The sequence below is a fragment of the Lichenostomus cassidix genome, chromosome 12 (genome assembly GCF_008360975.1).
Source record: "Lichenostomus cassidix isolate B80296 chromosome 12, HeHo_3.0, whole genome shotgun sequence".
NCBI classification, from domain to species: domain Eukaryota; kingdom Metazoa; phylum Chordata; class Aves; order Passeriformes; family Meliphagidae; genus Lichenostomus; species Lichenostomus cassidix.
The window spans coordinates 19891267-20013162 of record NC_139493.1 but is presented as its reverse complement, the minus strand read 5'-3'; the positions used below and the strand labels follow the sequence as shown (position 1 = coordinate 20013162).

General features: G+C 46.6%; 1 protein-coding gene across 2 annotated transcripts; it reads left to right on the top strand.

Annotated features, from left to right (window-relative positions):
* The first annotated feature begins 9716 nt into the window (after positions 1–9716).
* On the top strand, positions 9717–90744 carry PHF2 (PHD finger protein 2). 2 transcript variants are annotated; one of them, XM_085073147.1, is made up of 22 exons: positions 9718–10360; positions 52032–52117; positions 57640–57754; positions 60098–60258; positions 62584–62725; positions 65707–65893; positions 66455–66617; positions 67894–67981; positions 68536–68642; positions 69671–69762; positions 70158–70247; positions 71480–71851; positions 72624–72743; positions 73731–73849; positions 74184–74362; positions 74559–74632; positions 75875–76032; positions 82396–82673; positions 84777–84872; positions 85755–85864; positions 86962–87223; positions 89780–90744. In XM_085073147.1, the coding sequence occupies exons 1-22, from the start codon at positions 10263–10265 to the stop codon at positions 89866–89868; spliced, it is 3186 nt and encodes a 1061-aa protein (XP_084929273.1). In that variant the 5' UTR covers positions 9718–10262; the 3' UTR covers positions 89869–90744. The 2 variants fall into 2 exon arrangements, with proteins under 2 accessions (XP_084929274.1, XP_084929273.1); XM_085073148.1 differs by lacking the exon at positions 86962–87223 and having other exon boundaries at positions 9717–10360.
* The last annotated feature ends 31152 nt before the right edge of the window (positions 90745–121896 follow it).

Below are 121896 nucleotides of genomic sequence, written 5' to 3'. Positions count from 1 at the left end.
GATAACACACCTGGTTGTGTTGGAGTCATGTTCTGGCCTTGCTGGTGTGTGCAGGTCCTTTAGATGTCAGCTTTAAATGCCAGGTGGTTGAAGAGATGCAAATAAGAGAAAAAACGGGGGCAGTTGTTTAAAGAAGAAAGACAACCCCAGGTGGTCACAGAGGTTGATACACAAGGTGGTGGGCAATGCCTCCACAGAGCTAGGAACCAATTAGTTTGTTACACATGATCCAGCTGACAGAACATGAGGAGTTGCAGATTTACACGCTGCTGTAAACTGGGGAGCTTTCTCCCGTACTGCGCCTGTCTGCTTGGTGCTCACAGCCGTGTTAATGGCAGCCCAGTCCCCGTGCTCCCCATCCCCCAGGCTGTGAGCAGTGAGCTTGGCTCCCAATGCCTTTCCCAGCAGCATAGCTGTGTTTTCCATAAGGGACAGGAATCAGTTTTCTCTCCCTCTTTCCCAAGTCAGATCCCATTGACTTGGGAAAGCAGCAGAAGGTGGGCTGGGGTCCTGTCCCTGCCCTCCCTGCTCCCATGCAGTGCGACGTGCCCCATATCAGCACTTGTTTGTTCTGACAGCGTTCCCCACTTTGTGGTTCTCATGGAGGTGCAGGCCACCTGTCATCGCATTTCCCAGCAGTTTTCAAGCCAAACCGGAGAACTGGCATGGAATAACCAGCATCCAGAAACCCAAAGCTGTATGGAGTGGTCCCCAGTGTGGCAGTGCCAGTCCCCGGTGTGAGTAGTGGTTGCTTTACTCACTGTCACTGTGCCAGCAGTTTTCCCACAGGCAGCCGAGGTGTGACAACTGTTCTGTCCACTGCAGCGTGACCGAGATTAAGATGTGAGGTTACAGCAGACGAATGAGTTCATGGCCCCAGTGTCAGGTGCTGCATTTACTTTTTGCAGAAATCATGGTGGAAAAGTTTGGCTTGTGTGATACTTCTTTATCTGGAGCTTGGGTTTTCTCCATGCCCCATTTAACACCCTACCTTTGCTCTGAAAGGTCTGAAGCTGTGTTGGGGTGGGCATAGGATGAGCCCTCAGCTGTTGGGAAGTGCTCATGGAAGCAGCAGAGGCAGGCTCACAGGTACCTGGTTCCTGGGTGATAGCATTGTGGTCAGACCCAGGAAAAGTGCCAGCTATGTCAGCAGTGGGTCAGCAGCAGGGGATTGGGGTGGCCTGGTGGGACATTGAGGTGGGGTGGTGGCTACAGTGGGAATGAGCTGGGATGGGTGGGCTGGGAGAACCCAGCAATGTTCTTTGAACCTGCACCCCTTGGAGATGAGCACAGGGCTGCCTGCCTGCTGTCCTGAGCAGCTTCCTGGAGAGATGCATTTAGCTTTGATATAGTCCTCTTGCAGAGCGTTAAACTGACTCTGGGATTGGTGGTCCTATGGAATGACCAGCTACTGCCTGAGCTTGCTCCTGAAGAACATCTTTTACATCTGAATTTATGGATAGAATAGAGTAAGAACAGAGGAGATGGATGGATAGGATAGGATAGGATAGGACAGGACAGGACAGGATAGGATAGGATTAGGGTAGGATTAGGGTAGTCCAGTCCAGTCCAGTTGAAAGGGAGCCACAAAGATCATTGGGTCCAACTGCCTGATCCCTTCAAGGCCGACCAAAAATTAAAGCTCACTATTAAGAGCATTGTCCAAATGCCCCTTGACCACTGACAGCTTGGGGCACCGACCCCCTCTCCAGGACCCTGTTTCAGGGTCTGACCACCCTCTCGGTAAGGAACGCTCCCGGTGTGACCAGTATCTCATTATCCAGCTCCAAAACAAGAGTTAAACTGGCATAATCCGCTATTTGAGTGGGACCTGTGGCCACGGTCCGTTCGGTGCCATCAGCGAGAGCATCGGGGCTCCTCCCTCGCTAACTGTTTGTGTTAAGGAGCAGCGATACTCGGCGTGTGCCGCAGTCGGTCGGCGGCAGGAGACGTGCTCGTTGCGCCCCGGCCTTCGCTGGGTCTGCGCCCCGGCCAGGCCTCAGTAGCGGCCGCGGCAAGATTCCGGCTCGGGGAAAGCCCGGCGCAGGCGTCCCAGCGGGGTTTTTGTTCTGCGCTCCCACACGTGACGCGGTGTCACAGGCCGCCGGGCGGCCCCAAGGCTGGCGGCCCTGCGGGGCAGGAAGGGCCACGCCATCGCATCTCCCGCCCCTTCCTGCTCGGGGCCGTGCGGGGGGAGGTGCTGACGGGGGGCGGTTCCAGCTCTGCGTCAGGGGCCGGGCCTGGGAGAGCTGCTGCGGCTCGGGATGTTCCCGGTTCGTGGTGAAACTCTCGTGGGGGTGACCTTTAGGGGGCTGTGAGAAGCCCTGCCCGCGGCAGAGCTGCTGGAGCCATTCTCGCGCCTCTCAGTGAACAGCTCTGGTGCCCCCCGGAATGGAGCCCCAGCCCCTGGTTGCAGGCAGGAGGGGGAATGGGCAATGGGACATGCAGTCATCGCTCCTGCGCTGGGAGGAGATGAGGATGAGGCCGTGGCACGTCTTTCAGTGCTGCCGGTGCCCAGGAGCAGCGTTAGCGAGCCCAGCAGTTATCCAGCCCCACAATTATCCACCCCCATGGCAGATGGCAGCACCGTCGGTGGTGAGAGTCTCTGTAATCCTTCAGATCGCACCCAAAGCCTGTAAAGTGAACCAAGTCCGGGCACATTGACCTGCCAAGTACCGGTGGGTCCCACCTATTGGATGGAGATGGGATGAAATGGGACAGTGTAGAATCCCAGAAGATAAGGGGCTAATGTGTGTGTCTCAACCACTGATATCCAGCGATAGCTGTGGAGCCAACCAAGGATTGTTAGTAATAGCACACCATTGGAAAAGATGTGGCTGGAGAAGGGGGCATGCAAAGGGAGGCCAGCACTTTTCTGGGACAAACGTCCTTGTTCCAATCTCTGGAGATAAGCATGACACAGTCCAGTGCAAGCACAGGAATGAGGCTGAGAAGGCATCAGATGTAGGAGGTGATCAAAACTACCCATGTCCCTCAAAGCCCCCTTGCCCATTTCCAAAAAGGATGGGATGGGATGGGATGGGATGGGATGGGATGGGATGGGATGGGATGGGATGGGATGGGAGCAGAGGACTGGTCAGCAGAATTCTAAGTGACTTTTGGAGGAGGGTGGCATTGGAGCCAGGTGCCTCCTGGAGGTGCCAGCCCAGAGGCACAGCACCCACGGGTGCCTGGAGCCTTCCTGTGGAGCTGGAGGTGCCAATCACTCCAGGTTCCCATCTGCATTTCCAGGTGCTGCATCAAGGTGGTGCCTCAGGATGAAGCCTCAGAGAGTTCACCCTCAGCAGTGGTTTCTGGTGTTCATGTCAGACTACCCAGCACCTTACCCATAAAGTCCCAAGGAGCGTGTCCCCAAGTGCCATCTCTAGTGAAGCTCTTCCATGCCCACAGCCTTTGGCTTTAGGTCTCTGTCAGAGCTGGGCTCACGTGACAGTGATACATGTTACATTCCTGTTATATTACTCCAGTTTATTACTCTGTAATATTTCTCCAGTTCCTGGTTCTTAACAGCTCTCAGCAAATAGAAAAAGTTCTAAACAGTTGGAAAATCTCTTTTACCTGGGAAATTCCTGGATGATTTGAATTTGGGAAAAATGAATACTCTGATGCTTCAGGAAGTGTCCTGATCCCTAGCAAGCAACTAAATAAGTGGAGATCAGTCTGAGGCAGTGATGGGCTCATGTGTTTCCATCCTTTGTGGAGTTTTGGACTAGAGAACACTCATGGCCCTGCACAGCAACACTATGAGGCAGTGACAGGAGGAACTCTTGTCCACAACCAGCTCAGGCTGAAAAATAGCAAAGTTAGGTCCAACTGCAAGTGATGAATCCTCGTGGATGGGCAGAGCCACGACAGCTGAGACAGCAACGGTGTTCCTGTGCCTGGAGCTACAGTGACCCTGGAAGAGCCAGGGGTCCCCTCTGAGAATGCACCTTTTTCCCCCAAAATGTGCTAACCAAGTCCTGATTCCCAGAGATCTGAACAGAGTCACTTCCAACAGCATTTCTTCTCACTGCATCTTGCCTTCATGCCCAGTGGTGACTCCTGGTCCCATGATGGCAGCAAAGCACAGACCAGCCAGCCTCCCCCCAGGAAAAACCAGGAGAGGCAGGGTCAGTACATCCTGATAAATATGATCAGATTTTCCCTGTCCTTCTGCCTTTTGATTCTTCTTCCCTGCAGTGCAGCCAGTATGGTTGGCTCTGGGATTAACTTTGCATTGGGGCTGCTCTACTCAGGCCAGTGGTGCTGGGGCGCTCAGACATGGTTGGGGGGCTCAGGTGCTGCAGGTGCCACAGGGCCTGTGCGGCAGGACTGAGGCCATTGCCGCTGCTTCCCACAGCAGGGGTTTGAGAGGATCTCACCCTCGTCTGGGTTTCGTCTGGGGAACCCACAGACCCAGTCACACTGGCACGGGGGTTACCCTGCTTTGCTGGGGATATGGCCCCATTGTTCTGCCTCTCCAGCAGCCCAGGGGGTCCACAGGGCTCTCCCACACCAGCCCTGCATAGTGATGGCACCGCAGGTTGGACAAGGCTGTGAGCAACCTAATCTAGTAGAAGGTGTGGAAGGGGATTATCTGTAAGGCCCCTTCCAACCCAAACTGTGCTGTGGTAAGATGCTCCTGTGATCCCACAGATCACAGTGGTGCCACTGACCCACTCATCACTGCCATGATGTGCACTGGGACAGATGCCAGCCCAGCCATGGGGCACCCTGGGTGAGCAGTCCCCGGTGTAGTGGCTGTGGTGGCCACAGTGGCCATGGCCTAAGCAGGGCTGTGCCAAGCTGCTGCCTCCCTGCTCTGGCTCATCTTCCCCAGCCTGTCCTCTGCTCCCCACTGCTCCTGTCACCGATGTGCTGACCCTCCCACTCCTGCCTTGTTTTTGCTGTTCCACGTGAGAGTCCAGTGCCCTTTCATCCCCTGGGTGCAGCAGGGGATGGGGAAGACTGCTTTTCCCCTGCCCTGATCCAGGGACACCATGCACTCCCTTGTCTTTTTAGTTGTATTTGATTTAAATTATTTCCCTGAAGGCCACATTCAGTAAGAACGGCACAAATAACATGGCCACTGAGGGAAGAGATGTGGCCAGTGGAGACCCCTCCTGCTGCAGGAGCTTTGGGACCACATCAGATGACACCATCTCTGCTGCTGAAACAAGGCTGGCTGATGACACCAGGCTTGGTAAAACCTGACATCACGTTTTGCATGTGCTTTAGAGTGCAGGGGAAAGACGCTGCAGAGGTATTTCTGCACTGTTGGGTGCTCAGTAAACAAAGGCAGATCTGGTGGCCTGGGTTGGGCTGTATCATAAATATAAGGCCCATCCCTGGGTTCACCTGCACACAGTGGGGAGCTGTTTCTCCACTGCAGTAAGACAAAAAAAGTGCAGGCCTACTTTGTCATTTTTTCTCCCAACATAAATACAGAACATCATGACAAAGATATACCAGGAAGACACTGAGTCTGCTAGTGGCAGGGGAAGCTTCTGGCCTTGCTCACATCCAACCCAGAGCTACTCAGGACGTGGGGTGCCCAGGTGGAATCGCCAAGGCTGCTGTGCTGCTGATGCTGCCTGTGGGCAGGCTCCTGTCCTCTGCTCCTGCCCTGGCCCAGGCCACCTCTCCATGTGTGTCCCTGAGGCTGCGGCACAGCAGTACAGGGGGTACTGTGAATTTGCTGAGTTATTACAATGGTTTTCCCTAAAATAGTAAAATAATTTTAAAAAACTAAATAAAAAATGAAAAGAAATAAAAATAAAATAAATAAACCCCAAAATAAAATAAAATAAAATAAAATAAAATAAAATAAAAATCTAAAAAGTTAAAATCTTGTAAAAGGGACTGATAAGTTTTACTGACAGCTGACAGGAAGGTAAAAGTTTGGATTTTGCAATGTACTTTGTGCAGATTGTAATAATTGACAAGAAATATGTGATTTAATGTCAGTGTGACACCAAAGCTCAGTGCAGTGACTCCTCGTTGTCAAGATGGCACATGCAATCAGACTGCCAGATGGAATATAAAACATTACTTTATTAACATAAACATAATAATTAATAATTAATAATTTATAATTTATAATTTATAATTTATAATTCATAATTTAATATTGACATCAGAGGGGAGCACCAGAAGGAGTGACGTTGTCACCTGCAGGCTCCTCTCCTGCTGTGGTGCAGGTATTCTGGTGGATTCAGGAATGGATTCATTCATGGCTTCACTGCAAACATTTAGGGAGTAGATGCAGCCAAGGGGAATTTGGTGGCTGGGTTTCCTTCCCTGCAGCTGCGTGGAAATGGCTGTGGTTAAAGTCACTGGGCCTCACCAAACAGTGGAGACTCATCTGCACCCCTGTGCAGAGGATCTGTAGGGAGCACACAGCTAAATGGTAAGAAAAACTGTGAATCTCACAAAACTCCAGTGGTGCTTCCCTCTGTGCTAAGGAGCCCAAACCAGCTCTGAGCATCAGGGAGAGTCCAAAGGGAAGGAGCAGTGCCCACCTCAGGATGTCACCATTTGTGAGACAGCTGCTCTCAGTTCACCTAAGTACTCCTGGGAACTCTGTCCCCTCCCATGAGCTCCAGGACAGCAGCAGTAGCTTTCCTCATGCGCTGCAGCCCCAAGGTTCCTCATGCTGGGTTGGACAATGGGAATGTTCATTGAGGAGCATCTGAGGGAACTGGACGGGCTCAACCTGGAGAAAGGAGGCTCAAGGCATACCTTCTCACTCTCTTCAGCTCCCTGACAGGAGGGTGCAGCCAGGGATGGTCAGGCTCTGCTTCCAGGGAACAAGGGACAGGACAAGAGGAAAGAACCTCAAGCTGTACCAGGGGAGGTTTAGATTGGATATTAAGGAAAATTTCTTCACTGAAAGAGTTGTCCATCCCTGGCACAGTTGCTCAGGGCAGGGATGGATGTAACAGAAGTGTAGATATGGCACGTGGGGGCATGGTTTAGTGGTGGCCTTGGCAGCATTTAAGTTTATGTTTGAACTCCATAATCTCAAAGGTGTTTTCCAAACTGAGCAATTCTGTAATTGCACAATTCCCCTGCCACTGCCTGCAGGGTCTGCAGCCACCACTCAGAGGGGCTCTGCTGTCTGTTTGGGCCTGTGCTGATGACTTTTTTCCAATTAGTTTAAAAATACATTTTAAAAACTCACTTCAAGATTTCAAATAAGTGAAGTCTATGATCAAATGATGTTTTGCTGAGGCACCTGGGAACAGCTCCACTGCTCACCCTCCTTGTCCAAGGACAGCCAGGCACCTTCTGCACTGAAATGCTCATGGAGACTCAGGGGACATCAGTGGGACAACGTCCCTCAATGGGACAACGTCACCCATAAATTTCTTGATCCATCAATCCCTGTTAAAATGGTGAGTAAGATGTCTGAACTGCCAGAACAGAGCCTCTACATTTCCGTGCAGTGTCAGCTCCAGCATCCTCCAGCACAATTACAGATGGCTCAACTGACTGTGGCACTTGGCAGTGCCCATAAAAACATGGACACTCTAAAAACAGGAGTAAAATCACAGACACACCACTCTACTGCTCAGTATGGCATCACCTGAGGGCCAGCGATGGACAGTGAAGACCTGGACATGATTTCAGCCCCTAGGAGCATTTGGCTGCTCTCAGACATGGCCCTGCTGCCCTTTGTGGTGAGCGCCAAACCCCCAGAGCCTTCAGAGGACTGGCTCACCCATTGCAGCTGTGGGGACATGCTAACACTGGAATTGCAGGTGATGCTTTGGAAATAGGGCTGTTTGCATGGAGATGCTCGTGGGTCTGAGGAAAGGGGATGAGAAAAATTCTTCACAGCTTGTGTGGGCTGGGTGAGCAAAGCCCATAAACGACTGGGAGAGGGACATGGGCAGAGAAAATAGTGTGGAGGAGCTTCAGGGAATAGTCGTAGAATCATTTTGTTTGGAAAAGGCCTCCAAGATCATGGACCCACCCACTGCTTCCATGCTCTGTAACATGAAAACACTGGATTCAGGAAGGGAGTTGCAACCTTCAGGTTGCAGCTGCCGGTATTTGGGGTGTGCAGAGGAAAGAAGTCCAGTCCTCATGACCATCCTGTACCAAAGGACATGCCAGTCTCTGAAGGCTTATTTAAACCCTGAGCTGAGCAGTGCTGGGAGATGTCCTTGGCATCAAGGAACAGTGTAAAGGTGTGTGCAGCTCTGTGATGGCCCTCAAACCATTCTGCCCCATCCTGCCTTACTCCCAGGACTTGCTTCTATCTTCTGGCTGAAGATCTGAACCATTAAAGCCATGACCAATAGATTTAAACTTAAAGACAGCTGGTTTTTAGGGGGCAGGCTCCTACATGGTGCATTGTGATGAAGGAAACAGGTCCCTGGGTGCTCTTTGAGACACTCCAAGCACCGAGTCAGTCATGGTTTAGGACACAGGCCTGGGGCATCCCACTGTGTCACCGCACTTCCAGCTGTGTCAGAGGCCACCTGTAGTGGGACCGAGTGTCTCACTCACACACAGCCCTGTGTATGACAGTCCTGCCTGTGGCATGTACTTACAGTGGGCAAGGGGAATGATCCTGACAGCCACTCTTCAGCTGTTCAACAGCAACTGCCTCCGTAGAAGAACTTGAAAGTGAAGTATTTTTGGCCCCTTAAATTACCCTTGTGCTCCACAGGTAATTCTGAGAATTTTTGCAGACGGATGAAAAAATCTGAGAAATGTCAGTTTTAGTTTTTTGCTCAAAGTCCGTGCCACACCACCAAATGTGGTGGATTCAAGATGAATCCATCGTAATAGAATGAAAATTCCGCCTTAATTGGGAGGCCATTTGCGAGCACTCTGTAGGAAGCTCTCGCTCCCCAGGGAAAGGTGCCAATGGCCATTGAGCACTCTGGGAAGAAAGGTCCTCCCAAAAGCCCCCAGTCCATTTGTTTAAGCCCTGTCAGAGCCTTGGTGTGGCAGGGCAGCAAGGTTCTGCATCCTCAGCCTCGGCTCAGACTCCATGGTTCTTCTTTCTCCTCTGCCATGGGAGGAGGTTGGTGTCAGTGGGGATGTGCAGTGGTGGGATACACAGCCAGTGCCTCAGTGTCCCCTTACAGCACATATGCTGTTGTGATCTGGTTCTTGGTGGGCACAAGGTGTTTATTACCATCCCCTTGGTGTCACAACAGGGAAAGGGCTGCTGTGAGCACAGGTGGTGACTTTAAAAGCAGAAATCATACAGTCATAGAATCGCGGGGTGCTTTGAGCTGGAGGCAACCTTAAAGACCATCTCGTTCCAGCCCCAGTAAACCCCTCCAGGTAGTTAAACAGCCACTAAAATCATGTTACTGAATAGAAAGAAGCTCATCCTTTTGGGCTCTTTTGATGTGAACAGGCCCCGGTGTGTACCTGGTTGCCCCCAGCCGCACACCCAGCCGGGCGTTGCTCCCGCGGATCGCACCGCACTAGCGGCCACTTCTTCGGGCTTCCTCGCCCTTGGGGCAGCCCGGAGCTTCCCGCTCCCGCGGGCACCCCGAGCGCCCCGCTCCCCGCGCGGGCTCTGCCCGCTGCCGCACACACCCCCGGGCGCCCCGCGCTTTCCCCCGTTCCCGCAGCCCCCCGAGCGCTCCCCGCTCCCCGCGCGGGGTCCCCCCGCACCGCCCCACAGGCCCCCCCCGGCGGGGCGGGCGGGGGCGCTCGGGCTGGGCAGCTCTCTCCCGGCAGGCGGGGGTTAACAAAAACACGCGTTTTCCGCCGAGCCCCCGCCGCGCCCCGGCCCCGACCGGGGAGCCCCGCTCCGCTGCGCTCCGCTCCGCCCGGCCCGGCCCCGCTCGGCCCCGCTCCCTCCGGGCTGACGCAAGGCCGAGCCCGCCGGGGAGGCCGCGCCGGGCTGTCACCAGGGGGCACCGCCGCGATCGCCGAACACCGGGAATCACCATCCTGGAGGGACAACAACAACAACAACAACAGAGAGCCCCGGCCCGCGGCGCCGGCGGGCGGCGGGACCTGGCCATGGCCCCCGGCTCCGGGCAGCGCTTCCCTGTCCTCCGGCACCGCTCGCCCGCCCCTCAGGAGCCCTAAATCCACTATCGCGGTTTTTTAAGCGTTTTTTATTATTTTGTATTATTTCGGTTTTTTCGCTCTCCCCTTTCCTCCCCGTGTCTCCCCCCTCGGCGCCTTGGCCCCGCCGTGCTCCGCTCCCCTCGGCCGGGCGGGCGGGCGGGCGGCCGTGAGCGGAGCGGATCGGCGCGATCGGCGCGATCAGCGCGAACATGGCGACGGTGCCCGTCTATTGCATCTGCCGGCTGCCCTACGACGTGACCCGCTTCATGATCGAGTGCGACGCCTGCAAGGACTGGTTCCACGGCAGGTAACACACTGCGCCCGGCACCCCGGCCCCCGGCCCCGCCGCCTCCGGTCCTCCGGCCGCCGCGCTCCCTCCCGCAGGCCTTCCCGGAGCGGGGAAGGAGGAGCCGCGCTGCCCGGCGCCGCTCCCGCGCTCCCCGCGCGCCGGTTCTGTGGATTTTGGGCTGGATTCCCCACACAAAGCTGCTCCCCCCGCGGTGACACCGGAGCCCCGGGGTGGCGGGGGCCATTGTGCGCGCCAGGGGAGGGGATGGGGCCGCTCCGCGCCGCCCGCTCGCGGCTCCGCGCCGCGTCTCTCCCGGAGATGGGCCCGGGGCGGGGGAGCGCGGGGCCGCGGCGGTGGCTGGCGGGGCTCGGCCGCGCTGTCAGTGGGCTCGGCCCCGGCCCCTCGGCCTCCTGCCTGGGGAGGGCTCGAGCACCCCGGCCCCGGCTCCCCGCGGCGGCCGAGCGGGGCAGCGGGGTGTTCCCCTGTGACAGGGCGGCCATGGCCGAGGAGGGCCGGGGGCTGAGGGGAGCGCCCGCCTTGGCAGCGCCTCGGCGCCGGGGCCGGGCGGGGCGGCGGGGGGGCCGGGGGGGGGAGCCCTCGCTGGCGCAGCGCCCGCCCCGCGGCACCGCCGGGCAGCGCCCCCGCCCCCGGGGACCCCCGCGACCCCCGCCCGGACCTGCCCGAAGCCGGGGCCTGCCGTGGCGGGGCCGCGCGCAGGGGAGCGGCGGGGGAGGCCGGGCGGGGCGGAGGACTCGGCTTTTCGGCTCGTTTCTCTCCAAAGCGCCTCCCGGCGCGCAGACAATGGGCGGCCGCGGCGGAGTTGGGGCGGGCGGCGGAACTTCGGTGGCGCCTGGTGTGATGGGGGCGAGGGCGGCGACTGGGGACCGAAAGCCTCAACAGCCACCGCACCGCCCGGGCAGCCGGTGCCAGGGGAGGGGGTCACCGGGCGGACGGGGGTACACGTGGGGGTAGCCCCCCCGGCAGGACCCCTCGCTCCCTTCGGCTGTGACGGAGGAGGAGGATGGAGCGTCAGCAGCATCTCAGCAATTCCCCAGGAGTGATTAAAGTGTAAAAAGTGCAATTAAAATCAGGTAAATCACCTGGATGAGCGCTTTTTACGACAGGGGTCCGGTCAGGTTGGGCTATCGCTCTGTCATCGGAACCAGCGCCCAGCAGCGTCTCCAAACAGCTGGCAGAGGAGGCGGAGGCGAGAGGCACTGCCCGAGCGGGCTCTGGGGCATCCGCGGATCTTCCGTGCGCAGAACAAACTGTTCAAGACACTTTTCCGTGGCATTAGGAATGATATTCTGCCATTTATTTTAAAAGCTGTATAGAAAGAGGAAGGGAAATACAGAAATAGCCAGTCCTAGTGCCAGTGCTGGTGGAAGGGATGCTCTGCTCGTGTGGTGCGGGACAGGAGGCTCGAAGGACTTGCGCTGGTCTGTGTCAGTGAGAACTTGGGCACAGATGGGGAGGTGAGGCTGGAGAGAAGCCTCAAGCATGTGTACTTGAAACTTAGAAAGTTTAAGAACGTGAAAGAATTAAGATTTTCAGACAAAGTAATGACTGAGTGGATTCCTGAAGAGGTGAACAGCAAAAAGAATTAAGCTGCCTGCACAGGATGGTGAATTTTGATTGAAATTGATGAAAAGAGATTGTTGCACCTGATCAAGCAAATGATCATTTTGTCGGCAGCTCAGGGTTAATAGCGTGAGGGAAGGTGTTTCATTTTGTGGCATAAGGGGCGTAATTGATTTGTAGCACTGCTGGGGGGGCGTTGTACCCTTTTTCCTTAGCTTATGGTAGTGCCCAGAGATTGATTTTAAAGAAAGAAAACTGAGGAGGAGTTCACTTCTCTCAGCGTCGAAACCTGAGATAATTGTATCAGAGAAGTTCATGGAGTATTTAGTAGCAAACAGCTTGTCTGTGGCGCTGTTTGCATTTCTTGGCAATATACAAGAAAATAAATAGTAAAAAAAAAAAAAATCAGGATTTAGCTGGTTAAAATAGTGTCTCTCCTGGACACTCAAAGCACTCATGTTAATGTTTGTATGGAACTGCAACAAAAAAGTTCAGGGTTTCTAGTACTGCAACCAAAAATACAATGTTACATAAGTGCAGCAACCAAAAATGAACCAACGTACCAAGCTGTGCAGTGTTCAGGAGGCTTGCCCAGTGTTTTAATCATACTTCTGTTTCTTTTTAATATGATGTATGGTGTGCATTTCAGAAAAAAAAGATGCTATTTCTGGTTTGGTTTTGTAGAAGCAGATGAGGTGTTTTCATGTTTCACTTCTGACAGGAGTTCCCAAGTATTTCAAATAAATGTTTTTCATGGGTTTATCCCTGCAGCAGTCACAGTCTCCCTTACATCTGAGGCTGAGCAACATCTTTTTGGCAACTTCAGCCATTCTGATGGCAAATTGGTATTTTAAAAGTATCAAAAGTATGTTACACTCATGTAATGTGGTTTCGAAGTTGGAGACAGGGCAATGGAGCCCTTGCCGCTTGTGGGACAAACACTGTCCAGACTGCTGTTGGGTACTTGGCAGTTTGCTGGCAGGATGCTGCTAAAGTTTGGGAATTGCTGCTTCCCTATATATGTGCCAGAGGGATGGATTTGGGCTTCTCCAGGGTTTTTAGGTATCACCAATGGTCTTTATTATATTTTTCAGGGAGGTTTTCTCTTATGAAGCAGTGTTAGATCTTTCTGCAGAAACCATTACTTAATCCTGAGAAGATCAGGGCAGTCGTCTCTGCTGGCTCCAAGCTCCTGCGTGACAGGGTGGGCGGCAGCTCGGAGCAGTCCCAGTGCTGACCTGGGCACTGCCATCATTGTGGCATTAGGCTGTATGCACTGACTGAATTGATATGTACATCTGACAGATTTTTTCTGACCAAGATTAGGTGTCTCTGTTGGTTTGTGGGTCAGTAGCCTGTGGCAGCCTGGCCCAGGTGGTGTTGCTGATCCGTAGGAAGAAGGAGCAAAGAACTTTCAAAGTTAGCACTGTGCCTTCCTCTGAAAGCTTTTGTGCCCATCCGTTATGACTCCAGCTTTAGAGACCCTTGGACACTGTTGAAGACCCTTGGACACTGTTGAAGTGTGCTGAGCCATGGAGCTGTTGGTGTGTTCACAGAACACTGTGACTCCTTGTGAGACTGAGGTTTGATAATTTCTGTTCTCTCTGTTTGCCTGAGCTGCTCCAGACGAGCAACTTCCAGCTGTCTGGAAAGGATGGTGATGATTCTAGAGGCAAAGGACAATAATGCCAAAGTGGGCATGGGGCTGTTTGACTCCTCTTTATGTGTAGGTCGTGTGTTCTTTGATGTGGCTGTTCAGGCTAATGAAATCCTCCCCACCTCAGCTGTCTCAGTGCTCTGCCCTGAATAGCCACCCGTGGCACTCTGTGGTTTCCTGGCCCCTCCACTGCCTGTGCTGGGTCCCATCCCAAGGAGGAGTTCTGGTGTTCTGCCTGTTAGCGAGCACCAGGTCTGCAGGCAGCAGTGACAGCCAGGGTGTGGGGACTGGTTGATGTGGGAGGTGGCTCTTTGGAGAAGACCAGGAGAGGAGGAAGAAGAGGGAGTGGTCTTAATGTGTGAAGAAGCTGAAACTCAGCAGGTGCCATGGGTCACTCTGCTGCCTCAAGGGTAGGCTTGGCTAGATGGAAAGATCGGTGCCAGCTGTGCCACAGGCTGTGGGACAGGGTCCCTGGGCCAGCCGTGTGCCGCTCAGGTGCAGGTGATGTGGGACAAGGTGGTTCAGTTGCATGGTGTGGCTTCTCCTCAGCCTGGGGGTGATGCCACTGGCTCTCCGTGCCTGGTGACGCTGTGCCGTGGTGTAGGAGCTGCTCCTCAGGGACACCTGCCGTTCCTCCTTCCTGGGAGCAGGGATGGGCTTGCTGACAAGTTGCTGAGGGCTGGAAAAGGTCGTACACAATGACAGGTCTCTGAGAGTCTCATCTACAATGGAAATATTACAGAACCTCATATCCAAGACAAGGCAAGACCTTTTGTACGAGTTAGTTCAACTAGAAATCTGTATGGGGTTACTTGTTACAGCTGTAGGTGAGGGGAGGTAAATTATTCATTTTCTCTGCAGTATTTTGTTACCTGTTCTTATAACACACATGTGGTGCTGTAGGGTGGGCTCATGCTTGCTAAATGAAAGAACAAGTATTTTTGCATTGATTTTATTACCCTGTGTATATTTAAACTTTGAACCTTCTTGCTCCAGGCCTAGCAGTGGTCAATAACTTAGTAAAAGGTTTAGTACCTTAAAGCAGCTCATGCAGTTACCAGAGTAGCGTGGAATGATGATGGGAGTTACTCAGGATGCCTCGACACACAGAGTGAACACAGCAGGGTTAAGAAAAGCACTTGTCTGTTACACTGCAAAGCTAAAACCTGTGTGTGGGCGGATTTTATGCTCATAATGGAGCATTCAGCATTGTCCCTTTCAAAAACAGGTCTGGTTTTACATGGCAGCATCTAGTTTTGCTCTTTTACCCAGGCTTGTCACTAGCTGTGGGCAAATTTGGAAATTTGGGTAAAATTTGAAGATGAGGATAATCCTGAAACTACAGTGCTATTTTCTTTCGTGTTACCACAGCAGAAGGAATCCTTGAGGTTAATTGTGCCATGCACAGAATGATTTCCTTTCGTGTGCCGAGTTCAGGTAGGACCAAGGTTTACAAATTTTTCAAACAACTAAAAATCTCAGATTATTTCAATTTTTCCTGAAGAGTTAGTCAACATGACAGCTTCAGTTTTTCTGGAAGACTGACCCCAGCAGGTATCATGAATGAGCCATGCTAATGCCTGTACTGGAATACTTTCCCTTGTCCTCTGTCCCAGTAAAAAGAAAATACTTTGCAGAGCCCATAAAGCATGGTAATTGTTCTGGATAAAGTATCCACATGGACACTTTAGTTGGCATTGGTTGGTTTAGAAGGAAAACAACCCAACAAAGCAAAACACCTACTTTTGTGTTAAAAATATGAGCTGTCAGTATGGACTGTGAAGAAGATTTGAACTTAAAACTGTTTAAAACCTTTTGTTTCTAGCCTTAAATTGCCCTCACTTTGACCTTCCTTTCAGTACCACAGCATTATTTTTTCTGTTGGAAGCTGTTCAGAGAACTTAAGAAGTTTTTTTTTCATTTCAGATGCATTTTATATCACTTATTAAATGATTTTTAAATGTCCAAGGCTTTCATGTAGGAATTCATGTAGGAACATGTGGCGCACTTGTCCCTGTACTGATGTGGGGTTTGTTACCTTGTAATTGCCCCATCACTGAAAGGGTTCAAGGGTGGGGCTTGGAGAAGCCTAGTCTAGTGGAAAGTGTCCCATCTGGTCCCATGCTGGCAGAGCATTGGAACCATATACTCTTTAAGGTCCCTTCCACCCCAAACCATTCTGGGATTCTGTACTACAACTGTGTCATCCCACAGTAATGACTCATACCACCTTCCAGAGCACCTAAAGTCTGGCTGAGTGGAACAGTGAGTTGGTTTTGTGTGTTACTATGTTCTCAGTGCTGTGTTCTTAGTCCTTTGGCATGGCTGAATAAACTTCTTGTCTTACCATTTCCCATCCATTTGCTCTCTGAGGAAGAGCCTGACTTGTTCAGCATGAAAAACAAGTCAGAGTTTTTAGCATGCCATTAAAGCTTTCAGCTGACCTCAGAGAGTGTCTCGGTCATTGCAATATCAATTGCAGCTGCAGAAATACTTTGCAAGTATTTGTTAAAAGATGTAGAGCCTAAATTTGTATAGATTTCCAAATACGAAGCTTTATCATAGAACCATAGGGTCATAGAATCACAGAATGGTTGGAGCTGGAATGGATCTTAGAGCTCATTTCATTTCACCCCCTGCCATGGACAGGGATACCTTCCACTATCCCAGGTTGCTCCAAGCCCTGTTCAACCTGGCCTTGAATTTATCTGTGGTTTTATCTTGCAGAGAAAATACACTCAGAGGTCAAAAATCTGTGTTTGGTGTAAATTAAGAGGGTTGTGTTCTTACTTAAAAAACCAAGTTTGCCTGGAAACTGGTGTTCACCCTCAACTTTTCCCTGGTGGTATTGTAATGCTGTCATTCCCAGGAGCAGTACTTGGCACAGCACTCCATTGCTGAAGAATAGAAGAGGCGCTGTCATGCGAGGAGTCTATAAGCTTCCCATTTCTGAGTCTTCTCTCCTCTTCTGGATCACTGCCCAGGTAGTGGATGGGTTTCAGTGGGTACCTCTGCAACACCTTGGCCTACAGAGCAGCTGTCTGTGAAGAATAGATGCTTCTCCTTCAATCTGGCCTTTGCTGTAGGACTGAGCACCAGCATTAGACATCTCTAGGCTCGCAGTGCCTGAGTTTCTTAGATTTAATATTGATTGTTAGAAGACCCAGAGGTTTCAGTTTGAGAAAGTATTTAACTGAGACACACAGTCTAGTTCTGAGAAGAACTGATGACTCCAGTTTATGCAGAGAGGAATTTAGGTACCATGAGGGCTTAGCTGGCCTGGACATTGAGATTTTGGTGTGTCAGCTCAGAAATCATGGCAGTATTCCCCTAATGAAAGGATGCTTTAGAAAATCCAAGCCTTAGTAATACCAAGAGTGGACAGTAGTGTGGAAAGGGCTGGCCTTCATGAATATTGTCTGGCCTGCTGGTACCTGAGGACCAGTGTACATCACAGAAGATTCTTGTATATAAAGATTCTTCTCGTTCTAGAGGGTTTTACCCAGATTTTACCTCTGAAAGGATAAAATATTAGTAATAATAATCACAATTCATGTTTAATTTAATAAAAAAGAAAAATATGATGGATTAGGGAGTGCTCTCCAGCAGCCCAACCCTTTAGCTGCACTGTCTTGTGAGCAGTCCTGTGGGCATCTGGGTACCTGTTGAGTTCAGCACTAGTGGGATGGCAGCCTTACCAGCAATGTCACAACAAAGAAATGAATTCTGCAGATAAAGGGGAATGTTTTCCTTAGTGCTGAATAGCTCCATAATGAAGGACACGGATAAAGATATCTTGATAAAAATTATCAAAGCAGTGTAACTACATATGGGAAGATACTGGTGAAAAGAAAAAGTGTTATACAGTCACTATAAGGCTTTCTAAAACTCTGAGCCCACCGTCTTTAATATTACCTTAATATATTTTCTCCTTTCTGACCAATACAAATTTTGTAGTAGTAGTGTAGAATACGTATACCAAAAACTGAATGTGTTTTCCTTGCCCGGATAGCCACCCCCTGTATGGGGACAGCTGTCTCTTGTATGGCAGCCTGTAGGTTTACTGTTCTCAAAATATTTTATTAAATGGTTTATGATGTTAAAGGTATCTTATAAAGGTGCTCTGGTGCAGTGCTGGAGGCTTGTTTGTGATACAGGTGAGGTAATGCTTTGGAATCACATGGGTTTTTCATACTGACCATATTATACACCTTATCAGTGGCTGATAACACTGTAACGTGGGTATACGTTAGCAAGTCTTACACTAGCTGACTGATATGAATAGTAATTCCTTTCCAGAGTTTTATCTGAAAAACAAATGAGACTGTGCCCAGTCTATTTTAGGACTTTATGCATGGTTATTTTTGGATATTACCTGGCTGTTTGTTGCATCCAAATACCTCCTGTATACAATATAATGGCAATAACAAGGTGTTTGGCAAATCTCACCAGGTCTCTCATATTGGCTTTTTCCTGGGGTGTTTGTCCCCCACTCCATGTGACAACCAAGCAGCTCCACCCCCTCAGAAGGGCACTCTGTGAGGGACAGGGGTGTCCTGGGGGCCATGGTCTCTGGTAGCATGATGTGATCAGGCTGCAACATCTGGAGGCAAATGGCTTCAACTTGTGCCAGGGGAGGTTTAGATTGGATATTGGGGAAAATTTCTTCACCAGAAGGGTTGTCATCCCTGGCACACACTGTCTGGGGCAGTGGTGTAGTCACCATCCATGGATGGATTTAAGAGAGGCTTAGACTGGGGACATTGGTTAGTGGTGCACTTGGCAGTTCTGGGGGAATGGCTGGACTTTATGATTTTAAAGGTCTTTTCCAACCCAAATGATTCAATGATCTCCTGCTTTGTTCTGTTGCTTCATGCTCTCCAGCACTGGGACCCCAGCCTGGGGCACCCAGGGTGCCAGGGATGATTATTTTCTCCCAGTCTTGGAGAGTGCAAATCCCTCCTTGTTGCACTCTCCTGGGCCTTTGGAAGAGCTGTTGGAAGAGGCTGACAGCATGTGCAGGGTTCCTAGCCAGCAAGCCATGGAGGAGTTTCCATCCTCTTTTCCTCCCAGGCACAACCCTAAGAACTGATGGGTGCCGCTTCTCCAGGTGAGGCCAGGGCTTAATCCTGTACTTAGAGCAGGAGCAACAACACTGAATTTCACTGGGTGTGTAATGTGTTTAGTTTCCCAGCTAACCAGTGTAGGCTTCTACTGGGTTATCAGCAATTTTTAGTGTTTCATCCATTAGTTTTAGCAAGTAGTCGAGACAAGCAGAAAGTTAAGCAATAGTATATTTTGACAGGAAAAAATAAACCAGAATTGCAGAAACAAAGATATTTTTAAATTTCCTGTTTGCAATTGTTAACTGAGTAATCTGGAGCTACATAAAAGCTGCCTTATTGTTTTTATAGAATTGCTCATGGATTTCATTGTTCTTTCCTCTTTTAGCAAAATATATGGTACATTTACTCTCAGAAGCAGCATTTCGCCTCATCTAGGAGGCTGGAAGGATGTAACAAGTGAAAAAAAAAGTGAAATATATCTGCTAAAAATCAGTAGCTGTGATTTTTTGTTAAACCTCCATTTTTGCTGTTAACATCTCAATGGAAGAGAATGGAAATGTGAAAATTGGCTGGAATGCTGTTCCTGTGCCATATGTGCTATGTCCCTTGTGTCGGCAGCACACAGAACAGCCAAGGATCATTGTTCAGGAGCACAGTCCCCATAACCAGGCTGTAACTGTTATGTGATCCCTTTATTGAGCTCTCAGCAAAGCCTCTGGGTGCTCTCAGCAAGGCAGGTGGGGGAAGCGAAAGGCCATGGAGTGGTGTTGCTGCTTGGCCTGTGTCTTAACAGGGAGTGTCTCCTGGATCACCATACTATCCATTTGGGATTTCCTCTCCATTCGTGATCACTAAATATCTTTAAATACAATTGCAGCAGTTGTTAAGGAATGTAAAGCTGGAGTGGGTCTAGTGTACTCTTAATTTATTCAGCTAAAACATGCAGTTTATTGGCCAGGAGCAGGAGCACTGGAACCCTTAGCTCCTTACAGGCTATGGGGACAGCATATGAGCAGCATATGAGCTCCTTCAGATCCCAGAAGTATTTCTTGGGGAGTTAAAGAAACCTGTCAAGGTGAGGAGTCCTACTGGATACCTGGATGAAGAGTCATTGAGCAAAGAATGGTAAACTTTTAGGGCTGCTAAGTCTTTTTTTCCAGGGTCACTTCAGAAATCCAAGTCACAGAAGTGCCATGAGAAGCCACAAGACCCCCAGAGAGCCGAAGTGCCTGAGGCTGCTCACCCACTGGGCATTCAGGAGTGAGAGGAGTCCAGGTGCTGCCTCTCGTCAGTCTCTGCTCTCTCATCCCTGCTCCCTGTGTATGAAACACTCCAGCTGCTACTCTATGGTTAGTTGCTGATAAGGGATTAATCATTCCAAAGACTTGACTAATTCCTGTTCTGGTTTTGCCTCTTAGTGAAACTTTGCCACTGAAAGGAACGAAGGTGGGTAGAACATGTGGGTAGAACAAGAGGGATGGAAAAGATGAGGATGCCATTTCCTTACAGGTGAACATGGGACTTGTTCTAAAGGGGTGGGTTTGCTCCTGTTGAGATGGCTGAGGAGGTCTTAAAACACTAGGGTGTGTTCTGAGAAGGCCCTATTAATTCAGTTTTTAATGCCAAAGTGGTTCTTGACAGTATTCGTAACTCTTATCCACCAACTCCTTTGCACCAAGGCAAATGCATTGGCCAAATGAAAGCACAGCTGGTCTTGAGGGAAAGTAAAAAAAATCCACGAATTACTTGTCCTACTGGTTTATTGGTTTGTTATTGGAAAAAATAATGTGTATTTCCAATCCAAGTTTGTTTATTTTCAGTTTCCAAGAGCTGTATTACTGCATTAGTGAAGAGCCTCTTTTTCAGAGGTGTTTGTATCAATGTTTTGATGTTCTTGTGCTCAAGTAATCTCTAATTGCGAGATGATAAAATTGTTCGTCTGGGTTTGGCTGAAATAGTTGACCATTTCTTCTACAGTCCAAAACATACTCTTAATTTTCTAGTTCCGTACAGAGACCTTTCAACTTTTGACCATGTTCCAGTGAATATTTTTCACATCTCTTCAGCTCCACATTCAAATTTCCCTTTTGCTTTGTTTATATTTGCAGTAAGTTATCAGACGAATGTTGGTTATCTTCATTAAAACTTGTAAAGGAGCCAGATATGGCTTTACTAGTTGCTTTTTAAGGAGTCTGGTTTTGGAATTGGTTTTCTACCTTTGGAATTGGCTCATGAATAACAGCAGAAGGCCTCAGTCGTGTTCTGAGTTGGAGCAAGAAAAAACTTCTCCAGTCTGCTGAACTACCACTGATAAGTCAAAGTGTGAGTATTCAAGAGAAGTGAAATCACTTGATGGTGTGGGCATGTGTTGGATTTAGTCACAATCTGTGGTGTAGCAAAGCTGTTGTTCCTAGGAGCTGTTGGCTGTAGGAATTCATCGTCAGTCCTGCAGGAGTGCCTGGTATTCGTCACTGGGGCTGAGTAGGAATCACCACACCAAAGCCAACCTCAGCTGTCTGCCTTTTACAGGAGGTGTTTGGGGAGAGTTATTCTGGTTCTCTGGTCAGTCTAGTGTGATGTTGAAAAGATGGTAAAACTTGATGATAAAACTGGAAAAGCCATCAGGGATTAACAGCGCTGTGGGAGAATGGCCCTGTGGAGCCCTGTAGAGCCCAGGGGTGCTGTGCTGGGATGTCTCTGGAGCGCTTGCTGAGTTTGTAGCAGTCCTGTGCAACTCTGTGTCCAAAGAATAAAGGAAAATAATGTAACCAACTCCTTGAGAGCCCTCTCCATCCATTCTGAGCAAAGTGTCCTGACATACCATGCCTTGGCACTGACTGTCTCCTGCACTCTGTGATTTACCAGCAGTATCAGAAATAGTAACAGTTTTTCACCCACAGCTGCGTTTCACCCTGTGATATTGCTCATAGTCCCCTGCAGTTTTACTCCCATGTCTTCCAGCAATCCTTGATTTCTAAGGACATTGCTGCATCCATCGAAACACTCCATTTCCTTCCACAGCACCTGGAGCTGGGATTGTGCGGGTGAAGCAATGGAGGGTGAGCAGTGCTGGGGTGAGGGGCTGCATTGGTAAAACTGGGAATGAGGGTTCAGTATATAATATGCAGCTGCCCTGGGGTGAGTGTGGAAGTGTTCCCGATGGTGTGCTGGAAGGAACTGCACTGTGGGGCAGTGATCCCTCAGCAGGAGGTTGGTGTGTGGCCACCTCAGTGTGTTGTGATTCCACCAGGCTGAACTTTGTAATAATACAATGTAATAGTCTAAAAATTTATTTCAAGGGACTATTACATGTTTCTTTCAGCTTTCCTTGGTCCTTCAGCATTTCTGTCTGCGGCTGCAGCATGGATGGTGCTCAGATTGGAGACATCAGCATGATGCCATGATCCCTGCATGGTTTGTAGAACTATGGAGACAAAAGACTCTCTGGATTTAAAGCTGCTGTGTAAATTATTAAAGTCAGAACTCTGTGTTAAATACATGATATTTGTATTTAATTATACTGAAGAGGCTCCAAGAAATTTGGCGAGAGATTTTGACAAGGGCCTGGAGTGACAGGACAAGGGGCTATGGCTTTAAACTGCAAGAGGGCAGGGGTGGATGGGATATGGGGAAGAAATTTTTCCCTGTGAGCGTGGGCAGGCCCTGGCACAGGGTGCCCAGAGAGCTGTGGCTGCCCCTCGATCCCTGGAAGTGTCCAAGCCCAGGTTGGATTGGGCTTGGAACACAGTGGGATAGTGGAAGGTGTCCCTGCTCATGGCAGGGGGTGGAGCAAGATGTGCTTTAAGATTCCTGCCAATCGAAAGCATTCTGGGATTCTGTATTTTCAGACATACCAGTTAAACACAGAGGTTCATGCAGAGGACAGGGAGATGGTATGACAAGGTTCTATTGCTGGCTTTGCCCCTCCATTCCTCCCAAGCTTTTGGCAAATCCATTAACTTCTCTTTGGTTGAGTTTGACTTAACTCTCTCTTGTATGTGCACATTAACTTGAATACATTAATATTTAGATATAATGTGCAACATAATGAAGAAAATTAACAGTTTATCTCTGGAAGAGGAAGGGGAATGGAGATGTTCTGGAAGGCTGAGTCAGAAGAGGACTAGAATGGCTGGTAGCAGAGTCATGGTCTGTGCTTGCTGAGTTTCCCATCCTGATGGCTGGCAGTCTACTGGAGCTGCCTCAGTAGAATCCCAGAATCTCAGCCTCTGAATTGGGCTTTGCTGTCACAGGTGTTGTCTTGGCTCCCCTTGTGCCAGGTCCCAACAGGCAGGTGTGCAGCAACAGCCTGGGCAGTTTCTGTTCCATAGAACTGAGAGACCCCCCTCTCAGTGCATGGACTCAGCCTCTGCTGCTTGGAATCTTTAAAAAATGCTTTCCTTAAGGCTGAATGTGTGTCTCGAATGCACTGTGCACCTTGAGAGCCTGGCAGGGCAGAGGAGTGACAATACAGGGTGGGTTTTGTGAGTGTGTGTCATGATACTTAGCTTTCATTATATTTGCTATTGGAATCAATAGATCTGTGTACATGTTGTGGTTTCCGGAAATGCAGTTTATGCCACGTGCTTGCACTTCTGGAGTTTTGTGGGATTCCATTCTAGGTTTCATTTTTTGTCAGCAAAAGTTACCTGATTTTACATCTCGGGTAACTCCAAGGCTTGGATGTGATCAGCTGTGTGCTCCTCCTGCACATTCACTGCTCCCCTGACTAGTTCACAGGGAATATGGTTATATTTCTTTGCTTTCCAGGCTGGACGCAGCCCACTGCCCTTGTTGGGTGCTGTGGGTGTTACTGAAACGTGGGTGTTCATGTTTCAGATTCAATTCCGATGTTTGCAGACTGTATGAAGAGGGGAGCAGGTGAGTGATACCACCAGAGAGATGGTGTGAAGTGCAGTCCTGCACTGAGTGTATTACTAGGCAGAGTGCTCTGCTCCCAGTGACAGTCTGGAGCTGCCCTTTACTGGTGTTGGCTGCCCACAGTAAAGGAGGGCCCAAGCACTGGGCTGTGTGCTGCACTGGAGGTGCCCTGGGGTGGTCAAGGGGATGGGATGCTCTGGTCAGGACCCACTATGGGCACTGCACGGGACAGCCCCTGCTCACAGGTGAGCACCAGCCCTTACAGATGGCAGAGGGCAGCGTGGCAGAGCACACAGTCCACAGAGAGGGATAAAGCTGTTACTCTCCATGTGTAACCCAGCTGTCAGGTACCTACCAGGCTGCTCGCCAGCTCACCAGCTACTTAAGTCCCATATACAGTTTATGTCCCTTTTTACCAAACTGCTAAATTTTTCCATTTAAAAAATGCTGAACTGAAATAGTTGCTGAAATTCAATTACAATCCTATTTGAAAAATACCCAAAGGGCTGGAATGAGCTGGAGCTGGGGCTGTTCCCTGATGCTTCCAAAGCAAGGGGCAGTAGGAAATTATCTATTCAATGTGTTGGTTGCAATCAGAACTGCTGTTGCCTGTAGTGTTCAATGATGGGCCAAGCCTTGACGTTTTTAAGTTCACAAACCTAAGCTTTTTCCCAGGAGACTTTCTGCAGGTAGGGTGGGCAGGTTTTGTTGTTTAGTTGGGGTTTTTGGTTGCTTGGGGCTTTGTATTTAGAACAAGCAGAACTGCTGTTTTATGCTTTGGTGCAAGGAAGTTTTTCAGATACAAAGTACTTGCTACAAATGCTCTTCAGAATAAGTTTTTCTGCTTTTTTGTGGTGTGAGAGTTGGCGAATGGTTTGAGGAAGGAAAACGTGTGTCAAGGAGGTGTTTCTGAAGAGCACTTACCCAGAATCTTGCAGTGAGTGGGAGCAGAGCCTGTCTGGCTGCCTACAGTCACAGTCTGAACCTGCCAGCTGCTGTTGCCTTTTCATTGTTCTTTCTGAATGTTGTGTTTCTTTGCATTCTTGGAGCTCTGAATTCCCTCTCAGAGCAGAACTGATCACTTTACCTGCAAACCATGCTGATGGGGAGGCTCAGTGCCACAGGCCCACTGGCATTCCAGGTCCTGCTCATGCCGCAGGGCTTCAAGGGGATAAAAATGTCACAGAAAATGTCATAATCATTTTTTAACTAAGGATAGAGTACCTTATGGAGCACAATCTGCATGGGCTGGAAGGATTCAGTCAGGTGAGGCTCTGGTTTTGTGTCAGTAAGTCACAAACAGGGAAACGATATTAACACTTTATGTCATACTCGTAAAAAGGCAAGAAAAGTATCTGGAGGAAAAGAGGAAATTTGTGACTTCCAAGAGAATCCCAGAATCATTTGGGTTGGAAGGGACCTTAAACCTCTTCTTGTTCCAACCTCCTGCCAGGGTGGGTTGATGTGCAAATGTCTGAATCAGCTGAAGCAAAGAGCACTTTATGTCAGCGTGACACCACACTGTAACAATGTGCAATCTCCACTGCTTACTCGCTACTAATGGCACTGGATGTCTCTGGGTATTTTATGTCAATCTGTTACTGCTCCCTTGCAATTTGAAATCATGGGTTATTATGAAATTTTTTGGGATTTCCCTGTCAGTTTGGCCCAAACTAGTTGCAAAAAAGTGAAATTAGGCATTTCTAACACATTAGGAGGAATTCAAAAATAGACTCAAAATTGCGTGAGACTGTGACATATCAGGAAAAGGTTCTTCCCCAGAGTGTGCTGGGGCACTGCCGAGGCTTCCCAAGGAATGGGCACAGCCCCAGGGCTGCCAGAGCTCCAGGGGCGTTTGGACAATGCTCTCAGGGATGCACAGGGTGGGATTGTTGGGGTGTCTGTGCAAGGCCAGGAGCTGGAGTGGGTGATCCTTGTTGGTCCCTTCCAACTTGGAAGATTCTGTTCTATTCTATTCTATTCTATTCTATTCCGTTCCATTCCATTCCATTCCATTCCATTCCACTCCATTCTATTCCATTCCATACTTCAGTGTTTCCTGTTGGCAACAAATTCATGTCTGCATTATTATTCACCAGTAATGACATCATCTGAAATTTAAGGAAATCAGTTTTAGTCAAGTTACTTTGTTACTGCTGACATTTGGTATCAAATTTAGTTTTTAAACTTTTAAATGTGTTGTGCTTGTAAATGACAGAAACCCACATAAAAGCTTTGATAAGGAGGGAGAAGCAAAGCCTCATATTGAATGTTTGCCAGAACCTAGTTTGCCAGAACAGGACTATAGGAGTAAACTGTCCTTCTGGGGATTCAGGTATAGGAAATCCTTTTTCAAGAGTACTTTGAGGTTCACTGAGATTCTCTTTTGTTTGTCCTCTTCAACTGGATTAAAGTGTATGGGATTTGTTGTTGCATTTCTAAACAGGGAAATGCTAAAGGTGTAAGCAGGGAAGTGCTCTTGGCTTCTGGCACTGGGAACTTTGGTCTTGGCTGCCGGGCAGGGCTGGTGCTGCCTGGGGCCATGCTTTCCATTCAAGGCAGGATGCCACATGTTTCCCAGAGAAGAAACTTGGAGCTTGGTTCCATTTAAAATGTCCAGTTACATCCAATTCTGATACTGAGCTTACAAGCTCTTCTTTCTGGGTGTTAAGAGGAGGTTTGAGTGTCAGGTGTCCAGAACCTTGAAGACCCTTATCTGCTTCCTGCTGTTATTTGCTTTAGTTCACATTTCAGTTTAGGCAGATGTACTTATGGGATGCTGCTCTGCTGTGCTGGGATGTTGTTCGGACTTCAGCCGTACACAACATGTGTGACTCTTAGAAGTGTTTGGAATTGCTCTGCTAGCTGTGTCAGCAGCTACGAGGCCAGTGATTCCTTCTGGAATGCCTTCTGGCATTCCTTCTGGCTCTTGGCCAGATCATTGTACCCTGAACAGTTCTGTAAATCCCACCATGTCTCCCTAGATTAGAATGGGCATGAACCTCTCTTTGCTGCTTGGGAAATGGACATTTCCAGTGCTGCGGCTCTGTCCACAGTCATGCTGTGTTTCTCACAGGAGTAAGACTCACTTTACCTCCATGTCATGAGAGTGATGCTGTGTGTTCACTGAGCCAGGCTCTAGCATCATCCCAGAAGGGGCTGTAAAAGAATGGTTTTATAAAATATAATGCTAATTTAGAGTGAATTCATTTTCTAGGAATGGCTTATGACCTCTCCAAGAGTTTGTACTGCTGTGTCACTGGATGGGCTGGAAGGTATTGCAAGGCTTTGGATAAGATGCTGTTGTGAAAGCTGTAAGGAACAACCTACTATGGCAGCTGTTGATCTGGGTGTAGGTTTGTGCTCTAGAATTGCTGGTGAGCAGCAATAAACCCCAACCATGCAGTCCACAGCAGCAGAGCATTGGGACCTGCTTCAGTAAACAGAGGTTCTGTGGAGGCAAGAGGGAGAAAAAGGGCCCTTGGTTAAAGCCATGCTGGCTGATCCATCATCATCATCATCCATTTGTTGCATCAGCTTGTAAAAGGGAAACTCATCCCTTTGAAGGGTGTGAGGGAGACCAGTGGTACCAATTAGCTGGTAAAGTGTGTCCAGTCAGGGTGGAATTATTAGGTGGAGCAAATCCTTACAAGTCCATGGACACAAAGGACACCACTTCGTTTCATACCAGCCCAGTGCTTAGTCTGAATGCCTGATCTGAGGACACCCATGTGGTTTATGCCTATTGCTACCATGGTTTTCTTTCCAAACATGCAGGTTTTTATTGGTTCCCTCTATCAAGGATGTTATCTGTCATTCTGGATGGACCATCTCCACCATAGCACCAGATGTCCAAGAATGGGACACTGCTGAGCGCTCCATAGGCAGGGGGACCCTGTATTGTCACCTGGACAGTTATTGTGGAGGTGAGCCAGCTGGAGAACGGCATGGGAAGAACATGCAGAGCATAGCATGGATGTACATGGAGATGTATGAAGCCAATTTGCATCTTGAAATAGGAATAAAATGTGATAAAGCTGTAATTAGGTCATTTGAAATTTGATGTTAATCTTTTGAACATGTCTTTGAAGTGCTGAAATGAAATAAAGATACAAGAGCAGGTTATGCAGCTCAACAACAGGAACAGTGAAGAATGGTTTGGAGGTTCTGTTAATAATTTATCATTCTTTAACTGTATGGTTGTTTGGTTTAATATAGTAAGTTTTTTGTAAATATGACTATGAAAATCATTCCTGTGCCTTCTTACTTCCTCTTTATGCTGTCAGCTCATTTTGGAACTTCCCCTGTGAGTGTTACAGTTGGTTCAGAGTGTTTGCCATGCAAAATAGAGGATGAAAAGGTAATGTCAGGGTACTATCAGGATTTCCTTGTGTTTGTATATTTATATGTATTTATAAAGAATACATGAAAATGGTACTGTGACTGAAAATGAGAACCAACCATTGATCAGTATTTTTAGTGAGATCTGAGCATGCTCATGCAAATTACAGTGATAAGTTACCTCAGATATAAAAATAAGTTATATAAATGGATGTCGCAATTAAAGCAAATCAAACACATGCAGTACTCAGATTTGTATTAATGTGTATAAATACAGATGTGGATGTTTAGGTACACACAGGTACAAGAAGTTATTGCTGTACGAAGTTAATGGTGTTGTCTGGGGCTTTGCTGCTGTTTAGTTTATTTGCTTTATCTGTCATTTAGTCACACACATATATTGCCCATCTCCAGCCTGCTCCTGCCATATGTATGGCTGTGGATGTGACATGCAGGATGAGCAGATCCTTGATGTGGTCAAGAGGGGTGAGAAGGAATATGGCAAACTCTGCCGCCCAAACCGGTGTTTTTCTCTGCCTGTCATGGTGCATAGTGGCGTTGGATTCCTGCCCCGAGCAGCTGGCTCAGCCATGGGGGTGGCAAAGGGACATGGTCCCTTCTCTGGGATCATATTTGGATACAAATGCTTTTGAAAATGAGTGGTCTCGGGGAGGGAGAAGTGCTCCCTGAGCCTTTGGAACGGTTTCTTAGTGGGCAAAGCAGCTATGACAGCCATCAGCTGGTTTAGTTTAAAGTATTTATGCAACCTCAGTAACTGAAACACTAAAACTTGGACTTGGGGGACCTCCCATGTAAATGTTTAATGCAAAGGATCATGTACAGTGTAACTCCAGCAGTAAAATCCCATAGCTGGGTATAAATGGGCCCTCAGACTGAGGTACAGGAAGGCAAAGGCATCATTTGATTTCAGTAAGCTGAAAAACAGATGACTGAAACACATTTCCTCTCTTCAGAGCTTGATTATTTGCAAACCTACATTTATCAAAGTATGTGTAAGTGCAGATGTGACTATCCAGCTTGAAATCCAAACCCATTTTGCTATCTCTGCACAGGACAAGTACCTGAAATCATTTAGCAGTGAAGAAAGCCCTGATTCTTCTCCAATTCTTGATTCAAACGGCATGGGGCATGGAGGTTCACTTTGGATCTATCCACAGAAACTGGAAATTATCCCTCAAAAGAAAACAGGAGTAAGAAAGATCAGCCTGATCAGCTTTATGCTGCTGAAACTGGGGGGATTGAAATCACAAACCAGCACAGCAGTTCTTCGTGGAGCATGATTCCTTGGACACTTTTATCTGTGCCCTGGGAGGAAGTACCTACAGACACTTTTAGACCCCTGGAGACCTTTTTCTTCCTCCATCCTCCTCTTGCACACCCACAGCTTGCACTCCAGAAACAGTTGGGCATATTTAGGATTTGGGGATGGAAGTTTGGTGAGGGTGCTGTCCATGGGCATCTGGGGTCTGGGTTGTGGCAGCTGCCAAGATGCTGCCAGGAGCTTCTCCCTGCTGAGGCCAGACACTGCCATTCTGCTCATCTGTCTGCAGTCAGGGAAGGTGCTGGAAGGGTCCATGTGTACACAGCAGGGATCAGGGATGGGAAATGAGGCAGCTGAGAAGGGGAAATACGCAGACCTATGTTTAATGGATCAGGAATGGTACAGCTGACTGCAGTGCAGCCAGATCAGTGGACAGTAGCTGAAGGTGGGATGCTCATGTCTTTTAGAGGAAACAAGTGTTTAGAGAAGAGAGAATGTGGGGGTGTTTTACTACAAACAACTGGATTTACTTGTCTAAACTTTCCCTTAAATTCTCTCAGTCTTCAGGGTGCAAAATTACCTGCCCTCTACCAGTTGTATCAGCAGGCTGGCAGTACAAGGGAGCAGACTGAGCATTTTAAGCACAGGTCTCTTGGACTGAGTACTTTAAGCACAATTCCCTTTCTTCCTGCTGGAAAGACAGGAATATCAAATAGCTTTTGTACATGGCAACAATCCAGTTACTAACTCCAACATACTTGTTTTGCATCAGGCACATTGTTTTATCAATAAATAGCACTGTGTTGGGGTGCAGTGTTGCTACTGGCCAGTGTTTTAATGTATGTTTTTCTAATTTTGTTTTCATCTGACTGCAGTTTGCCTTTATATTCCCATTGGTCTCAATCACTAGGCAGAGCCGATCAGCTGGATATTTTCCTGCCTTTCACCCAAGCTGGCAAGTTTCTTTGAGACACATTGCTGAGTATAAATGGAGATCTTCCACCTTGCAGTCACCCTGACTGCCATGTCCCAGCAGATCTGATGCCTGCCTGCCCTGACAGCATGTGAGCCTGACATGGGGGTGGGTGCCAACTCCATGAGCAGGGACACAGGCATCCCCAGCCACATCCCCTAGCCCTGCTGAGCAGGGGACCTGTGCGGTCACAGTGCGAAGGAGTGGTGCTGCTCTAACTATTGTGGCTTTTGGAGGACAAGTCACAAAATTAAAAATTCCCGAGGGATCCATTGGTTGCAGGTATGAGTTTGTAACAGGCCAGTGTTCCAGGCAGTTTGGTAAGTTGTGGGTCTTGCACAGCTGATATTACAGCAGTAGTATTTGCAGTAATGTTCCTGTTGGAAAGAAAAATTGAATGACAGGGTCAGGGCAAGGCTGCAGTCAGTTTGTAAGGCTTTTACATAATGGCTGATTTCCTGATATGTATGTGCTTATTTTTAAAGGTAATTCCTAGAATTGCAGAGGGCAAGACATAAGGAATATGTTTTACCAAGCAGTGCTTGATAAACATGGGTTTGTGTTGCAACATTGCATTTCAGGGGAAATGACCTGGCGCAGATGATCCTGGCTCCTGCTCCTTTGGCCTTGGGTTTAGCCCAGCTTTTGGAGTTCCTTATGCTGTGGGGCTCTCGTGGGAAGGTGGCTTACCTGCTTGGCCACTTGAGGGGTGCCATTCCTGGTAGAGATGCTTTTCATTTTCAAATCCTTGGAACAGCAAAGAAAGCTGAGCTTAAATCAAGTCTCATTTGCAGTGCTGAAATCAAGTCTCATTGGCAGTGCTGCCTGCTGTCACACTGGGCTGGTGGCTGCCAGGCTCACTCAGACCGGTCTTCCATGGGAGTTGGCTATGTTGGCCTGTAGGGTCTGGATACATCCTGGCTAGAGAGCTGGTAGCACCCACCTTTCTCATCCATTGTAGATGTGCAATGTGTTATACTGAACCTTGAAATTGTGACCTTATTCTGTAGGGTCATTGAGTAAATGAGCAGTGAGCCATGGCTGATTTTGGGGGTTCTGAATTCCAGCTTTGGATAACAGATTTGTTGCTGGCATGCACTGGTTCTAGGCAGGCCACATAACAGTGTGATGTTGGCAAAGACTAGGGTTGTGGAGTAGCTGCAGGTTGCTGTGATCTAGAAACTTTATTTCTGTTTGATTGATTTCCTTTTTTCCCAAGATGAATGATATTTCTTTTATACAATGTCACCAGTTTGTTTTTGGTGAGGAACAAAAGGCACGTGCTAATAGTAGATATTTTTGTAAAGTAGTTTGACCTGTGCTTGTGCAGAAGGTGCCTTATGAGTGAAAACACATGAAGGCTGCATTGCAGTGCTTCTCTGTAGAGGAGAATTTATGCTGGGTTTGTACAAGGCTGTTCTGACTGTGGCTTTCCCACGGGCTGCCTCCTGGAGTTCTTCATGGAGAAGTGGTCAACAGCTGAGGTGACACATTGTGTGAGAAAGAAGTGCTGAGACACTAATATCACAGGATTTTGTTGATCATACAATGATTCAAGGATTATTTTCCCTAATACAATTCCCTTCACTACTTCCCTCTGCACTGGGCAGAATATAGCCTGTGGTTTCCAAAATGGTCATGAAAATCAGTGTGTTCTTGGGATCTTTTGTTTGCTGTTGTGTTTGCCTCTCAGGGCATGTGAGAGAATGCACTTCATCACTCAATCCCTCAGTTATGTGCGGCAGATAAACAAGGATTTATTTGATCAACCCAGCACTACTTCTGTAGAGAAGTTTTGCAGTGTGTGTGGAGATAGAAGAGGGATTTGTATAGATCTGGAGAGTTGCCTATGCAGACTTGGATGAGCTGTGAGCCGGAGGGAGGAAAGGTAAAGGGCAGTTTCGTGCCTGAGTCTACTTTCTGGTGTATGTCCACAACCTGATACAATGTTTATATCCAGGCAGAGCCCCAGGGCCAGGACGCTGCTTGCAAGTGCCCTTTACTCTGTAAAGCTCTCAGTGACCTCAGTGGGAAAACCTCAGTGTGCACCCCACTTGTTTTCAGATCTTAGCCATCGGGGAGCTTAGTGTGAAAAGTTATTCTGCTGACAGAGGCTCTCATTAGGAGCATCCTGTGAGGATGACAGGTCTGAGGACATAGGGCGCATAAGGTGAGTGTCAGGCTAGTCCGTGGAGTAAACTGGCAACAGCTGCCATGGACTCCATCAGGGTGCAGAGTTGCCACTTATATTAGGATGGAGCAGAAAGGGGTTGGGGCTGGAATATTATCTCTAAGGTTCCTTCCAACCAAACCATGCTGTGATTTTATGACTCTCATTGAAAATGGCTGCCCTTAAATTAATTGAACTGCCCTCAGTGAGGCCCAGTTCTATCCACAGCAGAAATGCTCTTCAGATTCCAGGGCAAAATGCTCTGCCTCAAGCCAACTTACTCTCAAAAATATATTTTCCTGAGTGAGACCATTTTTCTCTTCCATAGTGTTCTTTTTCCTTTTTTTTTGCTTACTTATACGTTACCTTATAAGGTAGTTTTTTCCTTACTGGTTCCTGTCATGTTGCTGTTACTGAGGTTGTTGCATCTGACCCCTGATTACTAGAAGAGGCTGGGGCACAGGTCTGAAAAGGAGCAGCTGAGAGAGCTGGGGTTGCTCAGCCTGGAGAAAAGGAGGCTCAGGGGGAACTTCTGGCTCTGTACAGGAGAGGGCAGCCGGGTGGGGTCGGGCTCTGCTCCCAGGAAACAAGTGACAGGACAAAGGGAAACAACCTCAAGCTGTACCAGGAGAGGTTTAGGTTGGATATTAGGGAAAAATTCTTCACTGAAATGGTTGTCTGTCCCTGGCATGGGCTGCCCATGCAGGGGTGGAGTCCCAGTCCCTGCAGGGATTTAAAAGCCACGTGGGTGTGGCACTTGGGGGCATAGGTTAGTGGTGGCCTTGGCAGTGCAGGGGAACAGTTGTACTCCATGTCCTTCAGAGTATTTTCCAATGTAAATGATTGTGTGATTCTACTGGGCCAAGAGGGCCAGTGGGCGGAGGGGATGCTGTGTTGGTTACAGGGCTCAGTGCCACCAGGGTGGGGAGATAAGCTGTGGGGAAAGGCCCTGCACAGCACCTGGCTATGTCTGTGCAAGGGGTGCCAGGACGTGTGCTTTCCGCTCACTGGCTTTGTTTCTGAATTCTTCTGTAGAGTGCAAAAAGTGTCTGTTCGGATGTATCTGTTTCAAGTTTTGTAGCAGAAGAGCGTAGATGTGTCGGTGGTGTCATGCTGAGCGGGTGTCCTGGCTGCTGCCAGCTCTACGGTTGTTGGCTGGCACCTGCACGTCAGTTGAAGATGAAACAGAAACCATACATAGAGAACAGAAGGTGACTGGTGAAAGGAGTGTGAGAGAGGAAGAAAGCAACAGAGACAAGACATGTGCAGACTAGTTCACTTTTCACACCTGCAGACTGTTGGCTCAGCCTTTAGGGCAGGAGCACTGTCACCCTCGCAGCATCCTTTGGGGCAGGGCTGGGATGCACTGGGGTGCTGTGGAAGGCCTGCGTAATGATACTGTCTGCTTTGTCACCTTCTCCTGCTCCCCGGTTGGAATGAGCCCTTCTTGCTCCCTGCAGTTGAAGTATGGCTACCCAGCCCGGAACAAGTTTTTGAATGTGGCCGCATTCTTTTGTGGACCAGTGCCACTTCTTTCAGTGAAGTTACACAAGGAATAAAATAAAGCTAAGAATAATTTTGAGAGGAGGGTTATTTTGTTCTATTTTTTTTAATGAACTTGTTGATCTTTTGGGTTTAATTTGGGCTTGGCAATTTTTTTCCTTGAGTTTTGTTTTATTCCTGCTTTTTACCAGTGTCTCTCTGGTTCCCTCTGTCTTGGCTCATTTCTCATCTGCTTTTGGGAAACCCAGTGACAAGAAGGAGAACAAACATCAGGGCAGCTGTAATCACACAGGACTGAGCCCAGTTTTCAACAGCAGTGCCTTGGCACAATAGTGGGTCATGTCCACAGGTGGCCTGTGCCCAGCTCAGGTCCTGCATGTGGCAGAGGATGGAGTGTTTGACCTGGGCTGGCACTGCCAGGGGATGGGGCAAGAGGGCAACAGTCAAGCAAAGAAACTCAAGAACAAACCTTATAACTAGGGCATGGATTTGGGAGTGAAATCGTGAAACAGTAAGATCTAAATTCTAACCCATCTGTATTTGAGTCCTTTGATTTCTGCTAGAGCAGGTCCAGAGGCCATGGAGATGCTCCAAGGAGCAGGCTGGGAGAACTGGAGCTATTCAGCCTGGAGAAGGCTCTGGGAGAACCTTAGAGCTCCTTCCAGTGCCTAAAGGGGCTCCGAGAGGCCTGGAGAGGAACCTGGCACAAGGGATGGAGGGAGGGGACAATGGGGAATGGCTTTCCACTGCTAGAGGGCAGGGTTAGATGGGATATTGGGAGGGAATTCTTCCCTGTGAGGTGGAGAGGCCCTGGCACAGGCTGCCCAGAGAAGCTGTGGCTGCCCCTGGATACCTGGAAGTGTCCAAAGCCAGGTTGGATGGGGCTTGAAGCACCCTGGGATAGTGGAAAATGTCCCTGCCCATGACAGGGGGTAGGAGAGAGATGGACTTGAAGGCCTCTTCCAACCCAAACCAATGTGGGAGTGTGGTGTGGCTGAGAGCAGGATCTGGCTCTGACACCCCGGTGTCACAGGAAGGTGATGAGGTTTGGATATAGATGGGAATATGTTGCTGTGCAAAAAATGGCACAAGACATTCTCCCCAGTCAGTGATGAAGGTGTTCACCTCTTCAAGGTGTTGCCTCTGACGTCATTGAGATGACAGGCATTGCAGTCAGCTGGAATTATCTGGCTGATTGTTGGGGTCGTTCTCTAAGTCTTCAGTTATTTTAAATTGTATGATAACAACATTGAACAGAAGTTTTAGTTGACATAAAATAATTAGGGGGAAAAGAGTCTCATCTGGCACTTTTCACCCATCTGTGTTTCATGAGAGAGTCGTCTGCCAGCAGTAGGAATCAGGAGAGCTGGGCTTCGCTTCTGAAGCAAGGAGTATTTCCTTGCTCTGTACATTCCCTCTGTGAGAAGAGGTTGTTGGAAAATATAATTCGTTCTAAACTAAGCAGTAATTCTCCTTCAAATTATATCTTAATAAAAAAGACAACATCTTAGGCAGTCTCTGATTTAGGCACACTGCTTTTTAAATCTGTCCTAATTATAGTGCTCATCACTTAACATTCATTTAATGAAGATCCTCATTTATAAGGACAAGGTTGGCAAATAGGAATTAATGGCATTATAACCCATGAGTCTCCCAAAGGAAACAAATCAAAATCTCTATGAAGGAAATGCAACCTTATTAATTATAGCAAGGCAAAGCACAGAGTCACCAGCCATACATTTGCATAGCTGGCTGAGGGTCCTGCAGCAGGTGTGGTTTGGAAAGGACAGTGCCATGCTGCTGTTGGCCGTGGGTGTCTCTCTGGTTGGAGCACAGCTTCCTTTGAGGCGCCCCCTGTCCAAGGGTCTTTTCTTGCTAGTGGACCTTGGCTTTTTTTTGTCTCGGTTTCTGGTTCAAGACCAGACTTCCTCTGATCAGCCCCAGAAATAACCGTAGTGGTTCATCTAGGCTCAAAAATAAGGATGGAAGGAAGACAGCAGAGTTGTCTCAGTGGATCTGGAAAAGTGTGATGGAGGCACATCTCTGCTGCTGTCATTTCATCGCCAGCTGATATCAGAATGGCTTGATTTTAAGGAACACTGTCAGATTGTTTTCATAGGTTTTGATTTCAACACAGGGAGGAGGTGGATGGTTCCAGTGGCTCTTTAAAAACCTTGGTTATCCTGAACAATGTTTCACTGATGGAATTCAAGTGATAGCAGTGAGAGTTACATACAAGCCTAAGAGCTCTTAGGGTAGTGCAGACTTGCAAAGACCCCTGTAACCCTCACAAAAATCTCCTTACAGGAGGCTCCAAGTCTCTGGTGACTTGAGGGAATGGCTGGAGCTGTGCTAGGGGAGGGTCAGGTTGGAGATCAGAGAAAGGTTCTTCCCCCAGAGGGTGCTGGGCACTGCCCAGGCTCCCCAGGAATGGGCACAGCCTGAGGCTGCCAGAGCTCTAGGAGCATTTGAACAATGCTGCCAGGGATGCACAGGGTGGGATTGTTGGGGTGTCTGTGCAGGGCTAGGGGTTGGACTGGATGATCCTTGTGGGTTCCTTCCAGCTCAGGATATTCTGTGATTCTCCATCCTGTGAGTGTAGCCCTGTCCCTGCTGAGGTGAGTGTGAATAGCCCTGTCCCTGGATGGGTCACAGCCAATGGTTTAATGTCTGTCATGCACACGTGTGATCTCTGACTTCAAGGTTCCTCCTGGACACAGCAGCCTCTGACCATCTCCCAGATAAAATCAATAATAATTGTCTGATGGATTCATGGAGTCTATTTACGGTCAAGACCATGGTTATGTGAAAATTATTTTTGTGTCTGACTGTGTAGGTTTATACATGTAGGGACATACCTGTGTCTCCATTGGGAAGTGATACAGAAGTGAATTCTTTTTTTCAGATTTTATTTTGAAGTTCTGAGAGGTTAGGGCATAAATTTGTCAAGTTTCACTATTGATATCAGAGGAGCCAATTTTGTAGAGTTTTATTGTCGAAAGGAAAGTTTCTTGTAGTGAATTTAAAGCCAAATAATTTTAAAAAAACTAAATAAAATAATAAAATACAATAAAATACAGTACAATAAATTACAATACAATAGAATAAAATAAAGTGATACAACTTAATCGGAACCTAAATTGAAGGAAAAGGTTGGTTTGAATATTGCAATGGAAAAAAAGGACTGTAGATTGAGCTTTCTCTGAAACCCAGGAAAAAGGTATTTGACACAGGATAGAACATCCAGGTATGAGAAGACATGGGGGTAGATCTGTGTGCCTTAGGATGTCTGGTGTGCTTTCACTGTGGCCCAATAGCGGGGCCCTTTTTATTTCCTTTTCCATTTGTAAATGTGGGTTTCTTCCTATTAATAGGACATAAGCAGATCCAAATTCAGCTCCCACACGCATGGAAGAAAATGGACTGCAAGGGCAGGAATTGGCTCTTATGATTACATTTTTTAGTGTGAATTGACCTGTTGGTAAGGCATTGTAACTTCCCACATTTTTGGTCCCTGAGAATGAACTCTTCCTGGGCTCCTGTGGCATTGAAGACAGTGCACCATAGGAAACACACACTCACATTGTTCCTACCAATCACTGCCTCCGTTCCTGGATCAGAGACGGGGCAGTAAGGATGTTTCACAGTTAATTAATTTTAATACTTTGTCTCCTTCATGGTGTCCTGCCTCTTTGGGACTGTTTTCATCTTGTAAATTAACATGTTTTGCTTAAACCACAAGTGAGAGCCAGATCGCATCTCTGTTCCTTGTGTGACCTACTTATGGTTTCTCCAGAAAGCAGAATTGGGTCTCCCATCCTCTTTGCTTTTCATGGAGGGCAGAGCCAAAGACCTGCTTGGGTATCTGAGCTGGCAGGGCTGAGGCTGGGAACAGGTCCATTGCCAGATACTCCTTAATGGCAAAGCCAGGGGTATTGAGGAATCCAGATGGAGCTGGGGCTACAGACTCAGAACCATAGAATTGCTAAGGTTGAAAAAGGCATCTAAGAGGTTGAAAAAGACCTCTAAGTCAGCACAAGCTGCAGAGTAAAATGATTCAGTGGGACACACACCTAAGCAAAGGCCACCACTCTTTCCTTGGTGAATTTCTTACCTATTTTCAAAGGAATATATTGAAAACTAAAGCAGCAATCAGTGACCTGTAGCATATTGGAATGAGCATGGACACCCATGTGACATGACATCAAGATTGTTACGTTGCTCCTCGAAAAGATTGTTGTTTCACTGGATTGGCATCCACAGTGTTTATGTTGCTGCCTGCAATGTAGGGAACATCCATCTTGGAGCATCTTGTTTTCCTGATGAAAGAGAATCACAGAATGGTTTGGGTTAGAAGAGACTTGAAAGACCAGGTTGCTCCAAGCTCCATCCAACCTGGCCTTGAACACTTTCAGGGAAGGGGCAGCCACAGCTTTTCTGGACAACCTGTGCCAGTGCCTTGGGTTCTTGGGTGATATGGGGAAGGAAATGGAAATCTAGAAACTTACCTGTTTCCTCATGAGAACAGGCTTTTCTGAGGATAGCCCCTCAGAACTGGCTTGAGTAAAACTAGGTAAGTGTAAGTAAGCGCTCTAGGAGCAGTTTTTGCTTGGATAGCTGGAGTGGCCCCAGTGTGTGGACATGCAGGACCCCAGGTTGGTTTGGTACCCACTGGTGATAGAGCCATACCCTCCATTACTGTCAGCACTGTAAAAGCTGGGCTTAACCTTTGTAGTGGACACCCAGTGGTTCTTCAAGCTCCTTACTTTCCAGAGTAAGGAAAAGCTCCTTACTTTCTGCAACTGGTGGATTGTGAGGAGTTACACTGAACATGTTCAATATTCCAGGTTCAGTGTATCCCAGTGGGTTTGGCCAAACTGTGACAGGTGAGGAGTGGATTTGCACTGATTTATGAATAGTTTTAATAATTGTATGAATAAGTGAGAAGTCACTTCATTATCAGAACTTTTTACTGGCTGTCCTGATGTCTGACCAGAGTCCCTGCATGCCTGGCACACCCCACTGCACCCTTGGAAAACAAGAGGCAAGCTGTTCGCTCAAAGGATCTGTCTCTCCTCTCAAGCCGCATGTTGCCATCAGAGGGCTTAGATATCAAAAGAACTTTAAACCCATTGAAATACCTTCTTAAGAGCAGGATGGTGGCAGCTTTCAAGTGACACAGGGAGAAGGCTTCTTGGACTCCTGTAGGGCTGGAACAGCTATGGGTGTGTGGTCTGTTTGGAGGGAACTTTGTGTTAAATCAACAGTCCTTGCTCTCAGGTAATTTGGCCATGGCTCGCTGTTTGCCATTGCTCCTGGAGGGAGCAGAATGCCAGCTCTGAGCTTGTACCAGGCAAGTGGAGCTAATTCTGGCTCGCAGGGAGTATGGGGCTAGGCTCCTGCTCCTGCCCCTGCTGGGTGCTGCAGCTGCAGGAGCACCAGGTGCAGCTTTTCTGAAGGGATTCAGGCTGCGGTTTCCTCCCTTCTCCCACCCCTGCTCCCTGGAGCAGTGTCAGCCAGCTGGCTGCTCCCCCTCCCCAGGAGCCTGACCCTGTGGGCAGGGCTCACCCCTGGGCAGACACTGCACTGGCATGGTGGCTCTGGTGGAGCAGGCTGTGTGAGCCTGGGCAGAGTGTTTGTTCTGGGACAGGAACAAGGTGCATGGCACAACTGAACAGACTCCAGAGAGTCATTTAGGTCCAGCCTCTGCAGAGAAGCATTAGCTGAAGCTGTTGTCTTGACATCCAGTGTCTGCGGAGGTCAGGAAGACCTGCAGGTGATTTCACCTGGTAACTACAGCTTGGAGACACTCTGCAAGTTGTCAGGTCTCTATGTGTGTGTGTATCACCATTGCGCAAGTCTGACTCCTAGGTGTAGGCAAATGTCTTATACATTGGCGGCCTTTAAAAGGTTCTGTCTAACCCAAACTATTCGATGATTCTGTGGTTTTCTAATTCAGGTTGTGCTAAACCTCTAGTTTACAAGCTAAATATGCCTTTTCTAGGGATGGTCTCAAACATAAATCTAGAATCTGTATTTTCTGTGAGTTTCCCTGACACTAAACATATTTTATAAAGATTTGTGGTTCCTAAGTATGGTGGGGGTTTAAATGCAGAACCAGAAAAGTTGAATTCTTACAAAAACTGATATTTGGAAAGCACTCTCTCAGTTCTTTTCAGAGGCTTTCCTGATATTTGGGTGAGAGCAGTGATGTTGGCTCTTGCAATGAGGAGGAACTTGGCTTGAAAAGGAGAGAGAGGCCAAAGGCAGGTGTGGATGGTGTGTTGGCTTGTAATCACATCCCAGGCAGCTGCTACAATAACAAAACAGTCTTGAATACACCAGGAAGACACTTTGGAATGAAGCTAGTACTTAAATCTGGATAGATTGTTAGGTGAGGAAATGTCTTTTCCATATCAAGTTGTAATACCATGAAGCTGTTGATAAACATCCAAGCTGTTGTCAAGTAAATGGGACAGATTACTGAGAATCGCTGTGTTCTTTGGGCAGGTAAATTGTGTTACACACCAGGGTCATGTTAGCCTCAGGCTGATGCTCAGACTGGGTACCTGAGGGCATTATTGACACGGTTGGGTGAAGGTTCCAGGTGCTCTGTGGAGCCATAACAGATGTATTGGGGTGTAACCACTGAAGGCTCTCTGGAATTCAAAGAGCTTTGCGTTTCTTCTGCATTTTTATAAGATTGGCTGGCCAAAACCTGCACTGCTTCATGTCTACTTGAGTTTCGCCAGGGATCACAAAAAAGTCTCCTAATTCTGCATGTTCAGGGACGCTTGGAAATCAATGTTTGCTTTTAACAGACTTTTGATCTAAAAAAACCCCAGCCTGACATCATAGGCTTAAATTTGCTCTGTGAATGTCAGGAAAGCATACAGGACTCTACAGAGCACCAAAAGCTGGGAAACTACTTTTAGGTAAATATGTTTCCTAGACACGGTGTTAACAGAGATAGAGATGTTTTGGTCACAGCTCACCGGGACTGCAGCTCTCTTCCTCTGTGTTAAATATGTGAAGATTGTGGTTCTCTGTGTTGCTCTGTTTTTAAGAAAGGAAAATTAAATCAGTCTTGTATTTGACATGTTATTGAGCATTTTAGTTTCTTGATGTGAAATCAGGTAATGCCAGCCGGTCCTGTGGCATCCAGTCATTCCCTGTGCTGGAGAAATTCCCAGCTGAGCAATGAGGGCAATTTCTCTGTCCTTTGTGCCTCAAGAGCAGCCCTGAAAGACTAGACCAGCACCCAGAATGTGGCTCATGTCTTAAATACATAGCAGGAGGAAAGAAAAATGCTGCCAGGCTTGTGCTGCATGGTGAGGAACTTGGCTCTGCAGGGCTTACAGGGTTGGCACTGAGGCTGAGGGCCAGAGCCATGATCCCATGGCTGGATGGAGGAGCTCACTGTCTCTCCAGAGTTAGTGAGCATCAAATGCAGGGATCATTCGCTGATGAAAATATGCTGTAATTAAGGAACAGCTCAAAGGCTCTGAGTGTGAGCCCTTGGACTTCCAAGGGGCTTCAGAGGTGCTTTTAAAAATCACTCTCCTTTCTGTAGTTTTGTTCAGCTGCTCACATCAAGACAAAAAACACTTTTCTCTCTTTTACTTTCCCTGATACTATTTTTACTGCTTTGTTTTGAGTGAAAAATTACATTTTTTCTCCCAAAGGTGAAGCACTCATGTAGCATGCAATGTATTTTAGGGACTCATCTTCTTGCCGTGAACTTAAGGAGGATCTTTGCTGTAGTATTTTGAGTTTTGGTAGGGGCTAAAGAGGGGACTTCTTCACTGAAGTCACTGGAGTGGTTCAGCATTTTATGCCAATGAATAACAGGAGCACAGCCATATAGAGTCATAGAATGATAGCATCACGGAATGGTTTGGGTTGGAAGGGATCTTAAAGATCATCCTGTTCCACGCCCTGCAATGGTCAAGGACAACTTCCACTATCCCAGGTTGCTCCAAGCCCCATCTAGCCTGGCCTTGGACACTTCCAGGAATGAGGCAGCCACAGCTTCTCTGGGCAACCTGAGCTTCACCACCTTTATAGTAAAGATTTTCTTCCTAATATCTGATATAAACCTACTTTCTTTTAGTTTGAAGCCATTCCCCCTTGTCTTGTCACTCCAGGCCCTTGTAAATAGTCTCTCTTCATCTTTTGTGTTGGCTCCCTTCAGGAACTGGAAGGCCACAATCACCTCAGAGCCTTCTCTTCTCCAGACTGAACAATCCCAATTCTCCCAGTCTAGTTCACAGCAGAGCTGCTCTATCCCCTCTGATCAACTTGGTGGCTTTCTCTGGACTTGCTCCAGCAGCTGCAGGTCCTCCCTGTGCTGGGCCCCTGGGCTGGAGGCAGCTCTGCAGGTGGGGGCTCACCTGAACGGGGCAGAGGGGCAGAATCCCCCCCTGCCCTGCTGCCCATGGTTTGGGGTCAGCCCAGCACACACGGCCGGGGTGATGTTGAGCATGCTGGCAACCAAGACCTCCAAATCCATCTCCCCAGGGCTGCTCCATCTGTTCATCCCCCAGCCTGGATTGATATCAGGTGCAGCACCAGCTCTTGGTCTTGTTAAACCTTGTGAAATTCCCATGGGTCACTTCTTGAGCTTGTCCAGGTCCCTCTGGATGCTAAGATATAAAAAGTGAGTTACTCTTTGTTTTGCTTTGCAATGTGTTGGGATGACAGAATACCACCAAATAAAAGGGTGCCTTTTCTACCCCAACTGACCCACTCACAAAAATAGCAGGGGAGGACGGCTGATCATTCCTAGTGTTCAGTGTAACAGGGACAAAACTATTACACCTGAGGGAAATAGATCCTGTGATAATCGCTCCAGTTGCTAAATATGGTTTGTTTCTGGTGTTTTTAAACTTGTTTTATGACTCAGGCTTGAAGAATCTGGCTGTTGTTGATGCCGTAAGATCTGAATGCAGTTTCAGTTCCCAATGGCTGCACTCGGATTTGGTGCTCACTTTTATTTTAGCTTCCCTTGCAATTTGGGGTGCTCCTTCTGAAAAGTGTCCAGCCCATGCTTTTAAACCTCTGGTTGTGAGTTTTGTTCTCCTGTGAGCTCAGTGCAGGATGCCACTTCCAACAGGAGCAGTAAGCCTGTATCCCAAGCAGTTGATAATTTCCCTGGGTGGGCAACTTTCATTGTGGTTTGGGATTTTTGTTGAGCCTTTGCCCTTTTGTTGAGTCCCAGCACAGGGAGGAGCTGTGATAAACAGGGAGGTGGTGCATACACCTGAGTGCCTGTGCACTGCAGAGATGGGGCTTCACGCCAGCAATGGGGCAGCTTGTTCTCTTCAACACACAGGTGCCAAGTACTGCACTGACCAATAATATCTCTGAAAGTCCTCAGACATTTGCAATTAAAAACATATCCTACAGCTGGCTTAGATGGCTGTAATGTTTGTTTTCCAGTGAGGTCCCAAGTTCACTGACTTTTAAAAATAATTTTATAGAGGTCATGTAATTCCTGTTTTCTCCCAAAGGGTAATGCTTTGCTGCATACCACAAGTTTGAAAAAAATATCCCAAAATGCAGTTCAGTCAGTGAAAGAGCTGAGTTTATCCAAGACAGCAGCTCATACAACGGGCCAAAATGCTGGGATGAAAATGCAGGACAAGCAGCTCCTGGCTGGAATTTGATCCCATTGCCATTTCTCCTGCTGTTACAACGCTGCTGTAACAAGAAGAATCACTCTTTTCCTCTTTCCAAAGGGAAAGGTCACCTGCTCTATAACTGCAGTTAACTTTCAGCAGAACTGCAAACTTCAGAAAGGGTAGGCAGTATCCCCTTGCTCCAAAGAATTCCCAAATAATGAACATGGTAGAAATGGCCATGCATCCCACCTGTGCCCCTGGGACAGCACAGCCCTCATTCCAAGTGCTGGAAGGGATGGTGGGACCAGGCTGTTTGCATCCAAGGAGAGATGTACTGGAAGATTAAGGACAACACCCCTTGGAGTCCTCTCTGATTCATCCATGTTCGTGTCCTTCTCCTAAGGGGAGTTTGGATATGGGTTTTGGGAAAGGCTGTCTGGGGGCTGCTCTGGGGTGCTGGTGCTGACCCCTGAGGCTGGCCTGGGCTGATGATGCAGTCCTGATCTGGGGGCTAGATTGCACCCTGTGCACCTGTATAGCACATGGCCAGGGAAAGCTGCAGGGTGGATAGTGCTGTGCCTGTTTGGAATCATGGAATCACAGAAACCCAAAGTAAATTTTAGTTTAAAAAGTAACTGTGAAAATGCGTGGAGTTGGATACCCAGAAAAGGTTAATGTTACCAGGAAACATTTATTTGTAAACACCCACAGTGGACTTTGCAGGCAGGAGAGACAAACAGTGAGTGAGGAGGTTTAGGCTGGATATCAGGAAAAGGTTCTTCCCCCAAAGGGTGGTCAGGCACTGCCTAGGCTCCCCAGGGAATGGGCACAGCCCTGAGACTGCCAGAGTTCCAGAAGCATTTGGACAGTGCTCTCAGGGAGGCATAGGGTGGGATTGTTAGGGTGTCTGTGCAGGGTCAGGGGTTGGACTTGATGATCCTTGTGGGTTCCTTTCAAGCTGAGGATATTCCATGATTCTGTGAAGCCTCTGGAGGCTCTCTGTGTGGGCAGCACAGCCCAGCTCTTGCACTGAGCTGGGCATCTTCAAAGCACTGAGTGAGTGTTTGTTCGTTATGCAACAGCAGCCTTGAGGCCATGGGGCAGGTGTTGGTGTTAGTGCCTGCAGGGGGGAAACTGAGTCAAAAAGCTGAGCTGATTTCCTGGGATGAAAAGCAATCCGAGCAATCTGATGAGCAGTGAGGATTTTCCCTGTCCCTGCGTTTGAGTGTTGCTGAAGGTGCTGAGCTCCTTGCTGGGACTGCGCAGATACTGTTCAGTTTGCAAAGGAGGCCTTTTCCCTCTGCATTTGTGTTTCTGTGAGTGTATGAGAGGTGACGTGAAATCCTGGCTGTCTAATACAGCTTGAGTTGCCTCTCATTTAGGCCTCGATTAAAGATGTCCCATGCAGGGGACTGTCACCCCGTGCCCACACCAGCACATGGATTTCTTCTGCTGTCTTTGGTCTTGGGTCTCCCGCTGAAGTGACACCAATGTGTGTCCCTGTTCCCCTGAATGACTCCTGATCTTGCTGCTTTGCTTTAACCCTAGCTGACAGCAGGCTCCAGAATCTCTGTTTCGTGAAAACATGTGAGTGATTAGATGAGACAAATCCTTCTGCTCAGGAAAATGCTTGTCTTTTTGATCTGGAGACACTGGAGAGCACACAGAGGAGAGCCTTGGTCAGAGTTCACCCTGTAAAGCCACCAGGAAAATGGCCCAGGAGATGTGAGCCCATGGAACAGCTCATTTCCTTGTACTCAAACCAGCTTCCCTCTTTCCCCTTTTCTGTCGTTTGTTAACATCTCTTGTGCTCACAGTGTTGGCTGTTGCATTTCTGGGTGCTGGGATGTGGACACAAGAAATTACTGTTACTTAACATTGGCCTGGCATCAAAACATGAAGTGTGAGCCTCTCCACTGCTGGGAAGTCCTGCTTTTCCTACAGTACCTATGGCTTTGTTCAGGTGGTGGAGGCTCTTGGAACTAGACAGGTGTCTTCTGTACAAATGACACCTTGTTGTTAAGGAAGAGCATTATTGTGCAACACATCCTCAGTGACACACCAAAGAATATTAGTCGTTAAGGGATAGGGATAAGCTCAGGTTAATCACTAATTATGACCTTTATTACCCATGAAAATGCTGTGAATTCTTTTTCTGCACTTCATGGAGCTTTGATGATTTGTCCTCATGAATTGGGGAGGAGCAGCAGCAGGGAGGGGAAGGGAAGGGAAGGGAAGGGAAGGGAAGGGAAGGGAAGGGAAGGGAAGGGAAGGGAAGGGAAGGGAAGGGAAGGGAAGGGAAGGGAAGGGAGAAGGAGAGAGAAGGGGAAGGGAGGTAGGGGAGGGCAGGGCAGGGGAGGGGAAGGGAGAGGAAAAGGAAAAGGAAAAGGAATGGTGGTATACCAGTTTGTGTCTGGGAATAAAAGTGATTTGCATTTGGATGTATTGAAGGAGAGGAGAAGCAGATATGTGATTGTGTGAAATAAAGAATTGATGCATCATTTTTAAACAAGGTTACCAGCATGCTTCTGGTATAGGGGTAAAGGTTGAAAACAGGATTCAAGTTAAATACACAGAATGTAGCAAGTAGTCATGGAATGTTGCTATGAAGAGGTTAGGGTGCCTCTTCCTTCCCCTCAGAGGTCATAGAATCGTTTAGGTTGGAAAAGCCCTTTAAAATAATTTAGTAAAGGTTGGAAAAAATCATGGAGTCCAACTATTCCCCAGCACTGCCAAGGCCACCACTAACTCATGTCCCCAAGTGCCACATCCATAAGTCTGTTAAATCCCTCCAGGGATGGGAACTCCACCACTGCCCTGGGAAGTGCCTGGCTGCGCCAGTGCCTGACCACCCTTTTGGTGAACCTTTAGCATCTTTACTGCTCTGTTGGGTTCTGTTGGCTTGGGAAATAAACTCAGGCAGACCTGCTAGAGAACTCCCATCACATCCATAGGGAATAGCTGCTCTTCTTGTACAGAACCTGCTTCTCACTGAGGGTACATTGGAACATGGAGAGGAGACAAAGTGGTGTTATGCCTTTGCTACCCTTGATTCCCTTACAGGGAGTTGTTATTGCCATATGAATGCTGTGCTACGATATCCAGCAGATTGACTATACCTGGGTAATGCCAAAGGAAAATAACCAAACCCAGTGTGTTTGGCCAGTGTGGTCCGTAGTGTTTAGCACAGAGTGAGGGATGTGCCATCCTCCCCAGCAGTGTGCAGAGGTGTTGAGCATCCTGGGTAGCCAGTGTCATTCTTGACCGCACTGACTGACAACCTTCGCCCAAATCCTGTTTTCTGTTCTGGCACCCTGTGTTTCACCTGTGTGCTGAGTTTGGAATGCTTCTCAGGAGCAGATAAAGCAGGTGGCTTTGGTTGGTTTCAGGAGTTGGGATGTTGACCTGTTTTTTCTTTATCTCTATTTCTGTTTTCCTAGATTTGGTTTTCTTCCCCATCTAAGAGCCTTTCTCTTGTTTGTTTTAGTTTTTCATACTTTTCTATACTTGTGGTTGATAATGGAGGTGACATGGTTTTGATGGAACAGATACTGTGCAGGTTAATTTTTCTCCTAAAACTACCTAAAACGTCACCTCCCTGCAGAGGACAACCCAAGGCTGACAGAAACATTCATGCCATAACATCAGTTTAATTTACATACCTTTTATTATTTTTGCCTGGGTAAAAGAAAAAAAAAGTTAACTTTATCAGAATATTGAAACTTGAACTTCTCTTCATTGTGAACACAGAAGCAATTTCATTTTAAAGTGGCAAAGGGCAGAGTTTCTAATAAAAATATAATTTGTAGCCTCTGACTGTAAAAGCTTCTAATGTGCTAATTCTCCTTTAAGTCCATGTAACATGGGTGAGATATCAGCTTAAACAGCTGCAATATCAAAGCTTTTACTTGTCTTTTTTTTTCTTTCCCCTACAAGTTTTGGTAAAATTCAAATACATTTTTAATAATGTTTCCCTTTTATCTCATTATCAAATTAGTTTTACACTGCCTCAACCTCATTTAAATCACTTAACAACCATTTAAAAAGCAACCATTAGGTTGGTTGAAATTGTTCCAACAAGATATTCCTGGATGCAGGATAATTAATCTCTTAGGCCATGTTTGTTGTGTTTGGGCAGGAAGGTTTTTGAGCTCTGAGAGATGGTGGTGGCTGCTGCTCCAGCATCCCACATTCCTGCTCTGCATGGCAGTTGCATCTCCAGTTGCCAGCTGGCACTGCACAGCTGCAGCTCCTCAGGCATTAATGCCCAAGTGAGGGGCTTTGTGGAATGTCTGGGAAGGGTTTTCTCTCACAAAAGAGTTGTCCATATTTGGCACAGGCTGCCCAGGGCAGTGGTGGAGTCACCATCTCTGGAGGGATTTAACAGCCACAGGGATGTGGCACTTGGGGACATGAGTTAGTGGTGGCCTTGGCAATACTGGGGAACAGTTGGACTTGATGGACTTGAAAGGTCTTTGCAAGCTTTTCCAACGTGCGCAATTCTGTGAGTCTGTGGTTCTGTCCTTCACCAAGGAAAAGTTTTTTCCTTCTAACCCGCTTTGGGAACCTAATGCTTTCCCCAGGGACATGTTTGGTCCTGCCAGATGCCTTCATTGTCTCACAGTTAAAATGCATCATCAGGGGATAATTCACAGTCAGAGACATCCCCTTTGGGGATGCTGTTGGGGGACAGCCTGGTTGAGCTTGTGCCCCTCACGGCGGTGAGGAGCCCATGCTGTGCGAACAGGAGGATGAGTTTCATCATCTCCTTCCTGGACTGCTGGAGTATAAGCATGGCGCTACTCAATTTGGGAGTTCCTGCAGCGGTGGGATCCTGCAGGGATGTCAGCACACTGATCTGGAGTGTCTAGGATTTTGGAAATGAGTTCTTGGGCTGCTGGAGAAATGAAGCAGCTCAGTCTGCTTCTGCTGTTGCTCCCAAGGCTACTCTCAGCACTACCTTCTGCTACACGACTCCTGCTCCCTGCCTGTCCCTGGCCAGCTGTGCCTCAATGTGCCTTTGCTGAACCTTGTACCTCCAGTTTTATCCCACTGGTGGAGCTGATCATCCAACAGTGCCACTAGGAGTTTTCCCAGTTCTTCCCTGATAATGGTAATGCACCCAGATCTTACACTGACACTGCTGTGGGACCACTCTGGGATCCTGCTCCTGAGCATGCTGCCTGGATCCTGAGCACATTGCCTGAATCCCAAACACCATGGGCTGTGGTCCTGTGCCAGCTGCCTCTAGACCCATCTGATCATTTTCAAATGCTTGGTTTGTGTCTTTTTGATGTTTGTTTCTCTTGGGCAAATGGGGCTGAGAAGAAAAAAACTGGAAGAACCAAAGCAGAGTTCTTATGGAAAAAAACAATAGATGCAAACCACAGAGTGCCATTTGTGCTGGAATTTAGGGGCTGAGGGGCAGGACACCACTCTTCAGTCACTGTAGATGACTTGGTTTCCTTCAGCTGGAGAAATGCTTTGATTCTATATTATTGATAAAAAACCACCCTGAGAAAGAACACATTAGTAAAATGGGCAGGAGGCACTTCAGAACTGGGCCCTGGCTTCTGCCAAGGCCAGCAGTCCTCTTCTGCTTCTTATTCCCAGGTGGAAATGCTCAGACCAGCCCAAGGGTGAATCACTGCACGCTGCTACCCAAATCTTGCTACATAAACCCAATACAGGCAGTGGGAAACTCTTGTTCCTTTCCTGGCCGGAATGGTTGCTTGGGGCTCTCTGTCAGTCTGGCTGTAACTGTGGGAATTCAGTTTCCTGTGCCTGTATTCATCTGGAAGCCCAGCAACAGTCCTGCTGGTGGCAGTACCTTGAGAGCCAAGCTCTGCTGGGTGAGAAGAGCAGCAGAGCCTGGAGTGGGTTGATATTTTGGTTATGATCCCCCGAGTAAGTTCATTTGGGGGATCCCTTGGACAGTTCACACTCCCAGTTTCCCACACAGTGAGAGCAGCAGCTTCTGCCTGTGAGCAGCTCTAAGTGGCCAAACTTATTCCAAAGCTGCCGTAGCTGGAAAAGTTGACTGTGTCTTCTAGGGGCCCACTGGAGTTTGAGGTCAGTTATTTTTACTCCTCTGTGTTGTTCCCGTCAGATGTTTTACTCGCTCCCAGAACAATGGGTCCCACCACACTGGAGCCATTGCCCTGTGCAGTAGCTGGTAAAAACTCCTCCCACCCAGTGCCAAGGGTCTCATCTCCTTCTTTTAGATAAATATAGACTTTTCAAGCCCTTGTAGAGAGACTAATCCACACCTTTACTGAGTTTAGCAAGCTGAATCCAGAGGCAGAAGCAGCTGACACAGCTTTGTAAGTAGAGGAAGCCTCTACATTCACTTACACTGGCTCTAATCTGCCAGGGTTTGTTTAAATTTTCTACTGATTAATCTGGTCTTTTTCTACCAATTTTTCCTGGTATTTCCTACCAGTCTGATATTTTTCTCTCTATATGTACTGGACTCTGAGGACTGGATTGTTGTGACAATGATTTTTCCTGTTGGCAAACTTCACTTTTCTGTGCTGGCTTCCCACGAGCACAAAATAATTTTGTATTTTTTCAAGTAACTGTTTAATGAAAAAAAAAATCAGCCAAATTTGCAGTTGCTTTGACCCAATTCCAAAGTAATAATTTCTGTTTGTAGTCTGGGTTCACAGAGATGAGAGTGTCTCTGGCTTTGGTTGCAAAGCTTCTCTCACCGTGGGATCTTTGTTTTGAAGGGAGCTGGCTCCCACATTGGCAGCTGCAACAGGGGAACCATGCCCACCAAGGTTTCTGGCAGTATCTTTTTTTGACACAATGTTTACAGTGGTAATAAAAAAGATGTGTTTCTGTATCTTAGCTAGTTTGGCCTTTCCCAGCTTGGTTGCAGCGTTGGTTTTGTTGATGATGTTCTCTAGCAGCAGGTGTGTCTGTGGTTTGTGATGGTGATGTGCACCACTGTGTGCCTTGGGGTCAGAAGGGGTTTCAAAACCACCTTTGGGAAGTGGGGCTCACAGTGCATTTTAACAGCTGCTGCCCCTGCCCCAGGTGTGCTTGTGTTGGTTCATGGACACCTGCACACCCTGCCAAGGGCACCCCAGAGCCCTGAGCCCCACAGCAGCTCCACAGTGACTCGTATGGGAGGGGTGGGCACGCAATTGTGTGTTATCCCTCCTGTGTCCAGCACCCAGGAGGCCACAGCCTTCCTGCTTCTGGACCATCACCAGGTGCTGCTGATGTGTCCACCCTATATGAATTTCTCCCACTGTTGAGCCCATTTTGGGACGTGCTGGTATTGTCCTGCTGAGCTTGAACAGAGTGAGAATGATTTGAGAGGTTCTGTGAAGGACTTAGTAGAACTGGCTCACACTGCTGCCTGGCCTTTGGGAGAGGAGCAACTATCCTCTGCTATGCTTCCTCTGGGGCAGAAACAGGAGCTATAATCTCTGAATTCCTGCATTCATCACTGCTCAGCACTGCTGGCAGGATGCCAGGAGGCAGAATGTGGTCTTGTGCATGGAAATGGCATTGCATGACCCCTGACCAAACCTTTTCCCTGTTAGAAAAGCAGTGTCAGTGTTCTCTGCCAGCTGAGGAGCGCTGCAGAGCGCTGGGAACTGCTCCCTGCTCACTGCAGAGCACCAAGGAGCCATTTCGGGGGGGGAAGTAGAGAGACCCCAGGAGAGCTCTTGGCACAGTGTGATCCAGCCTTGCTTGTGCTGGTGCTTAAGGTGCCTTTGATGCCTCTTGTGGTTGCCCTTGCCTAGCTAAGCTCCCAGGGAGCTAAGGCACAAGGCATGGAGCTTACAGCACCCCACTGAACTCTCTTTTCTGTGTGGTACCTTGCAGCCTGAGCTGCTTCTGACGCAGGCAGCAGGAACAGAGTCCCCTTTGCTCTTCCTCCGTGGGCAGGAACAGTGCCATGCTGGACCTGGATTCTTTGGCTGGCTGCTTGGACTGTGCAGCAGCTTTTTGTCTTGGGTGCTTCAACACTTTGCCATGTGTTTGGTTCCTCCCCAGTGCTGTGCTCCCATGGGATTGTCCACGGGTGTGCCCATGGGCTGAGGGTGCTGCTGCCAGGTATCCCATCCAAACCCACCTTGGTGGCATCTGGGCACAGCCCATCCCCTTGGCAGCCAGAAGTGCTGAGCTGGGTGTCTGCTTTACCTCATCATCTTCTCATATTGCAATAGAGGCAGAACCTGTGGAAGTTGTGCACATGGTATCCCTTGCCAAGATCACTCTGTATACCACATGTATTTTGTGAAGAAGATGTGTTTTGTTTATCAGGTTTATGTGGGATGGTGCTGGGAGAACTCCGTGTAAGTACAAACGGGTCTCCTTGGGAAAAAAACATTCTGTGGGACTCTCTGCCATGTTTCCATGGAGTTCCACGGTGGGCTGGTGGTGGGCTTCTGGCTGGCAGCTTTTGTAGCAGCACATCAGGAATGTAGGTTACAAAAATCCAGTCTGTACCAGTGTACAAGGCCCCCAAACCTGGTTTCGATGGGGCTGTTGCCGGTCAGAGCGGCTCCACAGCAAATGCACAGGGCTTTCATTATTAATTGTGTGCTTGAAGATGGCCGGGCTAATGTCAGATTTATCTTCTTGTATTCCAGTTGTGTTGGTGTGGAAGAAGAAGAGGCACCAGATATCGACATCTATCATTGTCCAAATTGTGAGAAAACACATGGAAAGTCAACCTGTGAGTACCCACATGCAGCCAGTCCCTGACACGCAGCAGGGTTGGGGTGTTTGAACAACAGGAGCTTTTTATTTTGGTCATTACAAAAAGCACACCCAAGTATTATGTGCCATAAATATTGGAATTCAAGCCAGAAGGTGAAAAAACATGTTAGTGGGTGGAAACTGCGGGTTGGATCGTGGAGCTTTGGCTGCAGCCTTAGGCACATGTGTGAGCTCATGCAAGGCACTTACCTGGAAAACTGCAGTCCCTGGTCCTATAAAAAAGTGAGTCCTTTCTTGCGTGAACTGTGCCCACACTCAGTAATGTGGGCTAGAAAAACCCTATGGAGGCAGCTAGCATTAATACAGGGAGGTTTGGAACCTATACGGTGTTTTCCGTCTGCAGATGAGAAGAGTAAGAAACAGTTTGTTGTGCTTGGCCTGGATAAAAAATTGCAGCAATTTCTGTGTCAGTCAAAATTGTGGGATACACTTAGGGTGCCAATTCTTGCAGTGTTTTTAGAGGAAAAAGGTTCTCCTGAGTAAAAGTGACAGTTGATCTCAGTGGGAGTTTTGTCTGGGAAAGAATTGTGGGATGGGTTTGCTTTGGTCAGATTAATTCACTAATTATTTCTATTATAAAATGGAGAAAAAAAAAGAAACCAATCCCTGTGAAAGATGAAATGCTTTGCTTGAAAACCAGTTATTATAAATAAGCAACAGTGATGGGGAGGATCCTGCTGCTCTGCAACTTCAGAGCATCCTGCAGAGGAAGAGCATGGTGCTCATTTGCAGGAGCTGAAGGAATCCTAATAAGACCTTTTATTTAGTGTGAAGTAAGGGACAGCTGAAAAGTGGCTCCTGTTGTGTTAAAATTCAGAATTTTTACCGCAAGCAATTATTTCTGCATTGCCTTAATTGTTAAAGTTAAAAAAAATTTTAGTGGGATGGGGAGGAGTCTGAAGTATCTGTTTTGTGGGCAAAAAAGGGAATTGTTTTTCCACTATGATTTTTTAAAAATCAAGTGTGAACTGGAAGCCTGTCTCCCAGAGGGTCCAACTGAGAAGCTGGCAAAATCCCCCATGGGAGGCTGGTTCTGAAAGACTTAAAATAAATATATATCCCTACAAAATGTTCTGGTTTGAAAGAATCAGCCTTTCTAGTGTTTTGTTGGAAGATTTCTGGAAATTGGTTATACAAATAACTATGAATTAAGTGAATAATTTGGGGTTGAAAAGAGGGTGACTGCAGACACTCCCAGACTGTTCCTAAGCCAGGACAGAAGCAGCAGCACAGGATCCCCATCTCTGTATAACATTGAGATGGGCCTGATACTTTGATTTCTTTCACTTTGTTTTGAATTATAAATGATGCAAGGCACCTACTTTTCAGTGTGAGGGGAAAAAACCCAGACAGAAGCAGCAAAAGCCTATAATCAGGAATTGAATACCAATTCTATAAAAACTGGGGTGCATCATCCTAGAATTCAAGAAATGGCAGTTTTGATAAAAATATTGCAAGTTTAATATACCAGTTATGATGAGGAGATTTGAATTGACAACAATATTCTGATGCTTTTAAAAAGGTTTCTGTCTATACAGTTATTTTTATCCAAATAAAATTCCACTGATGTGTCCCAGAGCCTGCGTCATGCAGAAAGTGCTGCTGGAGAACAGTCCCACCCCCTGCCATGTGCAGGGACACCTTCCACTATCCCAGGTGGCTCCAAGCCCTGTCCAGCCTGGCCTTGGACACTTCCAGGGGTGAAGCAACCACAGCTTCTCTGGGCAATGTGTGCCAGGATCTCCCCACCGTCACAGGGAAGGATTCCTTCCCAATATCCCATCTAACCCTGCCCTCTGGCAGTGGGAAGCTGTTCCCCCTCTAGCTCTCTTGGAGTCCCTTTAGGCACTTTAGGAAGGGGCTACAAGGTCTCCCTGGAGCCTTCTCTTCTCCAGGTGAACATCCCCAGCTCCCCCAGCCTGGCTCCAGAGGGGCCCCAGCCCTCGGGCATCTCTGTGGCCTCCTCTGGACTCGCTCTAGCAGCTCCTCATCTTTCTGATGTTGTGGCCCCCAGATCTGGAGGCAGCTCTGCAGTTGGAGTCTAAGGTGACTCTTGACCCTCTTCCCCCGGGGATTCAGCGTGGTGGGAATACAGACCAACATCCCATTCTGCAGGACAGCAAGGACACTTTGTTTTCTCCCTTTGAAAACATCGTAGATAGTTTAATGACGTACAACACCAGTCATCAAAGGAGTGAAGTGCAAAAATTTTATTGAAACATTAATTACTCCTAACCTTACCTTGAGTTCTGGTGACAAGGTCACAAGCTGCATTGTAGTTTTCCCCACTAATGTGTAGAATCATGGATCCTGTGGAAAAAGGAAGCTGTTATCCTGTAGCCCCTCCTTGGAGGGTACAACAGGCCAGGGAGGTTAAAAGACAGATGAAGTGAAGGCGGGACCGGCTTGGATCCATGAATTCCATCTGCTGGGAATTTGCATGGAGTATGTCCTGCTGCAGGGCTTGGGCACTGCTGGGACATCTGCGGGAAGACTGCTTCCATTTGCTTATTAACTGCTCCAGTATCTGTTCAAACTCGTTATCCAGCACTATCAGCTTTGTAATAAAGGAGTAAGAGTTGTTCCAGTGCCAGTAGTTCACTGGTAGGATTTAATTATTGTGAGATTACCAAAGGGAAACACAGACACCAATTGTCTGTTATGCAACTTGTCTGGATTTAAAAATATACGTGTATTTCTGGAGCTTGCCTTCCACCAGATATGTTTTCCAGATGTCAAATTTAAAAATAATTTTCCTCTCCTTACATTTTTCCACATTACCACTGTGGTGAGTAGCTGCTCTGAGAAGATTGCTTCCTGTCACATGGCATTTTAAGCCATTCCTGTTTAATGAAATGTGTAGGGACTCCTCTTTGGGAAAAATCATCCATATTAATCCAACATTTTCTGACATCATTTCAATAAAATGTAAGGGCTTCATTTGGGCAGGCTTGGCTCATTTTCCTAACACGATCTGAAATGCTCGGTTTGATTGCTGCCTCGTTTGCAGCAGTGAAAATCAGGAGAAATCCTTTGGAATCGGTGAAGTTACAGAGCTGCAAGGGAGCCAAAGTCAGGCTGTGGCTGGCTTTAAGTAGTTATAATGTTTGGTGTCAATCAGTAGAGAACTCAACAGGGTGCTTCTGGGTATCCCTGCTCTAGTGGAAGCACCATAGTCACAGTTGGAATAAGATGGGCTTTAAAGTCCCTTTTAACTCAAACAATCCTTTAGGTTGGAAGAAACTCCAAGATCACTGAGTCCAACCCATGACCAATACCTACCTTGTAAAGACCAGAGCACTGAGTGTCATGTCCAGTTGTTCCATGGACACTTCCAGGGATGGGGACTCCACCACCTCCCTGAGCAGCCCCTTCCAGTGCTTGACCACCCTTTCATTCTTCCTGAACATTCAAGTTGATGATCCATTCTATACAAATACATTTAAAATAATATACATATACCTGTGAATTATTAATTTTAAGATACAGTTTTCATAAAAATATATTCCCTTTTCCTGCTGTTGGACTTCCCAAAGGTTAAATTTGGATTAGAAAGATTCGCAGAAAAAAGAAATCTGTGATAAATTACAAAAAAGTAGCTTTTCTGGCCAAAGCTGGGATCTGTTGCACATGGGAATGGGCCTTTAGTTCTCACTGTGGTGTTCATGGTAAAGACAAAATATAGAAAGAATGGCTGAAAATGGCCAAGGGTCGAGTATTTGATGTGGTGTAATGGACTACAGCTGCCATCTGGGAGACAGCCCCTCCTGGGGAACATTCTGGCATCAGAGGAATCCAAGCCGCCTCTGCAGGAGAAGTGGATTGGAGAGGTTCATGGAAGAGGTAGATGGGAGAGGTGAATGGAGAGGTTCATGGGAGAGGTGGATGGGGAGGTTCATGGGAGAGGTGGATGCCTGCCAGCACTTGGTGCCGAGGCAAATGGCTCCCCAGAGGTTTTGGAAGAGTCGCAGTGAATTTCTTAATTCAGCACTGATCTGTGGCTTTTATTTCCCGACACTCCATGCTATCTGTAGTGTAATAAAGGAATGTGCTTAGAGGATAAGTTCTTTAATTTTCCTGTGGCAAGTGACACCTCTTTCCCTGGGACTTGCACTCAGAGTGCAAGTGCAGTCACACTCGGGTTGTTGATTCGGATGTGCTGAGAGGGGGAGGAGGCGGAGGTTGGAAAGGGAGGGAGAGGAGGAAGGTTTGGCATTCAAGCCACTCTTGTTTCCTTTGTTACCAGGAGCATTGAATTATTACACTAAGCCTGAGAGTCATTAAGATAAAGAACTAGCAGCTTTAATGAATATCTCCAGCTAGGCTGGAGCCTGCATGGAACTAATAAACCCAACATGCTTTGTGCAAAACCTGGGATGGACTCACTGGGAGATTTCTTTGAGTTATTCCAGGGTAGTGGTCGGGAAAGCAAAGTTTGCTCTTTCCAAATCTCATGTATTAATAGCTCTGGCCTCCAGATTCCTTTCTTAATGGAAAAGTGTGTGGATCTGTGTGTGTGCAAAGAGTGAAGAGTGGATGCCATGGGTGAGGAGTCTGCTGCTTTACCTCACTGTTTTGACAAGAGGACTGGACTTGGGGCAAAATACTGCGTTTCATGATGTAAAACAAGTTTGGAAAACAAAAGTATGCCGTGACATACGAAAATTCTATTATCAGAGGCTTTAAATGATACAAATATGGAAAAAGACAATTTCCTAACAGAGTGAGTTTTTCTGGACATACTGTGGAAGCAGGAACAACTGAGGGAGATAGTGCTGACTTAGAAAAAGCAGGTCCAGTTCTTCTTGCTTTGTGTTATCCGGCTGTCAGATAACCACACTGAAACCTGACTGACTCAAATGTGCTTATTCCTTTACCCTTGATGGACTTTCCTGTGTGTCCATCCTTCACTGGCAGCACAGTCAAGGGGCCTCAGTCTGCCATCAGCCGCAAGTCTGAGCTATAAAAAATTCCCTTCTCTGCAGTTCTAGCAACTAACCCCACCCCTCCCCTCCCTGCCCCTCCCATCCCCATGCTTGATGTCAAATCTGGCACTGCTGGCCAGAGCTTTAGACTGGGGTAATTCATGACAAGCACACTCCTGAAGATCCATTCTGCAGATTATACAAAGGGGCTTTCTGGGAGTTTCCTGATGAGGATGAAGTGCAGTGTGGCAAGCCCAGGGTGTCCAGAGCTGGTGTTTGTGTTGCCCCTGGTGCACAGTTGCAGGTGTTGTGCAGCTCAGCAATTCCCGACTGGTTGCCCTCATGCTCCAAAATGCACACTGCTTGCTCCGTAATGGATCTTCAGCTGCGCCACAATTGTCTAGTGGGGCATCGAGAGCAATATTGAAAACTGCAGGGCAGCTTAGTGGGGGTTCCCTCCACTCTGCTTGTGTGAGAAATTAAATTATATTCCTGCCAATATCTTAATAATTACCTTTGACTTAACATAACTGTCTAATTCATTATTTTTCAGTGAAAAAGAAAAGAAATTGGCATAAGCATGATACCGGCCAAACAACAGAGGTCAAGCCTGTACAGAACGGGAGCCAAGTCTTTATAAAAGAGCTCAGAAGTCGGACGTTTCCCAGGTGGGTTGTTTGGTGTACATGAGCTGGAGGGGCAGTGCTGGTACTGCTGATGTCCTGTGAGGGTGGGATGGTCTGTGCTGGAAGCACTGCACAGTACTGATGATTAAGTAAGTGCTGTTTGATTGCAGGTGTCCCAGTCTCTTCCCTTTTTTATATTTGTGCAGCTGTGTTTGGATCTCCTCTCAGCTGAGCCTAGTTCCTGTGAATATCCATAAATACTAGGATTTGGGAAGGCAAGAATCATAGAATCATAGAATGCCTGGGGTGGGAAGGGAACTTAAAGCCCATCTCATTCACCCCCTGCCGTGGGCAGGGACAGCTTCCACTAGCCCAGGTTGCTCCAAACCCTGTCCAGCCTGGCCTTGGACACTTCCAGGGATCCAGGGGCAGCCACAGCTTCTCTGGGCACCCTGTGCCAGGGCCTCACACCCTCACAGGGACGAATTTCTTCCAAATATAGAATCTAAATCTCTTCTAGTTTAAAGCCCTTCTCCATTGTCCTATCACTATCTACCCCAGTAGAAAGTTAGTCTTGCTGTTTTTTATAAGCCCTCTTTAGGCACTGAGAGTGAGTCTAAAATTTCCCCAGAGCCTTCTCTTCTCCAGGCTGTACCAGAGTGTGTTTGGCCCCTAGAACATCCACTTACATAAGAAACTAAACCACTTATTGCATAGAATTCTCCAGTTCTCAAAATTCTAATGACTTTGCTGGAGTGTGTCTCCGTCTTGGACAGAACAATGACATGCTCAGTTGCTGGGTGACAGAGGCTCTCTCATTGGGGTAATGAATGGTGCTAATTGTTAGGTGGCATGTCCCATACGTTATTAGGCTGCTCCACAGCCATTTGCAAGAGTGATAATTTTCTTTTGGCCCTTTAATGTGGTCTGTAGCCAAATAAATCCTTAATTACTAAGAAGTAATTATTTTAGAAGAATCCTTGGAGACTGGCAAAGTAAACACAAAACTTCTTCCTTTTCATGGAGAATTTAATTTCACATTTAATTTAAAATGCTAGTCTTAGGCTGCCTAAGGAAAAACTGAAAATAATTATGAAAAGTGTTTTGCAGCTTTTACAGATGTGTTTTGCTGAGCTCAGGATCCAGTATTTTTACTTGCTTGGCTATTTTTATTGGGGCCTGCAAGATTTTTGTCCTAGCTGTTTATCTTTTTTTTTTTTCAATCTGTAATTTGACAGATTTGAGGTTGCATAGCTCATTAAAAAAAAGATTTATGGCCCAGACAGACAGTTTTCTGTAACCTTGGGTGGCCTCTGAGGCTACAGTCGCACATACAGTATCTCTGAGTCACCCCAAAATTGTTATAAATTATACAGCCCCCCTGTTTTTCTCTTTGTTTCTCATTAACATGTGCATAAGAAAATCCTGCTGCCAAATGAAAGCTCGTGAGACAGAAGGATCTGTAGCACAAAGAAATGCCTGCAAGATCCTGGCGTCTGACACAAAGTCTTGTGGAGAAAGTTTCTCCTCCAAAGAAAATGAATGAGATGTGCAGATGTCACAGACCAGGCCCAGCACTCATCACTCAGGGTGTGCTGGAGGGGAAAAGGGGTCCCGGACCAGAAGCCTAATTGCTGTCTCCCAGCACATGGCAGTGAATGACAGTCCCCAGTGAGTGCCTTGGAGGGTCTCAGGTCAAAAGGAACACTGAAGAGAGCAACAAGACAAAGAAATATAATTCTTGTCATTCTGTCCTAAAATGTTCAATACCAAAATTGTGCTGCGGTATCAAGAGTAACAGTGATAACAATTACATTGATTCTTCCCTGTGAGGGTGGAGAGGCCCTGGCACAGGGTGCCCAGAGAAGCTGTGACTGCCCCTGGATCCCTGGAAGTGTCCAAGGCCAGGTTGGATGGGGCTTGAAGGAACCTGGGGCAGTGGAATGTGCCCCTGCCACTTCAAAATGATCTGCAGCATATTTCCTGAGCAATTTATTCAACTACTTTAAAATTATTTGCACAGTATTTCTAGGGCTATTTATTTGAGATTGGGTAACGTTTTTAATCTTACCTTCTTTAGAGTGAAACATTTAACACTAATCCTTTGACTGGTAGCTCTACTGATCCTACAGCTGAGGAAAATGGTCTTGTGCCAAAAGCTGTTGTTTTAGAGCTTCCCAGTAGTTGGAACATGAGGCTTGAGTGATTGATGTTGCATGACTTCATTGTACCCTTCATGCTTTGCAATAAATGGGTTTTTGGCTTGTGTACCTAATTTGAATATAATTCCTTTTTCATAGCATCTTCCTTTCCGCAATGATATGTGGAACATTCCAAATGCAGTGTGGAAGCCCCTCACCATAGGATCTGTGTTTGTTTTTGCAGTGCTGAAGATATAGTGGTGAAAGTGCCAGGCAGCCAGCTGACAACGGAGTATTTGGAAGAGAATGGCTTTGCAGAGCCCATCCTTGTCCCCAAGAAGGATGGCCTGGGCCTGGCTGTGCCTGCACCCACCTTCTACGTCAGCGACGTTGAAAACTACGTTGGTGGGTACCTGGCAAGCAGGGGACATTGGACGGCTTGGAGCTCAGCAGCTTTTTAAAAATAGTACATTAGTTGTATAAAAAATTGTAAAATATATTTTAAAATATTTTCCATGCCACAAGCTGTGCTGGCTTCAGTGCTTGTTATGTAGTGAGAGCTTGTAGTTAGCAATTAAGTCATTCTTGTTTCGTGTAGCAGCTTGGCAGTGAGGCTGAGCCAGCCTGCACTTCTCTCCATAGCTCTGCACTAGAAGTAATAGCCAAAGTAGTATCAAGGAATGGTTTTCCCAGGCCAGGACTTCATTGATTACTGCCAGCTCTCTTCATGTTGAAGGAATGGCTACACTGCAGTTCTTCCCAGGCAGCCCATTTTTCAGCGGTGGTGTCAGTGAGAGCTGTTTTCAGTGCTGCTGGTCATTTGGATTCATTTGGCATCGTCCTGCCTCTGCCCTGGGCAGGGTGTTGTGCTGCATCTTCTCGCAAGTCACCACCTCATCCCATCTTGAAAGACAGACCTTGGCCAGAAACCATGGAAGGGCTCCAAAGTCTTGTCTCCACATCCTTCTTTCTTTAGCAGGTGTCTTGTCTCTTGTTCTCTTGTGCTCTGTCCTTCCTCCCTTTTCTTCTCCTTTCAGTCTTCTGGGAAGGCAGCATCTCTTTGGAGCCCTTTGGACTGCAGCTCCAGTGGGTCCATCTGTGTTTCATGGGCCCTTTGTCTCCTTCTATAGTGTGCTCAGCACCTTCTCCTGCACTCCCTCACCCAGGCATTGCCTGTCCCCAGACGGGAGGTTTGTCACCAGCCACCACTGCTCTTGACTGTACTTTTGGATCTGCAGTGAGATAACTATGACTAAAGGAGAATCATAATATCACAGAATAATTACGTTTGGAAAAACCTTTTAGATCACTGAATCCAGCTGTTCCCCAGCACTGCCAAGTCCACCACTAACCCATGTCCCCAAGTGCCACATCTACATGACTATGAAATACCTCCAGGGATGAGGACTCCACCACTGCCCTGGGCAGCCCCTTCCAATGCCTGGAATACAAGATCCCTGATTTTTTCGTTGCCTCTATCCCCCTGCTTCTACAGGAAACACACATCCCATGCCCGCCTGCTACACTCATCAGATGTTCTCATGTGCCTGAGGTACTCCTTGGGTATCTGCCAGTGTCCTCTCAGCCTCCAGCCAAAATCGTCCCACCCCTCCAACAGGACTGTTAGTGCAAAGCTGGAGGCAGCAGCTTTGAGTGAGCTGGCACCAGATTTGAGCTGGCACCAGATTTGAGTGAAGGGCACAAATCTGCACTGGTCTGCACTGCAACCTCTGTGGGATCTGTTCACTTAAGTGGGATTTCCCAGGCAGGGATTTATTGCCTTGAACCTGGACTGTCTTCCAGAAAGAACGTGAAATAGCAAAGAACAAGCAACCAAGACTGGCAATGACATTGTTATGTTCTGGCATTTCCTAAAAAATAAATTGATTTTTTCCCCTCCTAATGTGGAGAAATCTCTGAATGTCTTCATACAGTTCTGCCTTTCTCCATGTGCTCTCTCTTTGCTCAGTGTAAAATTCCTCTAATTGACTAATTCTCTTAGTATTAACACTAGAGATTTGTATCCAACAAGTTCTGTCAGAGGAAATGTGTAAGAATTAGCAATCATCTTGTACGCTCATACAGAGGGGATGGATTTTTGATAGGTGTCATTTTGGGTAAAATAACAAAAAGTCAATGTTTTGGTGGGATGCCTGAAATATCATGGCAAAAAATAGATTTTTTTTCCTGCAAAACTTCTCATTGATTATAGATTTTGAAAAATTTAAAATAGAGCATAAGAGAAATTAGAATTCTGAAAAAGCAGTTGAAGAAGATATTGCACTTGTACAATATTGTAAAATTAATGCTTGTAGTGGTACAGTATTACACCCTGTCTGCAATCACAAGGCTTTTATAATGTGGTGGGTAGGACTTACTCTGTGCATACACAGGTATTTGCATTTAATTTTTATCCAGCAAGTAAAAACCATAGTGAAATTAATAGGTCCAAAATAACATTAATCCATTAAAAATAAAAACTACAGAGATCATTACATCAGGGACATGGCTACAAAAGCACCATTTTATGGGTATTTGTATGTATGCAGGTCTTTCATGCATGTGTGTCTATGTGGGTGCAGTAAGCAACAGGGAGGATACAAGGACTGAAAAGGTCAGAAAATCATAAGATTGAGATGTTTCTGGACATGTTAACTCACCCCCAAGCATAGAGAAGGGGGCAAGGCAGGCTGTCCATCAATCTCTCTGTTTCACTGAATTCGTGTGCAGGACCAGAGCGGAGTGTTGATGTCACTGATGTCACCAAGCAGAAAGATTGCAAGATGAAGCTCAAGGAATTTGTGGATTACTACTACAGCACAAACAGGAAAAGGGTTTTAAACGTCACAAACCTGGAGTTTTCTGACACCAGGTAAGGGTCTAGCCTGCTGCATGGTAATTATTACAGATTTATTTTGATTTGTAGCTTGTATTTAATTTATTATTTTGTATGTAACATATTTCTATATAATAATATAGCTGTACATACTATTTTATGTATCTATTTTTGATTTATATTAATATTACTTATGTAGAATTGTATATAAATTGTAATTTTCAATTACTGAATCCCACATTGCATCTGGGATACATGGCTGGCTTCAGCCTCTGCGTTCCCAAGTGCTTTCCTCTTTAGGGAATGTTGTTTAACCATGGGATAGCAGCTTCTGGTTACTCCAACTCTCCCCTGCATCATCCACACACAGCCAGTTGAGGCACAGCATGGAATGAAGGTGCAATTTGCTCTGTCAGGGGAACAGCACAGAGCAGCAGTGGTGGGAGCTCACCCTGTGTGTCGCCAGCATTTGTGTGCACGTGGCAGGACAGGACATTTGGGTCATTCCAGTTTTATTTCAGCTCCAGTAGTACAGGCACACTTCATCCAGTGCAGCTGGATGCTCAAACATGACTTGATGCTCCAGGAGGGAATTCTCTGCCTTGTCCTGAGGAAGGATAATACCCTTAGGTACTTGGGTGCAATGTGATCAACACCATTAATGTCAGAACAAGGAGGACAGGCATGTGATAATTCTCTATGTGGGACAACATGGGTACAAGGGGCCTTATTTTTAATATTCTGTGTGGTTTTTCTGGTCAGATGGGAGTTGTGATGGGTGTAATGCAACACCAGCCCTTCTTCCAGCTTAAGGTGATGTTGATATCCTCAGCACATTCCTTTTTAAAGTGTGTTGTACAGCAGTGAGCATCCTACTTGGTGTGAGTGCCTCATGCATTGCTTGCTAAAATCTTGCAGGCAAAGTAGCAGAGAATGAGTAAGCAGATGAGTGTGGCTTTAGGTGTAATGTAACGTCCTTTGAGGAGAACAACTTTGGGATTTTGTTACAATTTTGTACTCCTACAGCATGTGTTACAGTTCTGTTTTCAGTGCTTTTGCCAGGTAACCTGTGATCTGTCTGACAGCAGCTCAGGGTCAGGGTGATGCTGACTTCCCAATGGCAGGCTGGGGGTGATGGTGGGGATCAGAGGATTTGATATTAAGAAGAAATTCCTCCCTGTGAGGGTGGGGAGGCCCTGACACATGTTGCCCAGAGAAGCTGTGGCTGCCCCTGGATCCCTGGAAGTGTCCGAGGCCAGGTTGGATGGGGCTTGTAGCAACCTGGGCTAGTGGAAGGTGTCCCTGCCCATGGACTAGATGGGAATGAGATGATGCTTAAGGTCCCTTCAAGCCCAAACCATTCTGTGATTCCATGACTAGCTGATGGCAATGCCCAGGAATGCCTAGGAGGTGAGGCCACTGCCTAGTGCTCTCTATAGCTGTGCTGCTGTAACTGAGTTGAGCTTTCCTTCCAGCAGTGGGCAGGGGCATCTATGAGATATTGAACATCAAAAGCTGTGCAGGTCATTTTTTACAGGTCCTGCAGCCCTTTGAGGTAGCTGATGATTCCAGAAGGGAAGCACCAGAGAAGGAAAAGATCGCTTTATATACAATCACATTACACAGAGGATAATGAATGTCAACAGGAAAACAAAGAGTGGTTGTTCTGGGGAGCATTCTGCTTCAGGAAGAAGGCTTAAAAAGCAAGGCTGGTGGATAATGACAAGCTCATTTTTCCCAGCCATTCCCCTGATCCCTGTAGCTGGGATTTAGTGGTGCACACCTGCTGCTGCAGAGAGCAGCTTTACTCATTGCAGGCTTTAGAGACCACCAGGATCTTCAGCAGAGATTTTTTCAGCTTTCTGCCATTATCCCCAAATAACGGGATGTCTTTTTTCCTGAAGGACTGCTGGAGCTGTCGTTCATACACTGCTAATCTAGACATTAATAGCAAATATTTTATTTCTTAGAACAGACAGTGACAGTTTAATTGAATGCACAGCTCCATCTTCCCTGCCATGGAAATGGAGCTATTGTCATCAGGACTTGACACTGAACACAGAGGACATGTGGGAGCATTTAATATTGAAGTGCAGATACTCTTACTGATGGGGTATTTTAGAGTCTGTAGCAGTGAATCTTCACCTTCTGCGCTATCAGCCCAAATCCGGGACTATATGAATCTAAAATTTAGCATATTCTGGGATGAAACACTTAATACGTGGTTGGCATGCCACTGTACTGTCATATGATTACAGTATATATGTTTGATAAAACGTAAGATATGAATGATAAATAAATAAAGAGGAACATATGTTCAATGGGAATGAAGATAATAATTTGTATAAATTTTAGATACATATCCAGTAAGAATATGTGCTTAATGTAAATAAATAGATCAATTCATATACATTATAGAAATATATATTATATATCTTGTATTTTAAATATATTCACATTATCAACCCAAATTACACATTTTCCTTCTTCTGAGCTTTTAATGTAATTCAGTCAATGTAAATAGGATCACGGATTTTCAGCATCCGATCAAGACATATATCCATATGCATTCATGTTGTTGTTATTTGGATTATTAATATTAAACTTAACTTGCTAATTTTTAAGGTTTACCAGATGTTTTATGTCAAAGCGCACACATTTCACTTTCTCTTCTGAAGGGGGCTGGAAAGGTGACTGTGATAACAGCTGTGTTGATACCTGAGCCTGCATAGCAAGAAGCAGGGGCTGGAAAACTACAAACAGCATATATTTGATCATAGATGATACTGCTGAAAGAAGGCAAAGGATTGTTGCTAAATCATCACACTTAAAAAACCTTAAATCTCTGTCTGTAAACAGTTTTCCCTAATTTTCTGAATGAAGAGCAGTTCCACTGCCACAAGAGGAGCTGCTTCAGTTTGCCATGCAAGTATTAGTCACACTCGCCTCTTGTTGTACTGGGATCCTTGTGCTCTGTTTTAAAAAGCTGCCTGTCTGTTCTCCATCCTCTCTGTAAGGATGTCCAGCTTTGTAGAGCCTCCTGATATTGTTAAGAAGCTGTCCTGGGTGGAAAATTATTGGCCTGATGATGCTCTGCTGGCTAAACCCAAAGTGACCAAGTACTGCCTGATCTGCGTGAAGGACAGCTACACCGACTTCCACATAGACTCTGGTGGGGCTTCTGCCTGGTACCACGTGCTGAAGGTGAGGGAGCCTGGCTTTCAGGTGCATCTAGTAACAAACTAAGTTTTATACACAAAGACCATCATAAAATTCTCTCCAAAATTCGGCTTTCAGGTTTTCTTTGCATGTTGTGTCTGAGCCTTAGATACTCTAAATGGGTGCACTCCCAGCAGTGGCAGGGTCTCCTGAGTGAGGAAGCACTTGGAGCATGGAAGTACTCTGTGTATTTTCTATTAGGATTTTAATATTTGTTTAGTGCCTTCTGCACATACATCACCCTAGGCCTTAAAGATACCATTTTTAAAGATACCTGTTTTTGCAATGTGATGGAACCTGGCACTGTAAATGTTTTGCACCATCACTCCCACAAATCTGAGCACAGATGTGGTCAGCTGGGATTTAATTATTTTAATCCTTCTGTACAAAGCTGACTAATTAATTTAATTTAAATACTGCCAAAATACCCAATGTTACATGTATATTTAGATAAATATTGTGTGTGTGTGTGTGTGCATGCGTGCGTGCCAGCGCGGTGTTGTTTGGTTTAGCTGCTTGTTGCTAATTTTATATTTTCTAATTCAGGGAGAAAAGATCTTTTATCTCATCAAACCAGCCTCTGCAAATATTTCTCTATATGAACGCTGGCAGTCAGCAGCAAACCACAGTGAGATGTTTTTTGCAGACCAAGTAGATAAATGTTACAAATGCACCGTTAAACAAGGCCAGACACTCTTCATCCCATCAGGTAAGCAGGCTGGGGCGGGAGGGCTTTCCTTGTCCTTTTAGCACATCCAAAATTCCAGACGGGTGGAATTTGACAACTTTCTTTGACAAAGTCTAATTCTCACTAGAAGTTTAATTTCATGTGCATACAAACAAAACAAAACAAATCAGAACTTTTACTGCTTTCTTTTATATTTTAGCAGCCTTTTAAAAATAAAACGGGTAGGTAGAGTGTTCCACTCATGATCTAGCCGGGTTGTAGTAACTCATGAGTTTTCCTTCTGTATCCACACTGACATTGGTGCTTTCTGACATCTAATAGACAATTTACGTTGAATAAATTTACATTCTGACCATGACACCCCCAAATCCTTGTTACAGACATTAATCCCCTGTGACGCTCAGGAACTACAGGTGCCTACACGAGTGTGAACGTGCATTTATTGTTGCACATGAGGCTAAAGACCTTAGTGTCACAGATTTTTATGGGTTAGTTGATAGACTCAGGCTTTCACTGGATATCAGGGATGGTGGATTTTGTTTTTCTTGGCTCCTGGAAGGATTTCCATAACAATAGGGAGTTAATCAGAAAATAGTACAGGGCTTGAAGTGAACACAGTTCTGCTCCAGCCCTTCACCTCCCTCTCACCATGAACAATAATTTCCTCATTTGCATTGCTGTTTCCAGCCCTCCCTGTTACCTTTTGAAACTGGGGCAGGGACCTTCTCTCCCTCTATATGTATTTAAATGATGCAGAGCCCTGCTGGGCCTTAATCTGAGTGCAGGCAGTGATAGTAACTGAAACCAGTGCTCAGGAAGCAACAGCCAGTTGTGACATCTTTCTGTGTGTGAGTAGATTTATGCACCAAATGTTTACGCACTTGAATTTCACCTTGAGTGTAAAAAGTGAAAGTAGATGTTTCTCTTATTACCATCTGTGGAGCAGATGGTGGAACAAAACCAGAGCAATTTATAGAGATTCACTAACCTGAGTAGATTTTTGTATGAAAATGCATGTTTGGAAAACACCTGATTCTGACACTGTGATAAAACACATGCCAGGGGCTGTTACAGGTTTTTGTGGACACAGGAAAGCAGCTGCCATTATGTAGCAAAACAAAGAAAGGGCCAGAGGTGGCTTTGTTCAAAGTGTGTGTAGTTCTGGGGCTGGGCTGAAGGCTGTGTGGGTACCTGGGGAGTAAGTTGCTCAGTGAAGTATAGACATCGTGTTGCGATTAAAGTCTGTGGTACTGACATTGGAGGTTTTGTCTTGAGGACTCTTCTCTTTCTCTTTTAGGTTGGATTTATGCAACTCTAACACCAGTAGACTGCCTGGCTTTTGCAGGACATTTTCTACACAGTCTAAGCGTGGAAATGCAGATGAGGTAACCTGTCTTTAAAATCCAAAATTTTATAGAGGCTCAGTTTTTAATAAATCATTAATAATGAATCATTGACAGTAACATGGGTGTAGCTCTTGGGCAGTTTTGGATGGTGCACCCACCTTTGTCCCCTCTGATCGTGTTCCCTTATGCTGAGTTACCCTAAGCTGTCAGACCTGCTGCACAATGCTCGGGAGGATACTTGAAGTGCCTGGATTGATGTGGCCACATCCTGGAGGAAGAGCTGTTACAAACTGCCTGGAGTTTTACACTGGCACCTGCCATTTGCTGCTGGATAAGCCCCCACCTGCTCAGCTGGGCTCTTTGCCCAGTGTAAGACAATAATAATTCTATACTGATTCTGGGCAAATAATGCAATGAAACTATCATACATTTGTATCTCAGTTTTTTACTGGTGCTGTTAAGTTTTGCTTTTGGCCTGATGCCAGCCTATGTGGCAGCAGGGCAAAGAGGGGACGCATGGCAAAATGACCCTGGGGCTTTTGTGACACACTCATTCTCTGTGATGCTGAAATTCATGTGGCTTTGTCTTACAGGGCCTATGAAGTAGAAAGGCGACTGAAAATTGTCAGTCTGACCCAGTTTCCAAACTTTGAAACGGCGTGTTGGTATATGGGAAAGCATCTACTAGAGAAATTCAAAGGTAAAACTACATTTCCTTGCCCGCTGTGATGTCTCAGCTTTGGGGTCTGAGGACAGTTACCCTGAATTTATGCTGATGTCCACATAAAGGGTGAACAGATGGCCAAAATTGGCCTTGTTAGTGTTCGAAAACTACTTCGAGCATACCAGCAGAACATGCTGCTCTGGCCCAGCTCACCCTGAACATCCTGTGCTCTGGGAACGACCTGAGCTGTCCCTCTTACCTGTGCCTAAAGGAAGGTTTTAACTGCTTTATGAAATTATACTGTAAGCTCATTTTAGTTTTGAGTTGCCCATCAGTCTGGATTCATTCCATTGTAACTGAACGAGCTGCAGGCTCTGACAGCCCAGGGCACAGAGCAGCCCTCCATCCCATTTTTTCCCTTCATCCGGCGGATCCTGCTTGGAGCATGAGGGCAGGTCTCACGTACAGGGGTCCACAGGGGCATAAGGTGTTTGGCCAGCAGGAACACTGGGAATTAAGCCATTTTCTATGAAGTTCAAACGCTTCCAAAGCCGATTCCTGCAGATTTGATCCAAGCATCCATGTGTAAATCCTTTTTACAGATTTGGCCTTGCTTTGCTCATTGCCTCTATTTCTCCCACTATAAAATGTGTCCAGAGACACCCATCGGATCCTTTTATAACAAGAAGAATGTGTCCAACTAATCCACAAGGTGCTTTTTCAGAATTCAGTTAGAATCAAAAACCGCTGATAGTACCTTTTTATTGCCATAGCATGGGATGGGTGCCCATGGAAGTTAGCTTGGGAATGGGACCGAGGTGAGCCAAAGCACTTCCAGTGTAGCCATCACTGACAGGAGCACTGTGTGGGAAGGCCCAGTTGGATTTGGGACACAGTGAAAATACTCCTTATTACCATCAGGTTATAGTAGCGATTCATTTGTGGGGACCAACTCTCAAAGAGTTAACTTTAGCTTTCCCAGTTACAGTTTGCAAATTAAAGACTTTCCGTAAACAACTGTAGCTGTCAGTGGTTGAATGACATTGGGTTTTTTGTCTGCTTAGGTTTGCATAAAGCTGGACAACAACCTCCTGCTCATCTCCTTCAAGGAGCAAAGATTCTCAATGGTGCTTTCAGGTCATGGACTAAAAAACAGGTAGGAGAACCAGCCTGGATTGATATTCTGTGTTTGTCAGTTGCTGGAGCAGAGAAGAAATTCTGGAACAAATAACATCTCCGTTGCAAAACATCCAATTCTAAGATGCCAAAGAGAAGGAATTGGGAGAACTGGGGGTGAGCAAAATGATGTTGCAGTTGTGAAAATGCAATAATATCTGAAAAAAGATGATTGACTTCGTTGTTCTCTTGGGACAACTAGTTACAATAACATGCAGAACAGAAATTTTTTTTCCCATATTTTAATACCTAATACAGTCAGGATTGAGTTCAATACATAGGAAAAAAATATGGACGAGTCACTTCAAAAGCGTTTTTTTCTATTTTTGAAGAAAAAATGCACAGAAACAGCAGTCTGGCCTTGTTGTGTTTTAGGCTTTAGCAGAGCACGAAGATGAACTACCAGAAAACTTCAAACCAGCACAACTTATCAAGGACCTTGCCAAAGAAATAAGATTAAGTGAGGTTTGTGCTTTTTTAATAATATTTACTATTTTGGGGGTCTAGGCTATAAAATGGATGTATTGAAATGAATGAATCTCTTTTTCCCATTTTCTTCATTAAAAGAACTCTGCTTAGGATTTGTCTGTGGCTGACGCAACACATGTTTTGGGCTCCTCTTTGCTTTCTCCTTGGCTCTATGCTGTCTCTGCCTGTCCTGCGTCATGCTTTCTCCTCTACCTTACCCTAGCTGGACTGGTCACACTCTTCTCTCCAGCCTTATTTTCTCTTTCACTTCAGCTACTCCCTACCTCAAAGAATGTTGTTTGTTGCCATCCTCTTGGCCATTTGCCCCATGTAACATCTCCTTTTCCTGATGCTTATCTTTTGTCCATGGCATAAGGCTTGGAGCTATGATCCTGCACATTGTCTCAATGGGAAGCCTTGCCCTGAGCTGGCTTTAGGGGACAGTAACTATAGCAAATGAGATGATAATTATAACCCAAAACCCCCCAAAAAGGAAGTTGCATGGAGGTCTCATCCATGGAGTGTGGTACCATATCCCACTTGGTGGAGATGTGTGACGGCAAAATGTGACAACTGATTCAGTTCCTTGAAGAAGACGTTGTGCTACATTCTACTCTGTTTCTCTGTTTCTACAACCAAAGGCCTCAAAACTGAAATCTCTCTTGTCCTTTGATCCTCTTTGATGTAGTATTTAAGTTTTCTGATTGTCAGAATGGCAAGTTAAGCAGAAAATAATTTCTTTTTAATTAGTCAATGTTAATTTTAATTGGGCAGCTATTTTACTGCTAATTTTTCCCAAGGGCGTGATATGTGATTCTGCTATGTTTATCACATCAGAATTAAATGGAAAGGGTTTTTGCTCAAGCTGATCAGCATTTTAAGCAGAAGACTGTTCATTTTGTCCATCTGTTTGTGTGGACAGGCCATTTTACAGTCCCACATTACGGCACAACCCAGTGAAAGTTACATTCCCTACCAAGCCTCTGGAGTTACTCCAGGCCAGACTTGAGGAATGTGAGGGTGGGAAGTGGGGGTGGGGATTGGTGAGCAGAACATTACCGTGACCTCTGATGGGATCTTCATTCCTCAGTCAGACTGACCTGTGCTGCAGATTGCCCTCCATCAATTTTTTGGGAGTCTTTGGGGTTTGTTTCTCCATCTACTGGAGGGTGCAGGTGAATATCAAACATGGTATGCCTGAACATCTTCTGTTTTGTGCCAAACTGCAGAATGCTTCAAAAGCCAGCAAAGCAGACATGAGTGCCAACACCACCACCGAGGAGATCTGTCCTGTGGAGAAGGAGGAGACTCCATCACCTGTCGAAGTGACACCTCCGCCCCCATCTGTAGAAAAGCTCCCTAAAAAAAAGACTCCCAAAACTGTGAAAACCCCCAAACAACTCAAGCCATCCAAACCCCCGAAGCCTCCCAAGCCCCCCAAGCCCCCAAAACCTCCCAAAACACCGAAGGTGAAGGGAGAAGGCAAAAAGAAAGGAAAGAAGGCAAAGGAGAGCCCACCACAAGCCATCCCCAACCTTGACTTGCTGGAGGCACACACAAAGGAGGCTCTGACCAAGATCGAGACACCAAAGAAGGGGAAGGTGGGTCATATTTTACTCTCTCTCTCTTCTCCCACCATCAGAGAGATAAAATCACTCCTTAAGTCTCATGCAAAAAGTAGTATGTGAAAGACATTATGAAACCTTGGCTCTGCCGAGGCAAATGAAAGGTTTGTAACTGCTGGCTCATTGCCCTTCTTTTATCCAGTTGTTGGATTTGATTTGACTGTTTGCTTGGTTATTCATTGATATGGAGCCTCCCAGAAAGCCACTGATATCAAAAGGTGTCAATGATGAAAGAATTTATTTCTAAAGTATCTAATTTGCTTGAGATGTTGCTCTAGAATAAGTGATTGAAAATAGAAAAATAATTTTCATCCACTTTTGCCCATGTAGGACAAGTTTCTTTTTGATGTCCTGTAATTCTGATGCCCTTTAATTCAGCATAAATTTTGTTACTGATTTCAGTAGGGGCCAGGATCCATCAAGGCACTGACAGAGGAGTGGTTGTACGCTGTTTGTGAAGAAATACCCATAAATCTTTTCTAAAATGTTTCTGTACTTCTAATAGTTTATGAAACCTGTCGTGGGGTGACAGACAGGGAGAGGAGCGTGTTGGTGTATCAAGGAGAAGTGAGGCTGCTCTTCTGCAGACTCTGAAGGAGCAATATTTGATTGAATCTCTATTTCAGGTTCAAAAATAATAACTAGGAGTTTTCAAAAATATATGTTATTTTCCAGATAAACCCTGTCTTTTTGATACGCCTGCACTCCATCCTCATTAAGAGGACTTTTTCCTGACTTTTTTTCATAGGCTGCGAAGAATGTTTTAAGCGTTCCCAATAAGGAATCTGTGAGCAAGCAGAATGAGGTGGAGAAATTTGAAGTTCGAGAGCAAAATAAAAGCAAAACAGAAGCCAAATGGAAATATAAGGTAATATCTCCTGTTAAATTCTGCCACATAGTGATAAGCAGAAAGTAGAGAATTGTTTGTGGCTCTGCCTAAACAGATTGAACAAAGCACCAATTTTCAGTTTCCAAAGGAAAGAAAATTAAGCAGAAAATAATCAATTAATCCCTGATAAAGGAAGACGGGTGGAAGGATTCTTCAAAAGCATGTGCTGAATTGTCCATCTTATCCATGGTGACACCAAACTGTTAACAGTGAGATAGTTCAGTGCTGATCCCTTTTGTGATCTTTGCTGTGACACAGTCCTACTACTTTCAGTCTGAAATCAATAAGTAATGAGAAATCAACAACTAATCAATAAGTAACTAATAGCTAATAATCAAGACCTAATTTTAGTGGCATAAAATTAGAGTTAATGAAATCGGAATTATGCCCCATGGACTAAAAGCTTGCCTTTCCTGAAGCTGAATGCAGGGTGAGTCAAATTCACTCACAGGATAAAACATTTTGTCTGCAGGGAAAATTTAATAGGGTTTTTAATAAGGGAAATTTAACAGGCTTTCTCACTGAAATAGCTGTTCATTGTAAACTTCTAATGAGAAAGGTGCATATAATTTGTCCTGTTACAAAATCCTCTGTTAATTGTTATATTTGGGGTAACTTATTTGGATATTGGGAAGAAATATTGAGATATATTGAAATAGTGAGGGTGGAGAGACCCTGACACAGGTTTCCCAGGGAAGCTGTGGCTGCACCATCCCTGGAAGTGTCCAAGGCCAGGTTGGACAGGGCTTGAAGCAACCTGGGATGGTGGAAGGTGTCCCTGCTCATGGCATGGGGGTGGCACTGGATGGGCTTTAAGGTCTCTTCTAACCTAAACCATTCTGGGATCCTGTGATTCTATTTCTGTCTGACTAAAGATTAATAGATTCTGAGGATACCTGGGAAGCTGAAACATAAATGACTCATTTAACTGATTTATTTCTTTTGTTTCGGTCTTTTGCTTTTCAGAACAGTAAACCTGATTCACTTCTAAAAATGGAAGAGGAACACAAGTTGGAAAAGACGCCTTTATCAGGAAATAAGGACAACAAATTCACATTCTCTTTCTCTAATAAGAAGTTGCTTGGGTAAGTAAAAGCATGCCAACACACACCCAATTAAAAAAGGGGATTGAAAGGTCATTATTTATATTTTTTTTACAAGAAGATGAAAATCTGCCTTTTTGGTCCATATAAAAGATACCCTACCACAAAAACTTCTTCTAGTGCTCTAGTCAGAATCCTATTTTGAGATATAAATTGTAGGTTCAGAAATGTGTTTGTGAAATTATTCTAATTACTTTGGCACCCCTGAAAATATTCAATTTGACTGAGATTTCTGCATAGAGATATTCATTGTCTGTCAAGTCACAAGCTGTTTTCTACTCAGTGTTGCTACTGATTCGTAAATTTTTTTTTTCAGTTCAAAGGGTGTCAAAACACATCTGAATACCAGCGTGTTTGGGTCACTGCAGAATTTTAAAGAGGACAAAGCCAAACCTGTACGGGATGAATATGAATATGTGTCAGATGACGGTGAACTAAAAATTGATGAGTTTCCAATCAGAAGGAAGAAAAACACAGCAAAAAGAGAACTGCCCTGTAAGGATATTTCCTGGTTTGTCTTTATCTGCTCAACAAAGTCTTAGGTGGGGACTATCTGAAACAATTAACATAGTCTTTAAAATCTATGTGGTTTATAATAAAGCAAGCCATGTCTTCACTGTCTGTCAGATGTAAGTGGAATAGGAGGTGTGGTTTTCGACCTATGACTTTTTGTTTCTTTTTATTTATTCAGTTTTATCAGATAAGAAGGATACCCTGCAGCACACTCCTGTTAAGAAGCCAAAGGTGGAGTCAGTTCCATACAAGGTATGATGTTATTGTATCTTCACAAGGAGGTACTCCGAGAATACGAGGATCTTTAAGGTCCTTTCCAACCCAAACCATTCTGTGATTCTGTTCCTATGGTCTAGCAACTAAAGTGTTTGTTTTCTGTCACTTGGCAGAATCTCTCTGTGCCCATTACGGGCTGAAATCTAGAACACTCCCCACCCAGGTGAGCCCAGCCCAGTCCCTGCAGTGTCAGTGAGCCTGGGTGTAGCTCACCTGCAGGAATGGGACAGCCCAGGTGTAAGTTTGCTCTGTGTTAGCACTGAAGCTCAATGCTGGAAATCAAATGATATTAAAATCAACCATTTTGCCCAACTATGGTTAATACAAATTCATATTATAATACCTGAATAAGTCAGAAAAAAGCAAAATAGCTTGTTAAGACAGATCTAAAGATGACCAGCAAGTTTGGCCCTACATAGTAAGGAATTCTTTTCACCCTGGTTTGTCTCTAGGATATTCAGGAGGAAGTGCAGACCTGTTTGTCTGAGTCAGTACCTGAGGTCTGGGGCTGTTGGTGTCTCCCTGTGCAGGAGCCTATGGAGGGAGGCCCTGGAGACAACAGCCTGGCACTCCAAGCAATAAGGGTTGGCACTGTAGCAGCCTGAAAGCAGGGCAGGAAGGGGGGAAGAACTTCTCTTATTAGACACCAGACTACAGTGCCTAGAAATCCCAGCCCCAGAGAGATGGTCAGATGTAGGCAGCTCCCTCCCATGGCTTCACATGACACTGTTCCTCTGTATCTGTCCCATTCCTCTGCCTGATCTTCCCAGTCTCCTGCTGTGGGGATGGCAGGAGTGGGTCTGTCCCCATGTCTGGATTGTCACCATTAACAATCCTGCTGTGCCCTGCTGCATGTCCAGGCTGACAGAACCCCTGCCTTTCCCAGATGGGTCATGATCTGAAGAGCAGGAGCAGGGGCTGGGAAGGCAACACAGCACCTGGAAACACCTCTGTTAAAGGGGTTTGATCTCATGAGCAGGATCAGATCTCAAAGCTTTCTAAGGGGAGAGAAAAACCTACCGTGCCTACAGGCTGCAAGTAAATGGATTTTTACCGTGTACTTGGTTTTATTCTGTTTTTTTGTTTAAAGAAGACAAATTCCAAAGTCTAGACATGTGTCTTTGGAGGAGCAGCAGGCTGCAGGAATGATTTTGCTGTTCTTGTGGACCAGCTTAGTGAGTTTCCACCTATTTTTGAGCCCTTTCCTTGTTTTTGCAGAGCGAGGACTCATCAGATGAAGATTTGCTTCACATTGACACAGAGGCAAAGCCGGGACGCAATTCCAAAGTAAAGAAAGAGAGTGGAAGTTCAGCAGGAATTCTTGATCTTTTGCAGGCAAGCAAGGAAGTTGGGGGTTTAGAGTATAACACCAACAGGTAGGCACCAAGGGATACTTTCCCCTCTTACCTGTGAACAAAATTGCTCTTTTGTGGTTGCGTGTGAGTGAGGATGAATTTTGCAGCTTGGTAACTGCTTTTTCTCCAGTAAAAAAAAGAACCTCTTATTTTTAATAAACTCTTCCTTTATCCTATGGTCTGGAGGGAAACGTAGAAAATATTTTGGTGGTATAATTTGAACAAATAGAGGATTTCGCATCTGTAGATGATGAACATCAGTTTTAGCAATAATGCTGTAATAGATGAGTCATTCAAAAGGAGGAGAGAGTTCAGTGACTGCAGCTTGAGGGGGAGAATTATGGTTTTAAATGTAGTGGGATTGTAACAAAGTAATGTAAATGGCTGGCATTTCTCTGATAAGGCATTCTAAGGTGTCACAAATGCCAAGTGTTTGAAAGAAGGATATAGGAAACGGTGTACCCTCCCTCCCAGCTCTGGTTATCATTCTTCTTCCCACTAAAAAATAAGGCTTGGAGAAAAAGCAAACTCTTTCATGGGTGCTTCTGTACCTGAACTGGAAATGTCTGCCTGGCTTTAGTGGAGCCACTATTGGTGAAGGTGAAAACTCACTGGATATTTTGCGATATGGGCAATACATTACAGAACTAGGTTCTTCAGTCATCCAAACAGTGAGTGGTGGAAAGAAATGGAAAACCTGGTTCTTGGACTGTCTGGGTCCATCTCAGTCCAGATGTGGGAGGGTCACTGACTCCACCATTCACAGCCCAGGTCTGATCTCAAAGCTTTAATAGAGAATTAGGTAGTAGATCATGTGTGTGCTTTGGAGAGAAGTTAGTGGAACTGTTCACATAGGGAAATGTCTTGGCTAACTCAACCTTAGGAACAAGTCCTCAGGAAGGGCTTTTGGGAACATCAGCTAAGTTATGACTTCCATGCACAGAATTGTACCTTAGGCATGAGCTGCTGCATTGTGTGCCCTGTGCTCCATCATCTGCTAATAAGGAGATCTTTGCTGCTGCAGCCTGAAAGGAGTGGTTTGTCCTCCATCTGTAGGAAAGCAGAGGTGTTCACCCAAACACTTCCCACGCCTCCACAGAAACCACAGCCTTGGTACTTTTGGGAGCTGTGGGCATGTGGGGTGAGCTGCTGGCAGAAGTTTCTGGACTCTAAATTTGTGCAAATAAGAGAATAATCCTCTGAAAGGTGAGAGTAACAGGTCTGATGTGGAAAATGATTTGAAACTTGTGGAAGGTTGTTCTTGTTTGTCTCTTTAATAAGCCAGTTCCATCTTCACTCTGAAAACCACCTTTCCCAGGAAGGCAGGATGTGTTGGGTTTCCATGCTGGCTGCTGGAACCAGCTTCATAATTTTCCTCTCTGCTTTCTCCAGGTCTGACTTTGTTATACAAAGCCACAGAAGCGGTGGAGAAGTTAGAAGTAGCTATAGGAGTGGCCTGAGGTTTGAGAGCAGACTGGACAGAGCCTGGTGCTGTCCTTCACCCCCACACTCTGCCCTCTCTGGGTGTTGGAAGTGTGTGACCCAAGAAAGGTGCAGCCTGCAAATTGGACAGGACCTGTTACGGTGGAATGAGCAGGTCTCTTCAGAGAGGAGGATACTATCTAAACCTGGGAAAGACTGGAAATTAGGTCTGAAGTGAGATTCCAAAAGCTATGCCTTGTGGTTATAGGGGAACATAGAATAAGTTACCAGGGGAAAGTTACTACAGAAGCAAATTTTATCAGGGAAATTAAAGAAAAAATTAATGATAACTTGTTTTGATGTTGAGAGAGAACATGTAATTTGTCAAGGTTGCAGTGTGGTGACAGAGTTGCACAGAAATCTAAGGGCGGGAGCACTGCTGAACAATCTTCTGGTTCAACCTTCTCAATGTATTAGCAAATTGTGTCTCAGACTAAAAGAGACTAAAAGATATGCTGTGGCCTGGTTTTGTACAAGGTGCCTTGACACCAGGCAGCTCTGCAGGACACTCCTGCCTTTGGGCATCACCATTCAGATTTTATTACTGTCTGCAGTGCAGGGCCAGTGATACCCATCCCTCTGCTGAGCAGAGCTGGGCACATGGAGTGTCCTCTCAGCTCTCTTTTCATTTCTGATGGGGATGAAAAAGGCCAGTGATTTTAAAATCAAGGCACATAATCACTGCACCTCCTTAGAAGTCTTCTCTTGACATGGCTGCTGTTTCTAGGGATGAGATCTGATATCCATTTTGTCCTGGATTGCCTCTCTTGCTGTTCCTTCTCTGGCAAGGAGGGGTTGACCAAACAGCCACCTCCTGTGGTGGTGCAGAGCATTGGGAGAGGTGTCCATGACTGCAGCTCCTGGGAAATTGAGTATTTTTTGTTGTCTGAGCTTAGCTGGGTCAGTGGTTCTAGATTTTCCTGATCCCTTCAGATTTGGCCCCAACTCTGCTTCTGCCCTTCAAAAGAAATAATCACATTAACACTTGTCTTTTTGATGTCCCTGTGAATTCCTTTTCCCTTCTACGTTATGGCTCAAATGGGATGAGTGTTTACGTTGATTTTACAGTTACATTTTGTCAGGTCATTAGGGAGACCAACAAGTAGTTGCATGTGTCTAATGCTGTAATAAAGTTGCCAGGTTAAGAAGACCCCCGTGATGGAAGATTGTTATAAAAAAAAAGAAAATTTATCAACTATTATAAGAACTCAAAGAAATCTTTCTTGGCCATGTGTACATTGCTGACCATTCTGTGGATAACAATGCACACTGCCTGCTTTTGAAATGGTCCTCGACGATTCTCTGCCTTGCTTGGGGTGTCTTTTGCTGTCTGCAATGGGTTAAACTGCCAGAATAGAGCAGGACTTAGGCCTTTGTTTTCCCCCCTTAGCCTGGGCGCTTTACCCAGGGTATTTGAAGACTTTGTGGTTTCTGAAATCAAAGTCACACACACGGTCACGTCACTTGACTCGGCTGAGTTACTGCACCATGTGGGGTGGTTCAGTGGGAATGTGTCATATCAGTGCTGGCTTGGGGATAAACACTGGGTTTTGGCAGTGTATGCTGCATCTTGATTGGAAAAAGCCCCTTGTAAATGTAATTACTGTGTTTCTTTTTGTAATTATGCTCAGCTTTTTAAATGGCCATAACGTGCTTTTTAAAAATAAAACGGAAGAAACATGATATGCAAACACACTGTGTCGCAACATGATGCCAGTGTGGTCATGTCTGACTCTCAGGAACAATTCCCATCTTTCTCTACTTGCAAGACAGATTAAGGGTAGGGAATGTATGTATTTATAGATACGTATGTGTACATTCTGGTTACTGCACGTAGCGGCTGTGCAGGTGGGTCACTGTGGAATCTCCTCAGACATAAGCAGTCTGTGAATGGATCCCTGTCAGACCAGTATCCCAGTATCCAGACCCTGGATCCCAGCAGTCACTTGGAAAGCACGTCAGGGCTTTTTGTAAAAACAGCCTTATCTGAATCACGGGAAGCCTTATTCTGTAAAATGCTGGGGTGTCATTAGCAGGTGGCCACCCCAGATGCTCTGATGGCATTACCTAGATTGCTCTAGAGAACTACAGCTCAACTACATGTGTCAGCAAGACAGGGCGAGAGAAGGACAGAGTTCCTGCAGAAAGGCTGCTGTGAATGTGGGAACAGCCTGAAAGAACTGAAAAGGAAAAAGCTTGGAGGGCTGATCATTACCTGATCTTCAAAGGAGCAAAATTACTTGTTGTGTCCAGGTCTGATTCAGAAATGGAAGAAAATACTCGGTTTGTACTTGAAATTATTGGAGTTCCATAATATACAACCGTGACTTTGCCAGAGCCACCCCTCAGTCAGTAATATTCTGCTTAAATATTATAAATTCAGTTTCTAAATATGAGGATACAGGTAGAAGACTCAGTAATTGCTGATGGAAAGAAGGAGATGATGTGCCCAGAGAGGTTGAACCCTTGGAGAGAGTTGGCAGTGGTAGAATGAGTAGTAAAGAGCAAGGCACCTGCTCCCTGCATGATATCCTGCATGATCCAGGGTGTTGGGATAATTCCTGTGCCCAGCTCACTGAGGAGGTAAAGCCTGAGTCCATCAGTGCTGACTTGTTCCTGTCACCAGCACAGCTGTTTGCCTGGTGCACCTGCTCTGGCACATGCCAGGGACAGGATGCTTTTGGCAAACCTGGGTGGATACCACAGTGCCCCTGAGCCTCTTTTGCTCCAGACTGAACACCCCCCAGCTCTGTCAGCCACTCCTGGTGCTCCAAACCCTTCCCCAGGTGCAGTCCCTTCTCTGGACACACTCCAGCCCCTCAATGTCCTTCTTGTCATGAGGGGCCCAAAACTGACCGCAAGATTGCAGGCATGTCTTAGCAGTGCCCAGCACAGGGAATGGTCACTGCCTTGGTCCTGCTGCCCCACCAACACTGACACAAGCCAGATAAAGGCATAAACCACTGCCAGTCTGTCTGTTAAAGTGTCCTCCTCTCTGTGCATGCAGACAGGAAAACAAGACTGCTGGGTTGAGGCAGGTCTAAGCTATGCCTCAGTGCCACCTCCTGTGTGTTTGGGGGTGGCTGTGGGACAGGGCTGGGGCAGAAGTGCTTTGGCTGCTTTGTTCCTCCTCCAGTGATCTCTTCAAATGTTTTTTAAGCCATAATTGTAACTCACTGATAGCTTACTTTCATAAATGTGGTTTTTTAAAAATCATTGCTGAAGCTATAGAAAGGGGATACAGCTCTTCCAGAGCTTCAAAATTGCTTCCTTAGTCAACTTGAATTTTTTTTCTGGCTTAGAAAGCTGAAATACTCCTGATGGAAGTACACCAGGCACATACCCTAATCAGAAACACTCTATCCTGTGTGCAGCTCTGTCTCTGAGACATTTTCCCGTTTTCAGGTTGGTGTTTGAGTCTCAGAACCAGTGGTTTTGATCATATCCCACCATTTATTTGTTGAAGTTTGTGTTGCTTAAGGCAGTTCCTCTCTGATTTGCCCATTTAGTGGTCAGTATTTGATGGTCTGTTTGCAGTGTTTTGAGAGCCCAGTGTTAGGAAAAACAGTTCAGGGAAAAAGACTGGAAGGAAATATGGTAATTCCTTGTAGATGGTGCAAAATATTCCTTTGCCAGGGAGAAGGCAGAGGAGAAGGCATGATATAGAGGGATTTAAATGGCTCTTTCCTAAATAAGTTTTTTGATGTTCTTATATTCGTTGAGCTGTGAACTAACACCAGTCTTAACTCATTTTCAGGATTATGAATAAATGCCACTAGTGCCCAGGGACTTCCTTTATGGTCTTGTACATTATTCAGACCCAGATTAAGCTAAGTAGGAGAAAGCGACATGGTACTGTTTATTCTCTTGTATATTTGTGGCTTCTATTGCATAACAAATGTAACAAATATTATTGTCACAGCAAGGGTTTTTGCATTTCACTACTTGCCCAGACTCCAGAGTTCTGGAATTATTGGATGGTGTGTTCTACCAGTCTCAGAATTAATGTCTGGTGTTCTCCGGTGAGATTGTCATTCTTCTATATTCCTCTCTGTGGTGGGGAGTGAGCTTTCCCACCTCACTAAGCGTAGGTGCCAGTCAGAACTTACACTTCATTTGACCTCAGCCTTCTCTATCAATATAGTACATGTGCTGTGCCTGCTAACAACTGGCAGTAAAACACCAAAAAGCAAGCTCAAGGAAATCTGTATTTCTCCAGTATCCTCCATAATCTATCCATCCCACACCCACATCAGAAAACCCTCCCAATGCACTGCAGAAACCTCTCAAACTCCTTGTGACCCACTGTGCTGCTCTTCCAGCAGCTCCTGGAGTGGTGGCAGCCCATGGTGTGAACTGGAACCAAACCCTTCCAGGCAGTTTGGAGCAGAGCCCCCCACAACATCCCCCACCAGTGCTGATGCATAAGCTCTCCTTTTACAGGAGTTGGTAGTGTAGATTATACATAAATACTATTAAAATATGGTGAGGAGGAGGAGGATGATTTGGTAGTGTACAAAAATAATATTATTAAATATAGGTAGGTAGGTAGGTAGATAGATAGATAGATAGATAGATAGATGTTAAAACATGATGATGATGATGATGGTTGGTAGTAGAGGCAGTGTGTGTTAAGAATGCTGCTGTGGGCTTTGGAAAGTTCCCTGAGCCCTGCCCAGAGGGCTGACAGCTCCTGGGGCATCACCCCCACATCTGAGGTGCTGTCTGTGGTACTGCTGTTCCATTAAATTCCCCACTGGCCCTGGTGGTATGTCCAACTACTGAAAGGAATCAGGGAATCTCTCCTAGCACAACTGTGCCATAAAAGGAGTGAGCTGTCTGCGAGGGGTTGGTGTTTCTGGAATCACTGAGTGCTCTGGCGTTTCTCCCTGTGTCCCACAGCCAGCCGCCTGCCTCCCCCAGCACTCAAGAAGCCATCCAGGGCATGCTCTCCATGGCAAATCTTCAGGCCTCAGAGTCCTGCCTTCAGACATCATGGGGCACCAATCAGGCGAAGAACAACTCCTTCTCCACACAAAACTCGAAAAAAAGTGGTGGCGGTGGCAACAAAAATGCTGGGAAGCGGCTACTGAAGAAAAGCACAAAGAACAGCATTGACATCGAGGATTACGATGAGGACCAGGACCACTTGGATGCCTGTTTTAAGGACTCGGATTATGGTGAGTAGGAGGGAAGCAGAGTGAGTGTGTGCCTGGGGCTGCATGGACACACATGTGCATGTTAGCAAAGAGCCCTCTGCTCATGGTCACTTCCTCCTGCTCTGCTGCCCTGGGATTGGCTGGGTCTGTGCGGAGGAGCAACGCACAAAACAGGGGCTCTGCGCCACCAAATGAAGCAAAGACCGTGTGACAGTAGACTGGATGCAGAGCCTGTGGTCATACAACCATCCAGGAAGGCTGGATTTGAGGCATGGCACAATGAGAAACTCTCAAGAAACATGGAGAGCCCCTGAAACTGCAGCAGTCAACCCAGAAATGGGGGTGAGGTATGGCTGCTTGTGACAGAAATGTCCTTGTCTGCACAGTAGCAATTAAACCTTCAGCTGAGAGGAGTGAGAAATTGAATTTGTATATGGAAAAGGGATCCAGTGCCTTTTGGAGTTTTGGCAGAGAACGCAAGCATCTGCAGCAGAAATGGGCACAAAGCCAATTTGTACCAGCTACATCAGTTCTGCCAAAATTATCATGGAATGACAGAATGGTTTGGGTTGGAAGGGACCTTGGATGGGGCAGCCACAGCTTCCCTGGGCAACCTGTGCCAGGGCCTCACCACCCTGACAAGTCAAGAATTTCTCCCCAGTATCCATCTAACCCTGCCCGCTGGCAGTGGGAAGCCATTCCTCCTTGTCCTATCACTCCAGGCTCTTGTCCAAAGTCCGTCCCCTTCTTTCCTGTAGCCGTTTTAGGCACTGGAAGGGGTTCTAAGGTCTCCCCAGAACCATCTCTTCTGCAGGCTGAAGAATAATTTGCAAGAGCATTTTTGACTATAAGTGAGGAAATTAAGACAAGCAATAAAGTGAAGGCTGATAGGGACTGGGAAGCGTGAAGTCCCCAAGTGGGCAAGGAGTTGGTTTATGCTACATAGCAGGTGAGTTTCTGTGTCTTTAAATCTCCCTGGCAAATGGCTATCAGAAATCACTTGCTACATTTGGAGAAGTGGAAGCTGTCTTTTCAGATCATTAATGGAGCTGCCAAGGAGAAACAGGGCTGCAGGAGGCTGCCCAGCCATTAGAGTGCACTGCATGCGCTGGGATGCAGTGGGAGTGCTGGACATGCTTTGGGAAAGGGCAGCACAGGACTGTGGTTCACAGATGCCACATGTGAACAAGGTTCTGCTCTCTTGAGGGGCAGATTTACTTGCTGTGTCTCTGCTGCCCATGAATGGAGAGTTGTGAGCAGGTTGGGTCTTCAGAGGCTCTGCCACTGCCACATCTGATCTGCAGACTTCTGGTGTCAATGACCATGTGCCCTAGTGATGCCACCACCAGGGACGGAACAAATGGCAACTGGCAAGAAAATGAGATGCATGTCAAAAAAAAGCACAGAAACTTTACGGATGGGCTGGGACGAAGTTTGGGCAGATAAATTGGTGTTTATTCCAGAGGGCTCTAAAGGGGCCTTTGATAGAATGGCTCAGCTTCATTTGGATCAGAGGAGACTGAGGTCAGACCTCACTGGGGGCTGCAGCTCCTCCTGAGGAGGGGCAGCTCTGATCTCTGCTCCCTGTGACAGGGACAGGACACAGGGAACAACTGGAGCTGTGCCAGGGAGGGTTAGGGTGGATATCACGAAAGGTTCTTCCCCCAGAGAAGTGGTTCAACACCCCAGAGGGTGCTGGGGCACTGACCAGGCTCCTCAGGGAATGGGCACAGCCCCGAGGCTGCCAGAGCTCCAGGAGCATTTGGACAATGCTCCCAGGGACATGGTGGCATTGTTGGGGTGTCTGTGCAGGGTCAGGAGCTGGACTCAATGGTTCTTGTGGCTCCTTTCCAACACAGGATACTCTGTGATTACAGAGAAATATAGAGAGACAGTCACAGTTTAATGACAGCAGCTCCCAAAAGTAATGTGTGGATGAGAGCAGAGGAAAGTGCCCTGAGTGTCACAGTTTTGACAGAAGTGTTCAATGGCACACACATGTGTGTCCATGCACCACCCAGCTGTGGTGCCTGTGGTCACTGCCCCTGGACAGGGCAAGGGGGCATCAGTGCAGGGTGGAGCTGTTTCCTAAACTGAAACTATTGCCTTTGTTTCCTACTGTAGTTTACCCTTCTCTCGAATCAGATGAAGATAATCCAGTATTCAAATCCCGATCAAAGAAAAGGAAAAATTCAGACGATGCCCCTTACAGTCCAACGGGTAAGTCCATGTGGTCTGTGCTACTCAGACTCAGGCTAAGTCATGCAAATCGCTAGAAACCAGCCATTTTCCAAGGAGTGTGGAAACTAACACCTCAACTAGTGATTTCTTTTATCACCTGAAGGATTAATCCTTTCCAGCGCAGTGGGATGTGATCAGTGTGCTGGGATTCCTGCCAAGCAGTGTTAGCTTTCCTCACTCAATCAGCTGGCAGGAAAAAGTCATTCCTTGGTTGGTTTATTTCTCCTCACACTCTTAGTGACAGATCAATTGGTTGCCACCTTAGCAGTGGTCTAACAGGGAATCAATCCCTGGACAGCTGAGTAGCCGTGGATTTCAGGTGTTGGCTGTGCAAATAGTGAGAGAGAGGGGGAATAGTCTCCCTCAAGCTCAGCTGAAGCTCATGATCTGGAAGGGTTTGATCTGCCCTGGATTTGTTGGAGCTCACCAGGGGTAGTGACAGGGAAGAGGGCCCCTAGACCCCTTTGACGTGGCCCACGAGCAGAGTATCCTCTGTGTGTGCTGTGTGTGTGACAAGCAGCCCATGTCTCAGCTTGTGGCCCTGCATGTCTTCCTTCAGCTGGGGGTGAGCATCATCCCTTTGGAAATGATGCTCATAATCCAGAACGTGGGCTTTGGCTTCAGGTGGCTGTGGAGCTGCTCAGCTGTGTGATGTCTTTATCAGCAGCTTCTACCCATGCCATCGTGCCTGGAGGCTGTTGGCTCTTGTGCCTTCACTTGCACCTGGGGAAGGGAAGGGCAGAGGCTGCGCCATCCCCATCTCTCCTGGCTGAGCAGGACAGAGCCCACTGTCTTGTGTATGGCTGTGCTGCTCCCACGGGCACATTCCTGCCCCCTCACCTACCTCTGCTTTCCTTGCAGCACGAGTTGGCCCCTCAGTGCCTCGGCAGGATAGACCGGTGCGAGAAGGCACCAGAGTCGCCTCCATCGAAACTGGACTCGCCGCTGCTGCCGCCAAGTTGTCACAGCAGGTGAGAGGCTGCTTGGGAAGTAGGAGCTATCAGGAAAGGAGAGCCCTGTCCCCACCAGCAGAGCCATGCCTGACCATAGCGCTGTGCCAGCCCTCCACAGTGTTTGGTCCTGCCAGTGACATGAGGCACTGCAGGGCAGCAAGGGACAGAGCAAAAGCACAGGGAATGATGAGGGAGTGAGAATGGCTACCAGGGTAAAATAGGAGAAGGCTGTCCCAAAGGAGTGTATTTGATGTGTATTTGAGAGCCTGACTGGTGCGATTGCCTGCCTGTGCAGATTGGCTGCTGGGAAGTCTCAAGATTTGCTTTCTAAGATTTGGTGAACTGTGAGCAAAGGGTCAGTTTAGCAAAGGAACTGGGGCAGTTTGGATGTTTGGTAAGTGTCTGGTCTCTGAAGGGGTCAGAGAGGACCCATAAAGGTGACATGGTGAGGCGCTAAGGTAACAAGGTCTGCTGGAGTGAGATTGGTGAGGCACCACAGCAAGCTGGTGGAGATGCAGGTTGTGGTGGTTTTACGCTTCTGCGATGTAGACTGTTGAGTAGAAGAGCTTTAAGGATGTTTGGCAAGGTTTCATGAAGAAGGAACTGAAAGTAGATAAGGGACAGAGGACCGTGGCGGACCACTGCCATCCCAGTGCTCGTGTCCAGGTGCAGTTACTGGTCAGGAGATGATGTGTGTGTCCTAGCAGGAAGCAGAGGCTGAATCAGTGGGATGTTTAATATCCTCCATGCTGTTGTGCAAGGGTGTGAAGATCCCTGAAGATAGGAAGTGCCAGTTTTTGTGGAAGATGGAAAGATTTGCTCATGCCGAGCCACGCTTCTGTGCCAGGGCAGTGTCGGTGTGGCCCCGGCTGGCTCCTGCTCACCGCAGTGTTAAGGAACGAGGAGGCCCCGCACAGAGTGAGGACGTAGAGGCACGAGAGGCAAACATGTGTGTGCAGCTTGAGCGAGACGGTGTCGGAACAGCCCCTGAGCACTTGTCCATGGCCAACTCCGCGGGTGTCGTTGTATCAGGACCCTAAGCAACGCTGCTGGCCCTTGCCCTAGCTAAAGGTCTTCTGGGGATTAATCTGAGCTTCATCTTTGTCATTTTAAAGGAGGAACAAAAAGGCAAGAAGAAAAAAAATACCAAAAAGAAGCTGTCAGCCCCCAACGCAAGCAAAGTGGCTCAGGAAGGCAGCTCGCCCGAGCCGAAGCTGGAGTCACAGGCCAGCAGCCTCACAGATCACGAGTACACCGCAGGGGCCAGCACCTTTGGGGTCGCCCAGCCTAACAGGGGATCGCAGCCGAGGGCACCTGGTGTTTTCCTCACACAGAGGAGACCCTCATCATCCTCGCAGAACAATGCCTCCGCCAAAGGTACCAGGAAACGCCTGGGGTTGTGGCGTAGGAGTGGGGAAGGGTAAAGCACACATGTAACCCATGCCTTCTGCAGGGCCTTCATGTGCCATGTCTACCGTGGGGATCAGAACTGCAGGTGTATGGATGCAAGTCTGATCTGCTCAGAGAGAGGGCCTGTGGCCTCCACTGTCCTGGCACTGGGGGGCCAAATAGGTGTTTTTATCCTTGGCTGTTGGTTGCAGAGTGTGAGGCATCCCATGGCAGGAGCACTGTTGAGCGTTGCCCAAGCTCACGAGGAGCACCTGCAGGGTCACATCCCAGAGAGCCTCTCTGGCGAAGCCTTGTCCAGGGGAAGATGTATCCATGAAGGCTGTTCTGCCCAGGGCTAGGGCAGGCACTATGGTGGTGGTGGTGGTTGTACACCAACTCTGTGCTGGCTGTACATTCCTGAGAACATTCCTCCCAGAACAGATAGAGCACGGCACACTGCAGATCTCTCCAGAGAGTTGCCGCAAGGGAGCAGTGGAATGTCAAATCTTGGGAGTAACACAGCTACAACCACAGCTACAACCACAGGCAGGAGAGAGGAAGAGGTTCCTTGCTGTTTGCCATAGGGAAAGCATGACAAAGCAGAGGCTGTCCGGGAGTCTGGGCTAGGACCTCCTGCTCTCCTCTTGAACTTGGCTCAGGAAGTGTGACTGAGGCAGGTGTGTGGGACAGGCACTGCATAGCATGAATATTGTGTGCGATCCCATTGGGAAAGGCCCTGATGACAAGTGAGACAATCTAGCAGATGTTTCCTGAATTCCGTGTATTTGAGTGGAGCAGATTAGAGGTAGTGCATGGTGCCCTGGCAGCTTAGATGGGCCATATGGGAGGATGTGTGTAGCCTGTGGTAGGAGCTGGGGTCCTTCCAGGAGCTGGTGGTATCTGTGGCTCTCTGCAGAGCTGGAGTGGAAAGAATGTATTTGCCTGGAATTGTGCTTTTGCAGTAAAATGTTGGGAAACAAGTCCAAGGCAGTGGAAGATGTGACAGGACGATGATCCATCTGATCCAGATGCTGATGGTGCCAAACCCCAGTATGGCTGGTGAACTGAGCAGTGCAGCAGGGCATTGTGCAGGGAACCTGGCCAGGCACGTGGATCCCACCCTGCCTGTGGGACTGCTCAGTCCCCAAAGGAGGGAAGGGGTCATTCCTAAGAGAGCAAGAGGCTGACCTGGCTGAGAGTGGAGGACCATCAAGTCTTCCTCTGCAGGGTCTAAGGACAGCTGGAGGCTCTGAGGGAACAGCAGTGCTTCTCGTGGAGCACAGGAGAGTCCTGAGCATGGGAGCCATCAGGTTGGGCAATGAATGCACTGTGGAAGGAGATGGTGGGATGAAGCAGGATCAGGGAGCTCTAGGACTTTCTTGGGGAAGGTCTCTCAGTTTTACAGAGTGATGCGAGAGGATAAGAAATGAGGAAACTTCCCATGGAAAATGTCACCCATACTGTCACTAAGTCTTCATGCAGCTGGGACCAGTGGAGAGGAGCTGAGTCCTTGCAGGTACCACACATGACTGACCCTGTGGCAGACCTGTGGGAAGGGGAGAGGCTGCCCGGGTTTGTGCCCAGCCGTGCCAGGGCAGTCACTGCCCATAAGGTGGTGGCTGGTGAGCAGCCCCAGTCCCTGGCCTGGTACACAGGGAGCAGAGAGCCCACTGAACCACATCGCTCATGTGCACAGGCCTGAGTTTCTGGGGCTGATGGTATCCTCTATGGGATGAGGACAGGGAGTGATGCCCACTTGGGGTGTGTTGGAGTGCCTCAGTGATAGCCTAGATCTGCACAAAGGACACGTGTATGTCTGTGTGAGGGTCTTTCCAGCATCTTCCTGGTGACACTGGATGCTGGTGGTGTCTCTGGCACTGCAGGAAGAGAAGACAAGGAGAAATGTGATGTGGTGGTGTGTGGGTTAGTCTCAGTGTGATGGGCCGAGGGACCTGGCATCATCAGGGCAATGCTTGTCCCAGGACTTGTGGTAACACGTGAGCTCAGGATCCCTGTGCAGGTTTGCTTTAGAGGAAGTCAGAGAGGTGCCCAGGAGACAGGAGGTGTGAGGAGCCATGGGGATGTGTGTGTGTGTGTGTGTGTGTGTGTGTGTGTGTGTGTGTGGTGTGTCCAGCCTCTCCCTGAGGAGCAGGATGGCCCTGGAGGGGCTGGGCTTGACTGTTGCCCTGTGGGCTAACAGGTGACCATGAGCAGTGAGCCAGGGCAGGTGAGGGTGCAGGGCAGCAGGGCTGGCGCTGCAGGGGCAGGAGGGTTCCCAGCAGAGCTGTGCCTCCCCGGAGCAGGTGTGGATGTGTCCATGGTGGGTGGGCTCAGCAGGGCTGGTTCTCCAGGGGTTGTGCTCCCAGCCAAGCCCTGTCTGATGGCTCATAGCCCCATTCCTGAGGGTTCCTCATTGGTGTCCTTGAAGGTGCTGGGCTGGGCTGGCGGCAGGGCCACCAAGGCAGGAGGTAACTGGAGGGTCTGTGCCTGTGGGGTAGTGTGGGGTAAGTGTGGGCTCTCACCCCAACCCTTCTCTCCTTCCAGGGAAGCGTACGAAGAAGGGGATGGCCACGGCCAAGCAGCGGCTCGGCAAGATCCTGAAGATCCATCGGAATGGGAAGCTGCTGCTCTAGTGGCCCCAGGGACACTGCCACCCATTTCTGGGCCACCCCCACAATAATCCCTTTAACTTTCAGCGGTCGGACTGTACAGAATCCTGCTATAAATATTTTTTAATATAGATGTCCTTTCTCAGAGTGCTGAGAGCGACTAGCCGCAAAAAGTTAATACTAATCTCGGCCACCGAGGAGCATGTCAGTCCCTCTGCTCTGGCACCGGCTCCGGGCCTTGGGCCCCTCTTCCCGCCCGATGAGCGAGCAGAGCGGGCGGCCACAGCTGATGTGGCGGCAAAGCCAGGAAGCAGGAAGGGGCCACAAGGCCATGTGGCGGGAGGGGACTGCAGGACAGCGGCTGCGGGACTTAGGCATTGGGCTGGGAGGTGGCGGGCGCGTTTCTCAGGCACCCCCTGCCGCCCTGCGCAGCCGCATTCCCGGGCCCCCTTTTCCTAGAATGTAGCTTGTACATAGCTTTTGGAATAACCACCGCGGGTTTTTATACGGGGAGGGTCTCTCCGGGCGCTGCCCGCCGGTACCAGCTCTTTGCGTAACTTCTTGTACGAGGAGGGAGACAGTTATTTTACTAGCACCTTGTGGAGTGTTTCCGTGTTTTGTGACGATGTAATTTATTAATGTTTGTAGCTTTTTATATTTGTACATTTCTTATGGGCTTTGTTTATATACACACATTACCGGGGTGCGGCGCCTGCGGGGAACCACAGCCACCTGCCGCCGTGTGCCAGGGCCACCGGGGCCACCACCAGGGCCACCAGGGCTGCGCCGGCCTGGGCGTCGCGCCGGCTTTTTTTATTATGATTATGATGATTATTATTATTAGTATTATTATTTTTTCGCGACATGTACATTTCTAACAAAGTTTATCGTGGCTATCTATCTATGACGGTGTTTTATTTACCGATTCATATCAAATGCTCTTGTATCGACTTCACAAAATCTTAAGTAAACCTAGAGAAAAATTTAAAGAAAGAAGAAAAAAAGAAAAAAAAAAAAAAAGCAAAGTAAAACTATTTCAGGTTTTGTACACAATTGCCTGGGCCTGGCCTTTTTGTGGGGTCGGCAGAGGAGGGGTGGGGAGGCAGCCAAGGGGGTCCCTGAGGGTGGGTGGAAGGAGCAAGCAGGGACACACATCTGGGACTGACAGGGGCCGGCCCCACTGCCAATGTCCCCTCTGTCACCCACCCCTTACACACCTCTGCTTGCTACAGCACCACAAGAGACCCTGGGCAATTGGGCAGGGCCTTGAGTGTCCTAGTAAGGTAACTCACGGTCCACGCAAATGTGTCCCCCCACTGGCCAGCACATCATCCACCTCCCATGGACAAACACACATGCCTGTTTCCCTCTGCTTCCTCCTTCCCTCCCCCTTGGAGGTCACCAGGTGCTCCAGCCTTTCCCCTTCTTTGTGCTCACTGAAACATGCAGCATGTCACTGTTTATTCCAGACTGACCTTTGGGGATATGTGCAACCTGCAGTTCTCTTTGCTGATTCAAGCAAATCACCCACACTGCTCCGTTCTCTTGGACACCTTGTGCTGGCAACAGCACAAGTGACCTGTTCCCCTCTGACCGCCCCAGCAGCCCCAAGGTGCAGCCTCAAGGTGCAGGGCCCTCTGCCTCAAGGTAAGCCTGGTGTGGCCTCACACCCCAGCTGGGTTGTATTTGCTTAGGAGATAACAATGACACGATGGGATAGAATTGTACAATCATTGCATCACTGAATGGTTTAGGACGGGAGGGACCTTAAATTTCATATTGTTCCATTCCCTGCCATGAGCTAGGACACCTTCCACTAGCCCAGGTTGCTCCAAGCCCTGTCCATCGTGTCCTTGAAACCTTCCAGGGACAGAGCAGCCACAGCTTCTCAGGGCAACCTGTGCCAGGACCTCCCCACCCTCACAGGGAGGAATTTCTTCCCAATATCCCATCTAACCCTGCCCTCTGGTAGTGGGAAGCCACTGCCCCATATCCGGTCACTCCATGCCCTTGTCCAAAGCCCCTCTTCAGCTCTCTTGCTGCTCCATCAGTGATAGTGATGTGGTTTTTACTCACTTATGTTCAAAGCCCAAGCGAACATGCAAGGGACCTGAAACGTGTGTCACAGGCCAGGTTTTGTGGCTGTGTCCTCTTCAAGTCAAAAACAGTCCAAGTGTGATGTTCCTTCATGGATATTGATTGAGCATTGATAGAGAAACAGGGGATTTGGCTCTCCCCACATTCCTGTCCAGCATCCCAGTGTTCAAACCAAGCCATGACATTCTCAGAGAAGTGTGAGCATGTGCCCCAGACAGGCCAGGCTGTATTGGTGGCACAGCTTGCTCCAGTGGCTTGGGCAGTGCCTCTCCCAGCAAAGCCCCCTCGCTCAGCCTCTACTGATCCTGACCAGCCGAGTGCACATCCCCGGCTCTGAGGGACTGGCGTGGCTCTTGCAATTCTTGCAATTCGCATTTTGAGCAGAGTGAAGTGGCTGGTGGTGATATCGAGCGATCACCAGCTGGGGGAGTTCACAGTTCAGAAACAGCCACAGCCGGGAAAATGGGACCCGTTGGAATGGAACCTCCCGCGCACCTCTGAGACTCGGGGACACACGAGCAACCCTTGCTTATCATAAAATATCCAGAGCTGGATGGGACCCACAAGGATCACCAGCTGTGGATGCACTGTGATGGGTGAGAGTGAGCACCCAGCCAGTGCCCACCCAGTACCCACCCAACACCCACTCAGCACCCACCCAGCACTCACCCAACACTCACCCAGCACTCACCCAACACTCACCCAGCACTCACCCAACACCCACCCAGCACCTACCCAACACCCACCCAGCACCCACCCAGTGCACCCACCCAGCGCCCACCAGGGGCACTGCTCCAGCCCTGGAAAGCCACCCACAATCATGCACAGAAGAGCCTCAATGCTAACAGTCGGGAGGAACTGTGTACTGAAAACCAGTGTGGAGCTGCCACACCTGTCCAGGAACAAGGGGTGGCAGTTGCTGTGCCAGTTTCCCTGTGCAGGAGCTCACATTCCTGGCTCTCACGGAGTCCCCTTGGGACACAGGGCTTGGGGTGTCCACAGGCAACATGGCTTTGAGTCATTCCTGCCATGGGAGGCTGCTCAGCCTGTCCTGCCTCACAGCCCAGGGTGCCAGGTGTGACGCCAGGCACAGCTTGAGCTGGTGGGCAGTGTGGTGAGCAATACGTGCAGCACAGCCATCACAGTTTGCACAGTGTCCTTACACTTCCAAAAGCATTCCTTACCCTTCCTTATTCATAGCCAGTGGCAAGGTTTGAGGCAGGTGCTGCCAACATCCTTCATATGCAGTTTCTGGGGTACTTAGAATTACCACAGAATAGTTTGAGTTAGGAGAGATCATCAAAGAACCTTTTAAAGGTCATCTATCCACCCCGCTCAGTGAGCAGCCATTGCCATTCTAGGCTACCATTTCCATGATGCCATTCAGGCAGGGATTGCCTTGCTGGCTTACCAGGGTATTGAGACACTCCTGGTGTATCTTGACTTTTTCAGGGTTCTCTCTAGGAAGAGTACACCGGGGCTCATGACAAGTCATTCCTTAGTCTGTGGTTCTGTCCAGTTGCTTCAAATCTCTTGCCTAGTTCCTGAGTTGTTCCTGCTGCCTTTCCCTCCATGGGGTTTTGCCCTTCCTGTGTCCCCAAACAGTCCGTGCCTTCCCATTACACACTTCCACACCAGCTAGATCCTGGTATTCCCTGTCCATGGATGAAGTGTGATGATGTCTTTGTCTCCAGCATGGGGCTGTGGTGGGGGGCAGCCCAGTTTACCCTCCAGATGCCGTGGTGCATCCATCAGCACAGCAGCCATGGTGACACAGAGCCAAGGGATGCCTGGCCTAGGTTCCATCTCTCCAGCTCCTCCACAGGGCTCTCCAGCAGTGAGAGCTCTTCAGATGCCATTGAGACAGAAAGGCTACTTTTCTTTTTTCTCCTCAGTGTCTCACACTGGAAACACAGCCTGTCCAATTGCAGCTGGCTGCAACTGCAGTCCTGGCTGTCACAGCCCCTCTGCCTTGCCTCTGTGCCTTATGACTGCTCCTCCAAACCCCTGCTCCCATATCAGCTGTGTGGAGATTCCAATCCTTCTGCTGGCCTCGCTCCACATGCAGCATGGGAATGCTTTGTGTTCCTCGAAGATGTTTGGAGAGGCCGCAGAGTGTTCCACACTGGCTCCTGCTGAGTTGTCTGGGGACACCTAACACACTGGACTTCCACTGTGCTCCATAGGTGCTGTGCTGGGCACTTTGGCAGGTAAAATGGCAGTAATTCTTCTTTCTTTGCCAATGTGGAGGGACACACCTGCTGGCAGGAAGGACAATTGGCTCACCTTAGGTATTACTTTTACATTGACTGGCAACTGGGAATTCTGAAATGCTGCTTGACGTACAAAGGATGCCCTGGCCAGGGAGGTGTTTTCTGTGCACACATATGCAGAGAGGCTGTTGGCTACTCTGGGTAAACCATTACTCACAACATTTGTGTTTCTGCTGTTTCTGTCTTTAAACTGACAAGAATCACTCAACTCAGACATTTGGCACAACTACACATTAGTCTCACAAGCCCCACATTCATCTTTCCTCCCTAGTTGGGGTAAGCTCTGCCTGCACTGTAGGGAGTGTGTGTTGCTTCTAGCAGTGGCCCAATGCCATCGTGTGCTGCAAACACCCTTCTTTCCATGACCATCTGCCATGGATCTGGAGTGCCCCCCCCAGAAGTCACAGCATTTGTGTAAACAGTTTTGAAGCCTTGCTCTGTGTATCACAAGAGAAAGCCTGTTTCTCCTCTCCTCTTAAAAATTAATAATTATAATTAATTAGATTTCCTTCTGTTTCCAGCCTGCGGGGAAGATGCACTTTGAGACTCATTTTTCGGTCATTCTCCTGTCAAACTTCACATACATCTGTGCCCCAGCTCACTTTATTTGCTAAACATTGAGTTCCACGGCGCACTCCTCGGGAAGAGGCAGGGACCAGCCTGGGGCTGTCCAGCTCCCTGGCCCTCTCCCTGGCTTACTGGGCTTGCTCCTGGCTCTCTCCTCCCATCACACACTGCCGGTGTTTGCAGACTGTGTGTGACCATGCATCTTCCTCTCACCTTCAACTCAATCAAACCAGTAATTAGCAGTCACTTAGGAGTCAATTAGGTGATACATCTCGAAACTCTTTGTGTTTACCCTGCTCCCTCATTTACAAGTTCTGTTTAGCAGCCCAAGGGAAGCCCTTTCTTCCTGAGGTCACCAGGGCACTCTCGGTTCATCTTTGGTCTAGTGACAGGATTGCAGAAGAGTTCACGAGTCATTTCTCACCATTAGCTGGGCAGTGGGCACCGTGGGCCAGACCCCTGCTATGGCCACAACTCTATTCTGGGTGTTGCTTTGTGGTCCCACAAAATCTACTGTCCTTTCACAAAGACCCTGCCCTTGTGCTCTCTGTAGGGAACATGTGGCTGTGCAGGGCCTGATGTCAGTGCTGGCTCGGCCAGGAAGGCAACACAGACTCATGTGTTGCACTTTTAGCATGAGCCTGTGTGTGTAGTCCCTCTCATTCTTCATTCTTGGTCCCCTTTCCCTTTCCCTTTCCCTTTCCCTTTCCCTTTCCCTTTCCCTTTCCGTTTTGCCTTTCTTTTCCCATTCCCTTGGACAGAGAATACCAAAGATGAGGCCTGTGGTGGGTGACATGGCTTCTTCCTCTACACGGTTATTCCTTGCTGGTAATGACTGATGGGATTCCATGCCTGCAGTTCTCAGTGTATCCCATCCTACATTGTGTGCTCCCTGTCCTTCTCCCTGAAGGCTGGATAACCCACCACCCTGCTGTATCCAGACTCCTCGTATTTGCTGCCAGTAGAAACTCTCCTCCACTGGTGATTTTTTCCCCTTTCTTTGCTGAACTCAGCAGTTCCAGCCCACAGCCACTTCATTTTATTGCTGTCATAAAACATATTTGGTAGGTTGGTTTGGAAAACAAACCTTCTGCACAATATGGAATATCAGATGCCCTAATCCAGAGGAGACAGAAGGGAAAGAAGGGGTGAAGGTTTTCTAGCAGCACTTATGTATGAATTTGTTGGAGCAGACCTTAAAATAGAACCTAGAACAAGTCATACAATTAAAAATGTGCACTAATGCTCTATGGTTTACATGTCCCTTGCCCAGGGTTAAAGACTGCAGCAGCTTATTTTGACATACTTTCTTAATCTGAGATCACCAGCCTCGGTATTTTGCCTCGAAATGTGCAAACCTTTAACTTCCCCCTAGGGATAACTCACTCTAAGAATGAAATATTAATTAGAGCGTCGTCATTCACCCGTCATTGTGTGGCCTCTTGGAAGCCTGGGGAAGCCAGACACGCTCCAGCCCCAAAGTGCTCCCTTTGTATAGGGCTTTTGTTTCCCACATTCCACCTGTGGGGCCCTGTCACAGTGGATAAGAGCTCCCAGCCACTGAAAGGGAACTGTCAGGACTGAGCGCAGTCGGCTGCTGACAGGGAGTATCACCATTAACCAGCTTGTTATCTTGAGCAGGGTTTACACAAATCTTTCCCTGCCTGGCTTTTGGCATCAGCAGTGATGATAACTCTTCGACAGATGAGTTGTGAGGAGTGAATAAAGATGCTGTGGCTTAAGACCATCTGCAGGGATTAAACCTTCATCACATTCGGTGACTTTTCTGCTCCTGAGACAAAGGGAACCTTTCTTTTTCCCCAGTCACACACCTTAGTTTCTCCAAGATGCTGTTTCCCTGCCAGATGCTTCCATTGCAGCTTGTCTATCATGGAGAGATTTGAAAACTACCTTAAACTGACTATTTACAGATTTGACCCATGATTCTTTCTAATGCCTTTCTAAATCCCTGCAACAACCCACCCTGATCCAAGGCTGCTTCAGGAAGTTGCTAGTGTCTCTTTGGGCCACCAACTTCCAGCACCAACCACAAAGGTCAGAAGAGAAAGTGATGTGTGACCTTCAGAGTCATGGCTTTCCATCTGGGCTATGTGCAGAGGGGGAAAACTAAATCACCAAGAATGTTGTGATTCTCCATTTTTTGAGCAATGACACAAATTTGATTTGAATAACAGAAAGAACCATGGAATCACATGAGCTGGAAGGGACCCACAAGGACCACAGAGCCGAGCTCCTGGCCCTGCACAGGACACCCCAACAATCCCACCCTGTGCCTGCAGGCATTGCACAAACACCGAGAATATTGAGGCTTCAGTTTGTTTGTCCAATGCTCAAAACTGTGCAAATTAATTCTATTAATTCTATTTAATTCCATGTGAACAGGGATTTAAATAGACCCAGGCAAAGCAATTAACTGAAGTGAAAACAAACTTCTGTTTGTTTTCAGTATGTTTTTGCTGGGTGCAGTAGCATATGAAGAGGAAACAACATCAGACGGGGAAGTTTATCTCATGCAGTGACTCAGTCGTTGTGCCTGATGCTTCTCAAAGCACCATGTCTCACTGTGCTTGTTGCAGTCCTGTTTCCATCAGGCTCCTGATGCTCACTAATGCTTTGCACTCTTACTCCTTCCAGAGCCCTGCTGGGTGTGTTCCAGGTAGGACCCCCCCGAATTCCTACAGACCTTACACCGATCTGAGTCATCCTTGCAAGAGAAAAGTTCTTATTGTCTCCCCTGTGAGGGTGGGGAGGCCCTGGCAGAGGTTGCCCAGAGAAGCTGTGGCTGCCCCTGGATCCCTGGAAGTGTTCAAGGCCAGGCTGGATGGATCTTGGAGAAAGCTGGGATAGTGAAAGGTGTCCCTGCCCATGGCAGGGGTTGGATGAGATGATCTTTAAGATCTTTAAGATTCCTTCCTACAGCAGGGTCATTGGAGATGAGCTCAAAGGTCCCTTCAAATCCAAACCATTCAGTGATTCTATGATTCTGAAATTCTATGTTTTAGGCCTCTCACCACTCTGGAAACCACCACACCCCTGCAGGGCTCCAGTGCCATCAACCCTGGTGACCAACCTTCCACCATGGGTGGAGAGGAGAGGGACAAGGCACAAAGCAAGCACATAAGGATCTCCCACTGATAAATCTCACATGTACTAGATAGTGTGATCCTTGTTTTAATGCTTCAGTTACAAACATTCCACAAAAGACTTTCTTACCCCTCAGTTACAAAATGCCCAATATACCAAGAATGTCAAAACAGACCCTTTGGAGGAGGGACATAATCACCCCCATTACTGTTGCAGGAACCTTAATCCATGTACAGAAGAGAGCTTCCAATTCAGAAAAAAATATAAAAATAAACAAAAAAGGAAAACTTTCCTGGATTAAGCAAATGACAGTGTCAATGACATGACAATGTAGTCACTTCCAGAATGGGACCCCAAGGTGTGAGGCTGCGTTGGTTATGGGGTAAGAGTGGCTAGGAGAGGAAGGGCACAGGTTTTCAGGCCATCAAAGGTAAACGACCCTGTTACATATAATGCCATATCCAAGAGTGGAGAGTGTTGGTGGCATGGCAAGGTTTGACCAAGAGCTGAGATCTTTCATCAGTTCTGCTGGCAGGTTAGAGCTTATGAGCCATGAGCCTGGAAGAGACCAAAGAAGCATGAGATCTATCCAAGTAATTCTTATATATCTGAAAATACAGCTTGATCCCCAGAGCATGTCCCTTGTCATGCAGAATATCGCCTACAATAAAAGCAAATGTTACTTTGATGTCCAGAGTTAAAGAGAGTAGATTCTTTAGTTTCTTTTGTTTCTAAAGATTTTGTTTTCACTGTCCAAAGAAACTGCTTGTGCAGTGCTATTGAGACTGTCACTCTGTGCAGCACTCACTGTGGAACCTTCCACGAGTCTCAGCAGCACCCAGGAACGCTGGATGACTGCTGACAAAGGCCACAGTTCATCCTTGCATCTCCTCTGCTTTGGCAAGGCTGCATAACCCCACCAAACGTGATGGCAGCTGTGCCCTGCCCACCAGCTCTGACCTCCCTCATCTATCAATTTTATTCAGCAGCAGCACCAACTCCTTGAATACCAAACAAGAGTCTCGTGAAATATTTCCCTCAATTTTAACAATCTTGGTTTGCTAAATGAGGAGCAGGGGGAGAAATAAATCTGTAAAACTTGTGCAGCAAGTGTTTTTTTGATTCATGCTTACCTTGCACTGGACAAAAAACCCGGTGAGCTGCTGACGTGCCTCTTTCCATGCCTGCAAATGGATATCCTTGGGATTTGGAGCACTGACTGTGAGTCCAAGAGCACCTGTTTCCAGTTGTTCTTGGCAGGGATTTTTGTTCTAGTAAGGGCAGAGCATGATGAGAACTGTTTCTGGAGCGGGGCTCTGGCCACATCGACCCCCAACAGCATCAAGGTCCTGCTGCTGGTGCCCCCAAAAAGGCAGTTTTTTGCTCCTATGGCAAGTGCTCCTTTGCAGTGGCATTTTCCAGCCACTAAGGAGAGAAAAGACTGGGAAAGGGTGCAGGATAATGCTCATCTGGGAAGGCATGCAGCATAACTGCTTGGTGAGGAGGAAGAAGCCCACACAAGCTGTCTCATCTGAGTAGTTGCCTGTTGACAACTATTTAAGCATGTGAGGTGGAGGGCATACCTACAGTGCCATGGAGTGGTGAGCACCACCAGCATGAGGGAAAGGCTCAACACAGAGCCCTTTGGCATGGTTGGGCTGCCCCAAGCATGAAGGAAGAAACACAATACCATCCAAAATGGGCAGGAAAAGGAGCTGTGTGAGGAGCTGTGTAAGGAGCAGACCTTCCCCCAGAACACAGGGGCCTCGATCTGTATGATCAGCATGAGATTCCAGGAGATTCCCGTCAACCATCACTTTCCTCAGCACAAAAAGGACACAGACCTGTTGAAGCAAATCCAGAGGTACCTACAAAAATGTTTGGAGGGCTGGAGTCTGTTATGATCCAATTATTAAGGTTCTTTGGAAATACCTCTGCCCGAATTAAGGTACAAATGAGACCATATGCCAGTCAATAGTATGAGTTTTATTTGATAGAAAATATGAGAGAGAGAGAGAAGAGAGAAAAAAAGAAGTAAGAAAAGAGGTGGGGGGGACAGAAAGAGGGAAAGAGAAAATATGACCATCCGTGGATCCCAACAATGTTGTGTTGATCCTCCAGCTGGTCTTCTTGATGGTGATGGTCCCCACAGAAGCACAGGATGCCATGGGTTAATATACACTCAGGCCAGGAGCAATGTCCAGGCATGTTCCCCCAGAGTCTCTTGCAGCAGACTCTGCTTGCATCACCTGCAGTCCTGCGGTGCAAGGCCTAGAGCTCTGGGCGGTCTTTGATGTGTTGTGACTCCCCCTCAGCTGCCTCTCACGTGAAAGTCCCGTGGATGTGGCCTGTGGGGTTGGGGTTTCCACAGCTGGGCCAGTTTGTGCAAACTTGGCTTCTGTGAGCTGTGCTCTCCCCCACCCCAATACTCAGCCAGGGATGATTCTCAGCACAGCTGGTGGCTTTGGCCTTTGTGTACGCATTCCTTTCCCTCAGCCTGAGATGACTGAACAATAGGTTTCCCTTTATCTAATCTCGGCAGTTTAACTCTCAGTCCAAAGTCTTAGTCAGGTATCTTCAGGGAGGCTTCTTTGATTGTAGCTTCTTTATACACTTTTTGTTATAATGAGCAAAACTTTATATCAATGTTCGAGGCATGAACTATTTCAGTCTCTGACAGAGTCCCTGTGCCTTGAAGACAGGCTGAGAGAGCTGGGGGTGTTCACCTGGAGAAGAAAAGGCTCTGGGGAGATCTTAAAGCCCCTTCCTAAAGTGCCTAAAGGGGCTCCAGGAGAGCTGGAGAGGGACTTTGGACACGGCCTGGAGTGACAGAACAAGGGAGAATGGCTTCACACTCACAGGGGTCACGGTTAGATGGGCTATTAGGAATAAATTCTTCCCCGTGAGGGTGGGGAGGCCCTGGCACAGGGTGCCCAGAGAAGCTGTGGCTGCCCCATCCCTGGAAATGTCCAAGGCCAGGTTGGACAGAACTTGGAGCACTGTGGGATAATGGAAGATGTCCCTGCCCATGGCAGGGGGTGGAACAGGTTGAACTTTTAGGTTCCTTCCAACCCAAACTATTCTGTGACTCTGTGATTCATCCATTATGGTACTGCAGGCCAGCCTGCTCCTGTAGCATCCCACATTCGTGTTCACTCACCCTGAGAGCAAAGTCCCTGCCATGTGTGACACAGGCTACGGGGAATGCCACTTCAGAGAAGGTGGTAAAAGGTATTTTTAGGACGTGATTAACAGATCTTCTTATAGCTCGTAACTTGTGCCTAAATCCATGCATAGGAAATACAGCAAATAAATAAAAACTACTCAATCCCAACCTCACAAACCTCTGACATCTTCCTGTGTCACCAGGTCAACAAACTGATCCTGAATTTCTGTATTTAAAAATATTGTATTTGCCAGCAATGAGCTCTGTATTTCATAATACATTATTCTCATAACCCAATCTCCTTTTAGAACAGAATAACTGAGTTTGAAAGAAAACATGACTGCAAAGATTAAGATGTGGGATCAGAAGTAAGCCACCTGTCAGACGGGATAAGAACCCAGGAGTTTTTCCTTTGGATTTAACCAGTCTTTTAAAATACAATAGTCATGTGTTTTAGTCTTCTCTATATGGTCTAATATTAGAGTATTTACACAAAATAAAAGGTTGCCTCACATTTGGGAAGAAATTCTACCCTGTGAGGGTGATGAGGCCCTGGCACAGGTTGTCCAGAGAAGCTGTGGCCGCCCCTGGATCCCTGGAAGTGTCCAAGGCCAGGCTGGAGGGGGCTCAGAGCCACCTGGTCCAGTGGGAGGTGTCTCTTCCCATGACAGGGGGTGGATGAGATGCTCTTAAAGGTCCCTTCCAACACAAATCAGTCTGGGGTTCTATGATTTAAACCTGTATTTTCAATTCTTATCTCCTTCATTTTGTAATCAGTAATGAAAAGGGGCCTGACTATTATAGCTGTCTTGTCAACAGTAGTTCATTTTTATGTAGAAATCAATGGAGATTTCTGTCTGAAAACTGTCTCCCCTCTGGCCCCAAATGGTCAGGAACTGCTGAGCCAGATAAAGCACTTCCCCTGCCCATGCCTGTCCTGGGAAGTCACAGGAATCATGTACACAGAATAGATTTGCACAGGCATAAATAAACAGACCATTCTTGGCCTGCAGATCTCCAACCCAGGCATCTTTCCCTAATTACACCCTGTGCTGGATGAGATAAACCTTGGCCCAGGTCCCTTTCCCAAGGCAGACCCTGGCTCAGGCACTGAAGGTGAGCAAGGGTAGGAATAATGTGTTGCCCATACAGCAATTCCAACAGGGAGAAGTGTCATTGCTGCTGCTGGTGAAAGATTTGCTCTTCCTTGGAGCATTGCTCTTGCCAGCATCGCATGAGCTAATTCCACGTACCAAAGGCAGGCTGGCAGGACACAGTTGACATTCCTTCTGGAAAAGTGTGCTTGGTTTTCCTGTGAGCCAATTTGCTTGCGACTGATGGATCCCTGGGTCAGTTTGGCTGCAGATCTTCTGCATGGCTCCATGGGGAAATTCTTGAGCTTGGATCTACCTATGGATTCACAAGACACATTACACTGATTCCTAGACATCATTTTCCAGAATGACTCAGCTGAGAAATCTAGAATACTTGGAGGGTTTATCTGGAAATACATCACTTTGCCCTTAGGTACATTCATTTAATGCATATAGATGTGTATTTATTTATATGAATGTCTTGGTTTGAAAGACAGGTGTCTGCCAAGAGAGGTTGAACCCTCCCTTAGAACAGAGAATGTGATTTTTTCCCCCCCTCCGAATTATTTAATTTTGTAAATCAAGGGCTTTCAGGCAAAGGTATGGGAAAAAAAGGAATATCAGTTCTTTACTAGTACCTATAAACAAACAATAACAATAATAGCAACAACAACTAGAACCAGAAAACCAATAGCAGATGACTTGTGAGCTGCCGAGCCTTTTCCCATGTGGTGTAATCACGGTTGCAAGCAGCAGGGGCGCTGTTGAGCTCCCGGCCGGGCAGGGCAGGTGCGATGACTCCCGAGCGGCTGCAGGTGGCGCTGTGGCGCAGGGTCAGGTCAGCGTCCGGCAGCTGCAATGGCGGGCAGGCTGAGAAGCACACAGGGCAGCGAAACAGCTCAGAGCAGCGAGAAAGCAGGGCAGCAGGGGCGGGCGCCGGCTCTCTCTCTCTCTCTCTCTCCCTCTCTCCCCGGCCAGCGAGGCAGTGAGGATTTCTGCAGTCACAGCAGACGCCGCGGTCTCATGCGGCAGAGGGCGGGGGCAGGCAGCAGGGGCTGCGGGGCTCTCCCAGCAGCAGCTGCAGGAAAACGCAGCCCAGGGGAAAACGTGCCCTTCCCCCTGGGGAGAAAGGTTGAATCAAAGCTCACCCAGCCAGGAGAAGAGAAAAAAAACAGGGCACAGTTGGATTCCCTCTGGTCGCAGGCGAAGAGCAAAAAAAGAGCAGCCTCTCTCCTCAGCGTCCGAACCACCAGAGAGAGTTCCAAGGGCTGGCTCTACCCTTACCCTGCCCTGCCCAGGCCCAGCTTTTGTCTTTTACAAAAGACTTGATCACTCTAAACATGTAACTATTTGTTGCTTAGTAACAGGAATGGGAAGAAATTCTCAACCCCCGACAATGCAAATCAAACTAACCTTAGACAACAATAATAGCTAAAAGCCAAGCTTCCAATTGTTACTCATTGTTATTTCTATTAAACGGCTGTTACTCATAACACAGCTGAACGTACTTCGGATTTTAATCTCCTTTTGTGGTATAAAATGGGCCAAGCAGCTGCTAAATGGAACAAAAGTGTCATTCATCAGGATCAATTGGGATAAACATAAACATCCCATTTCCTTGCAGACAAACATGGCATGGGCTGAGCAGCTTGCTTTGACCATAAGAATGATGTTCCTGGAGCTCCAGCAGCATGGAAAATCAGGGTGTTAACCTGAGCCTGGCACGTGGCACTGTTTTGGGGAACTGGGGGATGTGAAAGTCTGGAACACATCATGTCCTTGATTGTTGTGGGGCTGGAGCTTGGGAAAGATATATTTGTAAGGCTGAGAACCCCAGCAGGAGGGAGTGTGCTCCTTGTGTCTGCTGCACAAGAAACTTCCTTCCATGAGGAATAGCAGGAGAGTGACCAGGTTGTGCCCAGCATGGCCTGTGAGCCAAGACCAAGGGGACCTCAATGATCACCGGGACACCTGAGCACAGTCAGATGGGCTTTTTTTCTGGGGGGAGGACAGGGTTTTTAATGCCTTTTTAATGAGCAGCCACCCCTCAACACCCCTTGAGTGTATGTCATATCTGTAGCTCGGCAAGCAAGCAGATTTCTAAGCACTGCCAGGCACAGGATCTTTTTAAGTAACAAAAATTAAAAGCGGAAGTTACTGGCATGAGGTTCTTCTGGAAACAACACTGCCAAGTTCTTTCTAAACCCCTTTTTCCATGGCAGCAATGCTCATCAGCAGGCTCCTGGAAGCTTGCAAATGACCATGCCAGGAGGAAGAGCAAGGTCACCAAAGTTTGGGTTGAACAAGCAGAAGTGTTCTCTCATTGAATTTGAAAGGTTTAAACCTGAAACTAATCAGCAAAATGCTCCTCCCTTTGAGATCACAGCTATTTTGAACACATACATGTTTCTGTTCATCTCAGGTTCAAAGACAAGCAGGTGCTCATAATTCCAAAGCCTCTTGGCCAAGAGGTTGAGGTGGGATGGAGGAGGTCATACCTGTCAGCCCCCTCCTAGCACCTCTTCATTGAGTGAATGAAAGAGAGTCTAGAGGACTAAGAGGAAGAGAAATTTCTCCTGGATAAATTATGCAGAGCTGGAGACAGACATGGGGATCTGCTGGGGAAAAGGAAAGAGGGAAGGGAGGAATATATAAATAATGAATCTGGAAAAAACTGCTACTTACGTCAGCCTCCTTGAGTCACTGCTCTGCTGCTCTGCCATCTTCTGCAGGTGTTTAGATGTGGATACGCACCACCACCCTCAGGAGCTGGGGGACACTAAAGTGATTCCAGAAACAAGAGCACCATTCCATCCCAGCAGATGCCTGGTGCTTGCAGACTGCCTGGGTGACTTGCACTTTGCCATGAGTTCGTAGATGGCACAGTGTCACCTCTAGAGAGTGCCTCCAGGACTTGGCTTGCACTGCCAGCTGTGCCTCCATCAGGGAGCACCCATGAGCCCTGCATATCCAGGGGGAATCACACAATGCTCAGCAAGGGAAATATTATGGATTTGACTCTGAGACTGAATGTGAGTTCCTCTTTAAGCAGTCAGGGCTCTTGCAAAAGAAAATTGTCAATGAGGCAGCTCTGTCAATTACACATTTTCGCATATCACAAGTGCATGCAGGGAACTTGTGTGCCTTGAGCTACTGTAATCCAGACAGAGCTCCATTTGAAAGTCATCAGCTGTAGGGAAGTAATTGGAAAAATATGGCATAAATTGTGTGTGTACACATGCACTTAGTAAAGCAGCTTTCATTAAACAGCATTAAACACAAAACCATATGCCAGATTTAAATCGCTAAAGTTTCCTCTGATGACTACAACCAGCACTGGGTCTGTGGAATGGTACCTTGCTTGGCTTGGTTGTAGGCAAGCCTGGTACCTCCAAGCAAAGATGTGAAGTCAAAAATGGGAGGTGGCTGGAAATTTGGGGATTGACAGCTAAGAATCGTGGAGGTTCAAGTGGAACATGACACCTGTGAGAGTGAGACCTCCTCATCTGCTTGGAGCAGCTGTCAATGCAAGGTCTGGTGAAGGTATAAACTGATCTATATCTTCATGGTGAAGATCTAAACTGATTATCTTAAGTGGGTGCTCCACCTGTACTGGAAGGCATCATAGATAGGGCTTTTCCATCTTCAGCTTCCCCTACACTGAATTCCCTGTCCAGTCCCGTCCCGTCCTGTCCCCTCCCCTCTCCCTCCCCTCCCCCTCCCCTCCTCTTTTCCAAGCAGTGCTGAGGACATGGGGCATCCCATAGGACCATAAACACATCAAGGAAAGGCTCAGGGCTGAGGAGCAACTGCAGAACAGAAAGGAACAACCTTTGGAGTGGGGAAAAATGCTGTCCCTGTAATGGCCCTACAAATGTTGAATGTTTAGAAACATGAACCCAAAAGAGCCAGTAGGTTTTTTTAGTTGGGAGTGTAGAGTTTTATTATTTAAAAGGTTTTATAAAGAAGTTTTAAATAGACCATGGAATTGCTGTAGCAGGTTGGAGTTTTTTCCTCTTGGAAATTACTCAGCCATTTGGTTTCTATTTTTGCACAAAGCACAAGCTTTTTGAACAATCATTTGATATGCTTGTTGATGCATCACAAAAAGGAGATATGCTTTGAATTCTCCTTAAAAACTCCATGTAAACACAAGGCTTATGGATCATTGCAACAAAATACCATCTCCTTATTGAGTGCTTTCACATGTAATTTCCTCTCTGACTACTGCATGTAAACACACTTGTTGTATTTGGGAAACTCAAAAATCTCAGATACAATCAGGATCAATAGCTCAGCAAAGGAAAGTTATAGTTTAAAATGTCCACATTTTACCACAAGATGCCTGGATGGTAGCAGAGGAAGGAAGAGAGGGTCATTTTAACACAGCAGGGTGGTTGGATAGCCACATTTTTCACTCCTTGGTGTCACAGGTTTGCGCTATACACACCAGCAGCACCCTCCCCACCCAGGGACTGCTGGTCCATGGTATGTAGGAAAGACATCCACACCCAGGATTGTCATTTCACACAGACAGGGACATTTGCCTCTCCAACCCCCTAATTGTCCCCTACGTTTCTATCTTTTCGTAAAGAAAAGGCTTTCTCCCATAGGGCTTGTGTTCCTTTTCCTTGCAATTGTGTTTCCCTAAGGCTTTATATTAGAAAAGCCATAAAGAAATAAATAACCATACCAAAATATTACGCAGGTGAGATGAAACAGCAACTAGTATAAAATTCAACATGACAATAGACAGAAAGAAAATTATTAAATACCTCTGAAATAAGTGGGTTATCTTGTTTCCCATTGTGCACATAGCACACTGCTGGGCATAGAGGTGATCACTGCAGGACTGGGGTCGCTTTAGCTTCCCCCAGAAGACAGCCAGAATGTGTACACATTTGCCATTTCTGAATTTTCAGTAACCCCATGGAGACTTGCAAAGTCTTTTTAGTTTAGCACATAAGCCACTGCCACCTTCTTTCCCACAGCTGAGACTTCTAGAATTGTTGAAAGTTTAAATCCTGCTAATTTGTAGATGAATAAACATGAAATTTTGTTTGGTAACTTCTAAGTTACTATTTGTGCCCCTAAAGCTATTTATGGTTATAATTATAGAATCATCACAGATTGGTTTGGTTTGGAAGGACCTGAAACCTCATCTTGTTCCACCCCCTGCCATGGGCAGGGACACCTTCCACTATCCCAGGGTGCTCCAAGCCCTTTCCAGCCTGGCCTTGGACACTTCCAGGGATGGGACAGTCGCCGCTTCTCTGGGAAACCTCTGCCAGCTCCATAATGGTTGTATAGTTATCATCCTCTGCTGAACCTGGTATTCAAATTTAAACCAGACATTGGTCCACCTGTACCTGAAAGCAACATAAATTGGGTTTCTGCTTCTTTGGTTTCCCCTACCTGAATTGCATCACTATGGACTGAGCACAACAGGGGTTGGTGCAGCCTGGGCTCTGCCAGTGTTGCCACAGGGCACAGCATGAGCAGCTTTATCCATGCACAGGCAATCACAACGCCAGAGTGCACAGTACTGTTGTCAAGCAAAAGATCTGTGTAACGTGAGTAACCTGGAAAAATGGCAGGGCTGCAGCCTAAAATGATTTTCCACTCCACTCTCTGTATATTTTTTATTTTCAAATTTGTTTCTGCTATGCCCTGATTTATCAAAGCCCTAAAACACATGCTTGACTTTAAATACCTCACTGCAGCTAAAACTAATTGCATACTTAGTCTTTGATGGCTCAAGGTCATAAAGAAATCACTCGCTTTTCCAAACAAATACTTCAATACGTTAATTGCTTGCAAACCACATCCCACAGCCCCTGCAGAGATGGGTGTAGGGTTGTGTGCCTGACTAGAAGGTGAACTGCCTGGGATTTTGCCACCCAAATTTAGGCACTGCACCCAGTTACTCTGGGCACAGAACATCCAGAAGGATTGGGTCAGACTGGGCTTGTATCTGATCCTGCTGGCACATGGCTGGGTGGGATATGCCTAATGTGCCACAATTACCTGAACACATCTGGGAAGTCTTCAGCATCTCTTCAGCATCTCTTCAGCAGACATTTCCCATATGGGAAATCACAAGTAATATATCAATATCCCCACTGGGGATCTTATTAGTGCATGTAAGTAACAGCACGGAGAGTGTCAGAGACTCTCCAGAGCCAGGCTCTGCTCAGTGGTACACAGCAACAGGACAAGAGGGAATGGGCACAGACTGAAGTTTGCCCAGGAGGTTCCACCTGAACATGAGGAAGAACTTGTTTGCTGGAACAGAGACCAGAGAGGGTATTGAGTCTCCTTCACTAGGGGTATTCCAGACCCGTCTGGATGCAATCCTGAGGGACATACTTGGGGAACTCTGCTTGAGCAGGCAGGTTGGACTGGATAACCTCAGTGGTCTCTTCTAGCCCCAGCCATTCTGGATTCTATGATCTAGCTGCAGATGTATGACAACCTTGTCGTATGACTTGTCAACAGCCTTGATGTACAACATGACTGCAGAGTTCGTACAACATGACTGCAGACTTCGTGCAACATGTTTTGCCGAAAGATGCAAAGGTGCAGTGTGAAGCACAAGCACGAGGCACATATGGAGAGACAGTCATGGCTCAGAGCCATGTGGACATGAGCACATAGCTCCTGATGGGACATGGAGCCAGTCCTGGTCACCACCACCACCTGTGCTTTGGCTTCTCCTTTGCTTCTCAATCTTCCTCTTTGAGGCTGAGAAAGAATCATGTTTTTCTCTGAAAAGATGAATCACTGTTTATTTGTGAAAGCAAGAGGTGAAACTGAGGATACTGCATGTTTCAAACCTAAATATATATAAATATATAAGTATATAAACCTAAATATATGTAAACACACTGGACACACGTAAAGGTACACAATATGTGTGTATATATACACAGATACATGTAAACTCCCCATGTACATAAATATATAAATATGCAAATAATATATCAAATCTAATAATGCACATATATAAAAAGTGGAAGTGGTACTGCATGAACAGAGTTCCCATGGACATTCACTCTGACAGCCTGGAGATATTCACTCCCTCCCTCTACACTAGCTTTCCCCTCCAAAATTCTTAGTAGAACAATAATATTTTAACAGTTACAGCTTAAAAAAACTTGATTATGACCAATCATTTCTCCCAGGCAATTGTATGGTTAACAAAAGGGAAAAATTAAACTTTTCAGGAATGAGGTTATTTAGGGCATAAAATTTAAGGAAATAGGTATTTAGGTCATTGTGGGCATGGTTTTTATTTTCTCTAATTTTCAGATTACTTTCGATTAGGGTCTGCTCAGAGTGGAAACTTCTTGATGTGAAATAGATACTATCTAAATCATTAGAGCTCATTCATTGCCATGTGCCACCTTTTAGAGCAATTAAACCTGACCTTGGGGTTACGGAACTGAGCACTCACCGACCCAGGGCACTTCCTCTGAATATGAATAAGCTTGGAGCACAAATACAGTGGGGCAGGATTGCTCCTGGCACAGATAATGCCTTTGTTAGACAGCAGGGCTCTGCAGGCTGTTAGACTATAGAGTCCATTGATTCAGAACATTCACTGTTGGGATCAGTTCTTGGAATTTTTTTCCTGTCTTTTTTTTCCTTCACATCTGGAGTCTATCTCTTTGCCAGCCTCTCAACCCTCCACTCGAGAAGGGAAAGTGAGGGAAACAGATGGACAGGCTCACAAATGCATAAAATAAGTCCCCAAAAAGTCTGGCAAAAATTTTACAAGAAGAAGAATAAAATGGAAAAGAAGAAGAAGAATATGTCGGTTTCCAAGTCTTCTGGCCATTAATATTTTTGCCAAGTACTGCCAGACGAACTTGAGTGATTCTCACCACACTGGTTTCTTCTCACTTTCCAACTTTCAGTTGTTCTTCCCATGGCAATGCCCACCACTGTATGACCCATTTGGAGGCCTTTGATTACAAAAAATGTACATGGCACAGATTGTCCAGTATTTGCCTAGAAATCTCTGGGACACTGACCTATCCACAGGAGTTCTTTCAATGCCTTCCTCCTTTGGCAGAAAGAATGAGGAAGCTGCCTCTACTTACACGAAACAGAAAAGGAGATGCTGGTAAACAATTAAGTGGGGTCTTGTTTAGAGAACAGACCTTTTCATACTCTGCCAAGCTATGTTAAAAATAACTCACAGAATCTGTTAGAAGATTTGAAAAATGGTATTGTTTGGTACAGAACTAACTTTGCTCGGGTTTGTTCACAGACTGCGTGGCACATTTAGTCCTGTTTACCCCATGAACTCTCAACAATCCAAGACAGCTCCAAATGCTCTTCTTTCAGCTTTCATAATGTGTTAAGTAGGGAAAAAAAGCCATCTGGCATTCCTTCACCTGGCTGGGCCACTCTTCATCAGGCTGCTGACCTAAAACATAATCTTCACCATGACCTATGGAGAAATGCGCAGGACCCACCTGCAAAGTAAGAGCCATTTTTTGAGGAATAATGCCAGATTCCTGATGGCTGATGTGCTCTGATTCACCTTTAGGAGATTTTGCCAGCTTGTATTTCATTGCCAGAATATGCAAATGTTTTCCAAGCAAGTCATTCTGTTCATTTGTGGGTAAAAGTTAAAGATACTGAGGGAACTATATCAAACCTCCTTATTCCACACTGACATGATCCAAGGGGACAGGAAGTGGAAATATTCCATGTTGTACTGCTCCTGAATTCCTTTACACATCTTGTACACAAGATGTGTGAAAAGCAGTAAGAAGCAACGTCAGGACTTAGGGTTGTGAGGGCAACATTTTTCCACCATAGCCTATAAAAGTCTAAAGAATTCAGCAATATTCACAGCCATGGCAGATTTAGAGATTCAGACTTTTTTTGCAGGTGTAATTACAAAAAAATACGATGGAGGCTATTTTAAATCAGCTTTATCTAAAAATTTCATCTGAAGTAAGGATGCAGCTGAATTAAGTTGTTGTAAGAAACAACAACAATTTCCTGCGGTGGCTGAACAGCTTCAGGGTGCAGTTTTGGCTTCATGTACAAACACAGAATCAAACCAGCCATTATTACCCATTTCCAAGTGCAGCACTTGAGTTCATGAAAACAGCACTCTTCTCCTCTTGGAAGTTTCTCTCACTGTACATTCCCATCCCCAAGGGAGCAACTCATTCCCTGTGTTAACATTTTATTTGAGAGCCATGATATAACTGTGTAATGAGTGTAATGGAATGCCATCCGTGCTGGGATATCACATTGGTAAATGAAAGCCAGAGATCCACACCACTGTCATCCTTCACAGAGAGCCAGCAGAGCCAGCACTGTGCAGGATATGAATGAAATTGTATCTGATCAGTTAAAATACTGCAGTTGTACTTGATTAGCTGTTTCCATGAACACCAAAAAAAGAGGTTAATTAGCTGACTACAAAATTTTACTTTCCATATCAATATGTCTATGCAAAATTAGATAATAATAAAAAAGATTTGAAAAATGAGGACCACCTACTCTGTCCATGAGGCAGAAAAATGAAGCCATTATCAAAAAGGAGCTGCAGAAGGAGCCTGTATCCTGACAGCATCCAGCATGTGACTCAGAAATAAGCCTCAGTGGGTCATAAAAATCACAGAATGATTTGGGATGGAAGGGACCTGAAAGATCATTTCTGCCCTCCTGCCCTGGGCAGGGACATGTTCCATTATTCCAGGTTGCTCCAAGCCCTGTCCAGCCTGGCCTTGGACACTGCCAGGGATCCAGGGGCAGCCAAAGCTTCTCTGGGTCCCATGCTCTTGCACAGAGGAGAACTGATGGGCTGTCATTATTGGCTGGTGTTTATTTGCTAGTGAAGACAGGGTAAATGTACTGGCAGTCTAATTCCCATTAACTGGACACTTCAGCTCCAAAATCACCCACACAAGCTGGGAGTGGTGGAAAAATGGCCAAGACAATAGCTTGCTGTTATTTCAGGGGCAGTGCTGGCATCCCCATGTTTACAATGGCTTTGTATTGCTTTTTAAACTAAATTACATTTTATCAAACTGGAAGTGTCCTATTGCTAAGTAGATCTCCCAGCACAGAATGACTGTTTTTATAGCAGAAACAAAGCAGAAAACCCTGGTTAAAGCCAACCCATTTGCAGAAGTTTAAATATTTCACTTGTAACTCTGGCTTCCTTTTATCATAGGCTTGGAATAAGGGCTGCAGAGGGAGGGCTGGCTGTGAGCAGGCAGGGGGTTGGCGGCAGTAGGAAAGGCAATATTTCCAGCTCCACTCTGGCCATTAACAAGAGCAATTTGCCCACAAACAATCTGGAAAGAGTTTTCTCAGGTTACAGTAAAAGTTAATGGAGTTGGAAATTCCTTCTCTTTTAGATTAGCTCAGCCTTCTTTATGTGGTCCTTAAGTACATGGTGAAGTGCAAGGAAGGTTTGGTAGCAGTAGAAGCAGCTGAGTGCATAAAACTGATGGCGAGGGGTCTGATCCAGGATTCCTGCATCTCCTCACTGCCCCCATTACTCCAGGTGTGAAAACACAGGACCTCCCTGTAGTGGTGCCTTTGCAACTGAGAGAAAAATTAAAACACTTGTCAGCTGATTCTGCTCTAACTGGTTATCTAAGGGGGTGAGGAGAATTGAAATAAACAATAGAAATTTAACAAGCTATGGCATCACCACTTAGATATTAGGTTTTGCTGACAGTCAGAGTGCTGCAGAACCTCACAAGCATTGAGAAAGCAGTTGAGACGACAGACAAACAACAGATAGCAGAAAACATGCATTTTAGGTTAAGTAAAATTAGCTGTTGGCTTGAGCCAAAGCACATTAGGTGACACAGATTAATCAAAACAGCAAAAATCAGCTCAGTTATCCTGCACATCAAGAACTGCCATAGATCTCTGATCACAACATTATGGATTCTTCAATTAATCCTTTCCAATGTACTTTTACACCTTCTAAGAGCTCTTGTTAGTGTCAAAGTAACCAATTATAAAAAAATTGCCATCCGTTTATATCAGAAGAAAATCAAGGTTAAGTTGTGTTTATGCTTAATCCATCTTTACTATATCTAAGACTTGATTAAAAATAAAAAGTGAGAACTCTGTGTGGTCAGCAAAGAGTCTTTCCACTTAGGGGTCAGCAGGATTTCCCCACCCATGGCATTTAACACCAGAGGAGAGCCAGCAGGAAATCAATGAACAGCTTCTGGAATCACTTCTACCTGCAGAAGAAATGAAAAAATGCTGGTGCACTCTAGTTAAAGAATGGAAACCTCTTGTTCTGCATAAACTTGAGCCAAAACCTACCAGAGCCATCGCTGCTCACTAAAGTGGACCCAATGTCTATCTGTACAATGGGACATGTCTTCTTTTCTTAATCATTAAATTAGTAGAGGCAGGGCAGTGACAAGCACTCTTTTTCTTTGAAGCCAAGTGATGTTCATCAGGGATGAGCCCACAGACAGGTGATCTGCTTGCTCATCCTCAGAGGACAGATGGAAGCTGGTGAGGACGTAGCCTCCTTCCTTTATCCCCACCTCCCTTTTTTTAAGTGTCATTACATTACTGAAAAAGTACTTATACTTAATCAAAGCTGCTTAAGCCTGTTCACTTCCATCTGTGCCTCTTTGTAGCCTGACACCTCTCCTGTCCTGAGGCCATGGAAAGCAGAGGGTATGTAGTGGGGAGGCCTCTGGGGAGCAGCTGTCCCCAGTCATCCTGTCCACAGCCCTTTCATTCCCAGATTACATCTTGTACCAACAGTTTGTGTGTGGGAAAAATCAAAGATGTCAGGGGCTCCTCCCAGGACGTGCACTGTGCGTAAGGTGCGCAATCAGCGGGGCGAGGGCGCTTGACCTCTGTGCTCGCTGGCAATAATGAATTGGGGGTTGCTTTCCAGGCACTCCTCAGCCTCATCCAGCCCCTCCAGAGCTCAGCCTTGGAGTAATCACTGACAGGCCCAAGCAATGAAAGCAATCTGTTGTTAACTGGCAGAACAGGCTTGTCCAGAGCCCCCAGACTTCCTCATTCAGGCATATTACTCAATAGGAATTTTCTCTTTAAAGGACAAAAAAACATCAACAGGCTAACAGATGACTCCTCATAGCCTTCTTTCCCCAGTCCAGTGCTTCAAAAATAATTGACAGAAAATCCAAGGATGAAACTTCAGAAACCATGCACCATAATGAAAGTGGAATGCCTGAGTAAGTTCTAATAGACTAGAAAGATTTGATAACAAAAAGAATTTCTTTAATATTAGTCCTTCACCCAAGCTCATGGGGATGAATCTATTGTGTTACTCACATTCACTATCCTGGGACAGCACTTCAGTCTTTAGTTATGACTGACCAGGGTGTTCCTGATGGATTGAAATGGAAACACTTCTACAATGTCTCTGTGGGTGCAGCTTTGAACCATAATTCACAGCAAACAAAATTCTGTGTTTTGGGTGTCAACCCAGATAGCAGACAGGGGGACCAAAATCTTGCTGCCTGCTGTTTCAGCCTGTCATCAGCAGCACTGAGTAATCACATCCCAGTTCTGTTCTCCACTACTCATTTGTTACCAGTAGTTGCATATCTACTAACAGCAGTATTTTAATTGTCAATTTAGCATTTAATTAAGCATTCAGTTGCAGGAGGATGTAACACCACAGGATTCCTGCACATGGGTGCACTGACCCTGTATGACACTGCCTGGCTTTTGGCTTTCTGTTATTTTTAGCTTCAAACATGATCCTTTATACCACAATATCTTCATAAACCATAAAAATCAAGTGTTTTATGCATATGTCAGTAAAGGACAAGACAGCTAGTGCCCAGCTAAGCTCATGGCAGGAGCCTGTGGCTGAGCTTGCAGGCCAATTTGACTGCTTGAGCCCTGCACTCATGAGATAGTGCCAACTTCCCTGGGTCCTACAGAGGAGCAGGGACTTGTGCCCTTCTGTGCAGGGTATGGATGGACCAAACCTGCTCATTCTGGTTACAAACCCCACTGGGATGCCTGTTGTTACCAAAGACAGTGACATCCTTCCCTCCAGGTCTCTGTCCTCACCACACCAGCGCTGCTCAGTGCATGGCTTGGAGCACAGCCCATTCTGTTGTTCTCTTGTTAATCCCAACCTCACTAGTACCTGTCTGGCTCATACAGCACAACCTGCACTCCCCAGCAAGACAGATTCAGTAACTCAATAGATGCACAGATGTGGTTAAGAGTTCAGGGCAGGCAGCATGAGAGTATCACATGGATCCGCTGTTAGTGCTTTGAAAAATTAAATATCCACCCTTGGATCAAATGCTCTTTTTTCACTGCAGAAACACCATTGCAGAGGATATCAATGCTATTGCTAGATAAACTTGTCAAAACTAGGTAATACCTTAAAGTAGGGTAATACTTTATGAATAATTTAAGCACTTTTCCCCCAGTGGCTCCTCTTCCAGCTTGGCCAGGGAAATGCTGCTTGGTGCCTAGGTCACCTAAGAAAAAAGCACTCTTATTTTATGAATGGTGTGAGATTACACTATCTCTTTCTTCAACACTTCAACAGCTTCCTGTTGCTGGAGGTATTTTTCAGGATTAAATGACCTGATATTATCGAGCTGCTGGGCAGAGCTCGGCGTGTCCTGTCAGATCTGCTCAACTGGTGCAGTGTCCCCTCTTCAGCTCCCAGAGAAATAATCCCCATTTCTCCTGGCACATGCCAGGAAATGTTGTCAGGCTTGCATAAACAGATCTTTTGATAGGGAAATTTAGGTTTTCCCTCTGTCATTTTGTCTAATACTTCTCATGTTTTGTCTATTGTATTGCAGATTGGTTAAAACAGAATTGCAGGCAAGGGCAGCATGCAAAATACATAGAATGCAAATGTACTGTCCACTCCATTTTCCTATTAGGCAATACTTACAGGCTTAAAATTCTACTCCAACTTAGGAAAATGTTCTCATGTTCCAACGCAAACCCTTAATAAATGAATTATTAACACCAAAAGTGTATATGCCAGCCACACCCTTAACACTGACCTGAAAGTCATGCTCACTGACCCAGCTCAGCCTGGCTGTATCACAAAGATTTCACAGAATCACAGAATGTTAAGGAGTAAAGATTACCTAGCCTCAACCCCAACACCTCCCACCATACCAGGGTGCTCAAGGCCTCCCTGACCAGAAGACTCTCGATTGTCCCAAGGACACAGGGCCCTGTATCCATCCTCAACATATAATTTATGTGTAATAATTTTGGTTGTTGTACTATACCAAGGGCCATTTCAGACCCTTGGGCATCCCTTGGCAGAAGTTCATCAGTAGCTCAAAAAGCATGAAGGGAAACAAAGAGCAGAATGGGTCATTAATTGGAAACATCTACAGTTGTGTCTTACCCCACCTTGCAGATTTTTAGTATTATTGTCACATATAAATATATGTGATATCACATGGGATCTCAGGAGGTGTGGCTGAAGCTCTCACTGCAGAGACCATTCAGCACTCCACATGATCGCTGGTATTTTTGCCCCACCCTGCCTATCCTCCTCCCCTTACAAGGGTACAAAACACAGAATGTTTTTATTAAACAACTTAAATCACAGTCATATCAGTGTAAGAGCACCAGTTGGGGCTCTCCTTCAAAACTAAAACAATCTTGTACTGTGCCATGAAAAATGAGGACATATCATGGGGTATGAAATCTTGGCTCTCTGCAGATGAGTGGGAAAATTCGGATTGTTTCAGTGGAGTTTGGCCGTCACACTGGCTCTTCTGGTCTGGGGCACAAAGGGAAATAATGTGAATGGTGTGGGGCCCCTCTCCTGGAAGGGAAGGTGTTGGGTTTGGGGTCTCAGCAGTGGTGGTATATCTGCAAACAAGCTCAGAGCTGATGTAGGTATCTCCAGTATAAGTTATGGAGTTGTTAATCCTCCACAGGTTTTAACAATCATTTACCATTTAGTGAATATGTTGGTCTATAAATGTGTTATTAAACCTAAATTAAATGCATATTTGGAACATAAATATGCTATAGAAATTTATGAGGGATCTTAGCAGTGAATAATTTTTTTAGACACTGCTGTGAAAGCTACAGAATATCAGTTTCTGAATTACTATAAAATACTGTGTGTTATTTGTCCATTATTGGATACTGTGTCTGTGGAGGTATGTCCTAAAATCCCACGCAATCCAAAACTTAATTTATTGGCAGGAATTTCTAGGTCTGTAAAAAACCAAATGAACCATTTTCATGTCAGCACAGTTCTGCACCACCTGGAATTTCTGTGTGCAGTTCCCACCTTCTCCAGGCCTACCAAGCTCAGGATGTATAGAAATCACAGAATCCCAGGACGACTTTGGTTGGAAGGGACCTTAAAGATCCATGGGCAGGGACACCTTCCACAGACCATGTTTCTCCAAGCCCCATCCAACCTGACCTTAGACACTTCCAGGGAATGCAGTTCACATGCCAAAGAGTTGAGGCTTGTTTGGACTGCCAGTGCTTGTACAATCCTCTTCTTCCCTGAGAACGATCACCAGAGAGCCCTCACTGCAAAGCCTGGAAATGTGTTGTTGACAAATTCAGGGAAGCCATTCCCAGTAAATCTCAAGCACCTCACTCACCATGAGGTATCAGAGGACCGTATTACAGTATTGTAATTGTTGAGATGCCCTTGGTAGAATTTATGTCAACAATATTGAATTAATTTGAATTGATTTTTAAAGGAGAAAAGCAAATCTACGACAATTTCAACCACCTTACAAACTTGTTGATGACTCCAAATCCTGGAGATCCTTCACACTGCAGCCTTTTGGTCACTCTGAGGTACATGAGTACATGAGAAGGCTGTACATGAGTACATTTTCTGCAGGAGAACTGCAAGGTTTAACACCTTTAGGCAGAGCAAGGCTGTTAGCTGAGAAATGAACCTCATTAGTATCATAGTTAGGAAACAGAATCTACCTAAAACTCTGCAGTAGCCAGGAGGTTAGGACAAATTTTAGGAAAGACAGAACAGTGGAGAATCTAATTGACTTAATGATTGTGTTTTTTTTTAGAGTCATGCGAAATTGCCTTCATGGTCTGCACCAAAAATTAACACACAGCTGTCACGTGTAACACACAGCTGTCCACACACGTATTTCCTAAAGGACTATCTCTGTTTCTAGTAATTCCATATGCAATTGTAAACCTTACCTTAATCAGGCATGATGGAAATCTGCTCCCATTCAGACAGGAAAGGAAGGGGATAAAGGAAGCAGCAGTGCAAGGGCAAGGTCCTGGAGCACTGGTTGAGCACTCAAGGTAGTTTCTGGAGGAACAAAAGAGACACTTTATGTGGACTAAGTGCTCTCAGCAGAGCAAATCAGTGTTGATGACTTCCCCTCACTTATGAGGCTGATGCATCCATGGTTTCTATTGCCAGCCCTGCACTTGATTAAAGGACACTCCGCATCCAGAACAATGTTGTTGTACAGAATGCTTGTGTTATCAAATAATAAACTATCTGTCACAATATTGGCTCAAGGTTTGGGAATTTTCTAAAGTAGGAAGATTAAGACAATTGCACTTCAAATAAGTACCATTTTTGACTAATTGTTTGCAGATATGGCATAGAAGCAAGATGGCTTGTTTTGGGAAAGTAATGTGATTTTACTTTACAAGATTCTAGCTGAAAAATAAATGCTCAGAGCCTAAACATACTTAAATCTGAAATCTGTACATTTGCAGCCAGTTGAAAGGCAGCTGCCCTTAGAGCACTAGAGAGCTCGCCCAGCATGCTGGGCCCTCCTGTACCACTGGAACAAGAAGCAGTCACCATATTAGATTCAATCACCTGGGCCTAGATTTTATTACAACCACATGGGAAGCTCTTCAGATGTAGCCTACAGACCAGGCTTGACCTGTGAAGTCTTCCTTCTCCCTGTATTATACCCATGAAGACACACACAGAAATTCACTCTACAGAACTCATAGCAGCTCCCACTTTTGTCCTAACCATTGCTACATGGCCTTTCCTGCATGGGAAGGTCACAAATGCCACTGTGTCTTCATAATTCTCTTCATATTCTCCTGTGCTGATCTCCATGCAGGACCTTGAGCAACGCAGCCAGAAAGACTTTTGTTCTCCATTCCAGCTGAGTCAAAGGCTTGATATGTGACCTTCTGTCACTTGGTCTTCTTAAGTCAAAATCAAAATTGCATTTAAATCTAGGAACACACTGAGAACCAGATGCTCCAGCTGAGCCAAACCTTTCTGCAGATACATTGCAAAGAGCACAAATCATCCCATTTCAAACTTTGAGAATCTGTATATATTTAAATGTATACAAAATTCTGCTGTTTCTTGACAATAGGTTCATGGTCTGCAAGAACAGCAATCCAGCAGGCTGAAATTAATAACGCATTAGAACAAACACCAGTGCATTGTTTCCCATTTAAGGAACTAGATATAAATAAATCCTTATTCGTATTCTCTGATTTCAATAACAGAATCATTCTTACCATGAGTAAAAATTGCACCTTTCACAAAAATAAAAGGCAAAAATTAGTTTTGAGAAGAAATCTGAGGAATCAGTGTTAAACTTTGATGCTCTTGCTGTCAATGTATTGAATGTGGCTTGATTCAAAACTACCTGTGAATGTCCCCAGAATGTCATGGTTTAATCCCAGCAGCCACCAGTTCCTCTCAACCTCTTTCTCACTCCCCCACCACTGGGATCAGGGAGAGAATCAGAAGAGTAAGAGCTGGAAAACATGTGAGTTCAGATAAAGACAGTTTAATAGTGAAAGCAGAAGCTGTGCACACAAGCAAAGCAAGTTATCAATTCACTGCTTCCCATGGCTGGGCAGGTGTTCAGCACCTCCAGGAGAGCAGGGCCCCATCCCGTGGAATGGTGACTTGGGAAGACAAATGCCATCACTCCAAATGTCCCTCCCTCCCTTCTCCTTTCCCCCAGTTTTATATTCTGAGTATGATGTCACATGGTCTGGAATATCCCTTTGGTCACTTTGGGTCACCTTCCTAGCTGTGTCTTCTGCCAGCCTCCCATGCACTCCCAACTTCCTTCTCAGCATTGGCATATGAAAGCAGGAAAGGCCTTGGCTCTGTGCAAGCTCTGCCCAGCAACAGCAGAAACATCTCTGTATTATCAATCCTGTGTTCAGCACAAACCCAAAACACAGCCCCAAACCAGCCACTGGGAAGATGATTAATTCTACCCTAGTCCTAACCAGCACATTAGGAAAAGACTGAATTGGATGAGTGGAATTCAAGCTAAGGCCATTTCTACTTTCAATGCTCTACCTAAAGGTGCTGTTTCCACAATACGGCCAAATCATGTTGCCTAAATTTGTATCAGCATTGTGTCTTTCTGGGTTTTCCTCTTGCAGAATGCAAGGAGTGTGCAGTGCATGGAAACATGGACACAAATATTTTCCCAAAACAACAACTAAGCTAAAAATAAAAAGGATCAGGGATCATGGATCCTCACTGAGATGATTTTCTCAGTGAGAAATGGGCCCAATGTTCTGGCATGAGTGAGAAGGTGTTGCTTTGCATCTGGGGTCCCAGCCTGTAGTAAGAGTTACTCATGAATATTTGAGTTCACTGGACAACAGTGATTCGCCCCAATTGAGCTCAGAGACACTTCAGAGACCAAGTCAGAGGAGTGGATATTTGCTTTATTCGGAGCACCGGGTGTGTGGGAATTGTTTCCACCAAACACACACACCTCAGTACCTCCAAAGACACAGAGTTATAGGTAAAATTCATAAATATTCATTACATTCTCCAGGATAGGAGTGGTTATACCAATTACTTCTCATAACTCATAAATATTATTAGCCATTTCTTGTGCTCAATAGCAAAAGGATTCTTTTTGCCCTCTTTTATCTTGCTACAATTAAGGGAATCCACAAGGCCAGAACTGTTATCAGCCTTCAGCCCTGGACAGGTGCCGTGCTGGTGGAAGGGGCAACAGCTCAAAGAAATAAGGATGGTTGAAGTGCAAATAGATTTGGGTTTTCTATTTGACCACTCCTTTCTCAACAGGCAGCTGAATTATTGCACATTTACACATCTCTGACAACACCTCCAAATAACACTAGAAAGAACTGAGGGAAATGCTTTAAAAAACATCATCTTAAAAATCTGAAGCACAAAAAAATTTCAATTTATTAACTGGTTGTACGGTTTCAAAAAAATGTAGGGTGCTAATATTTAAATACAGTAACAAGATCATTTCACCTGTAATTCCACAGCAGAGAAACTTGGTTGTAAGTTAGATTACTTATCCACTTGAATTTTATTTTATTTATGATGTATATAAGCTCAGAGCATACTACTCTAAAATTCACTGCAGCATTTGGAGCGAACAAGCAAAAAACCCACAAATCATAAAGTATTTTCCTTTGCTTATATTATCAGTTTGTGAAAACAAGGATCTGATGAACAAACCATTTTTAACAAACAGGGGTTTATGAGTGTGCAGTATAGCAAATTGTGGTTATTTCTCATATAACTTTGTTACATGCCAAGCACTGATTTCCTTTTTATATAAATGAAAGCCTATAAACTGATGCAATTATCCTCCACACGTACATTAGTTTAAATGCTGGGGTGTTACAAACCCCATTTATCTTTTGTACTTTCTGTTAGGCTGAGAGTCAGCTGTAAGGTTTAAATTTTGTTTAAAATTTCTTGTCTAATTGATCACTTTAGAGATGCTTTAAACACAGGTAAAACACCGACAAA

Bases quoted from the DNA above. Each gene is read 5' to 3' on its own strand.
- PHF2 (XM_085073147.1), top strand. From the start codon at position 10,263: ATGGCGACGGTGCCCGTCTATTGCATCTGCCGGCTGCCCTACGACGTG. The intron at 69,763-70,157 runs GTAGGAGAACCA...GTTGTGTTTTAG, and splicing joins GGTCATGGACTAAAAAACAG to GCTTTAGCAGAGCACGAAGA. The intron at 84,873-85,754 runs GTAAGTCCATGT...CTTTCCTTGCAG, and splicing joins TGCCCCTTACAGTCCAACGG to CACGAGTTGGCCCCTCAGTG.